The sequence below is a fragment of the Struthio camelus genome, chromosome 2, assembly GCF_040807025.1.
Source record: "Struthio camelus isolate bStrCam1 chromosome 2, bStrCam1.hap1, whole genome shotgun sequence".
In the NCBI taxonomy this organism is placed as follows: Eukaryota; Metazoa; Chordata; class Aves; order Struthioniformes; family Struthionidae; genus Struthio; species Struthio camelus.
In genome coordinates this window covers 45,637,826-45,782,004 of record NC_090943.1, presented here as the reverse complement: position 1 = coordinate 45,782,004, position 144,179 = coordinate 45,637,826, and the positions used below count along the sequence as shown (strand labels likewise).

The 144,179-nt window shown below is 43.6% G+C and overlaps 1 protein-coding gene and 1 long non-coding RNA gene across 3 annotated transcripts; both read left to right on the top strand.

Annotated features, from left to right (window-relative positions):
- The first annotated feature begins 72,193 nt into the window (after positions 1-72,193).
- On the top strand, positions 72,194-76,938 carry EOMES (eomesodermin). 2 transcript variants are annotated; one of them, XM_068935471.1, is made up of 6 exons: positions 72,194-72,942; positions 73,268-73,422; positions 73,623-73,744; positions 74,172-74,330; positions 74,413-74,474; positions 75,192-76,938. In XM_068935471.1, the coding sequence occupies exons 1-6, from the start codon at positions 72,194-72,196 to the stop codon at positions 75,868-75,870; spliced, it is 1,926 nt and encodes a 641-aa protein (XP_068791572.1). In that variant the 3' UTR covers positions 75,871-76,938. The 2 variants fall into 2 exon arrangements, with proteins under 2 accessions (XP_068791572.1, XP_068791571.1); XM_068935470.1 differs by having other exon boundaries at positions 75,135-76,938.
- An 11,333-nt stretch (positions 76,939-88,271) lies between these two features.
- LOC138066338 (uncharacterized) lies at positions 88,272-142,088 on the top strand. Its single transcript, XR_011139688.1, has 7 exons — positions 88,272-88,340; positions 131,453-131,713; positions 132,691-132,863; positions 134,548-135,064; positions 136,923-137,051; positions 138,660-138,689; positions 139,503-142,088. It is a non-coding gene; the product is annotated as an uncharacterized lncRNA (long non-coding RNA).
- The last annotated feature ends 2,091 nt before the right edge of the window (positions 142,089-144,179 follow it).

Genomic DNA, 144,179 nt, shown 5'->3' with positions numbered 1-144,179 from the left:
ATTTCACACCCACACTGAACAGGTATAAGTGACTATACAAGGAGCAGGGCAAGGGAAGACCAGGACAGCTGTTATTAGCCACAACCCTTGCTGCTCAATTCTGAGCTGGTCTACCACTGAAAAAATTCATTGGTAAGAGTACACAATAATTGCCCTCAGCGGAAACCTAGCTTATACTAGCAAAAGAGCTCCTTTATAGAACAGCCCTTTTGCAAGAGTTCGGTTTTCCATGTACAGCAGTAATCCTGAGTTTGGCCTGGGGACTTGAGTGATGACCCATCCTGATGGATTTAGATTCTGCTGTCAGGCTACCAATGAATGTGCTACTAGGTTTCTCCCATAAGCATGTTAGGGGTGTGGAGCACAGTGCGTGACTGGCAGTTTTCCAATATTTCTGAGTAGGTAATGTTTGCAAGAGAATTCCTTTGTGGGTGAAATTGCCTTTTTGCAATAATATAAGAAATAAGCTGTGATGGCGAAAGGTTAGGAGTTTTGGCTTTTCTTGTGGTCTGCATAAGAGCTTTTTACCAGCATGGGTTTTTAAACTCCTGGGCAGCACAGCTACAGTAGCAAAACCTGTCAGTGAAAGAAAACCAAAACACGGTTGCCTAGCCTGTTTAGGCCAGACATCAGAGAGAGGCAGCAGTGTTTTGATCAGCAGTACAGCAGTTTGAAAGTTCACACGGTGAGCAGCGCTTCTCACCAAGAATATGCACTGCAAACTGTATTTAGAAATAACATTTTTAATTAAAAACAGCATTTCTGATCCTGATGGCAGTAGCTATGGGGCACAAGTGAGGATATATTTTCTGACAGGAGATGCTTGGGACCTTCATGTAAGAGACTGCAAACCAGTCTCAAGCCTGCTTGAGATTAATCAGATTAAGAACTTCCATTCTGAGGCACACATTTCTGGAGTGGCACATGCAGGTGTGGCATAGAGCACTCACTATTGCCAACAACAGAGCTGATGGCAAGGGCTTCCCTGCATTAGGGAAATTTGTAAAGATGCAAATACAGACCCTTCATGTGTACCCAGGCTGTGGTTTCGCAAGACACTGCTTTTGATGGCACAAGCAGCTTAAAAAGTTCCAGCTCCTTCTGATTCCCAGAGCTTGTTCCTGTCCGTGTACTTCCCTCCGCTGTGCTGCCATGCTTGTTTGTGATCCAGGCGAAAAACAAATCAAATGCTTTTATTTTTAGCGAGGATGATTTTACTGATCTACTTTGCTGAGCAGCGCCATAAACAATGATAAGGCATGTGTGATAGGTGGTGAACCGCGGCATGAAGGTGGTAGTACGTCACTAGGACTGGTTCTGGAAGGAGGTGGGATCATCTTCCGCTGGTGTCATGCCGCCAGCAGTGTCTTGTGAAACTGCACGCTGTTGAGGAAAGTGTGTCATTGCAAACCCTGCCATGACCCTCGTTGGCTCCGGGGCTTGCATCCCCAGCCCAGAAACCACAGCACAGCAGTGCCTTACTCAGCTCTCCCCAACTGAAGGCCAATTTTATCCAAGCTGAGAGAATGAATCTTGGATTAATTACTCATTAGCGCTCATCCTGAATTAACATAAGGAGCCATCAGCTGCCAGACTGTTCCCAGTTTAGATTCAGCTCCTGTCAGGCTCACAGCTTTGAGTCCCGCACTGGCAATGGTGTTGCTGTCAGAGCCACGTCAGGGTCACAGCTGCCTCCTACGGTCACAGCCCTGGCTTTTGGAATTACCAGCACTATGCCTTGCAAAGCAGCGGCCTCACCTTGTGAAAAGCAGGAGACAGAGCCTACGTGGGGTCTGTAATCAAAACCTGGGCACGTAGGAGTGGATGGGCCCACTACTCAGAGTCCCATCGCTGCTGGTGACCTGCAACAAGTGAGCGACCAGATCGAGCGTTGCTTCACCAGCCTCCCACAACAGCCGAGTACTGTGATGGAGGCATTAGGGCTGGGCTGCTCTGCCAGAGCTCCCCTGGAAAGATATCTGTGCCACGGCCTCATGAGGCCTCAGCTCTTGCTGTCCCCCTGGGCCAGGAGGACAGGTGCAAGTGACAGACACCTTTGTAATTAAGCAGTTTGTGTCCTTCTCCCCAGCCCTGCAGCGCTCGGTTGTCAGTCCCCCACTAATTGCCCCTGTTTGATTAGCTGAGAGCTTTGTTTGCTCGCCTGCCCTGACACTCGGCCACTCCCCTGCCTGGCCAGTTGGACAGTTAAGTACCTGATAACAGGCCCTGCTGCTGGAGCCTGCTCCCCAAAGAAGGACCACCGAGAGAGACCACCCCACGCATCATGCAGGCAGCTCTGGAGGAAAAAAGCAATACGCGTTCTCACCGTTGAGAGTCCAGCTCACTTTAAGCTGCTGGTTTGTCTCAACTTTTGTGGTACCTCACAGCACGGTAATTAAAGGCAGTAAAGCATGGCCTGATCTCGCAAGTCCTCCTGCTGCGGAGTCTTAGTGCGTCTTGCCAAAACTGAATCAAAATGCAATGCCGAATAGCTCTTAACGAGCCGCCAGTTTTTTTGCTTGTGCAGAGATTTTGATCTCTGCAGCATTAGGAAGGGGTAATGGAAATGCCCCCCGTTTTAAAGAAAGGCATTTTCAGTTCTTTTTTCGTGTCTCACTCCAGCACAACCGCCAGTGGAACAACCTGGTCTGTTTCTCTCGTTTTATGTCACCATCTTTATTGGGAATTCATCTCACTACTGTCACTGTAAATTAGAGGCTGCCTTATTCCATTCAGCTACCTATGTCCAATTCAGAAAAGCTACAATAGTCACAGAAAAACCTGAAGCTCTCTTTGCTCCTTCGGAGTGTGTCACCATAAATCATCCCAGCTAAAAGGCCATATGCCACTTTAAGCTACATTCTCCCAGTTAGTAAAATGCTTTAGATCTTAATGCCTTAAGGCAGAGAGATGAGTCTTATGGATCATGCTTTATCTATTGCAAAGCACCAGGTAAACTGATAGCTCTACATAGATGATGATTGATTTAACTTAGGTCTTCCTAAGGAGCCACTGAAGAAGCAGATGAAAATAATTTTTGATGGATACTCAATGATTTCAGCCCCTGGTTCAAAAATAATCAACAAAGGAGGATATTGAATTAAAAAGCCTGACATTTTACACATGTATATGCACACATATTCCCCAACATAAACATACGCACATATTTACAAATCTGGAAGGACTGTTTACCTTGTTTTTCTTAAGCCTTTCACAGGCTTGTTTTCGAGCTATCATTACAAAAGGTAGAAAAGTTATTTGATTCAAAAGAGAACCCAAATCTCCATTTAATCCCAAGACTTGAAAAATTGGTAATTTAGAAATAACTTTTTAAAAATTAGCCAATAAAACTAAAGCTATGGTAAAATTGTAAGTGTTGACAATAATTTTAATGTTTTGATTTTGGAAGGCAGTCAGGGCAGGGGTCATTTGTGCTGGATGCTGTAGAAGCACAGAACTGTTGCTGCCTCAAAAGATTCTCCTAAAAGAGGTATAGAATGTTATCGTCGGCATCATTTAAGGAAAACTGGGAACTTGCTATTAGCTCAAGAAAGGAGGTCCAGAGCACAGGATGGTTCACAGAGAGGGTTGCTCTTACAGTTCTATACTAGCGCATAAGACAAAGTGAAAATTAATTTAGTTTCTCCTGACAGGTTAAAATAAATATCTTTCTTAAAGCGGTAGGCTTATTTTATTCCTGAACTATTAACCAAAATATGTGACAGAGGACAATTAAGCCATTCATCTCAGAGTAGGATTCTAACGTGCACCCATGGTCAGCAGCAGTCATAAGTTCTTCGTTTTCATCAGCATTCATTTTTAAATGGTTTAATGCTGCCTCTGATTGCCAAGTGCTAAAATATGAATCTTCACACTTCTGAGTCACCAATGTAACTAAACTGTGACTTCAGCATCAGAGAGTTTCCTGGGAGTAAAGCAAGCCGTGGCCACAAAAACATCTGAGTCACGATTTCCAGGGTAATTCAAGCCCACCTTTGTCAAAACTGAACAAACTCCCACATTTTCCCTCTGCACCCCACCAGCACCGCTCGGCAGCTCCCTTCCATGATAGCTGGGTGGTTTCAGACTTTATGTTAGCCTGAAAGTTACCATTCCTGCCTCTTCTGACAGCATCAGCGCTGGCTTCCATAAAGGCATTCTCCTCGGATAACCACGTGTCCTCTTGATTGAACGTCCTCAACCTATGGATCTATCAAAGATCAGGAATAGGTGCAGACATGGTAGGAAAACCATTTCAGGTCTCAGGCCTATTAGCTGACATCACTGAGTACCATAGACTTCCCCAGTGAGACATATGATGTAAAGGGCTGCAGATACATCCTTAGCTAGACCTATTTAGAAGCAAGGGGATGTAAATAAGAAAATGTGGAAGCTATAAATCTGTACACTAAACATAATGTCTCTGGTATCAGTGTAATGAGCTGATTACAACAATAACTGCAATAAGAGGGAGAACAAGGAGGAGATATTTTGTCATGTTGAAACAAACAAACAAAACATCCTCCATCTTTCTTCCATGCTCCTCAAATTTAACAACAGGGGGAGAAAAAAAAAAGGAAAGGCAGCTGTAAAGTTTGTTTAAAGACAGGAAATGAAAGAAACGGTGGAACGCTTTCTTTTCTTTGGTTTTGATTTTCTGAAGTCTCTGCTTACTTCTTGAGTCTTCTAGGATTGCCTGGGCTAATTAGATCATTTTCTAGTTGTTTTTGTGATAGATTTTTTCTTCCCCTTGCAGGTCTGGAAAACCACATAGAGGGAGGAGATAGGAAGTGAAGGCACAGGGTGATAGCTGTTGTCCTCCCAAGGGCCTAGCAAGACTCACAGTTGGGAAGCAATACACCCTGAGGCTATACTGTGCTCCTGGCACACTTTCTCCAGCAAACCCTTCTCCTGGAGCAACTTTTATTAGCAGAAACTTGTGAGAGTCTGATTCCAGCCCCGGTCCCACCTGGCAGCAGGGCAGGCTGCGGGTACAGAACTGGCTCAGAGGCACAACAAAGGTAGACAACAAAACCCCATTTCCCCTCTCCCTGCACTCAATCACAACCAAGTTCTTCGAGGAGGCACTCACCCAAATGCCTTCAGTAGCTCTCGCTGGAAGTGTTCCTATGGGAAAGCAGGCTTGAAGCATTCTCTTTCTGACTAGCATCCATGCATGTCAACCTCTATTCTTTTGGCAGAGATGTGGCTGCACCACGGCAAATTGACATTACTATCAGGAAGGAAAATCTGGGAGGAAAACACTTTTGAAATGCCTTTTCTCCTCAACCAAAGATGTATCAGTTATCATTAGCAATTGTAAGACACTATTGACTATTTACATTACATCAGTTATTCTTCTTTCTTCCATTTTTTCCCACTTGTCATGTTAAATATATCTGCTTACGAAACGATAATGAGCCTAATCTCTCCCACTTTCAGTCCTGCAAGTCAGGCATAATGCAATTCTATTAGTACCAAACCTATGCAAGCAATTGTGCAACTCTGGTTATTAGCATTTTCACCACAGCCTGGAAATGACTTGTGCTATTTTCAGAAATTAACTAGTGCTCCAGCTCAGCTGGAGGCCTTTCTGAGGGATTAAACCCAGTACCGCTGTTGTCGTGTGAGTCTTGCAAAAAGGCTGACTGCCGAAAAAACCCTAAAATTATGGTCTAGTGAAAGAGAAAGAGACTCTTTGTGATGAGAATAGATGACAGGGTCATCTGTATCTGACAAAGGGTTATGTACAGCCCTGATGGCTTCAGTCAGGCCTTGTATGGGCACAGAGATCTGTTTTTGTAACATCAGCCACAAGATAAGCCAAAGAGCTCAAGATAGCTTCCTTCAGGAGCAATTTGTAGAGGATACAGGTAAGCCTGTGAATCAACTATTCTCTTGCATACGCAAAACAAGCAAAGATCTTTTACTGGGACCTTCAGTGGTCTGAATAAATCCGTTTGTGCTCCTTTTTTTTCTTCCTTTCTGAGGCTTTTTTTGGTACTCAGCTGCTGTCTTTAACTCAGTCAATTCATTCTAAAAAATAGATAACCAGCAGCAGACACACAGGGCACAACTATTCTGGAAGATACCTTTAATACTTTGTACATTCTGATACCTACACGCTGCCTGGGTAAAGGACACCACTAAGTATTTCTGACTAATACTGAGCAAAATTTATGTCCAACAACAGAGCAGTTCTTTCTCTTTGAGGGCTAACTGTATGCCAAAATTGTACTTTATGTTTTGATTGACAGAAAATTACACAATAAATAGATTAAGTTGATTGCACAACAAAAGAAGGCCAAATATAGGTTCTACTTAGATTGCAAATGAAGTTATTCAGAATCTTCTGCAGGCTTCAGACGGGGCCCCGAATTTGCTAGACATTTAAAAGCCTTTGGGTGGAGATGCTGGCCTCTGGCCACAAGAAGAGTGGTGCAGGAGAGCACCTGGAGAAGAATGGCAGAAGCTTTACCTTAAACAAGGTTGGGTATTTGCCCTTCAGAGGTGATCTCATGGTAAAATGAGTGAGTCTCTATTCCTCTGAAACTTTCCTCGTGTTTACCACTGTGGGACTGCACAAGAAGGTAAGTCTATTTTCAGTGTTGCTAGTGGAAAAGCAACTTACGCACAGTGTATTGACTGATGCTTACATGCAGCAGTTCCTTAGCGTGTGACTATACCCTCGCTTCCTGCTCACCCTCCTGTTCCTTTTAGAGTTGCTTGCATTTAAATGGTCCTAACTTGGCTTTGAAGTTAATATTTCTCTGAGGGGAATGAAGTGATGTACTTATGTCTTCAATTGTTTGTCTGGTGACAGTTGTTTGCAGGGCTGGCTTAGTGAGGAAATGGAATTCTTGGAGTTTTACATTCACAGTAATAACCTGTAGCATTTCTACAGCTTCTTCTCTCTTCAAAGTCCTGTGCAAAAACGAGCTGATTAATCACACTGATGAGGGCCTGATAGGCCATCATTTTGAAAAGAAAGCGTTTTGTTCTGTAGAAAACAAACAGTAATGAGGAGCTATTAAAACCACACTATCCATTTACTCCCTCAGTATCTAAATAGACTGAAACTCCAAATAACTTATAAGAAAAAACAAAGGTTCATGAACTTGTGTTTTCAGTAGTATTTCTCCCTCTCCCACTACCTCCAATGTCAGACTGTTTTTTCAATTATCTTTACATTTCCTAGCATTTGAAAATTAAGAGGGTGTAAACTAAAAAGCAACCCAGGAATTCAACTTCTTATCCACCTGGCTTTTAAGGTAATCACTGCTAAAATGCACTGTTGTTTTGCGAGGAGAGCCAGACAGGCCAGAACAATAGCACTGTGTATAAACTTTCCCCATTCACCTCAAAGGTGGTAGGTTCTAACACCTCATTAAGATGGTTTAAATGCTAAAGCTGCCATTTTGTTGTTGATTATCATATCAGAAACCTTCACTGAACATACTTAATTAGTACAGCTGCAAGCCCTGACATGTCCCGTAGTCTTCGTGAAGGAGTAGGTTTCAGATTTAAGCTTTCTACACATTGAAATCACCAGCCAAGTGGTCCTTAAGGCTGGTCCACAGCTGGCTTAACCAATACACAAGGTCTTTCTTTCTTTTCTGCTTTTTCGCTCTTGTTCCATAGACCTCATTTAGTTTTATCCTGTGTTGATTTTCTACCCGCATAATGCTTTAATGACAAGCATCACAGCCATACCCTTGCAAGAAGGAGTAGTAAATACTTCATGCTGATTAAGTGTGATGTACCGTTTTGTACAGTGTACATTTCTTCCCCTCTCCCTTTCCTTCTGAAGGCTCGCTGCTAGACTTAATGTTAACTTCTTCCCTGCGTCTTCTTAGTGTGGCTTCATCTCAGCTAAAATTAGGCTTTATTGGCATGACAAGCTATGCAAGTGTCTCCGAAGCATTAGGGAGAAAAGAATCGTGCTCCTCTGAGCATGAAGCAGTAGTGGCATGAGGTTGGGGAGCAGAGCCCCACTCAGCCCCCAGGTCCGTGGACTTGCATGGGACCAACCTGAGTCAGCCTCCACCGAGCCCTGAACTGACCCCGGTGGCACTGGTATCTAAGGTGGGGAGGGGAAAACGTGTTGAGCCAAGAAAATGCCAAGCCCACAACACCTGCACTGTAGCTTGCAAACGCCCTGAATTGCACTCAGATAGCATCGATGTCAGTGTGTTACAAATGCCTAGATAGACAGTTTAGGAGACTGGAAGCCATTAGTTGCCTTTAAATAGGCAGATGGACAGATAAGATCTCTCTTTCTACCTGCTTACTTTGCCTATCCCGTAAATGCTCTCTTTCTGGTCAGCCCGTCCATCTGCATTTCTGCAAAACAGCACATATAGGTGTTGTCCAAGAGAGGCAACATATGACAATACTAGATGAGTTTTGCCACAATAGCTTGCCCTTGTCTCCACTTGCGTCCCAAAATTGTTTCGCTTGCATTCAAATACATGGAGTGCATTACCTCTACCTGCAAATGACATCATACTGCTAGTCAAAAACAACCCTTCTGGTTCAGAGAGTCCCTGAGCTGCAGATTGCTGGAGAATGGTCAGCTATTTTGTGATGCCCATACACTACCCTAGGTATCCACTGCTGGCCGCTGTTGGAGAGGGGACACTGGGCTCAGTGCACCTTAGACCTGGCCTGATATGACCATTCTTCTGTTTTGTTAACATGAACCTGAAATGGGAGGGTGACTAACATTAGGGTGAACAGGCAGACAGTATTGCAATGCTGCTCCTAAGGTGAGGGGTATGGTCAGCTAACATTGCTTTGACTACGCCAGTTCCCGTCTACGCTGCGCGCTCAACACAATGGGGTTTTGCGTTCCTCCTTGTGGCTGTGTTCGAGCACGAGCTTTTCCCCCGTATGCAGGTACTGCGGACACCTGTTGTTAGCACTGGCTAGTTTATCTAGCGTAAACAGAAAGTAATTCTATTCAATCTAATCGTCAGCTTGTCTATTGACTCTGTTAACAAAGGAACCAAATAGTGTCAGTTACTAAGAATATTTTCGGGGGCGGGGAGGGGGGGAGAAGTGGAATTGGGAGGAATGAAGTGGATACATGAGGTATACCACTAACACCTTTGACATGGCACACAAAGCCAGCCTTCAAATACAAATAATCTTGTATGCAGCAGGTTTTTTAGAGTGGAAGGCTGCTTCTTCACTGAGTTATCCCATCTTCTTCTTCCCACAGGAGATACGTCAGCTGAAAACAAAATGAAAACCTGCTAATGGTCTTGCTGTTATGGTCTCACAGTCATATTTTCCAGTTTTCCAGCTCACGCTGATCGACCACAGGCTTGAATTCAAGTACTCAAGTGCACATGCAACTTTAAGCGTGCTTATGAAAGCTTGTGGCATATGAACCTATCTTATGCCACTGACATGACTGTTCTTTGAACTGAGTAATGTGGTAGCTGCACTGCTGAAATGGGCTTTTTTTTTTAGGCTCGAAAATGTTCCTTCAAGCTCACCCCTGTCTACTAGCTATCTACCTCTAATCTCAGTTTTCCCTGCACTGTAATATACATTTTCGCCTATGGCACTTAAGAAATAGAGCAATTCAGTGAGTGCAGCTTACTGTAAACATGAAAGAAATGAAGAAAGTCCCAAACAAGCCAAGAAATTTGGCGTCTTTAGCCAGCTGCTGCCATATAGTTCGGAGTTCACCTGTGATAAGAGTTATGAGCAATGACCTGAGAGGAATTTTCTTATTACTATACATGAGTTCATTGCATCTCTTCACCTCTGTGAACTCTGAAAGAAAGTTAAGTTACAAAGAGCAAGCACTCTGAAATAAGTTTCACGTGTGAGGTTTTTCAGGACTGATCCAAAGTATGGTAAGACCATGGTTAGACTAGTTGCTAGTCATTAATGTTCAAGGTACAACTTTCCAGTCCTTACTCATGCTGGAGAGCATCTGTGGGAGTAATACCCTCTTTGACTATAAGGGGGTCCTTGGGTGACTCAGTATTTATCAGTATGACTAAGAGTTACAGTCAGGTCCCTACCCACTGGGGAAAAAATCTGGTTTTCTTTGTATTTCAGTTGTGTGCACACCCCTCATTGCATTAAAAATGATCATGCTAGTTCTGCAATTGGAATAACATGAAACCAGGAAGAGAGGAAGTGTCTGTTTTCCATTGTGTATGTGACATCTAAGAAATTGCTTTTCTCTGCCACTCCCCATGCACTTACATTATGGGTTTCTTAGGCTAATCTGAGAAGAAAAGCCATTCCAGGAATATTCAGACTATCACATTGGCTTATAACCTGATAACAAAGCATATGGAGCAGGGAAGCGTAGAAAAGAGACTAGGGATTTAAGATAGAATATGTATCTTCTATGATGTAGAAGGTACCACTAAGAAGTAGATAATCATGTAGATAAGGTTTGTTAAGAAGAGGAGTACAATCAGCAGAGGCGAAATGTCTTTACGCACCAGCTACTACTTTTTTTTAATAATGACTTCTTGTAAAAGAGTTGGAAGAGCTAAATCTGCAAAGAAACAAAAGAGAAACTAGACTGAGCAGCAAGATGGGGAGGAAGGAGAGCTTTGCGGTTATAATGCTGTACAAGGACCAACTCAGAAGATCCGGGTTCATTTTCTTAGTGTCCCAGAGGTTTCCTGTGTGTATTTGGGCAGGTCACTTGGCATCTTTGCACTTCAGTTCCCTTTTTGTGCAAAAGGGTAGAATATTTTGTTTGGACTGAAAGCCCTTGTGGACTGGGCTTGCCTCTTCATCTGTGCATACCTATTACACATAGCATGGTTATTTTACACATAATGCATCATAATCTCCTATAGAGAGATTTGATAAACTTACATGTGCTTACATGTCTTTTTTGCTGGCTAGACATCATCTGGGAATGCCTTGAGGGCACCATTTCTCTCAAGCTCTCTCTACAAAGTCTCTCACATCAGATGAAAAGGAGAACTTTCACAGAAAGGGATCCATCCTGAGGCAGATTTGGGAAAACAGGAGGCAGAGAAATTACAAACCGATCAGCTAGTATGTCCAGTTTTTACAAGGGATAGCACATCTTTGCTTCTCCTGCACTCCCTGGAGCCATTCTTTCTAGGCACCAGTACAAGCCTTATCATTGTAATATCTGCAGCTCAGCTTTGCAACACCTGTCAAGATATAGAAAGGAAAAGAAACATCCTCATTTAATAAACAGGTGGAATTGAAGCACAGGCTACATTCAAACTCAGATCGCATGGGAATCTCCCATAAAACCAGGAGCAGAGCCTCTCTTTAACCTGTGCATCACTCTATTCACTAAAGGTAAACTTCACCCCATTGAAGCTTAGAAAAATGAGTAAGGAGTCTCTAGGGACTCTCTGTAAGCAATGAAAGGAGTCAGTTGCCATAAGATCCACATCACCAGCCTGGAGGAGCTTGTATCTCTCCACTCAATATACAAAGAACTTTACTCAGATGCTTGATATTAAGTGATGTAGGTATGTTGCTGTCTTATTTTTCATTGCAAAATTCCTTTTTCCTCAGAAACAACTTCTGCCACAGAGCAGTGCTGTTAAATGCCACAATCTTGCCTTAGAAATTAATGGTATTATTTCCTTTGTAATAGTTTAAATCACTGTTACTTACATGAAGAAGAAGATCACTTGCTGAGTGCCAGACAACAGGTATTCTGAATTCAGGATTCTGGGTAAGTGAAGGAAAAGATCTTGAGATAATTGAGTTTTTTCCTATGAATCCTAAAATATTCTGTTACAGGTTGGGAATTATAAACATGTTGATTGTGTGAAGCTGCTTTAAAATTCATTAATCCTTAACAAAAACAGGGTAGCAGGAAAAACATAAAAGCCAAAGAGAGAGGATCTGACCTGACATTAGCAAGATAAGGAGGAAAAAAACCAGAAATGAATCTGTATGGTATACACTGTCTTACACCTCCACTGTGTTCTGTAGGGAGCTCTCGGTTTCAGGGTAATCTAGTGTAGGTAACTCCTATTCCTTTTTTGGGGGGGGGGGGGTGAGAAGGGCTTACAATAGTTTTAGCTAAAATATAATCCATCTGCTGCCAAAGGCATTTAATTGCATTTTCATTTTGCATCATTTTGAACTAGATATTAAGGAAGTGGCTGTGAATCACCGAGGGCCCATGCAGATTGCTTTCAGCAGTGTGTACCACTCCATTTAAGGTGGGGGGGGGGGAAGAAGAAGAGAAAAGAAAATTGACTATATTTTGGTATTGTACCTTGGTGTAGCTCTTGTCATCATTTTCATCTTCCACCAGACTGGTCTCATTGCTGTGTGAGACCCCCATGCAAAATAAAAAGAGAAACTAGCCCACTATGGAACTAATAACATTAACTAGAAAAATTCTTTGGAAAAATTCCTCTCAAATAGAGAAAAATGGTCATGAGGGAGATCTAAAATATTTTCAGATTGTTTCTTGGCTAGGTGTACTGATTATACAAAAAACATAGGCAAAAGCAGAAAGCAAATAGGGGAAGAAAGAGGAAAATCTTTACTATATTTAGTATACTTACATGCTTAATACACTTCCAATGACAGTAACTTTAGATGTTAGCTGAGACAAGAATTAGTAAAATAACACTAGCATTTTGTATTTAATAAACAGAATTTTCTCTTTCGTTAAACAGAGATTTTCTAACAAATGCTGATGATCAGAAGAGCTGCCGATAAGACAGCAAGCTGTTCTCTTCATTAATACTGATACACCACAAGATGCCAGCTAGAACGCTTCACCTGCAATGACTTTTCGCTGTTCTTAATTCCTTCAGGCAGCAGCACTTCATGTGGCCTATATTTTTCTTTCAGCACGGGCCGAAAAGAATTAGCCCAGTTTATTTTTTGGCTTAATAAACTCAAATCACAAAGTGATTTAACAGCAGTAATTTACTGACAATATGAATTGAAAACTCTTTTCCAGATTCTAGATGATGTTTATAAACATAATTGTTTTCATTTCTTATATGAACAATCTCCCTGTTGTCCCAGGTCACCTTGGGTGTAGCTTCATAGAGGAGTTAAGGTAGTTGTGACCTTAATCTGAGCACTGGGCTCAGCCTTGCTCACGTGTGAGCAATTGCAATGGAAAAGCAAACCAAACAAGTCATTCCCCCCTGGTATTGCAGTAGCCCTAGTCAGAGTTATGGGGCTCGTCCCATGCTTCTTAGCTCTGCAGGAAGCTCATCTGCTCTCGGAGCAGATGCTATTGAATTGTGGTAAAATGTGCCTAGGCTTGAGACACCAGGAAAATTGTGGGAAAGCACTGGAGGACTGTTAGCCTTCCAGTGCCAAGTTACCAGGTTACTAAGTTGAGTGAAAAATACCTGTGAGCTTTAATTTCTCAAGTGGCATTGCCTGCTGGAAATACCCAAAGCACAGCTAAACTCAGGTCAGAGGTTTCTGCATGTAAATGCGACTGCATTAGGGACGACAGTGAAGCAACTGAATCCATTAATTCTGCAACCAAGTGATGCAAATAATACACATAGTGAAAATGCTGAATTGTGTCTTTACCTGAAGCATTTTCTGCCCCCACAGGATAGTACAAATAAAGGACAAATGCAAATAGTTGCGCTAAAGATGATGCTCTTGTTTCATTAGAAACTTGAAAGGGAAACCAAAATGACACGACAAACACCGCCTCATGATTCACCTAGTGAAAACAGAATGTCATGTCAGTCATCTGCCCAATTTAAGAGACAAAAGACCCAAAGGAAAACCTTTGGAATCCCTAAGGATTCTAAATAGTTTAATCCAATTGCTTGTGGTCCTCCGTTAGTAGGGTTGATTTCTGTTAGTTCATATTATATCTAAGTAGACTTCTGATACGGTTTCTCTAACAAGTATGAACTGGCTTTTTTTTTTTTTTTTGAGAACTACATTAATCAAAGCATATTAACGAGTCTGTCTTTTTTAGGCTTTGAGTCCAAAGGACAGTAAATTCAGTTACAGGACTCCTAGTATGAGATATAAAAAAACTCACAGCCCACAGGTTTCACTCACTCTGCAAGGTTAAATTTGTCCCAAAAAATGGTGTAGGCAACTTCATGCTGGCAGCCTTTATGCCAGATTGGGTAATGCCTGTCATGCCACAGCCAGCATGGAACCACAGCCGTAAGGAACTTGCATTAGTGTATTGCATACCCCAGTGTCCTCACACAACCTCCTTTGAATTTGCCGTTAGATAAGGGTATGGACATGCACAAGTGATGTAGACTAGCTGATAAGCTTTCAGCCCACACCTAATATGGGCTCACTATGTCATGCGTCCATGTCCTATAATATATCACAATATGTTATTTATGTGTCCATATGTCAAAGGCTTGCATTCAGTATGAATTATTCTATTTTAAATGAAGGTATACATTTTAACTCATGTAGTTAAACACATATGAAAGGCAGTACAGATTCTGCCTTAAGAGAAGGCTATTTTAAGTTAGTGGAGATTGATGAGAAGTGGGTGACTTTACCTCCAAATACAGTGTGAGAATCTCGTATATCATTAATGTTGCCTACATGGGAAGAATGCAAAGAAGGTGGCAGAAAATGCTTTTCAGTGAAACACTTCTAGTTCAGTGTTTTATAGAAAGGAAAATCAAGAGTTACTTTATTATAGTGTGTGTATATATATAAGTCCTTGACTGAAGAAGTAAACACATAAAAAGATTCAGTGACTGAAAAGGAAAGTCAAGTACATTCACACAGGAAATAAGCTATTATTTTCTTTAATTGTGAAGAGGATTAACCACTAGGAGAAACTACCAACAGCAGTTGTGGATTCTTAGTCTCACGGAATGTCTTTCTGGAAGATTTGTTTAGTCAAACACATGTTCCTGGTGTCAATGTAGTGGTAATATCGTGCGACTTTGTGAGCAGTGCTATACAGAATGCCAGTTTGTGTGATCTGTAAATCTGTAAATAACCTATTGAAAGTACTCTTCAGCTAGAAGGATATTATCTTTTACAGAGTGAAAGACTGTGTGCACAGGCCTAATTCATTTGGGTTATATCTGTGTGAAAAGGCGTCGTAAGGTCACTTCCTTCAGAGCTGGATTTGGCCTGTGCCCCTCTGCACTGCTGTCACAACTGAATCTAAATTCATATCTACTTCATGAAAATGGTTATATTGCTGGATTGACTATCTGGCAAAAAGCAGAAAAATACCATGATCCTGTTTGTAGCTGTGACCTTTTGAAGACCCTGTGAACACTGGGATAGATTTGGGGATCACCCTTTGGTCGATGATTTGATTGACAGGTGCATTACAATTTGCCACAATAGTGTAAAGTCATACTCTGCCATTTTGCTGACAGAGACACCTGGGAAGTACCTTCTGTTCCAGTCAGAAACAGGTCATTGTAACCTGGAGAATTACACTGTATGCAACTGCATGCAAACCCGCATCCCTGTAGGCAGCGACTGCGTATAAACTGTTTGACGTCTTTAGGAAGATTAGGAACCATAATCTGTCTTTGAGACAGAAATTTTAGTGATCAGAATACTTCAACTTCATTTACACCATGGTCTTTTCCACTGATGCTGGTACAATGATGAATGTGAAAGGGGTGTAACGAGGAATAAAGACACAGTGCTTGAGCTGAGTAGTGAGAAATGGGCAAATTTTGTTTGGAGAGAGTAGCCCAAAAAAGCAGTAGGTGTACTTTGTGTATCTCAGCTCTAGCACTGCCCACTGCTGCCCCTTGAGGAACCGACAACGCAAGCCCTCAGTGCAAGCTGAGAATTTGCATTTGTAACTTCTTATTCATGTTACGATGCTACCTGTGCTGTACAACACAAGGTGTGAGCTGTTCTTATTTTGTGATCCTTCTTGTGCCTTCTAAAGGCAGAAAACTCCTGGCAAAGGCCATGGAGATGGAAAATTACAATAATCAAGCCTGGAGAAGACAAAAGTGTGAATAAGACTTTCAGCAGAAGTGTGACTGAGACAGTGTTGAATACAGGGCAATATAGTGAAAGTGTTAATAAGCAGATTTACAAAGACAGGAAATGTGAGAAACAAAGGTAAGCTCAGGATCAAGAACAGCACACAGATTTCTCTTCAAGACACAAAATGGCATCAAAGCCTTAAAATCGCTGACACAAAAATTAATAACTTTTCCACAGTGGCCACCACTAGGATGAAATGAAGAAGATAAGTAAGAATAATAATCAGACTGATCCCTGCAACAAGGCAAGCAGAATCTGCTTAACTTAAATCAATTTACAGCTAACAGATACATGCTTGTAACAGAAACTGCCAAAGCTCTTCCAATGGTGAGACAGTGGAAAGTTTCACCAACCTAGTGGATCTCCATGAAAAGTTTGATGTCAACACATTGGCATCCTATGATAAGAGCTATTTTCTAAAAAAACTTCCTGGCCAGCTCTTTTATCTGGATTTTAAACTGATGTTTCATTTTTTGAGCCATTAACACTGCTTCAGCTCACAGTGAAGCTGCAGCAGCGTCTAACAGTGCTTGCCAAGGACAGTTTACATGTTCAGCGATGGGGCCATGGAAGTGGTCCCCAAACCCAACCCCTCTTTCCTAATCCTGTGCCATCCTTGGGATTGTGTGGACATGGCTGCGCGTGCAGCAATAAGGTCCTGTGGATAAGGCCCCAGTACTGCTGATGGAGCCTTTTTTTTTTCCTGAATCAGTTCCCCAGTCCATTTTACCACGTGACCTTACAAACACTATGTCAGTTCAGGTCATTAAGATGAGGCAAGAAGTATGGAGTATTTCTGAGTTTCTAGTGCTAGTCTAAAGCAATTACCGTTCCCAGCCATCTACTTTATGTTTACAGTGGATGTGTCTGCCTCTCCTGTGGAACATCTGTTTTTTTCTCATCTAGCAGCGGTGTCACCCAGTATATTCAGGCCAACCAAAACTGATCTGCAGCTACTTTAGTAGGCCAAAGTGATGCTTCAGGAGCTGGCTTATAACGGATCAGATGGCTGAATTTGGAGGAAATCAAAGTACATTGGTGCAGAGTGAACAGTTGAGAACAAAACCAGCTGTGGCCATCCAAGTTAAATTCACTGCTCCATGTCTGTCAAAGTCCTGAGGAATAATTAAGAGAGCCTTTTAACTGTGGTTATGCTTTGGCTATTAAGTCACATGAATCCGTTTGAACATGGAACATTCCTGGGATATCCCATGTTCCCATTCTAACAGAGGGATTATATGGGCACACAAATGTTTGGAAGACAGTCATTGCAAAAATTGAGTTAAACGTGATCTTGGAGATTGCCTCTACCCTCAGTGTTTCACCTGTCAAAGCTGGGATTTTGACAGTCACATTTTCCTATTTTTAATATATTTTTCTCTCCCCTGTTGTTGCGTGAAGCCACACAAACAGTGGGGAAAGCTGACTGAGCGGCTGGAGGGGGGAGACTGAACTTGACAGTACGTGAAGCGTTGCCAGATGCACAACACGCATAAATGGAAATCTCACTTCTAAAAGTCCCTCCCAGTGCAGCTAACATTCAGTATTACCTTTTATTGCCATAAATAAAAAATTACCAGATAGAACGGGAGGCTCTAGTTTCACAGTGCTTTTTACAAGCAGCTTTGGTACAGATCACAGAGAAAGTATGTGGCCCTGGCAGGTCCTTTGACCTTGTCAACACAAGGCGTCAACCCAGAAAAAATCTGAAAAGGGCTGTGCAGAGCCTCCCTAGTCCTTGTAGAGAGGAAAGTTTCTGAAGTTGGAAGAGAGAGTTTCAGTTGAGGAAGGGGCACATTAGGAGCGTGGATGGCAACCTGTGTTCTACAGGCAGGTCAGCACTGCCTCGGCCTTGCAGCTGCTTCCATTCAGCACCATCAGGGAGCTTCACCTCCACCACGGCCCCTCAAACCCTCTGCTACCCAGGGGCACAGTCACCTGGGAGGTTCCAGCTGTAGCGTATGAGTGGAAGAACAAGTGAAATATTGTTGAACAAGGTAAGGGGCAGATGATCCTCCAAAGGTGTTGTATTAGATCATATTTCTCTTTGAGTTCAATCATGATGACAGAGATCAAGAAGAACAGAAACTCATCAAAATGTCCTCTGTCTTTTAAAAGAGGCAAGATGAGGCCAGTACCTCACCGGGGTCAGAGCTCAGTGTGAGGCGGGCAGCGCATTTCCCACAGATTCCCCTCAACATGTTATGGCTCTCAGACCCAGCTCTACACCCGGCCAGCCTGTAGCTATTTTTTAGCTACCTTGCCATAGCCTCCTGATCTGAGGAACAGAAGGGGCCAACAGTGCTATCTAAAATCTTCTGTCCTTTCCAACTTCTGAGCTGCAGCAATCCAAGAGGTTTCTTGTCCCAAAGCCTGTAAAGTGCAGACATGTGAGTTTTCCCTGAAAATAAATTAACATATTAACAAATATTTTCTGACTACCTAGGCCAGATTCTGCTCCCCATAGTTTTCTAGCAACTCCATGTTCATCTTGGAATGGCTAAAACAAAAAAAAGGCTAAGCTGTGCCAGTTACTTGAGAAGAAAAGATGACAGAGAGGGCAAGCTCTGAATTTTGTCATGGAGGTCTCCCTTCTGATGCCTACTTCCCTCCTTGTACATAAAAATAGTCCCAGTTTGGTAATTAAGACAGGGTAGCTGATCCTGATTTCATACAAATTCCTAAATGCAAAGGAGTAATGTATTTTGTTCATATAGTCTATACCTAGATTGCTAACATAACACCTGCCAATTCCTTTTGTCTGTCTAAACTGGCCTTTGTTGGTTTCCCATCAGTTTATCAGTTGTTTCTCTAGTGTAGCTGTGGGATACGCATGCTGAACCAATAGGCAAACATAAATGCCATTTCCTGTTGAGTTTAGCTCAGCTATGATAAGTACAACCACAAAAATGTCTACATTCTATATTAAAATAGTAACATTGAGTTTCCTATCTAAACCCGCAGAAGCCAGGAAATTCACAATTAGGCTGTTCTAGGCTACAGAATTAAAAAAGAAAGGCCACCATAAATACTAGCATCTGAAGGTCAAGACAGAATTTTAGTCAAACTAAATTAACAATAATTAAAAGGAGAGTTTAAAAAAAAAAACAAGAAAGGATTCCCAATAGCAAGGCTAAAATACAATGCAGGATCTGATGCTTTAGCCAGGAAAACTCTGAAATAGTGGTAATTTTGCTGGAGGGTGGATTGCAGGGCCAAGCTCACTAAGAGCTGCAGGACAGTCTCAGGGCTGTACTGGGACAGCGGGTGTGAAGGCTTGGGCTGCTTTGTTTGCTGAACTCTTAAAGAGACACAGCCAACACTTAACTCCCACTTTTGTCTATTATTTGTTTGTTTTTGACATTTTATTGTTACAAGAGCTTAAAGAATTTTTATCTATCTTTCCAATTCTTTCTGTGGGGCTGTTGACAGTTTTTGGTGCACACACGTTTCCATTGTTTTCTCTGCATAACCAGTTAGTCAGATTTGCCCATTTCTTTGTGGGTTCTTCAAGTGGCAACAAAAGCATCTTCTTTTTAACGTAGGAAAATGTGATGTAAAACCACAAACAATGTAAGGGGGGATTCAGGGACAGGTGTAGTACCCAGGACTGCCATTTAATTTGGTTTTGAAATGGCCTAGATTTCACGTGTTTCTCTATTCTTTAAGCGTTGCTTTAGAGTATGAACAACTGGAAAGGCAGTAAATGCTCTCCATGTTCTTATAAATGAGGAATGAACAAAATTTTCCAGAGCTGAGCAGGAAAAACATAAGGAAGTGGGGAGAGGAAAAGATTCATCGCCCCTTCTTTCCAGAGGAGGTGGAGATTTATGTGGGGGCAGCCCTTTGAGCACAGAGCCTTGCACAGATTTCTCTGGGAGTGCTGACCTGGTTTGGTATTGCTGTTTGTGAGCTTTGGGGTGGGATAGTGCCTTGAGACGCCTGCCAGTGTTAGTCAGAGATAGTGCTGTGTGAATATGTCAGATAACCTTGGAATGAAATTGGCCATCCAGCTTACAATGCTGCTATGAGAGAGCCTTGACCTGTGTCTCCTTTTCCCTACCTTGCTGCAACACCTCCCACCCAGCCATGCTAATTTATCCAGCAGAGAACAACAGCTCTCTCTTGGAGCCACTTTGTACAACTGCTCTGAAGAAAGGACCAAAATCAGATCATAGCATCCCTGGTGACAGGCTGGAATATCTTCAGTGGGTGACACTGAGGTTGCAGGAGGGAAATGAGTATCTTGTCTAGAGATTTTCCACAAAAGTGAGACCAGAGCTTTGGGGCACTGGCTAAGGCACACAGCAGATTGAAAACTGTGACCATTTTATTGTAGGGAGATGACAGAACCGGCACGATGACTTTGAGCATGCTCTGAATTGCCTCTCCTTGTTTCTTGATTCTCAGACTGCGCAGAGCTCAGATAGACCGGAGCATTGGTCTAAGTCTCTAGACTAAGGCTCTGTTGGTCATAAGTCTCTGGCGTCTGTGTTACTTCTCGTGCATGCAGAACTCCCTATGCTGGTAAAGTTGAGGGGAGACCAAGTTACTCCACAGGGAGGATCTGTCTCTTTAATATATGTCTGTGCATGTGTTTTTGTGTGTATATGCATGTATATTAGGCATAAATAAATTCAGGAGAATAAATTTAGGAGAACCTCTAGTAACACGAATCTCCCACTGTATAGCTAAGCACATGTTAGCCAGATATCACAGGAAAATGCAAGCATACGTTACATTTAAGTTTATCTTGTATTGAACTCACGCACGCTGAAACAACCACATACACAACCACTGTCATTATCTAAAATACGCAGAATAAATTGCTACCTAAACAAATGATCTTTGTGCTGGCTACGCATGCCCACTAGCATGAGACATAAAGTAAAGAGGGAATAAGCAGCAGAGGTAACAGAGGTGTACACAGTCATATGTTCCTCTTTTTAACCTCAGCAACCTCCTTTCTCCCACTCAGAGCCCACATACCTCCACCCTCACCATGAGCAACCAATGACTACCCGAAAAGCCAACTGTGTTTGTTGGTTTCGTGGTTCATGATGACTAATGGAGAGCCGATTTAATGAACTACAGCATACTTTTGTTATTGGTGGTAAAAGTAAAAGAAGAACTACTCACGAGCTGCAGACAAGTTACTGTTTGAACTTAATACTGTAGAAATGAAATGGATGTGAATGAGTGAGCCGAAATGAAAATGATCCCTTGGAATCAGTATTAATAAGCAGAATTTGAATCTGAATGTGTGTAAGCCTGGATATGTTAAACGAACCATCAGCTATAACTGACTAGTTACGTCTAGTAACTAGTTACTAGTCACCAGTGACTAGTTCTTGGAATGAGACTAGACAGGGAGAAGTGGACAAACTGAAAGAAAAAAGATTTCAACACATAAAAAAGATCGGTAAAGAAATTGTGCAGAAAAATAAATTGTTCTTTGAGGCATTGTTCCCTCATTTTCATGTAAAAGGCGCCATGCCCTTTTCATTGTACATAATAAGAGTTTTTTTCTAGGAAATATTATTTTTTTCAACTATCATTGCAGTAATATTCAATATTCTCAGCAATTGAAAACTAAAATATATACATTGTGTAGGGAGATGGGAAAGGCTATTGAAAAAATCTTTGAAACAAAACAACTTCAAAAATGTTTTTTCCCCTCAAATCTCAATTATTTTTCCAGCCAGTTTTGTTTTTTTGATATTGATAAGATTTTGCAGATAAAACTCATAGAAGCCAAGGTTCAAGCACTACATTGATTGTGTTATAAACATTCTGGCCTATTTAATTAGCATGAGTGAATGTAGATCTGCCTGACTGCTTTTTTCCTCCAAAAAGCCAAGAAGCTGAGACTGTCATTAAATAATATGATTTTTTCAGGATCCAGGACTGTAGGAGAGGTGCCCACATTCATGAGAGTCACAATAAACTGTGAAGACTGGCAAAGTCAGCAGGAGTTAATTCAGACATATAGGCCCTGATTTACCAAAATGCTCATACACATATTTAAGTTAGTTCTTGATCAGCATACTAATATATACACTTATCTCTAAGTCAGTGCTTAGATGCCCTAGAAATCATACTAGTGCGCATATTTGGTTATAACAGTTCATAAGCAAATACAAAACACAACATCCCTACTCCGAACTATGTAGCACAGAGGACATTAGCTGTGTTTCTTAAAGTCCTAAACATGACTGAGTCTTTCGTTTAGAGCTTTGCCGTGGAGGACTTCCTCCTGGTCTGGAAGTGGAAACATCGATGGGTGTTGAGAAAGCCTGCTCTCACAGTATTTCCTGCCTCTCTGGCAGCAAAAACTAACAGCAATCATATTCTCTTTTTTCAGGGTTTGTAGGTTGTTTAGAAACTGTGAAAGCTCTTCAGAGCAGTACCAAGTGCTTGAGCACTCATCCGGACCAGCCTTAGCCTCCTAATCCTATTAGCTCTGGCCATCAGAGCTCCGTAGTTAGGTGAGAGGTGTGTAAATATTTTTGCTAGAAAGCCAGAAGCTGAATGTCCTTTTGTTTCTTTTTTTTTAAAAAAAAGAGGTGTAGGCAGGGAAGGGAGGTAGGATGGAGTCAGAAAGAAGTGAAGTTTGCATTGCACTTTTCAGCATACTTACGGCGGCAATTTACAAGGCAACCAGCGTCATTATTTGCGCGGATATAACTGTGTCCAACCAAAGACATTTAACCCCCCCACCCCCAACGCTGCATCCAGGCCCGAGCCGGCCCTGGCACCTTCCCGGGGCTGAGAGCGGCGCTGGGCGGCTGCTGAAGCGTCTCCTCAGCCCCGAGGAGGCGGCCGCCCGGCTTCGGCCTGAGAGCCGGGTCTGACGCTGGGTCCTGGCAGGCCCAGCGCCGGGTGCCGGGACCCGCACCAGGGGGTTCGTGCAGGAAACACGCCGACGCTGGCAGAGAGAGCCCACATCCGTCACGTCCCGAGAAGCGCGAGAGGCTTTCCAGGCTGCGCGCAGCGGGCTCTCCTCAGTGGTTTGCGCCGCTTCGATTCGTTTCTAAAAACGTTTTGATACGCTGCCAGTTTAGAGAGAGATGTGGTTTTGGTCAACCGGCTGCCCTGTTTAGCACAGCGATTCTTAACATATTGATATCTATTTGGGGTTTTGGTTTAATGATTGTGCTTCCCTCCTTCCCCCCCCCCCCGCCCCCAACCCCATTTGACTCCCCTGTTTCACGCAGCGGGCTGCGGCCCTCGCCCTCATTCGCCCAGGCCAGGCGCACCAGGGGCACCACGAGCGCCGTTTGCCCGCCGAGAGAAGGGGCTCCCGCCTTCTACCACGGCTTGACTGTCTCCTTAATGCGCCTTTAGCGCCCAAGTCTGTCCACGGAGCAGCCTCCCCGCGAGCCTGGTCCGTGAGAGACCGGACGGGGCTGGCCTGGCCGCCGGGATGACATCGAGTCCGGAGGCATCAGGAAGCAGCAGGTTTGACACCCGTCACCTGCAGTGCTTGGGAAATCCCTTTCGAACTGACACTTCCTACCATTTCCCTCACTTTTCTTTTTTTTTTTTTTTTTTTGGGTGGTGGTGGGGGAACAATACGAATCTCAAGCCCTTAAACATTAACTGAGCTGTGTGGGCTTCCCAGCTGTCCTGTGATACACGAAAACCACTTGCAATTTTCCCCTTGCCTCTTCCCCCCTTAGAAACACTGAGGGCATGCAGCCGTTACTTAAGAGCGTGTTTTAATGCGATCGCTCTTGCCTTATTTAAAGCGTTCAGACTGTTGCATTTCTAACAGAGATAGCCCTTCCCCAAAGCGCCAAGCTATCATTAAAGCTGTAGAGGTATTAAAAATAAAAACATCCCAGGCTGTACACATGCTGCTTGAGATCCCATCCATGTGAATCACGTGCACATATCCCCCTGCAAAGGATGTTGGTAATTTTCTAGCCTTACAAACTAGAAAAGTGTACTTTGAATGCAGAAGACAGTCAGAAGCCTTACTTCCTTCCTTCATGTATATTTTTTAAACTAAAAAAAACCTTCAAGGCTCTGTATACGGATAAAAAGAAGCTATATCTTTATAGATCTTTCATGAACTATCTGATCACAATTAATGCTAGGTTTGTAATCTAACTCTTTTATTTTAACAGACTCCAAAGAAAGAAAATAAATCAGGTAAAACAGTAACATCAACCACTGCTGTTGAATGTGTGGAACGATTTGTTTTTAAAACAGAATTAGCATGTAAGCGACTTACTAACTATCAAACCAAACCTTATTCAGAGATTTTTTTTTCACAGTATTTTGCACTCAGACGTAAATTATTTTAAAGCTTTGAGCCTCCACTACAATATCAAGTGCTATTTCATCATAACTCAGCAATGAGAATATTGCGTGCACACAGTAAGTATGTGTTTATATTACTGATAGAGTTTACTGTGTGTGTATCTGGAGGTGACATTTCTTGTTTACATGAATATGAAAGGGGTTTAGGCAAATGCATGGAATTTAAATCCAGTTCGGGCTATTAAATAGAAACCCCGAGCTTCTGGCTTAGGAACTCCCTGAACCTCGTATTTTTGGAGCCCGGGAGAACAGGCCCAGGAAATATCACTGAAGGCTCCTCCTGTTCTTATGCGCTTTCCTAACTGTCTGCAGGCTAAATGGACCTTTTGTCTGACCTAGGAGAGGCTTTCTAATGTTCTTATGATATTTGTTATCTTTATTAAAAAAGAAGTCATTAAGCACTTTGCTTCATATATATAACTGCTCCCACTCATTTGTCAGTGATTCTGTAGTCTGAAAGTATCAGAGGTGTGGAGCCCAGAATAGTCTTCTATTATGTTTACTTTCTCTCTTAAAAAAAAGCCAAAAGATATATAAGTAGTGGTAAAACAAATTGGATTTTGAAAAAAATATATGTGATATCATTACTGATAATCTTATATTATACCTGATAAAAGAGAATCTCTTTACTTTAATGTTACTTAAAAGCTCTGTGGTATTTTTTTATGTTTCTAATTTTGTTGTGCAAAAAGTCAAATTTTGGCATGGTCTGTATTTTAACTGGACAAAAAGACAAAATGAGAAGTACTCTGAAAGTACTCTGAACTTTGAATTTCTAAGCATTATCTCAATGAGAAAGTGGCAAACTGGTTTGGAAACCTTCAAATAGTTTATGAATATTAAGAATCTACTTCCCTTTACAATTCTTTAGGCAAGGGATCAACTTAAATAAAAAAGACTGACAATGTTGTTTTTTTACTGATTTAGTTCTATTTCCACATCTGTTTGGTTCACGTTTTTTGAAGCTTCTGTTAGCTGAAAACGCTTTCGAACTAAGTTTTTCACTGTGGTTTTGATTCTGGTTTAAATGCAGATCAAAAAAAACACCCAGAATTTTCCTTGAGATATAGGCTTCATCTTGACTGCCAGTATTTTGATGTTGTACTTCTGTTTACCAAGGACACTATTTCACTGATTTTGCTGCCTTTTGAGCCTGAAAGCTTGTGGGAACAGCTAATTCCTAAACCTGGTTTTTGAATCCGGGTTCTAGTTTAATGCTATGCCTGCAATCCGTTTAGTCTATTGTCATGTTTCATTTTGCATGGGTGTGCTTTCTGAGCATCTACATATCTTCCAGGAGGGACTGGTGATTGAAGATGTCCATTGCCCTGTAGAACTTTTGTATTGCCATCAAAACTTTGTTTGCTTTTACTGAAACTTCACTTTAGTACAAAAGAAATCTTTTCAGATGTAATTGAGGAAACTTCTACTAAGCAGCTCAATGAGAATAAGTCCTGGGACCTGGAAAGATAGCTTTCAATTTGATGAATTCTTGCTATTATAGAAACCCCTCACTCTGCTTGACGCTGTCAGAAAATGCATTATTTTGCAAGGGAGGTGGTAAGGGGAAGGTGGGGCAGGAGCAAAAGAGAATGACTGGGATGTAATCCAGAGAGGACGGAGCCGGAGCAGACCCCAGTGCAAGTCATCTCAAAGAAGAAGGAGCTCTGAAATCTATCCTCCTGTTTAGCCTTCAGTTCATTTCTGGTCCTCCAGTTGATTTCTGGTCTTTCTCCATTATTATCTTTTTAGATATAATGTTCTTACGGGTTTCAGAATCTTTTATAAAGCAATATATTCCTGTTGGTTATTGCTAGCACGCATAATGAAAGAAGAGAGAAAAAAAGAAAAGTTTTCTTTAATCCAAGTACTACACCCACTCATAACCTTTTGACTGGAGCCAGTAAAATAACATGAAAAATCCTGCTATATGAAAATCCCTCCACCCCACCCCACACATTGCCAGGGTAGTTCAGTTTCTGAACTCTATTTGGGCAATTTTGTCTGGTCTTCAAACACTGTTTAGCTTTGTGACAAGTTCTGAGCTGGAAGTCAAGTTCAGAAATTAGTCCAGAAAAGCTTAGGGGAAAGCTGCATTTCAGTTCAGCTTCTTCTGAAGGGGCAGGTTGTAGCAGTGTTAGACCTACTGTGCTGCATATCCAGTGATGTAGGATGGACCTCCGTGGTCATTAGCTCTGAATTTGCAGATGCTTTTCTCAAGGCTTTTTCAACAAACATATTCTCAATGTTGCAGTAGCTGATCTAACATCAGAGCAGTAAGGTTTCCCCATACCTGCCTACTCCCATTAGATTAACAGATGTTATTTGAGAAGGGTATTAATCAGAGGAATCTGACTATTTTCATGGTAGATGTTTTCATGGATTTCCCAATGCACTCCTAAGTTCTGTTTGACTACAGAGTCAAACAGACTGTTTGACTACTCTGTAGTTCTGTTGAACTACAACACATCTTTCAGATATGTTCTTAATTTGAAGCTTTGAGGACAAAAACCACGCACATTGCAAGGCGCACATGTCTAGTCGGAATGAAGGCTAATAATTTTGCCTGTTACCTGTAAAGGAAGGAAAAAGAAACAAAATTTGACTTAGCAATGTTCTGTCTTCTCCCAGTCCTTCACTAGAGGTTTCTATCTCATCACTTAGCACGGAGCCGCACAGAGAGCTGAAGCAGGTTTTGGCACAACTGAGGGAGCGGAAACTTCTGCTGCAGCAGTGGGATCTACCCCTGCCAGACCAGCTGGGAGCAGAGTAGAAATGTCCTCCCTGGGCAGCAGGTCTGAGTTAGGCCCCACGCTCCACCCCAGCTCCAGCCAGGGGACAGAGGGAAGCATGTGGCCCGAGAGCTCTTACAGCCATGATAGATTAGCAGACTATGCATTTGTGAAAGTGATCATCGGTAATCCAGTTTTGTCTAAGGGCATAATCCAACAGCACCTTCCCTCAACTAGCCGTAGCATGGTGTCATGCCTTTGCAAACTAAATTAAAGAGCCCTCTGCAGCTAAAAATCTAGTTGACGAGGTGCTTAAACAGCTGAAGTGTACTGAGTATAACAAGATCAATTTGTTTAGTTAAATTAGTACAGCCCCCCAAATGAGACTCAGGTCAGACTAAAGGTTATATAAATTTGTGTTGTGACTCTGGCTGGGAAAGGAAATACGTTCACAGTACAAGGTCCTTTTATACCAGCGTAACTGCATTTGCATTTGAGTTCTTCCTGGCTATCTGTCTGTGAAAAAACATGCTGTTCTCCAGTACGGCTACTACTTTCAGGTTTAGAGCAGGCTTCAGAGGAACTGAAAGAAGTCCTGGCCATTTGGATAACTGTGCTGGAATTAACTACTGCTCTAGTTATTGCAATTGGTCTCTAGATCCTTGTCATTTTTCTATTAGGTTTTGCTTTGTTTCCCCACAGGTTACATCCTTGTAACAAAATGGCTTCAAATAACAGTGAAATAACTTCTATGAGAAATCTGTGAGAGCATAGCACAGGGTCAATTTCAGCTTGGATTTTCTTTGGGTAAGTAAAAACCACCTAAAATAGCACCATCAGTCTACAGAGTAGCTCTGCTGTGTTTTTATTCTACCTTGCCAGCACTGACGAGTAATGAACTTGCCTTTCGCAGTCATGTCATTTACTTTGGGCCATGCGCCCTGGCTGCTGTCCCCCTTCTACCTTAGCTGTGCCACCAGAGTTTGAAAGCACAGCCGTGGCAAAATAGCCTAACTTGTTGCCACTACAGTGACTCACGTGCAGGAGCTGCTCTGCTGACTCTGAAACCTGCTGGTTAGTATATTCACTCGAGGCAAAAAAGGGAAACCTGCATTCTGCCACGACAGCTGCTTTAGGTAAAGCATTTACCTTGGAGCAGGGAGCTTATTAAAAGGGGTAAGAGTAAAACTGCTCCCAGTGACATTTCCTGTGAGAACTTGTGTCTGTGCTCACCAAAGCCTCTGTCAGAGGCTGCTTTAGTCAGGCAGAGACCAAGGAAAGCAGCTGAGACAGATTGCCCGGGCTGCCCAATGTCTGCTAGGGGCTGTCAAACTGCTTTATCTGTGTTAATAACACATTATAGTTTAAAGCTTCTCACTTGTGCTTTTTAAATGTCATATCTGAAATCCTCTGCCAGAAGCATACTCACCAGAAGCAACCTCTGTGGTTTAGATAGACAATAGTTGAGCCAAATTATGAGATGACCGCTTTTTATCTTCATATCTGCACATCTGTCACTGCTGCCATTCTCCACTGCCTCTGGGCTTATACACAGAAGAGATGGGGTAGAGCAGCTGACAGCAGTATTTCACCAGGACTTGAAAAAACAGGTAAATGCATCTAAAGAAATACTTCTCCTTTTATCCAAAACAACATGAGAGATCCACACAAAGGTAAGTCCATGGAAACAGTGGATCATCGCTTACTCCTAAAAATATAACTAGCTTCATGAGAAAAGTGGTATAGATGGCAGTGCTGTTGCAGATTGTATGTAATGATGTGAACCAAGCAGTGCCAGGCAGCAAGTTACAGGGAAGGAATTCAAAGGAAGTTTTTTCATGTGGCTCACAAGCCCAGTACAGTGGGTATTCTGAATGGTGTCCGCCTTCACATCCCTCTTCCATCTCTTTTTCATCAGATGATAAGTTTTTTAAAGTGACAAAAACAAAAAAAACTACACACGTGGTTCTGTGGTGGATTTGAAGAGCCTAAACAGGGATGTTTTCAGGAGTGCCATCCCAGTGGTAAATTCTCTTCTCAAATGTGGTTGAGTCACTCGCTCGTCCACTCTAATATCAATAAACAGTAAAGAAAGGCTACAAATAGTAAAACAAATAAAGTATTAAAGCAGAAGGGGACCCAAGAATACCTTAACTGGATTGGACTCTTTTTCCCCCCCTCATTAGCTCTAATTGAATATTCTTGTCATAAAATTGTGGGTGTGTAATTTGAACTTAGTTAAATTTATGATTGTGACCACGGGTTTCAGCACTGAGTTACAGGCTGAGTGTATTGGAAGAAAGAATACACCCTCCTTCATTCTGCAGTAGAACCCAACAGTTTTAGTTTTCCACTCAGACACTCAAAACGCCTGAGACTGGTAGTATTAATTTGTTCTGTATTTCTAAGCAAGAACACAAAGAAACATCTTGTACAATGCAGTTAACTTTTCAAATGGCAAAAGAGAGCGGTACCCCTCAAAAAAGAGAAGCCTCAGGATCAGCATGGCCTAATTCCTCTAATTCCTGTAAGAAATCTGCAAAAAGAAATAGTAGTTAGGAAGCTGATTGGATCTGATCTGCCTTCAGGATAAACCCGAGGCTGCCAATGACTTGATTGAATGGCTCCGTCACTGTATATCAGTGGTGTTTGGAGAATTTGTTCTGCTTTTGCCTTTTAAATCATGCCTAAGTTGATTTTGCATTACCCTCTCACAAGTCATACACTCGGGAACCTGAGAAACTTTGGGAGACCTTCCCGGCCTGTGCTTCATTCTGATTTTCTGTTACACATGTTATGTTACACATAACAGCCACGTCCCTTGGTACGAGCAAGAGTCTGTGGATGCACCTTGAAGCCATGCCTTATTTAACAATAGTAAAATCTTAGCGGGATAAGGGGAGAGAAGAAACAGGAGAATGCAGCTATTACACATGCATATATGGCAATTATCACTTTCCAGCTGTGTAAGCATATAAAGCAGATTTCTTTGAGCAATCTTAATGTTCATATTTTCCCTAATGAGAAGAAAAAGGTCCATTTCCCTCTACTTTTCCTTGAACGGTCCCACACACAAATCAGACCAGGAGTGTGGCGTTGCCCCCTCACCTGCACGGAGGGAAGTGAGAGCCTGCAGGCCAGCTGCAAATCTGAGGTGTCTGGACTCAAATGGTTATTTAAGCAGAAAAAAATGAGAACAAGAGAAGGCTGAGGAATCCTGTCAGCTAAGAAGTAAGAACTCAGCATTTAGTCTGCGCAATGCTAAACACAGAAGTTAGCTATCACTCAGTGATGCATTCAGACTTTTAGGATATGCAAAAATCATGTCTAACAACCTTCAGAACAGAAGTGTAGCAGCTATTTCAGGTTGAGAACATTATGCTGCTGTTGGTTTTGTGTGGTATAAACAGGTAACGGTATCCTGAGAGAGGAATCATCATGTTCAGAACGTATTTATTTTTTACTGTGAGAATCTTTAAACATGCAGTGTTTATTTATCCTTTAAACTGCTAGTGCTTCTTTCCTTCCCAGCTAAAAATTGTCCATGTGACACTGTCATTTAGCACTTCCAGCAGTGCTGGTAATACAGTACATCTGTCATGAACAGGAACGCAATTTGGTTTCACACCTCAGTCACCTCTTAAATCTTTCACCATAACAAAATCGCAAATTGTGGGCAGAATACAAATGTATTTATGTTTTCTAACCATTCAAGATGTTTCAGGGCTTCCTAAAATCTCAGCATGAAAGCAAGACCCCTGTCAAGAGATAATAAGGCACCCATCTTGAATTAATTCTGATCTAATCAAATCTGATTTGATCGGATCTAATCTAATCTCATGTCTATCCAACCAGTAGGACTTCATTATGCTATCTGCAGAAATGATGCTCGCACAATGGCTTGGGAAGTTACTCCCTGCTTTAGCCATGCGTCCCTTGATAGCTGTGCTGGTTAGTCCTCAGTTTCTGGCCTCAAGGATTATGCCTTGGAAAGGGAGGCAGATTGCTCTGATACCAGTATGAAGTTGCTTCATGTTTAGAAGCAGCCAATTTGGTTCCTTTGGGTGATCAGTTCCTTTGCAGAAAGCTGATGCAATAGCGATTTTTACAGCTGGGCTAATCTGAGGAAATTAGCAATGGAGAGGTAATATCTGCTATTAGCTCAAATGATAGAAAAAAAGGGATAAGCTTTTGGACACCTTTTTTTTTTTTTTGAAGTCTCTCATCTGTCATTGCCAGCTGTCTTAGTTGTTCTGGTAAAAATCATGCCTTCCACCTGCTGAGCTTCCCCTGCTTATAGTAGCTGTGGCGGTGACATTCCTCTGCAGTTTCTCCATTTCCTCTGTTCTGCAGGGTTGTTGAGTTGCTAGAGAATTATCCACGCCTACAAGCCTTGACCTGAGAGTCACAGGGCAACGGCCTTCGTGGTCAAATGGGACAGGTTCGGGTTCTTGTGACATGTTTAACAGTCGTGGGCGCTACTGCAAGACTACTAGAGGCATCTGGAGTGCCTGCATCTCCTACTGGTTTTCCACTTTGCTATTTCAGCAAATGTGTGGCTCCATTCCTACTTGGCAAAGTAAGTACAGAAGCAGGATTTGCTTCTCACAGATTTCAGCTGATTTAAAGTTAAGCGTACATGTAAACGCTTTACTGAATTGTGCTTTGTGAAGCGTTTGCTGAGCTGAACCTATAGAGTCCTAATACTTATGTGCAATAACGCAAACAAACGTTTTCAGCGTTATAATCTGTGCAGACACCTTGTCAGTGTCCATCTAAGGAAATAAAACAGCAGTAGGGAAAATTCCTCGGATGGGAACTCAGTCATCTGTGCTAGTAACCAGTCCTGGCAGGCTGCAGGTCTCTCAGTCGTTTCCGGGCAGTGCTTGGGAACCAACATGGGCCACTCCCAGTAATCAGTCCAGTGGCAGTCATGCCATTTTGGGAAAAATGGGTGTTCAGCAGCATAGACGCAGGCCATCCCATGCCAGTCGGCCCCAGTGGCAGAGAACAGTTGCAGGCAAGTTTAATGTACCAGCAGAGAGATACGGCTTTAAGGCTGAATTGTTTTTGTGTGACAGTGGAATGACAAAGAGTTTCTCATAGCAAATGTTGATGAGAAGTTAATATACACTTTGAGCACATGCTGTGACCAGGGAAAATTGCCTACTGGTGTTGTATGAACGCTCCCAAGTCTAGCAGTGCTGTAGTACAGTAGCAGAGCAGAGGAGAATCACAAGTGTAAAGTGCTCTAAGATCACACTCCAGCAACTTTTACCAGAAAAATACTCTTGATTAAAAGTGTGATTTTTTTTAAACAGCATTTCTGTACTACCAAAAGCCCTTTGTGGCTACAGTTGCACTAAGGAAAAAGTAAAAGCTTTGGCCAGGATAGCTTACTTTGTTTGGGGAATTTGTATAAGCTGCACTGTCAAAAGCTTAGTGTTATAGGTAGAAGCAGTTCTACACATGGAGGGCATAGATAGATCGGCTAGCATTTTTTAACATTCATCTTCTAGCACAACTTTTTCCATTCTTTTCAGTACTACTGAGTCTTCCAGTATAAGCCATTATTTTGCATGAATTTTCATGGGTAATTGTGAGGAGCCGTCTGCTCTCCAACTGGTCTAAATCCTTGTGACCCTTCCTGTTAATACCAGCGCTCAGCACTCGATCTGAGCACAGGAAGGAATTGAGGACTATCTCATACCTTTCCACATCACAGCTCACTACCACCACATAGTTAGCCACATTGTGGTGTCCCTCTTCTCTGGCTGGATAGGATCAAATTGCCACTGAAGCTCACCCTAAGGGGCCAGTTGCTTTGAGTTTTCCTTGTAGTAAAACTACACTGCTTGTTTTTCACTTTGCTGGTAACGTCAGTAAACTAAGGCATATTACTTATTCTGAGGTCTAACTGAGGTGAAGACAAGAGTAAATGGAGAAGTTAGGAGGAGTTTATTGAATAAACATCTGGCATGATGGGGTGAATCATCACCTCTCTCCATTGACTATGAAGAGTGCTCGAGGTGGCCAGCTGAGAAATCTCAGTAAGATGCCTAACACACAGCAGATGAATCCTCCTCTTTTGCCAAGGAAATCTAGTGTGTAATGGAGGAACTCCTTCAGGAAGTAGTCTATACTTACTGAAAGGAAAGAATGAAGACAGCTCAAGAAAGGCAGGATGACTGATAGCATATTCTATTATGTATTACATAGGATTTGGTAAGTGTGAGGCCCCACAAGTCTGTGTACATGCATACTCACTTATGCTTGCAGTATTAGCAATAGAAACTACTGTATCAGGTGCAAAGCACGCAGGATATAAGAGGAGGACAGTTTGCTCTAAGGAAATTTGTCAGTGTTTGGATCCTGCATTAACAATGCTTGAGGACTATCAACAGACAGATGGCCTAGGAAGAATGACAACATAAGCTAGGTTTCCCATTTCTAAAAGGGCAAATTGATACTCCTGTGCCAACACGCCGCTGCCCGTAACCCAGCAAGCATCCCCTGTGCATGCAGGAGATATGGCACAGCTGGGAGCCACGATGCTGACACTTAGCTGATTGCACGTTAGCCTGCTGTAAGTGGGCTTTGCAAGACCCATCAAGTATAGAGATAGAAGAGAAGGGATTTTGCCTCCTAGTGAGAGGCTGTGAGAGCAAAATGTTTCTCTCCTCTGCAGCAGACACGCTGCATGAAAAAAGAGTCTCAAGAGCAAAGGGTAATGGAAACAGCTACCTGCTCTATATGAAATGTTCTCCCTCTTGAGGAGCTTAACAAAACACTTAAGAGAGGATTTATTGAAGGGGTTTGAGTAAAATTCTCTTTTTTATGTGTGCTGTCTATATAAGAGATAAAAAACATGTCAGAGTCCTGCTCAAAGATCAGGACTCCACTATACTACAAGATTGACAGACACAAAATGAAAAGACACTCCTTGTCTCCGAGAGCTTGCAGTCTAACAGCGAGACAGGAAACTCTGAGCGGAGACCCAGGTTTGCCAAGCAGTCAGAAACGATGGGACATTTCTGTTCATCTGGCTGCCTAGTGACCGAATAAAGAATCATAGGTGGGAAATGAAATCGTTGCTTGTTGACATAGTTTTGTAGAGAAATGCATCTCTTCAAAGTAAAATAAGGAAAAGAAATAGTGAGGGTGATTGCTGGGAAATTCATCTGGCCATGCTCATACAGGACATCAGGCACAAAACTTAGCAGTGAGAGGGTTATAGGCCTCAGGGGAGGTAGTGATATCTCCATCGTGTGATGTTCTCCATCCAAGCTGGACATGTCTGCGGCATTTAAGGTGGCTGTAATATGCCTTAATGCTTGGCATGGGCAAGGGTGGAGATGATTCTTGAAGAAGAGCCATCACCTGTGGTATAAAAACCTGCCCTCTAAACCCACAAATGAAACTGCAGTTTAGAGAAGAGATAGCTGCAGCTTTGCTCTGAAGAAGGCTGCACATCTGCATGGCTACAAGCGGCCCTTGTAGACCGTGGAAAGCTGCATGAGTGCTGGTGTGGCAGGGCTGCCATGGCAGCAGGGTCCAGCAAGCTCGTTGGCTCTCACCTGTCTCGGCCATAAATCCCTGAGGCTGGATGCCTCTGGCCTTGCAGTCTGCGTAATCATTAACACCAGTTCGAAGCGGATGGGTTAGTGGGTGTAAAATACTACCAATTAGTAAGACATCATTTTACCACCACTTCACACAGCTATAAAAAGAGAGCATGGGGTATGGAGCAGTAAAGAACCTGAGCCCTGAGTATTCACTTCATTAGAGAGTTAGTTGCCTTATGAATGGGGAATAACAATGAGGGCAAATTCATCCCTGCTGCAATCACACTGGCTTTCTTAGCTTGAGATAGAAGGGTTAATGGAAAAGGAGAGAATTAGAATAGAAAAAATATTTAATGAGTATGCAGTGACAGTGGATTAGGAGCACAGAGTGAATTTTACTTCTGATTTTCCTGCTCCTGTTCAAGACCTCAAGCAACACCCTCCACTAATGTGTTTTAAAATAGTATATATAAATATATAATAGACACATGTGTTTGTAAGTATGTATATATATATTGGAGATAACACTGTTCTCAATATTTTTTCCTCGGCAATTCTCTTTGAAAAGAAAAATTCTTTTGCCCTTTGTGTGCAGATTCTTATGCTCTTTGCTGTGGAAGGTAGGTACTTAATTTTTTTCCTAGTTTGGTTTGGGTGCTCTTTATTTTAGGCCTGCTTTGCCGTAGGCCCTGAAAATAATAATAACAAAATACTGTGGCAGTTGTTTCCATGTGGCTTGCCAAAGGGGCGTTAAGAAATTTTCCTGGTTGTTCTATATGTGTGAGCTGCAAAGAGGTGATAAATTGCTGAAGGAAATTAAAGTGCGAGGTTGAAGCTAAAGTTTTGTACTCTTCTGATTTGGGCAATCTTGGATTGCAAGCTGCTGGTTGTGTTGGAAATCAAAAGGTTAGTTGCTCTCTCTGACTTACCCAGGAGTGCTGCAAAAATAGATTAATAGATAAAAATATCACCTCTGGTGCTGTCTGTGCTTGGCCTGCTCAGGTGCTGGAAAAAGCAACCACAGTGCATTAGCAAGGAGAAGCGAAAGTGGCGGTGGTAATATTTTGGACAAGCAGTCATTTCTAATTGGGGAGATTCCCGCAGACTATGGCTTTTACACTGTCCTCCTATTGCTGCCATTAGTCAGGCACCAGTCTCATCACTGACTTTCAGAAGTTAGTTCCTCCTGTCACTCATGCTGATGAGCAGTAAAAGCATTTGTATATCAGCTTGAGAGTTATTTCTTAGATTCTTTTAAGGCCATGTAGCAACTGGCACCTTCTCAGTGACTGACACTTAGCTGCAAGTGGGGAATTTACAGCTGTCAGGCTGCCAATTACAGCTTGATTATCTTGCTTTACATTAGAAAGCCTACAAGGCATCCACCCTTCCTCAAATGAAGATCTTTTTCATTTATGTATTCATGTATGGTTCTAGTTCATAGGTCTTTCCTGCTCCCCTCAGCCTGAGTCCCCAGTTGCTGCCATTTTGCCTTCAGCCTCGTCAGCTGAACAACACTAACACAGACTCTTAGCTGAAGCTTTGGGTCCAGGCATTTGGAAATGCCTTGAAAGGAAGGGGAGTCTTGTGGGCTCCATGGTGTGAATGGGGACACTGAGGTATGGGACTGTGGCAGGAGCAACCCTGTGCTACCTACTAGCTCTGTAGCTGCATAAATCCAATGAGGCTGGGTGAGGGCTCAGGTCCTGACTGGCCAGGACCTTCTGGCCTTTGCTACACTATCTTACTTGAAACCTGCTCAAAGCATGTTTGAAAACCAGCTCTGATGCTTGGCTGACAGCTAGGTGCTCAGAAGGCTGACGGCAGTGATGTGCAAGGTTGCATACCCTGCTGGCTTCCTGTTCTGCCACTTGGGGTGGCACCTTGGCCATGGGGGTGCTAGGTCCAGATGAGCGACTTCAGCCGCAGGTCAAGGTCTGCCCCCACTGCTCAAGCTGACCTTGGCCACTGTTGGTGGCTGTAACTCTGGGAGCTGCAGAGGTGCAAGCCAGCATCCTGCCACCTGCTTGAGAGGCAGCCGACAGTGGCAGAAAGGTGAGGGCAGTGACACCTGAAACCCCTAGGGTGCCTCAAATCTCAGCAACTCCCAACAGGCTGCTGCTGGCCTTGCTGTGACTGGCAGGACTGAAGCAGAGAGGGGGATGAGCCTGCTGAGATTAGCTGGATGTAGCGACGCAAAGAAACAGGGATTTCCCAGACTGATATTCAGACTGGAGCACCAATCTTGATGTCCTGAGACTATCACTGTTCAAAGGGATCATATTTGCTATTCAATTACGAGACTGTGAAAATACACATACGCGCGCGCGCGCACACACACACACACACACACACACACACACACACACACACACACACACACACACACACACACACAGTGCACCTTCCTATAGATGTTTTTGGAGCTTAGGTATCATCTAACTAATGGGCAGCCCGATGTGAAATACAACAGCCTTTCCATCAAGCCATTCTGGGTAGGTAGGTAGGTAGGGTGGGTCAGGGTTGCTTTGCAGCAGGTCTAGTACACACCAGTGCCAGCAAAGGCTTATACTGCCTAGCTGCAGAGAGGATAGAAGAGGAAGAGGATCACATCTGACCTTTCTCTCTCATATGCCTCAGACCCACGAAAAGCCTGCACAGCGCAGTTACCCAGGAGTAGTAGGCTCAGTGCCAAGTGTGGCTGGTCATGACGTCCAGCAAGGCAGGAACGACCGCTGTCAAGCTTAGATACCAGCACAGAAGCAGGCATCTTCTCCATCCTTCCATGGAACAGGAATTTAAAGGGAGTGCATCTCCTTTTCACCTAGCTACTGCAAAACCCTTTGTTAAAATAAATATTGCTGTGTGACAAAGAAAAGCACCCTATTAAAGCAAGTTTACAAAGCTATACAAAGCAGCAGTAGCAAAATGTTAAAACTGAAAGTAACAGTGTGCTGCCCTCAAATCAGTATCATTTGCTATCTGCTTTTACACCATGGGTCCCTGTGAAATCCCAGCTGTGCAGGGTGAGCCAGGCAGGAACTGATGGGTGTTGCCATGAGCGTGGATGGGGGCATGCTGCCATATGATGCCACCTGAGCTCTGGGCATCTTCATGGGCCGTCCTGAAAGCTCTTTGAAGACATCTAATTATGGAACATGAAAAAGAGAGGAGCAAAAAGGAATTATGCCCACTTGGGTGATGCTCGGTCACCCAGCATGAATTGCAAATACGTGTGGTAACCAGTCCATTGACCACCCAGAGCTCAAATTTTGCTCACAACACGGTTCATTAATTGCAAGTAACAAACCATTATAGTCAAAATTAAGTTGTTTCTAGTAGGAAGAGGGAAGGGAAGCTTTGTTTTCTTAATAATTTATCCCAAATACTGGACTCTGTTCTTGCACACTGTTTTGTAAACTCACTTGTAAATCCTACTGGAGGGGGAAATTCAGCTCAGTATCTCTACTTCACCGTAACCCTGCTCTTCAAGTTGTTCCTCATATTGACCCTAGTTTTGATATACACTAGTAAACATTTGTGACGTCAACACTAATAGTGAGAGAACTTATAGTGATTTCTTATATTCAATATTTAAAAACAGTTAGGAGACCACAACTGGATAGTGTTATCTCAACACCTTGCGTGGAGATGCAAGGCTGATTTGGTGACATATCATCCTTGACATATGACACATAGAGACCATGCTTCAATCAACACGCAGTGCCTGCAGGCAGCGTGGTGTTACAGCCTCTGCAGGGGAATGCTGCTGCCTGTGAAACCATTTCCGTTGCAACTAGTGGTGATGGCAGGGCTAGGCAGACTACGGGAAGCAGGAAACCAAGCCTGACATTCAAAAATCAAATACACTGAAATACAGTCAGAGCCTGCTTTTGTTTTTTTTAATTATTTACTTTGCAAATGGTTTGAGGAATAATAATCCTGGTGGCTCTGTTTGCTCTAGGTCCAGGTATGAACCCATCATAATTTGTGTCATTTCTTCTTAATTCTGCCTTAAATCACCCTGTTTAATCGAATTCTAGTTGTCCTGTTTTACCATGCAAAGTACCTCAAAATATGTGATGGTAATGAGCAAAAACCCACAGGGTGATGTTGTGATCAGTAAAATTATGTTATATATGACAAAAGCAAGATCATTATTATTTGTTTAGAAAAGGGGTCAGAATGTGTCCTCATAAACAGTAGTTCAAGCTGTTTTTTCTGCAAGCAGGATCTGGGTTTAGCAGCTGTCAACTGGCAAAGAAACAGCAGACTTCACCACTGCCCATACTAGTCCCATACTGAGGTCTTATTTCCAAGGGGAAGGAGAGGTTGACAAGCCTTCCCCATTAAAAAGTGTGACTGGTTGTAACACGTCAGCTGAGCAGAAAGTACTGGTACAGGTGCTTCCTCATACAAATAAGACTTCAAACCCAAGCTCCTTTTCAATCTGTTGAGAAGATAATTCATTCTAGTGATGTGGATGTGCTTGCCTTGTGATTTGAGCACTGACTTTTGGCTATACCAATGGAAACGAAGGGTTACAGAAATGCTGAAGCTCAAAAATACAAACACAAATATCAGGCCTCAGGCCCAACCACCGGGCTTTTCTAATTGTCAAGTGAATGGATGAGAACTGCCATGATAAATGTCATGTATCTCGTAGATTGTTACAGAATGGTGGTGGGGAAGAAAGGGAAGGCAAAGAAAGGAGAGAGCAAAGCACTCCGAGAAAGCTGGGGCTGTCCTTCTCTAATTGGAGTGGGGGGAAAAAAGCGCCTTTCATTAGATATACCTGTAACAAATGTTATCTGCAATTTTTAGCATTTTCAGGACCAAACATGCCTTGCTGAGTTTTGATGCATCACTGATGAATATCAGGTTGCTACCAGGGCTCTGTGTGCACCAACACTTCAGCAGAATGACTTTCCCGTTAGGTTCAAACATAAACAGACAGGAGCACAGATGAAATCTGGACAGATGGAGAGGTGCCCTGTGTGCTTGTCCCACGCCGGCCAGTCTGGCAAAATGGCCAAAGTGGCTATCTGTCTTTGCAGATAGCTGAGGGCTTCGATTCACAGTCCCTGATATTTAATTGACAAAATGGAAACTGTATATGTATATGATCACTGGGTTGCTCAAATACCATAGCCTGTGGGCAGGAATATTAGCATAAGCTGGAATCGATAGCAATTTAATTTTCCAGGAAATGAGTTGTGGTGATGAAAGTCTGCACATAACACCTACCTTTCCTAATGCCTCCATACAAAGGCAGACAACAGCAACCTCCTAGATCATCCCAAAATGACTCGCAAAAGCTCATGAGTCCTAAAAGTTTTTAAGTTTTATGCAGCCAAAAGGCCTTGCCTACTGAGTTTGCAGAAGAAGTGCTGACCCTGTCAGAAGAGTTAAATTAGGACTTTAATCCTATGTTTAGTAAGAAAACTCACAAGTAGTATAATTTTTATACCTTTTGGGATATTTTTGCATCTGAATTTTGAGGGAGTGTCTTCTGTTAAATGATATAGTGATTTTGCTAACACTGTGCACTACTTCTGTGTAAATGATGCAGGTGTTACCGTGGGCTAGTGCCAAAGTTTGCTGTGTTATCAACTATACATACACACTCTTCAAACCCTCATATACACAGATGACTCTGAATGGTTTAGCTTAACATAAGTTTCATATTGAGGAAAATACTACATAAACACTTGGATTTGGTTTAAATGCAATTTATTTTAATGTAATCTGTTGCGGGGTGGAGGTTGTGGGGTTTTTTTACTAAGATAAGTGAAACCAAATGGAAGGTGTCTACCTATAAGCAATGCATTGGAGCGATTATGTGCCTGCAGGGAAACTCAGGCAAACGTTTCTGAAGTCGTTTGTGAATTTCGTGCACCAGCTGTGTGCTTTTACCCCATGCCAGGGGTTACTGTCTCCCCAGCAAATGAGGTGATGCTGCTCCTCAGGCAATGTAGGCCAGCGGTTGTGGAGTGGAGGGGCCCCACTGGCCCTCCACCACCTGGGCAGGGCAGCCTCCAACACAAGGGACCAGCACTGCTGCTCCCAACTGCTATGCTCAGTGGCTTCCTGGCCCACGAGTCAGGGCCCTTAGTTAGCCTGGACACACCATTTTTAGTTAAAGCAGAGCATGTCTGTAGGTGAGGTTTGAGGCAAATCTCAGAAATGCTGTTACAGTGCAAGGTATTTCTCCTCAGGGGTAATAGCTGCAGTTAAATTCATCAAGCATGATGGGCACAATATTTCCTCAGACGGTGAATCTCTCTGGGGAGGGAGGGCTTGCAGCTTACTGCCTCCAGGTGAGGCGTTATCATGCCATGTGATATTGGGTGATAACGACATCGTTGACACTTACTCCCACTCTGACCTGATCACTTCTCTTCAGGCTTTGCCGGACAAAAATCTTGGAAAGCCACCCTGTGGTCCAGCTGGCCCTCTGGAGAAGCCTTCTCACTCAACACTTAACCTCAGTATACTTTTTCTTCTGGTTTGTGAGCATCTTCCACTTTACTAGCCCCAGTACAGCCAAGCTTGTGGTCTCTGGGCAACACTGGTCCCTACATATGGTGGGAAACCCTGAAAGGAGCTGTCACACAGCAGTCTTATGGGGCACTTGGGGAAGAGACTTGTTTCTCCTGGCACTTCCTGGAGGGAAGAGGTGATCAGAATTGGAGGATTTGGTGCTAGAAGACAGGTGAAGTCGTGGGGCATCTTCTGGGAGGGTCGGGCTCACAAGAGTTTCCCAAGGCCAGGACAAAAGAGATGTCCCTCAGCAGGCCTGGGGGCATACCCGAAAAGCAGTGAGGCTGGTTGTGTGAGTTAGGGCTCCAGGAAAGAGCTGAAATTGGAGAGCCAAAAAAAAGATGCGCTGAAGAAGGTGCTTTGGCCCTCATCCTCTCTCCAGTGGGAGCAGAAGGTGTGAAAGTTAAGTCTGTGATTTCCCAGCTGTAGGAAGATTTTCTGGAGACCTTGGAGAACAACATCTGCCATGAAAAGGAGGGGATCATGCCCTCCAGCCCAGGCCTGAAAGCTTACAGCAGTCCAAATGTCCCATTGGCAAGTGCTCAGGGAGGAACTGGCTAGGCACTGCTGCTTGTCGTCCTGATCCTTCTGTCCATCTGGCGTGGCGAACCTGCGAAATACTTTGCAGCAGACAAAGTAAGTGACTGGAGCAAACTAGGACTCCCAGCAAAGCAAGGGAGGGTTCAGGGAGTCGGAAGAGGGGTTGTCACCTCCTGCCTTGGCCAGTGTGAGCTCTGGCAGCAGTCTGGTCCCTTCAGACAGAGCTCAGCCAAGGCAAATTTGGCCATGTCTGGCTGCCCACACAGCTGCCTCGCTCTTCTGCACCAGCTTCCTGTCCTTTGGGCCAGCTCCTGCCCATGGCAGCTCAATGCAGCTGGTCACTGCTGCCTTGGAGGGTCTCACTGGCTGTCACTGGCTTGGGGATCTTAAATTAAATCTTGCATTTTTGTATCAAATGTGTTTTCATTCCTTTTTGCGTAGCTCTCAGCCATAAAGATTTGGCTCTGTGATACGATATCGCTGAGTTGCTGCATGAAGAATGAGCCACACTTACAGGTTATGCAGATACACACTTGTGAGAAAATGCACAAATGCCTCACTCATAAGTGAGCACTTTTTTTTCGAAATCCACTATTGTCTTAGCTTTATTTTCATGATTTTATACGTAAAAGGATAAGTTAATGGATGCGCAACGAATCACACAGTGAAGCAAAATTAGCAGCTGAACGAAGGACTTCAATCCCAAGCAGAGTCTGGGTCCTTAAAACTTTGATCCTATATCAGAACCAGTGTTTTTTTATGTACATTTTTAAAATACATGCAACAGCATTTTTTAGCCTTGTTGGTATACTTAGACTCATCTTACAATATAAACGGTAATTGCTTTTCAGAGGGACCATAAATACATGAAAGATTCAACAGATATAACACTTTCCTTGATATAAAGTTTTAAAAAATACAAGCTTGATTATTACCTGAAGGAGACAAAAGGCCATGAAACAGATATTTTTACTCAGCAAAATAGATTTTAGCTTCTAAATATGCAGAGACACTGTATCAACCATCTCAAATGTGTGCTGGTGATGCAGCCAACAACACTTAATTATCAGTTCTACAGGAAAATTAGGTGAGAAAATTACTTGTCTTTTTATATTCATTTTATTTATAAAAGAACCCAAAGAGGATGACAATTCTCTCACTACAGCATGTTAGATGTAGATGGCTTGTCTGTCTTATTTTTCTCCATTGGTGATACAGATTGATAAATTCCTACAGTGCACACAATTTAATTTGCATTACTCTTTTACAAAGTTATATTGTACTGTTTTGAAGAAAGCTGTTTTGGGAGAGATGAAGCAGTCTCGTCTCTTCTGGTGCTTAGACTGGAAATATTTGAGAGAGCCAAGATAAAAAGCAACCTGGTCCAAAACACTGACTTTCTTTGCAACGTGTGGGTCGTTTTTGTTGTGTGTTGGTATTACTTGTGTGGGCTCCTTGCTTCTTTCCCTCTCCAGAAATTTTCTGAGGCATTAAGCAACATCAAGGTATGAACAAACGGATCATATTAGTGTGGGCTGATGTATCACCACTCCTCAGTAACTCAGTTTGTGCATATTTTTGGCCCCACTTCAAAAGTGAACCATTAATATGTATGCTTGTAGATTTTTTTCCTCCTCATTTCCATTAAGCAAATGGCACACCCCTGCTCTTGGGTGATGGTTTTACAACACAATCTTTGGTAGCTCCTCTACTTTAAGTTATTCTTGAGTAGTACGCATCTTGATTACTTCTTCTCAGTGCCAGGCAGAGACAAGGAACAGCATGGACAGGGGCCCAGCGATACTGCAAGCCTGTTTGGTTATCAAATACTTTGTATCCTGAAATCACAGTCCCGTGGGACTCGGAAACAATGGCAGATGCTCAGCATTTTCAGGGTTAGCTCTAAATGTGATTGATGGTCTGATTCTGACTATGCCAACCCTGGAGCATGCAAGAACAATTTCAGCCCCAAAATGTATTATTAGTTTAGCATCACAGATCAGGCTTTAACTCCTAAAAGGCCAAGTGTGCAGTGGAAGAGGGGACTGCCCAGACCCACAATCCAGTTGGTGTTTGGTCATGTATCCCCATACTACTATAGATTTTCTCTCTTTCCACAGAGATCAGTTAAAACAGATTAAAAGCCTTTGGGCTACCAAATGTAATTTGCTCCTGAAGAGACTCCATAGAAGACTTATTTTATTAATTTTGTGCTTAAAGTAGTAACTTAAATTACAATGGAAGAAGCGTCTCAGCCAGAAAAAAAAATACTGGAACAGTCAGGCATGATTCCACAGGTAGTTTTTTTTCCCCCTCTGGCTGCCTATTCCTGGCCTAAAATGACTCTTTTGTTAAGACCAAGTAGCTTTTTGTCCAGCCATGCAGTGAGAGGACCCGGGAGCTGATCATTGCTAAAAGTAACCTTTTCTTTGTTTTCTCTTTGCATGGTCATCTATAAGCTGAATCAGTTTCTCAGTGCAGGAGGCCATACACAAACAGGCAGATGGGGTGGCACAGGGGATGCTGAAGTAGACGTTGCTGATGAAAGAAATGTTTTTCAAATGAAAAACCTCTGTCCCAGGCTTGAAGCCAGTATTTGAGCAACAGCTGTCATGACGTTTGTTTTATTTTCCTCACACCTGGTACCTCACCCTGTGGGATCCATGGCAATTCTGCTGCATGGAACGACCGATACAAAATGGGGAGGTGGGAAAACAAGAAGAGAAATCTATCTTTGAATATAGGGTAAGAAATAAACCATGAAGGTCTAAACTATTTTTAATTTTATCTCAAGTAATGTAGGCTTCTGGTAACACTGCTTAAAATTGTCAGCATGGCTGATATGGATGCTACATAGGAATATGGCAAGAAAAATCTTGGCTGGAAAAATCTAATTGCACATGTGCAATGAAAGAGAAGAGAAAGTCAAAGTTTAGAGCGAACAGAAAACATTGGTCTGGACAACCTGCAAGTTCCCATTAGTATCTCATCCTACACAAAGAGCGATCACCTGCCAGCCGATGGAAAGGGGAGACTGCCCGTGGAAGCGCATGGCACTTCAGGCCATGCAGATCAAAGACATGTCCTCTTGGGAGCTGTTGGGTGTGTTTAGTTGGTCTTTTCTTGTAAAATAAGAACAGTAATGGCTGGGCAGGAGTCAAGTGTGCCCAGTGTGGAGAGTAAGTGAAGTAATTTAGACAAGGTTGCCAAGTAAATTAGAAGCAACTTATTAATTTGCCCTTGATTTCTGTCAGGTGCCAAACCACTCAGAAGGTATCTCGTGGATTAAAACTGCATGAGGAGAGACAAAGAGGGAAAGGGGCAGATCTGAGAAGGGACAAAAGGCAAGTATAAGCTGCTGCAGTGGGTTTCTTTCGCAGCAGCCTTCTCTTTGTGGGGATTCATTAATAACCCAAAGTTGTTATTCCTTCCATTAGTGCATGGTAGCCTACCCTGTAACAAAGTGTTTTGGAGCCTGCCTGGCCCATAAAACCTGCAGCACTTCCCTCTCATGTGCTCTGCTGCTCCTATGCTTGGATAACGATAAGCTGAGGCTCCCCCTTCCCTGGTTTGGGGCCACGCTTGGTCGCCCTCAGCACACTGAGAGTTTTATGAGTGGCTAGAACGTGCTGAAAGGCATGAGAAACGTTAGGGTACGTCTGTCGGAGCCCCGACACGGCTCTGCATGTGGGACTGAAGAGCCTTAAAGAAGATTAAGGCCAGAAAGGGAAGAGGCTGGCATGCAGCAAGTGCCTGGGAAGGGGCAGGGTTTGCAGCACAGCAAGTGAATGCCCAGCAGGTAATTCCATGTGCAGCTGTGCTTTTTTTGTTTTGTTTTGTTTTTTCCCCCCAGTCATTTGCTAATAAACATGCAAGCAAGGGACTAGCTAGCTGTTGGGATTGGTACCTGCCCTGGTTTCTGTAGCATGCCCAGCCAATTTCTGTATTCTCTAGGAGTACACATGCCATTACAGCCAATGTAATCGTGCTCTCAAGGGACTTGGATCTAGCAGGGTCTAATAAAAGGCCTGATGAAGAGAAATTTCTGCAAGATATGTTTTCCCCTGGGAAATTAAACATTGTATACCACAGCATGCATAGCATATGGCTAGTTATCCATGGGAACAGTGAATACAACCCCTGATTCAGCGATGTACAGAAAGTGGTATGTATTTGCCATTAATGGGACTTAAGCACTGGTCTAAAGTTGGGCATGTGCTTAACTGAATTGAAGCCATTTTGCATTTGTACATGCACAAATGCGAAGCATTGTGATTTGTATTGTTGACTGAAGTGAGTTTTTTCTTAGATAAGCACTGCATTAAAAAATGGAAGCGAACCTATTTTCCAGATTAATTCCATTTCTTTTAGATATGAGTTACTCTGTGTCTTCACCCTCTGGATTTTACCTATAAATAAAAAAGGTACACATAAGTTGATATACAGGACCAAGTGCATAATCCACATAGTACAATCAACCTTTTATCTATTAGTTTTATTATTACTATTACTATATCATCCTATTCTGGCCTCAGAAGAGAACATAACAGCCATGTACTTTGTATTGGACACTTAAAGAATTGTCAAACAGTTGACCAGATTTCTTTCCATGTCTGATCGTTAACAGGTTTGTTTATGCTGTAACGTCCAAGTGTGTTTATCCTGGTATTTCTTGCTATCTAGGACAGAAATCACTCACACTGGCTATCACCATGTAAGTGTCTAATTCTTTTTTTCTAATGTTAATAGTATATTAGTTGTAACAGTGAACCCCAGACTAGCTTATAAAACTTTAAGCTTCAAAAAAAAAAAAAAGATCTCCATGGTATTTTTAAATTATTTGCTTCTTAATTACATTGAAGACTTCCTTGCTCTTGTGTTAAGAAAAAGGAACTGGTCTTTCATTTTTTCATTTTTCGAAATAGTGATTCTTTTGTATAGTGGAGATATCAGTAGAAAAAATAGGTTATCTCTTATTTTTGGAAAATAGAGACCTCCTGCTGCGTCACCTATTTTTGTGGGTATCGTTCTACGCTCACAGAAATTGCCATGTTTTGGAGCTTTTGGGGATTCAGAAATTAGTACGCAAGTATGTAATTCCCTTTTGTGGCAGCCTCTTTAAGGTCTTTAAACGTTTCACTTTGAAAAGCAATGCTCCCAAAGGGGAAAGTTGAAAGTCTAGTCTGTTTATCTTTTTTTTAAGTAGGTGAATCCTTATCACCTTCTGAAAAACTGGAATATAAATCGAACTCTCATCTATAGCTGTTTAGCCTGTGATATGGTTTGTTTGGGGTTCATTCATGCTCTCTTCCTTAAATGATCACCAAATTCAAACGCACTCTTTTAAGCACATTAGACATATTCCCACACACTCATTCATTATTGCAGTGCAGTGACACACAGGTACAATAAGGGTGAATTAAGGATAGAACGGGCAATCGTGCGCTGAGGTCCTGCTCCCAGCAAAGTCAGCGGGCACCGGTCTCGTATTGGCCAGGCCAGTGCAGCACTGCTGCACTCGATGTGCTAACACCAGTTGACTAAAGAAAAATTTGGCAGGATGAGAATTTTGATGTTATTGAGAGCGTATGTGGAATGGTCGTTCTTGTCCTAGTCTTAATTGGACCCTTCACATTACATATTATTAAGCTGTTTTGCGTCATTCGTCATTGTGCTGTATTTTATTTTGTTGACGATAGTCTGGGAGTTGATGGAAACCCTTCAAAAGCTGCAGATCTGCATCTTGAATTCACTTGTAAGAGGTAGAATTGTACCTTTGTGTTTTGTTGTACGAAGAATCTAAACCAAAGCACCAAATTTGATGGGAATTATTCCATTGACTTTGGGGGGCTCCAGAACAGGAAGAAATTTCACATAGTTTCGCTATTTCACCAGTTCTCATGCAATTCTTTTGCTTTATTTCCTTGCATGACAGTTTCAGTTGGTTTCTGCAGTAAGGCAGCAGTGGTGGATGTCTTGACAGGCGCACTGCAAGCAAGAGCAAAAGAACGTAGTGCTAGAAGTGTACTAAAATAGAAAATGAAGTTTTTGTGCTAAATTTAAAAACTAACAACTTCTGTCTGCATCCAAAGAAGAGCCATGGCCTATTGAGTAAAGCAGAATCAGGAAAGATTTCTAGATTTTATTTTGGCTTTGTTATTGGCTTTGTATATGCCCCGGTTTCTTATCTTTAAAGAGAGGATTATAATATTTGCTAAAATGATTAAACAACAGATCTGCAATAGCTTTGCCTGACAGATGCAGAATCCACTTGGGATGTCTTCTGTAACTCAAAACAAATTGTAACTAAACTTTTAAAAAAGTCATGCAGTGAAGAAGTAAAAGCCTGAATTAAAGTTATTAACAAATTTCAAGCTAGTTTATAATATGCAGCCTTTAAAAATACTGGGACCTATCCCAACATTTGTTCTTCATCCAAATTCTTTTTCTTGCTAAAATGAAACATGCAAGAAGTATAAGTGGGATGAAAAAGGGGAGCCTGTGCTCCCGCTCTCCTCACGCTCATACGCAGCAGCTGAGTTTCGAATGTAAATGCTAGCACTCCCTAACTCTTCAGGAACTTTTGAGTCTTAGTGTCTTACACTTATGAGACAACTTTAGCCTAAATTAAAAATCAAAGAGATTTCTTCTGGAGTCAGATATTGTTTGTCATGAGTGCAGATGGCATAATCAGAGCTGCCAAGAGCTTTATAAATTCCATTTTCAGCATGAAGCCTTGGGACTCTGAAGCATAGGAATCCATGCTTTCTTTCTGAAGTAATCCTGGTTATCTCTCTCTCTGAGCCAGAGTGTAAAATCTACATATGTGCTTCAGATCCAGTTTAAAAGCCAATATGCTGTTCTCTTGCATAACTTTAAGGATTTGGGGGGCGAGGGGGGTGAGTTTCTGCCCCAGCTCTCACCCTACTGCTATCATAGCTCCTAGGTGGAGCGAGAGCGAGCCGAGGTCCTGGGCGTAGGTGCCTGCTTCGAGGGGTGCTATGTAATTTCGTTGTCACATCACGTCTGACTGGAGCTGTGTGATGTGACAGGTCAAGGTCTCAACTGTAGCTGCCAGTCTGTGCACTTTATAGCTTTGATTCCCCCCTGTTTTTCCCTCCCGCACCATCCCCAAAGCACGCACACCCTTGGTAGCCAATGTGGTAATTGAAAAAAATGCTCTTTGGTAGTCCTAATATTATTTTAGCAAATCTAGGATGGGACATTTGAAGTCACTAGCAATATTTCTAGAAACATAGGGTGTTTTAATTGCAGAGGAAAAATTATATATTAGGTTTCTTTATATCTGCTCTCCATCTTTGCCTTTCCTTCAACTCAGTAACTCAAGAGATGGACAGATTATTCTTGAAGAATCAGTGATATGTGGGGATCATATTCAGTCTCATCACCATATATGAACTTCAGAACCACTTTTTAAATCTAAATCATGACATAGAGGATATGCTGCACCTTTCCTGCCTTGCTTTAGTCACAAGTATAATGTATGTGTGTGTGTAAGAAAGGGAAAGAAAAAGACGAAAATGGTACTGTTTGGGGAAGAATATAGCCATAAAACCTTGAGGGAAAACTCTAACAAGTTTACTAACTTCTGTAAAGTAGAAATATTCAGTTTTACCTGGCCTACAACAACTTGCTGTTTCTTCATTAAACTACCATTACAAAGAAAGGTAGTAGAAGAGAAAAAAATGCTCTGGATAGACAGATTGTTTTTTCCATATTTGACAAAATTTGAAAATTAATTATTTGATTGGAGAATGTTATAATTCTCAGTATAGATAGGTTTTGGGTTTTTTTTTTTTTTAATTTATTAAGAGGAATCTACAGAAGAAAGAAATCCCCAAATAACGGAGATGTGTTGTCTTTGTATGTATTTGTTTTCCAAAAAGGGAAATATGATTTTCCACATGATATTTCAAGAGTGGAGACTGATAAGTTGTATGGTGCTTCCTCCACTTTGTAGTCACTGGGAAAACTTTCTTTGAGATCAATTTACTATTGATTAGCACCATGCAATGGCCATTTTGATAGCAAATAGGCGAGTGTTAGGTGCTGGCGTTTGGCTCTGACGTTCACTTTCCACTGGTGGAAATGATGCTACACAAGATGGTACCCAGAATCCAACCCAGCGATGGTGAAAATCAGTACATGTAACCATAATGCCTTGGTGGTGTTGTCTGGCTCTAGCCCAAGGTAAAGGCTAACACAGACAAGTGATTTGATGGATTCAAACCATGGGCAAAAACTTTCTGCATAGGTATTTACACACATATATATATATATATACACATACGTGTGTGCACGCATGCATATATATGCATGCATGTCTGTATACACACAGAGGCATATCATATCGAAACCCCGAAATTTGTAGGCTCTGCAGTGGTATTTTGTAATACAGTATGTTATTGCTGTTTTTGCAATTATCACCATTTTCATTGTCTTTCTGCAAGTGAACACTGAGGCAGCTGAGGATTTTTTAGTCAATGTGAAATATATTGCCATACATATTTTTTCTTGCACTTTCAAATATTGTGCCTGATTCTTCTCCATTTTATATCAAGCTCTCACTAACTCCAGTACCTCCAGTGTTGTTACTCATGATTTTCAGGAGTGCCCGTGAGGAAAGGTTCCATGTACAAGCACACATACCCCTTTTATTTCCACATGGTAACAGGAAACAATTGTTTATTTCTGCCATTATCGACTGATTACAGATTTTTTTTCTATTAATTACCGCTAAAATAATTTCTGAAAGTAGAGGAGCTGTACTTCTGTTTTTAACAGAGAAAGAAAGCTTTAGAAACATTTTCTTTATGCAAAGGAGTCTATTTTCAGTCCGCGCTGCAAGATTTATTTTTCAGAGCTCACAGGAAAAGGATATCAGTGCTAGGATTGTTCAATTCCATCAGAACACCTTCATTTTAACAGAAATCACGGTGCCTGTTAATCCACAGGCTAAAACTTAAGTAAGCGGAGACTAATGTCTCTTTACTGGTTTAATTAACAACGATTACTTGTCTAAAGATAAGGTATTTCCAGTTAAAAGCCATCTCCTTAAACTGCAGATCAGCTGAGAATAGTTCAAATTAGTTTTAGGGTAAGGTCAAAGACCAGAATTTTAGGGGTTTGAAGTTTTTTTTACTGAGCAGATCAACACATATCTGCCAGGGGAGAATCCACATCTAAGTGAAAAGAGGGAGGCTGGGACTTCCACCTGCATGAAAGTGGATTGTTTGGGGGCTTTAAACAAACGACTTAATGAGGTGCCACTGACGCACACATCTGTCCTTTCTGGGATATCTAAAGTCTGATCAACCAATGCGTAGTCCATTTTAATATCACTAACAGAGGCATGAAACTGGAATAAACCAAAATGAAGCCTTGTATAGTGCTTTACAGGCTCTGCAGTGATTTTAGTGTATTACAGATCACTAAAACCAGGAAAAGCAGTAACATTTAGAAAACAAGCGGAAATGTGTAGGAAAAGGAAAAAAGGACTGGGAAAAACTGAAAGTGCTTTTGTGGTACTCTGAGCAGAGTTTTGGTGCAAATTTTCTCATAGGCAGCCACCTTGTCCAACGACAGAGCCTGATGCTAGTAGTACTGATCAGAAGGGACTGTCTTGGTCAGTGTTTTGAAAATCTCCATTGAGCAGCACTGTTGGGATAAGGGCTCATTTTGAAAATGTGCAAAACTACTTTGATTTGAATTTTCTTTGTTGCAAACACAGGCCAGCTCCTGGGACATCCCTCCATCTCCAGGTGATGGCAAGCATGAGAAGACCGCAGGCACTGTTCATCAGCATGAGCTGTCAGAAGGCTTCCAGGAGGGTAACACGCTCTCGCTCATCCACTGGGCGGCTCAGTTACATGTGGCCAGAGAGGATTTGTCAGGATGGTGAATCCATAGCTCTTGACTTCAGGTGTGACAAGAAACTCCCACCCTTCCTAAAGGTTTGCAGGTACTAAATTCTGTGGATGCATTTGCAACCCTTGTTGCATGTAGGGCAGGGAGATGGGAGGCTAGTTATGCCTGAAACGCTACCTGGCCTTCTCACCTGGCTTTGGTGTTGGTCTCTAGGCCGAGGGTTCACTAAGATTTGCACCTCCTACAACAGATGTCTACAGAGAAGTTTCCTCCAGAGATGATCTGGAAACCCAGAGCAAAGCTCCTGTTGACGTGAATACCTATGAACGAAGCAAAGCACAGATGAGGGCCGTGGCACTTCCACCCTGAGCTTGTGCTGGATCTGGTTCATTGGCTCACTGAGATCCCAAAGCAATGGCTGATGGCTCACCTGACCTTTTCATGGGGACTTGGGTGCTGAGCTTTGGATTTGGGTAAAATTGCTTTTAAGGTTTGGTGCTGGACCATTTTGTGGATTTATGTGCTCTGCTCTTCTGCTGACCCCAAGGGTGGCTGTACTTCATGGACCAGGTGCATGTGGCACCTTTTGAGAGTTGAGGACCTAAGGGTTGTAGGCCCGTGCATTTGTACCCTCTTTCCTGATCATATTATTTGCACCCTGAAATCTACCAAAAATGGCACTGCAGAAGTTTCTTAGCCTTTTGTCTACCTCTGGTTAGAAAACTACAAGTTTTTACGTCCTCTCCCTTCTCTTTGTATTAGGCAAAGCCATAGGCAAATAGTTATGAGTAAAAGGGGCAGGATATAATTCTATGGCCACTTCTTCCCCTCTGCCCCCACTGTTGGCCTGCTCTCTGAAGTGATTTGAAATTGAATTTACTCCCCAAATGCAAACTGTACGGTTCATAACCAGGGATGCTGCAGATTCGATGATCACTTTTTTGTGCACAGCTCTGAGCTCGCAGTAAATGTGGGTATGGGGGAACTCAACGTGTGTGTATGGCGAAAGGAAAGAAACCTCATTCTGCACCTAAAACATTAGCCAACAACCTCTCGAGGGTCAGCTGAACTCAGATATTCTTTTTCCCTTCTTGTTTAAAGCTTGACATTACCATCCTCTGATACCGTTAAGTGAAAGCTCAGCACTAGGCAGTAAAGCGGCCGCTGAATATTCTAACAAGTGGCTTGTTAGTGAGGAATGTCCTGGCGGTGAGTATGGATCAGCCTTGTCACTTCTCAGCCAATCCTCTGAGGAAAATAAGTAAGGAGGACAAAATGAGTGCAGCCCTCCTGGGCCTCCCCTTAAGAGTTTAAAAGCAAAATATTGATTTTGAGTTACCCTGCTTCAACTCAGCTTCACTCTCCTGATATTTTTATTCCCTTGTAGATTTCTGACTCCATTTGTTTTTTAAAGAAATCACTGGTGAAATTGTGGTGTGTCCATGTAACATTCCTGCGCCTAAAAATATGGTCAATTGACACCTTGAAGGTTTCCAGGCAACTCTAACCATTTGTGACATCTTTAGCTGCATCCCCAGTATGTTCAAAACAGATGAAGTGAATGAATTGATTTTTAGCTGTATAAAAACCCTTGACAAAAATCTCTTTGTGGCCATCCAGTTAGTCTCTTGATGATTTGTGGAGTATTTGCTCATGCCATGAATTTGATCCTTCCCACCTCTCCGTTTGTTTTTCAGCTAGCTCTACCGTGGGTTCCCCACTCCTGAATGCATAGCAGTCACTTTTCCCAGGCCTAGAGCAAGAGTTAGAGTAAAAGCTATACCTACAGCCATGGCATCATTAGACCAGACTCGAAACATTATGTAAGTTGTAATGTACCCTCTAAACTTCGTATGAACAGCAATTAATGGTAACAAAACTAAAAGAAGTATCTTTGTTAGGTGTCTGAAATCATTGTAACACACATTTTGCCCCATAAAACCAGCGGTCTCTCAGAATCCAGTCCAAAACCCTAGTGAAGTCAATGTGACTCTTCTACCGGCTTAAAGTGATAGTGGATAGGCTAAAACAGCAAACCTTTCCCTTTGTCTCCAGAAAACATTTGAACATTTGCATGTAATGAAACATGCAGTAAGCCAGGAATAAATTAGATACAGAATCTCAACTCCTTCAATCAAATGATCTGCTAAACTGACATTCGTGTGTGCGGTCCAAAGGAAATTCTTTTAAAGACATCTGGTCTTTTCACTGTACCCTGTTCTGGCTCAAGTTCCATTATATTAACAAACATGTAGATAAAGTGTTGATGGGCTTGATTGTTTTGTTTGTTTAAGGCTTGTCCAAGCACAGAGCACAGTGACACCAAATGATAAGTAATAATTTCAGTGCTCAACATTTGGTATCTCGGTATCCCTTGACATAAATGGAAGACTTCAGAGACAGGATCCGATTGGATATGCTGTTCACAGGGCTGGAGTGCTGACCACAATAATAATACATACATACTTCAAGAAGTCTAAGATACTGTTGATTAATTAAAGACTTATCTGAATTCAAGAAAATCAGCAAACGTCTCTGCTAGTTGTAAGAGTCTGCAGAGGAGCATGAGCAGACAAGGAGGGTCAGGCTATTGCACTGTAACTTGAATTATGCACGTGCCTGGTGCCCTTGGTTGGCTAGGCTGGCAATAACCACATAACGCCTTTTATCTGGCTCCTCTGCAACAGAAATCTTAGGATTTCTTTAGTAACTCCAGCATCGAGCTCAGCATTTCTGGCTGAGAAAGAGTGTTTTTTAAAAGCAAACATGCAAATCTAAATCAAAATCATCTGAACGTAAAGCGACAAAGAGTCAAATAAACTGATCTCCTAATGTTAAAAAAAGAGCAACAACAACAACAAAAAAGCCTCTTCTTTACAATATCTTTTTATTAGAAGAAGTTGGATGATACAACTGAGGTGACATCTGCCATCAACAGGAAGATGTCCTGTTCCCTTCCCTTCATCTTTTTCCTTCCCCACGTTCCCAGCCTGCTCCTCAGACCCTTCTGTGATTCAGCTCAGCAGAAAATTAACCCAGAGAAAATCATGAATGATTCTCTGTCAGCTCAGTGAATTAAAATGGTTTGGTGAAGGGCCATGTGAACACTAATACCAGTTGACAGTTCAAGGCACAAAGGAGGACCATAAGCCAAAGCCAGAGCGTGGGAGAAGCAGGAGATGGGAAGAACGGGGTTCGCCGCTGGTGGCAAAAACTGATCAGCCATCAGGTCCTTTGGGGACTTCATTTTTTTCAGAAAAAAAGCAAACACAAAAGCTAGGTAACCCCAAACCATTCATATTTTCTTTGTAAAAAGAAGCATGAAGACAGTTTTGATTTGGCATAGTAACTGTAAGGGCAGTTTACGTCAGTGATATTAAAATCATTTCTTTCCCATGCACAAACAAATCAGTCATATATCTGTATCTAGAACAAAATCTGAAGCAAGAAAATAGTTTGCAGGACTGATTCTTCAGGAGTTAACTATTGTAAAACCATGCTGCCCAATTGCAAATTACTCTAGCAGTAGAGGAGGGTAAAGAATCAGCCCTATCAAGTCCCATGTTATGTAAAAACAGTGTACAGAAAAGCAAGGTATATACAAATATGACTTCTCTCTAAAGCTCCTTCTTCTCTTATATCTTTTGACTATTGTGATCAGAACAAGGCTGCTAGCATAATGTATAGTAACACACTGGAACGTATATATCTATATGTAACAATGCCAGCGTGAAGAAGCTACCTCCTCACCCACTGCATGTGGTGACCATATTACCGTTTCCTAATTGCACGCAAGTGTGTGAGACACGGCTGTGTGCGTACTGCAGGTGCAAAGCTGCTTCTGAAACCTCACACGGGGTGAGAGCTGCCAGTGGGCTCGCGCTGCTCACAGCAATGCCGTGGCATCCTCGCTCGCGCGCGCACACTAGGTCACTGCGTATGGAGGTAGGCCACTTGCACGATGCTGGCGGTTGAGCACCCGGCCAGTGAGGGCCAGCTGAAGGAGGCTTTCCAGGTGTGTCAGGAGTGAGAGGGACGATGGCAGACCATGGATTCAGCATCTAATTTATTCTGCATTGCAGACGCGAGAGCGGATCCCCACTGCTGTGATGGCACTGGTTCGTATCAGAGAGGATCTGGCATCAGCTCTGGTCAGGAAGGCACTTTAGTTGAGAGCACAATGTTGCACTGCAGTGCCAAAGCAAAGTGTGCAGAGCTGCTCAGGTCAGGGACAGAGGAACGGGGAGTCCTCCAAGGCTGGAGGGCCCGTCCACATCAACGGGAGCTTCGCCTCCGGGGCAAGGGGTGCTGCATCTGCCCTGGCTTTCTGGCTGCTCTCTTGCTCTTTCGTGTGTGTGGCTTCCTGTGGAGCTGCTCTTGACCGTGCTCGCTGGGAGCCTTCACACCAGCCAGCACACAGAAAATAGTCATCTGATTGGGCTTGGCTTTTGCAATACAAGCTTGTTTTCAAAAACTGTGATCATGTCAGCAAACACAAGCCGTCACGTCCCCCCCACCCTCCTGCCGAAATGACAGCGTGCCCCATGCTGACCGCCATGCCCAAGAGTGACGTTTGCTCCTCCTCACTACACGCGTGTGCTCAGAGCCAGGCCGAGGAGCCCCAGCTCTCCGCGTAGCCTTGTGTGCAGAGGCCTGAGGAGCCATCGCAAAGCTGTGGCCAGCTGAAGTCGAGGAGAAACAATGCCAGCTTAATGCTGCAGGGCTTGTTCAGTTTTGGGAATGGGCATTCAAGGCTGGAGGGCTGCTGCGGGGGCGGGGGGGATTTGCTTTCAAGCTGATCCAACTTACTTCTGAGGCGTTTCTCTCTCCGAGCAAACCAAAGGGAGCCGAGGCAGGCTGGCTGCTTCCTGCCCCTTGCGCTGGCACCAGAGTGAGTGGGGGAGAAGGACGGGAAAGGGGGAGCAGGAGCCCCTAAGACGCTTCCTCCCCGCTCGCCTGCACAGAGGAGCCGCTCCAAGGCATCGAGGCGAGGGTGAGGAGGAGGCCGAAGACCAGCTGTTTCGGTTTGTTGGTGGATTTCTGGCAGGAAATCTGTTTGGGAATTGCGGAGCAGAGTTTTCTCTCTAACGCCTACCCTGCTGCGGGGGAAGGATGAGTGGGGAAGCTGCGAAAAATGCAGGGGAAGAAGAAAAGGGCTGGTTCTACCTACCGATGCTTTTGGTTTTGAGAGCTTGACAGCCAGAGCGTTTCTATAACTGACGCGAGTATGTGCATGCCACAACCAGATAACACATTTTTACACAGGTTGAACTCTCTCTACCCGGTGTGAAGTGGGGGGAAGTTGGAGGTGCTGGCTTTCACAAAAAAAGTATTTCTCCACAGTGGTGCGGGCCAGTCCCCGGGTGATGCTTTCCTCTGACTCAGTTACAGACACAGTGGGTGTCCTCGGAGATTTCTTCCTCTTCTTCTTCTTCTTTTTTTTTCTCCTCTCTCAGCCATGAGTCAACCATGCCTTCGTACCCTCCCCTGCCCTCCTGCCTAACGGGGGGAGATCTGGGTGATGAGCCACTGTGAGCAGCCACAGCGCTTCCTCCGCACGGGACGGGACAGGGCGCCCAAGGGGCAGGAGATAAAGCAGGCGACTTACCGAGGTGCACGGTTGCACAGGGAGCTTGTGGGGAAAAAAAAAAGGTGCAAAAGTAGATTTAGGATGCCATGCCTATGCTAAAAATAAGGATTTAATGAAATTATAGCGATTTATCAGCTAACCTGCCCTGCCTACGAAGATACCAATCTCTCCTCAGGCTATGAAATCTGTATGTGAAAAAGAGTTGACTAAGTAATTTCAGAGCTGGCTGTGGTTTCCCTAGCCAGGCACTAACGTGGTCAGCAGCTCAACCCACCGCTCTTCAAGTATAGTAGTTTCTCAAAAGCATTGCTTCTAAAAAGAAAAATGTTATTCCGAACCTCCAATTTAAATACACAGATATCCAGATGGGAGAAGTGTTAATTTGAATTTACACATACAATATCACAGCCTGTAGGGGTTAAGGAGAAGGTAGGAAAATAAAACCTGCATTTTTTTTCTTAGTAAATTATATGATCAAGTTAAAAAAATGCTGTGTTCCAACTGCAATCACTTTTACAACTCCTGAAACACACATTTAACTGTAACTGGAGCTTGTAGTAACATCTGTCCATATTCCAATGATAAGAAAGACACATCATTTTGGTAGCTAGGCCATGTAAAACCATATGCTCAACCTAAGGCCATTTCTGCCCTTGTCCACTAGGATGTGACATAGTAATTTTTGAATTTTACACATATCCAACTCCAGAATGTCAGCACTGGTGGCAGAACCATACTGACAGGGTGCAAATAAGAGCAAGAAATGAAAGATGGGTAGGTTCTCAGAATATGTAGCATGGCTAGTGGCTTTTGCCAGTCTGTACTTTCTGAAGACTTAAAAGGTGAGTTGCTCCCAGCCTTTAAAACATTCTGGCCTGACACCCCACCAGGCACCATCTCAACTCTGCTTTTTCCTCCAGCAGAAGTTTGAAGTGTTGAGAACATAAAAAGCTGGTTTTGCACATCAGAGTGCAGCAGGGCTGGCTGCAGGAAACAGGGTTAAACAGAGACCACCTTTAGGTAACCCAGCGGGTCGTTCCTGGACGCAGGGTGCTGAGGGGCTGATGGGGTGACCGATGGGTGCCAGCGCTTGTGGCATTAGGGCCCATGTCCACGCACACCTCCCTGCTCAGCGGGGACAAATGTGAGGTGCAGGTCACAGTGCACCACTGGCTCCGGTGCTGTGCTCGCTGTGGGGTGCTCAGCCAGAGTGCTCGCGGGGAGGTGCAAAGCGGATTTGTGTACCGGCACTGGGAAGGACCGGGGCTGGTGCAAGAGCACACGTGCTAGCAGCCAGGGCACCCACACTGCGGGCTTACCCATGCTGAAAAACAAAAAACAGGAAAGGTGTATCTGGGGCGCGGGGGGAAGCAGTCCCCGGAGCTGCAGAGCCCACGAGGGACCATGAGCTCTGGGCGGGGGGAAGAGGATCTGCTGGGGGAGCCCCTTGGGAGCAGGATGCGGAGGGTGAGAGCAGGGAGGTGTACGGGTATGGGAGGAGGAGAAATGGGGGAATAAGCAGCCTTTCTGGCAAGGGGGAAGGGCCGGGTTGCAGGAAGTCCCTGGAAGCAGGGCTGGCAGGAGCTTCCAAAAGGTGGGAGGCAGGTTGCTGGCCACCCCCGGCCCATGCCATGGCTTGAGCGATGGGAGCAACAAAGGGTGCACGGCCCTCTAGATTTAGACCTATGGGACTGGATTCAGCCCTGGTGAATCTCTGCTGACTTCATGTGAGTCACAATAGGGGAGAGTTGGTCTCATTGCTTTCGAAAAATATAATGGGGGAACCCTGTCATAATTTTTTTTTAATGTTTAGTCACTCACTGGTTTATTTTCCTGTGAATGATAGTAACAGCTCAGCCTGAAAAGCTGATGTAATTGTGAAACTCTTTTTTTCAGCTGTCACAGTTCAAATGCCCCTGCATATGTGTTTTGAACCAGATTAGCTTAACGGCAGTCTGGTTATACCCTATACAGCTGCTTAATCTTTCTCTAACTTGATTTTTATGATGATTTTACACTAAAGATTTTGTTAAAGTTTGTTGGTATAAATATCGTTTCCTCTTTTCATTTCTTATAAATGTTTGCAATTTATAAAGCTATGATTTCTAGAACCAATAAGCTATTTGAAGGTAAGTGTTCTATCAGGATCTAGATTTAATAGAAGTAGCTATGCCCCCTCTCTCCTTGTGAGGTTCTTCACCTGTGCCTTTCAGGGATTCTCTGTATCAGACATCTCCACATTTTCTAATTCACAGACCTTTGAGTATTTTGCATGGAAACTGCAACCTCCTTTTAAAAAGCAAGTATTGCAAGAGCTCCTGTGCTTTGAAAGGAGATCCTGCATGGCTGAATGTACTTTTCATAGTCAATGTTGGGGGATGCTTTAGAAGCAGTAGCTGAAAACTACTGGTGTTTTTTAAGATAAGCTTTACATTAAGTTAAGATCTGTCATGTAGAGACCTGTCACTAAATGAATGAATAGACTGAGCCAAGCTCCAGCTAAGCAGCACTATACAGAATCCACAACTTTTCTGAGAAATAAGATGTTTCCAGCAGGCTCCCATTTATCTGGAAGGAGAGGATGGATAATGAAGAACAAATTTGAAGGTGACTCTGATGTCTAACAAAGTCTTTTCTCAAGGTAGGGACACACAGTCCAACTACTGAAGGTTGCAAAGCTGTGGTTTCACATTAGAAATGCTTTAGCAGCCGTACTGGTTCACAAGGTCACACTGAGCTGCTGCATGTCAGTCTAGCCATAGTAAATCATCATCCTCTTAGCCTTATCAAGTATCACTAGATTACAGTTTGGTGAAAAAGACAGAACATGCGACTAGCCTTCATCTGTCGCTGCCTGTTATGATTCTGAACTGGCAATTTTTAACTTTTGGGGGTTTTTGCAAGTAAGTACATAGGAATGAAGGCAGTGAAAAGCTGGTATTACTGCTTCTGTAGTGGGTATTTGAGATTAGATCTGGAGAGAGAAACCAGCACTGGCAGCCTTAAGTCTCTCATTGCTGCCCTGCTCAGCTGAGCTCTCCAGCTACTCGGTCCATGAGTTTTCTTTGCTGACAAGTGGACCTCTGGGCCAGCACAATACATGCTGAGCCTGGAATGATCCTGGCATTCTGCATCCCTCCTCCCAGTCCAAAGATAAAGCCCAAAAGCATCAGATTTTGTACAACTAATCCCTGAATCCCTATTTTGTATTTACTCATCTGCTGTTGCAGAGATATTAGTACGTCTCTTACGCATCTTAAAAACATACTCATTGGAATTTGGCATCTACCCTATTACTTGAGGGGCAGGGATGGCTTCTCCAGGGAGGGCTGACAATGTTACTGCCCCAGCCCCTGCCATATAGACAGCAGAGCTGCAGCCAAATCATCTGCTGAATTGCCAGAATTTAGGGAGCAGCATTTTAAGGCTAATCATCATTTAGCCACATCATTGCTAATCATCATTGCCGTAGTTGGTCAGGAACTGACCCGCAAGCAGCTCAGCTCAGATCGTGATTCAGCACTAGATGCATTGACATCTAGTTTTAAGTTTCTTAGTACTAGATCAGAACTGCTGTGGCCCTGGCTCTCAGAGTGCTGATCTATAGAGACTCACTCACCAGTTCAAATTTGTTTGAAACATGTCAACAGGTTAACTCTGCACCAGCAGGCTTAATGCTGAGCCGCGTACTGCCTGCTCGCCTGCAGCTGGTGCAAAGCTCCGTCATGCACGGGGGCCAATTTGACAGAAGTGTGAGCACACGCCTGAGCCTGAACTGGGTCAGACCAGCGCTGCTGGGTGCCCCAGCAGCACACAGGTTTGCCTCCACTAAGCGCAGAGCCCCAGTCCTCAAGGGCCATGCCGCCAGCGCGTTGCAGGCAGTGGGGCAGCAACCTGCCCAGCCGACCTGCCCCTGCTCATCTGCCAGGGCAGCTCAGCAAGGTGCTGATGAAACCAATTTCAGGTGGTTCTGCCCACAGCTCTTTGTTTCTGTTCCCGTAATGCTGCTTGTCAGCTTTGTTGTGCTGATACAGTTGTTGGTAAGACTGAATGCTAAACCCCATCGCTCAGATAAACAGGGATTAAAACCACAGTCTCTTTTGGTAGGGAGGTAATTATTAACCTGAATGGCTTCCAGAACTTGATCTGCAGCACAGTCTTCCAAACGTTCATAGAGACCTAGCTGAGAGGCAAAGACCTGAGCCATGGGGGGCAGGAGTGGGCAAAATCCAGGGGAACTGGAGACTTCATGATCTGGTTTTGTCAATAAAGCCAATGTCTAGTGGAACTGCAGCCAGAGTCCTACTTCTTCTTGAAACAGCTCTTCTGCATGGGGCACAGTTTACTTGGATCATGGGCTTTTCATGTAACTCAGGACCTCAATTTCTGTGTGCTTCGTATTCTTCATCTGAACTACATGTACCACTTTGACTCCTTCTTCCCATGGGACTAGATTTTATTGGCTTGCAGATTTCATTATCTCCTACACAGATTTCTTGCATGCAAATCAAGAAGTTGAGAGGAAGACAATGTAAAGAATATGCTAAGCATGGAAAAGTGGTATATTGTTATCGTTACATTACAGTGCATTTAAAGCAGAAAACAATCAAATACAAGTATTCCAGACTCAAAAAACAGTGGTTCTGCGCTAAAACATAAGAGAAAAAAAAAGTGAGATAGTAGGGCTTTATAGTTCTACTGCAAATAAGTGATTGTAGCTTACAATCTTTATCGAAACCCGGTGACTGTAATTTGTAAATGGGTTTTTTAAAAAGTGAAGAAGACAAGAAAAAGTGTTTTTCTGTATTTTGAACATTTCTGCAGATTCATTCTTTAGGATGTTGAGAAAGGCATTGCTATACGGCCAGGTGAGAAGACATGAGGAGGGAGGATTTCAAAATAAAATTGTAGGAAAGGTTAGCAAAAAGCTGTGTTTACTGATTCAGTCAAGGCAACGAACAATAGCATAGTCACAGGAGGGTATCTGCTTAGTCAGTTAGAATTTCCATATTTCTCACTACCCGGCCTTGAACACCAAATATGTGAGTCTATCCCGTTTCTTATTCATGGCTACACCACTGGATTAGTTCAACTGGAATATTCTCCTGAGGGGACAGGCAGTGATTTATCTCAGTATGTGCCCCTTAAGTAACAAGATAGCCATAATCAGGGAGTCCCTAACGACCCTGTCCTGGGTCTGCCTGAAGGTTTATCTGCTTTGACTGAGACATTGAGGCAAGAGAGACTGGAGCTAATCTACAAAGCAGCTGTGCTGGTGTAATGCTCAGAGCATCCTTCCTGGATGACCCTCCTGGGGCAGGCAAACGAAGATCCTGGCTCATGACGGGGCCTCTGTGGGAGACAGGCAGCAACCTGCTGAGCCCAGGCTGTTCAGGGCATGAATGCAGAAATCCAGGGAATTTGACTAAGGAAAACTTCTGGTGTGTGAGACATTAGGTAAAGGCTGAGGATTACACATGTTAATCTTGGACTTGTTGATCTTAAACTCTTCCAAAGAGCCATTTTGGGAACAACGTCTTTGGCCTTTGCTGCAGCCCTAGATGTCATCGTATTTTCTCATACCCTTTTCTTAATGCTTTCTTTTCTCTTCTTGTAGCCTTCCAGAATTGCCAGAGGAGAGTGAAAGGAGGACTTTTAAAAAAATCACCTCCCCAAATGCAGCTTCCATTTTAAGCTTTCTCTGGCATCAGTGATAGAGCAGTTCTTCTTTATGATATGACATATTTTATAAAGAAACCCAATTCTGTGCTGTCACAGGATTCATATGTATTTTGCATCTTTTTTATGAATAAGGTATAATTCATTAAAGTTAATTCATACAATCATTAAATTCATTTCAAAGGCAATGAAATCAAATGGAACTTAAGCAAAGTAGCAGCCTGGCTGTCTCTTCACTGCAACCTTTCAAACAGAGGTGAGCAAGACACAATCATTACTTTCTTTTTTTTTTTTTTTTCCTAATTCTTCCCCCAACACACTCTAAATATTTTTGTTTCTGTGAGGCTTAATATGTTCTTGTATTTGGCAACCAATGTCTTTGTTTCTTTCCTAGGTGATTCCTGTCACATCAAAACCAATAGCAAACTCTAATGACTGTAATATGATTAGGACCACACCTTTAATCCCTAGAAAGGACTTCAGCAGGAGTTATGCCTGAGTAGGGACTTAAAAGATTTTGGCCACCCTATATTGAAACAGAAAATCTGTGGATCTGGGTGTGTGTGTGTGTGTGTATGGTTTTATATATATATTTATATGTATATACACACAAAAATCTGTGAAAACACGTAATTTCTTGGCTCTTATCCTAAGCTTTGTGCAACTGGGTGCTGGGATCTGGAGAGCCAGTGTGCTTAGCAGCACTTTTTAATGAAGAGGTGTTTTCTCCCTTGGAGCTGTCATTCTCTGCCACATCACAGATTCTTTCAGACAGAAAAATAATTGGCCACTTTCTTTGAGCATAGAATCGGAGCGCCCGAGGGACCTGCAGAGTGCTCAGCAAACTGGGACACTGACTAATAGTGGCGCCCACTAGTGTCCCCTAAACCGGTGCTGGTACCACTTCCCTCTAAGGTCCTGCCCTTTGGAGGCTCATCACCAGGTCCTAAGCACCTGAATGAGACCTGGTGTTATGCAAAGTGACAGGTAAGACCCAGATCCCCGAAAGGACAAAAATGAAACAAAATTGACAACTATTTTCAGAGTTCTCAGCTACCAGATGGAAATGCAGGACTCTTTTGCTTGCCTTTTTTTTTTTTTTTTTGTTAACCCTGTGTAATTGCTACCTGGTAGGAGGGTTTTGCATGTTTGTAGTAGGCTTTTTTATTATTTGGCCTCAGGGTGGATTTTTAGCAGAATTTATTCTCGATAGGAGCTCCTTAATCTATCATCCACCTTTCATCAAATGTTCCCTGCATGCAGAAGTACATGATGCAGTAAAAATTCATCCCTTGGGGCCCCCATCTACCACACCACGCGTAGGAAAGTGATGCAATGGTCAAGGGGTCTACGTAATCCTTGAGCCCCAGGTGGACATCAAGAGCAATTGGCTGGCAGGACCATGCCGGTGCCCCAAGCCAACCAGACACTCCTATCGATGCAAATTATGAGGCTCAAATACAATACAACTTACCCTGTCCAGAGTAACAAGTTGCTTGTTATTTGTGCTGAGCGAGACTGGCCGTGCTGATACCAAGCATACTGCAGAATCCTAGGTTTGGGAAGATCTTGGTCACCACCCCACAGCAGGGGTGACATAATCCTGTGACCTGTATGGTCCTGGCCTACACGCCGAGTTTTTCCTGCCTACTGTTCCACAGCTCTCAAATTCTACATTTTAGGCTACGTAATTGGTAATTGGAAGGTGGGGTTTTAGCTTGTAATAGGGCTGAATAAGGTGTAAACTAGCCAGCAATGCCGCAGTGATAGTATGATGACTCTGTGGATACCAGGTTCTGAAGTGCCTGCCCTCGCCAAGCCCTGTGCTGCTTTCTAATAGGTCTTACTTTAACCTAGATCAACACCTAAAACAAAGGCATGGAAGACTTGTTTTCCTCACCCTTTTCATATTCAGCATATCCATTCCTTTTCTCTGCTTTAATCCACTGCTGTGGACAAGAGAACCAGCAATAAACTGAGATGTAAATAGTGGAGAAAGGAAAAAATATAGTGGAAAAAGGAAAGAATATCTATTTGCCAGATTGATTAAAGCTCTTCTGTGACGTTGCTCATTTGCCTATTTTCACCTGTGTAACTCAAACTCTTCAAGCCAAAATGTTCCCCTTACTAACGTCCTAGGAATCAGCACACTCATCTGCACTAGAAAAATAGGGCTAGTACCTCACTCACTGAAGTTAGTTGGAGGGAAATGGTGCAGGGATCCCTTCGCATTGTTCTTGAGCCACACAGGAGAAAATTATGGTGGTAAAGCAATGATAGGTTTTATCGTGGTTTTGTTGTGTCAGAGGTTTTTCCACTTAAGTCACATTTTGAATTTCTCCATAATCTAACATCATTCTGCTGTATGGTATGTCTTAAATCCGTGCTGCTAAAAATGAGATAGACAATTCTCCAGTGGCATGGGGTTGTGGTGGGCTGTTTTTTTTTTTTTTTTTTTTGCCAGTTTAAGCCAAACAGCGGTGGAGAGAATCCAGCTCCCGATTTCCTGTTTCCGCAGCCCCCAGGGTTCCCCCAAGCTCCGGGTCAGCTCCGCGCCCAGGAGGGCGCAGGCTCCGCAGGTGCGGGCGCCTTTGAACCCCCCCCGCCTCCTTCCTGCAAACGAGTTTCCGAGCTGAAATTCACTTGGAAAAAAAAGAAAGTGGCCATTTGCTTCGATTATTTTCTAACGACTCCGCTCGCCTCTGCCTTTGGTCTTGCTGGTAACCCGATGGGTAATTTTGGAGCTATCTGCGTGCATAAGCTTGTTTTGAACGCGCATAGGTCTGCGAGCTCAGGTACTTAAAAACCTCTTAGCCGCGATTAACAAGTGAATGGGGACCCCTGAGCACCCCGACGTGTGATCACAGGCGACACAGTGACTTCAAAGCCCGCCCTTCAATCGCGGCAGATCGCCCGGCATTGCGGGCTGCCGCTGCTGCCCCGGGTGCCCAGGTGCGGGGCGCATCCCGCTGGGCCCGGCCGGGGCTGCCGTTTGCTCCCCGCCCCGCGGCCGTGCCTACGCACACGCGGAAAGGGCTGCGCGGGGCGCTCGGCAGCGCGCTGGCCGCGCCCGCGCCGCTGCTCATCCCCGCAAAGGGCTTATTTCGGGGTGCCGGGGCCAGGGGAGGCAGCAGCGGCTGCTGCCAGCCCGGTAAGGGCTGCCTGCTCGCTGGGGGACACTGGGCGGAGGGGGATCGCACACCGGGGTGCACCCCTTGGGGAGACCCTGCAGTTGTCTTTGCACCTTCCTCAAAGGTGCCCGTGACTTCTGGCTCTGCTTTCGGCTTGTTTCTGCGGTGGACTTGCCCGTCACGGCGGTTATTTAATATGTGGTTCCCTGCTAGGCCTTGCTGTTTGATTACTGTCACAAATGATATCAGGTGAAATTCCTCATTGCTTCTGCAGTTGCACGGTAGCCCACTGTTACTCGCTTTTCCAACCCCCCAAGTTAATTGTTTTCCCACTGTAAGCCTCATACTGAACGCCTGCAGAGCAAACCAAAACCAAACCCCCCAAAACTCATATTTCTCAGCTATTATGTTATCAGCAGGAAATATTTCATGGCTCTGACATTATAAGCCCTGAGCAGCATGCAACTTATCAGGGCCTTCACATGATGAAATTGTACTTTTGAAAGCGTTAGAACAAAAACCAGAACATCTTTTTATGGGATTTGAGCCGCTAATTTTAATTGCCATGATTTAAGCAGTTCAGTTGAATGTAGGCTCTTTCCATAGTCATTTATGATATAAAACAGGACAAGCAAGCCGAAATCAGCTATCTAAAACTCTCTTTAATAGATGTGTAAATACCAGTAGGATCAAATCTAACCAGATCTATGCCTGTCACACCCACATCATGGATTCTGCTATGTTCTCATATTTCTAGTGCACGACTGACAGGCTGACAATTGACACAAAACTGTAAGTGAGTAAGTAATCTTGCTTTAAAGACGGGGAAAAGGTGCCAAGCATCCCTCATTAAACTTATTGGAGGGTGAAAAGGCAAGCATTTAAGAAGAGCTGTTTGGAGATCCCTATGCATGAATAATACAAAATATGAAACGTTGCTTGTGGAAATGCGTGTTTCTGTGATCCTAATTCCAGTCTTTCTGCTTCCTTTCTTTAAACTTCTACAATTCCCTTCGCAGAAAAGAGAGGCACCTGAAAGTTAAATCTAATTTAGTATCTTTCCCATCTCCTGTCTCACAAGTTGCTCAAATATTTGTCAAAATGACAAAGGCTCCACTATATAAAGTCTTACACTTTCTTCCAGTGCACTTTTTCTGTCTTTCTATAGCCAATAGGGTAATAGAGGCCTCACTCATGCCCCCCCCCCCGAAAAAAAAAGAGGCTACGCGATCATATCTAGCAAAATTATCCATTGCCAAGAAATCACTTGAAGCCCCCTGGATGTGTTTATCCTTGTCTGTGCTTCTACTGCCATAGTTTACCAGTTAGGATCACACCTTGACTAGTTTTTACTAATTATGGCACTTCCCTCTAATTTAACATCAAAGCTAAAGATAATGATTTTTAGATGTTCTTTTTCTTTTAAGGAGGAGAAAGGAAGTAACCAATAAGGCTGCTTTGAAAACCACTTTATTTTCAAATACTGAGTTGTTTCTCCCATGTATGTTCCAGATCCGGATTCATTAACTCATGTCTATTCTGTTTCATACATCTCAGCTAGGAAAGGGTATTCTTCATCTTCTCATTTTTGCTCATTAGCCTCACACTTATAATAGGGCTCATGTAAACTTACGCATGTCTGCTTAAAGCTTATGTCTGCATTATGCCCTTTAAATTGGCTTAGATAGCTAAGAAAGTGACAGGTGAATAGAATTAATTATCAAAGGGTAAAATTGCTATTAACGTGACACCATCTCCAGTTAATATTAAAGACAATAGCATTTCGGTTTTGTAGGGTTGTTGACTGCTTCTATTTCAAGTTTATATATATTTATTTTAACAAAACTTGACTCTACTTTTAAATCCTTTTGGTCTGAGTTTTTCCAGCTCAAATTAGATTTTAGGCTGCACTTCTTTAAGACTGTGTACTTCACCTGCACACTGAAAACCCTGCTCGTCATAAATTAGAATGGAGTAACGGTCTTTGCAGCTGTAGTGGAACTTCTTTTCATCAAAAAATAAAGAGCATTCTCAATTAATTTAGTCTCCTACCACCCCCACGGATGTGGCTGTTGTGTGCATTTGATAGAAGGAAAAAACTGAAAGGGTGCAGCTAGCTCCTTCATAAAAACAGCAGCTGAAGTTCAGTGCCAAGCTGAAATGCCCTGAGCCTTGCTCAGACATATTCATGCCTTCTTGATTTTTCTGGATGCTATAAGCACCCAACAGCCTTGAAAACAAAGCTATCACGATCAAAACGAGGAAGCACCCACATGTGACTGGCCACGCCTGAAAGATCACTGATTTAGTGAATTGAAAAGCAACACTGAAGGTTGGTGGAAGAATGGCAAGTCATATGAATGTAGTTGGAAGTATCCTTCTTCCTTTGCCTAGCCAGATCCTCTATGTGTAGTTTAGGAAGAAAGAAAAAAGAAGGCAGATTGGATGAATGGATAAATAGAAAATCTGAAAAAACCCTATACAAACTTTTTGTAAAGATGAAAGTATCCAAGCCCTTCATGAATCAGATGCCAGCAAATTGAAGAAGAGATCCAGAAACCGGGAGCTAGATTGCAATCAAAATTAGAGCAAGGAGAATAAGGCAAGGAAACATATTACCTTACAGAAACTATTCAGATGTATGTAGCTTTCAGAAAAAATAACACAATGACCTGTAAACACCGCAGTAGAGATAGTAGGACTTCGGCAAAAGAAGGCAATGACTAAACAGCATGGCAAGTGATTCTGGTAACAAAGATTTTTAAGCTGTCCATATTGACCCAGTAGTGTGCGAGTATCTCCAAATCCATATATACATATATGTAAGGATACTGGATATATATAGGTTACCTTACATATATGGATAATGGCCTAACAGAACAGATTTCATGGATCCCAACTTCTTTCCTCGTCTTAGGCCCCACTGAGCAGAGTACTTCAATTTAAGGGTTTCAGCCCCATGAGTTTAAGCTATCTGTTAAAGTGGGGGCTCTTCTCTGATAGACCGACCTCCGACGAAAGAGGAAAGGGCTCGGTCCTGTCCCGAAGGCAGCAGAGGAAATACAGTGTCACTCCACTGCAGAAGAGGAGGTATTCCACACCAAACAGCTTCTTTAGAGTCAGAGACGCTCCTTATTTGAATAAACTCAAAGAGTATATTTGAATAAAACCCAACGATACAAGATAATCTGTAACCCTTCAAAGACCTCCGTTTTCTTTCAACATTCTCTTTGTGGTTTGTAGGTTATTTGAGTAGTTTTACGAACCTGACATGCTCCTTTCAGTGTCACCAGCCTGCCGTTCCTGGAGGCTTATCTATAAGATAACATCTCTAGGGTTGAGGGACCCATTCAGAAATCTCCGGTCCCACACACACGGCTGCAACATCGCGCACTGCCGCGTCCCGGCCGGCCCCCGGCGAGGCAGCGAGGTCGGGGCAGGGAGCAGAGCTGCGGCCGGCGTGCAGGAGACCGAGGGCGTCCATCCCCGGGCTGTCACCCTGTGCCCCGGGAGGGCAGGTCTGCACGCTGTGTGGATGGCAAATACCGGGTCCCCGGCGTTTGTCACCGAACTGGCGACTTTAATTTGGCGGGATGGTAGGAAATTGCTGCTCTTCTGATCCCGCGTGCAGAGTGGACGAACAGTTTCCCCCCACCCCGTCCCCAATTGCAAGATGTGTCTTCAAATCCTGGCACGGCCGAGGCGCACGGCGGAGCTTTGCCCCGACGGGGCTCCCCGGAGCAGCCCGGGCCCGGTCCCCGGCACCACCGTCCCTGCCTCCCGGGGCTGCGGGAGCGCGGTGCGGGGACCGAGGCTAGGCTGCCACTTTTTCGAGCTCATCTGAAAATAACCCCGACTCTGCAAAGAGCTGGATGGAAATCTTAATTCGTTGGAGGAAGTTTAATCTTAGATATATTTCGAAGTAAACTGAAAAGCTCTCCAGGACGGCCACGGTTCTCCTGAGCGGTCCCCCCTCCCCCGCACCCGAAAAGATAGTGCAATCCGCAGAAAACGTAGAGCAACACTAGAACCTTTTCTACTTTTTTCCCTTCCTATTAAATGAGATGTTAACCGAATTTTGAAGGAAAAAAAAAGCAGCAATCTTGAACTAAACGGCACCTGTCCTGCAAGGATTTGTTTTTAAGCCGTGGGACCTTTTCGTGCGCTCTATAATCTTGTGAAATTCACTCCCTTAAATCCTACTTGTTAGTTTTTTTTTTTTTAAATGTCCTCTATCTCTGCCCCGGCCGGGGAAATGCAAAGCCCGACGGACCGGGGCTAGCGGAGCCGCAGCCGCGGGCGGGGGCTGCCCCGCACCGGGGCTCGCCGGCCACGGGAAGGCAAATAGAGGCTAAACCTTAGCGGCGCTTTGCAGGTTGCTCCCCGTTTTGTTTTCCTTTGAATCATCTCAACGCAGGGCTGCCGGGTCCGCCTCTGCTCTCCTCTTCTTCCCGCGATGCAGGCAACCACCTTGCCGGCGAGAAGCCGGGGAAAGGGCGGCAGCGCGCAGCGGCTGGTCGGCTTCGTGCCGCGGCGTTTGGCTTCCCACCTACTTTATTTCTTGCCTTCCTCAGGCGGACGAGATCGACACAAAAGTTGGGCAAAACCTTATCCCGGAGAGACGGAGCGATTAAGTCTCGGGAGGAAGGGGATGGCTCAGGGCTGGCTGTGCTGAGCCCTTCCCAGCCCGCCCGTGCCTGCCGCCGCCCGCTGCGGGAGGGGGGGGGCAGAGCAGGACCCGCTGTTCCCCCGTCCCTCGGTTTCCATCAGTGAATACGAATTAAGGCCCGGCTGGCTGCTAACCTGCCCGTGCCCCCGCTCCGAGGAAAGCAGCCCTTGTAGACAGGCACCCGGAAGGCGCAGACCGCCAGCAGCGCCAAGCTGAGCGCCAAACTTGCGCCGGGGCGGAATTTAAGCAGAGTCCCCGCGCGCGCCTCTTGCCCGGGGGCTGGCGGCCGCGGTTAATTGCTGGCGATTAACCCGCGTGGCCTGGCTGCGCGGCCGCGGCTGCTGCGCGGCTCTGCGGCAGCGCACGGCGCGGAGCGGCTGCGCGGCGGCGGGCGCAGCTCCTCGGCCAACGAGCCCGGCTGTTTCCTCGAGTCGCGGCAGATCCTTCCACCCAGCAACGAAATCCTCGCTGCTCCGGGGGTCCGCTTTAAAATTCAGCCGTGAGGAGGAGGCTGGTTTTTGCAGCGCTCCGTGCGAGCTGGCTCGCTGCGAGCAGAGGGCGAGGGGCTACGGGTTTCTAGCGGCAAGTCGTTAACGCAGGCTCTGGCCGCTCCTGAGAATCACACGGGCATCTACATCTCCCCGAATCCTAGTCCCTTACCCTTCCGGGCAAAAAGCTCCGATGTGAGAAAAAGCGTGAAGCAGATTAAGTCGCATAATGGGGAACCTGGCACCCGACTCAATTATAACGCTGCCTTCCCGGAGGGAGATGCTGAAGGGGAAAGGGGATTGCAAGAAACCTAGCACGGAGTTCCTAAAAAAATGAAACGGCGAATCAGCCCGTCCGGTTTCCAAAGCGACGTCCCTGATAAGGTGTAATGACTCACTCCGTGTCACCCCCATGGTAATGATGCTGCCCAGGGAGCCGGGGGGAGGAAGACGGCTGCTTGGCTCAGCGGAGGCACAAGCGGAATTGTTTGAACGGCGAGACGGCCGGGGGGAGGGAGGGGTGAGCCAGTCTCGCCCGCCCCGTCGCAGCGGGCCGGCGGCTCGCCTCCCGCCCGTTTTCCCTTTCCTTCCCCATGCCCCGCTCCCCGCCGCGGACCCTCCGCTCCGTGACGGAGCGGCTAGGTACCCGGGAGGCCTTGTCACCTCGGCAAGAGGTTTTTGGGGGGCGGGGAGGAGGGGGATGAAGGCAGTGCTGTCCGTCGCGGCCACCGAGAGGAGATGCTGGCGCTCCCCTGCCGCGGAGCTGCTGCCCGTGGGGAGCCGGCCGGCGGGGGCGCGGGGGGCGGGCGGGAGGGGGGGGGGCCACCCCAGAGTCGCAGGTGACTTGTTCCAATTAGTAGCTGTCTAATTAAATTAGTGTCACGCTGCCCAGCCAATGGGCCGGCGGGGGCGGAGGGGCGGTGAGGAAGCGGCCCCGCGCAAGCCCCTCCCCGGCGGGCCGAGGAGCCCGGCGCGCCGGTATAAAGCGCCTGGGCCGAGCCGCGCCGCAGCGCTGGGCGGCCGGGGGTCGGGTGCTCGGCGGTGGCGGCAGCTCCGCCGATGCAGCTGGGCGAGCCGCTGCTGGCCGCGGCGGGGGCCCTGCCGGGCGCCCCCTTTTACCCGCTGGAGGGCGGCGGGCGCGGCGGCGGGGCCCGCGGGCCGCCCCGCTCGGGCTCGTCGCCGCACCTCGACCTCGACAAGGCGCCCAAGAAGTTCCCCGCTGCTGCTGCTGCTGCCGCCGCCGCCGGCCCGGCCATGCTGGGTGAGGCCGAGGCGGGCGAGCCGCCCTTCGCCGCCCCCAAGGCGGACGGCCGCAAGGCCACCCCGTGCGGCGAGGAGGAGCTGCCGCCCGCCGCCGCCCGCTACTCCATGGACAGCCTCAGCCCCGAGCGCTACTACCTGCAGTCGCCCGGGCCGCCGGGCGCCGACCTGGGGGGGCCCTGCTCCCTCTTCCCCTACCCGCCGGCGGCGGCAGCGCAGCACGGCGCCGTCTACCAGCCGCCCGCCGGGGCGCGCTACCCCTACGGCTCGGTGCTGTCGCCGGGGGGCTTCGCCGGCGCCGTCTGCCCGCCCGGTGCCCGGGCGCAATTTGGCGGTGGCGGCGGCTACCAGTACGGGCAGGCGGCGGGCGGCGGCCCCCTCTACGGCCCCTACCCGGCGGCGGCAGCCGGCTCCTGCGGCGGGCTAGGGGCGCTGGGGGTGCCGGCGGCGGGGCCGGGGCTGCGGGCGCAGGTTTTCCTCTGCAACCGGCCCCTCTGGCTCAAGTTTCACCGCCATCAGACAGAGATGATCATCACCAAGCAGGGCCGGTAAGCGAGGCGGCGGGCGGCCCTTCGGGGGGGAGGGAGCCCCGCGGTGTGGGAGTCCGCCCGGCCGCCCCCTCGGGGACGAGGTGCCACCGGGGCCCGGCGAGCAGCGGCCGGGCCGCTTCTCCCGGAGAGTGGCTCTGGGCGTCCCTGCGACAGGCGGAGGGGGGAGGCGAGGCCGGGGATGGATGTGGGGGTCTGTCGCCTGCCGGGGCCGGGACGGACGGGGCCCCCCGGGCAGGCGCTTTATGCCGAGGCGCGGGGCTGGCTGCGGCTCCCGGCCCGCCTCGCATGCGGTGTGCTTTTTTAACACCCCCTCCCTCCGCAGGCGCATGTTTCCCTTCCTGAGTTTTAATATCACCGGCCTCAACCCCACGGCCCACTACAACGTGTTCGTGGAGGTGGTGTTGGCGGACCCCAACCACTGGCGCTTCCAGGGGGGCAAGTGGGTGACCTGCGGCAAAGCCGACAACAACATGCAAGGTACGTGCGGGCCCGGGCGGCCCGCGAAGAAGCGCTCCGGCAGCCTCGGCAACCTGCCGCGGGGGGAAGCAGGCCCTTCAGTGCGTTTTGCAGCTTGCTTTCCTCGCCGGCGCTGCTCCCCGCTTTGCCTTGCTGCGTTGTGCAGCTGCGAAGCCTCTGCGCAGGGCTTCTCATTTATTCACTCACTTATTTTTCCCCAGGCAACAAGGTTTACGTTCACCCCGAATCGCCCAACACCGGGGCTCACTGGATGAGGCAGGAGATCTCTTTTGGGAAGCTGAAGCTGACGAACAACAAAGGTGCTAACAACAACAACGCGCAGGTAAATCGGGAGTGGCCTCTGAATGGCGTCCGGGCAGTGCCGAGCGCTCGCGACGTTACTAATTGGGCTGCTAGGTCCTTGTGTTTGCGGTTTGTCCCCTTCTTAAAATAGATTGTAAGCCTTTTCTTTTCTAACCGACTTCCAAAGAAGAGGCAGTATCGGAAGTAGATGTGTGGATTTCCCTGTCTTTAGCTAATGTTTCTTTCTCTAGAGTAAAGCAAAAAACGGCGGTCTAGCTTACACCTTTTGATTTCCTAACGCACTGCAGTCAAGCTGAGATCTGCAGCTTGTGAATTGTTGCCTCTTCAGAGCCAAAATCGTTTCATTCCCAAGTCAAAAGATTAAAAGATCTATTGTATAGCCTGACTCTTTTTAGTGTTGAATGCAATTTATCTGAACAACTTGTCTCTTGCCTGTTTTCTTCTAGATGATAGTACTGCAGTCTCTACACAAATATCAACCTCGGCTTCATATTGTAGAAGTGAGTGAAGATGGTGTTGAAGATTTGAATGATTCTTCGAAGACTCAAACGTTTATTTTTCCTGAAACGCAGTTCATAGCAGTTACGGCATATCAAAACACTGATGTAAGTATGTATATAAAATGAAAATTAATAAACTTAGGTGGCATGGGTTCAACATCTTACTATGTTTTGCTCTTTTTTTAAGATTACCCAGCTCAAAATTGATCATAATCCTTTTGCAAAAGGCTTCAGAGACAACTATGACTCGTAAGTACATTTCTCTTCTCTTGCGGCTGACTTTGCTGGGGAGACATGATTCTGGTCTGAATATTTGTGTGTAGAGAAACTCTACTGCTTCAGAATAAGTGTACCATGGAAATGTTTCTACTGGCAGCTTTGACAGCTGATGCAGTGCCTTCAGAGATATCAAACTTATGTCTGGAAAGATGATTTGAGTAGTTAATGCATTGTCTTGATCACCTGTTTTCCAGCAGGCTTCTGAATTTTGGTTAAATAAACTGGCAAAATCCTGTTGGCCTGAAGACTAGCAATGGTGTATCAAATATCTCCACAGAGCAGGCAACTTCTCCAAATTGTCACCGGAAGATCTGTCTAGTATTTCCATCCTGCTTACAAATGGCCTTTGAAAAGCTGTATATAGCTGTATATACACAAGTACAGCTTCTCAGAGGAAAATGCTGTGTGTCATTTAAAATGGGTGCCTGGCTGAGAACAGTGTATTTGTCACAGCAATGCGTTTGGGAACAACAACCCAAACTCCTAAATCAGATAAATAAAAATGGACTTCCAGTTAAACCAAGTTGTGTTTCTGATTCAGCAATAACTCAGTTTCTTCCCATTCACTTTTTTAGTACTAACTCTGGAACTGTAAAGAACAACACTCAGTATTTCTCTTTTATGTTGTAGCATGTACACAGCTTCAGAAAATGACAGATTAACTCCATCTCCCACGGATTCTCCTAGATCTCACCAGATTGTCCCTGGCGCCCGATACAGTGTGCAGCCCTTCTTCCAAGAACAGTTTGTCAACAACCTGCCCCCTGCCAGGTTTTACAATGGTGAGAGAACGGTACCTCAGACAAACGGCTTGCTCTCCCCACAGCAGAATGAAGAAATGGCCAGCCCTCCTCAGCGGTGGTTTGTTACTCCTGTGCAGCAGCCCAGTGCCAACAAATTGGACATGAACTCCTATGAGACGGAGTATTCTCCTAGCACCTTGCTCCCTTACGGCATTAAATCCCTTCCCCTTCAGACATCCCATGCTCTGGGATATTACCCTGATCCAACATTCCCATCCATGGCAGGCTGGGGGAGCAGAGGCTCTTACCAGAGGAAAATGACACCAGGATTACCTTGGACCTCCCGAACAAGTCCTCCAGGTTTCTCTGAAGACCAGCTTTCAAAGGAGAAGGTCAAAGAAGAAATAGGCTCATCCTGGATAGAGACTCCACCCTCCATAAAATCTCTAGATTCAAATGATTCTGGGGTCTACACGGGTGCTTGTAAGAGAAGACGACTCTCCCCTAGCACTTCAAGCAATGAAAATTCCCCGACTATGAAATGTGAGGACATTAATGCTGAGGACTATAGCAAAGACACTTCAAAAGGCATGGGCTACTATGCGTTCTATACTAGTTCTTAAAGCATTGTTTTATTTCGATTGGCTGGTTTTTTTCAGGGTGGCCTTGGGTTTTTTGCATTACAATTGCCAAAAAGACTCCTGCCTTCCACCTTGAATTGTTGTGTGCAATTCTAAAGAAGGTGCCAAAGCTTTTGACTGTTGCAGGTAACCAAGTAGGGAGAGAACAAATTATAACAAGTCTTAACTTCAGAAGGAACCACACATGGAAGCTGTAAGCATGAGCCTAGACTTTTACAATGCGGCTTATTTATTGGAGACACTAAAGTGTACAGTTAGACTTGGCTCAGAGGCCTGATGAAATCTCTGCACTCTGGAGCAGGAAATGGGGAGTTTGGATCCCAAATTTCACTTTCTTCCCTGCCTGCCCCTTTTGATGAAAGGGGGCTGGGTTGAGGGGAGGCTGCACAAGTGCTACATTCTGCTTTAGACTGAGCTGCAGCACAGTTGGCTGAGTTGGATATTGCTCAGCTAGGGCTTTCTTCGGCAGAAGACAGCTAAAATAAGGCGTATATGCCCAGCAGGATTTGACTTGAAGCTCTTGTTGTTAATGTTGGGGTTGCAATGACAGAATTTGACTTTTGTTAGTCTAGGACTTGCATAAGGAAAAACAAGCCTCCATCCTGAAAGCCTGACCTTTTTTGAGGTGGCCAAAAAAAATTGAAGTGTACAGTTGTGTTTTGTCTAGGTACACTGTAGAATATTGTGGAATAATGTATAAATAGTCTACCTGTAGGAGTTCAGTTGGAAGGACCTCCAGTGGTGCTTTGAAGTTCTAAAGGCATTTTTTCTGATTAATCAAACTTAGCATACAGAGCGTTGCAAGTGCGTTGCTAAAAACGTTAACAGGTTTCTATTTGCGTGTAGGTAAAGTGACTTTTTCAGCTGCCCTGTATAAAATTGAAAGTGATGTAACTTACCCACTTTTATTGCCTATAGTTTCAGCCATTTTAAACTGATCAACCCTAGAGCACTGGCACACGTTTCTCCCAGTGAAACTTGGTTCTGTTTTTTTTCCTATGTATATAGTAGTAATTTTTAATAAATGTGGTGGTGCCAGGGATAAGAGTGGGGGTGGTTCTCTGCTTCTTCTTTCCTGCTGTAGAGTGGCCCTGCGGGGGGGGGGGGGGTTGGGAGGAGGGAGCACAAGTCCGGGAGTTTTGCAGTGCTGCAGCTCCTCGGCCAGGTAGGGAGTAGCGGTGGGGAGGCGCATCCCCGCGGAGAAGGGGGGTTGGGATGTTTTTTGACTCTAGCTGCCTCCTGGGCATGTTCTTCCTTGCATGAGCCTGAAGGTGCCTCTTCCTTCCCGGGCTGCGAGGCGGGAGCTGGGGCTCGGGGCGGGAGGGCGGTGGCGCCCGGGAGCCGCCGCCCGGTCTCGCCGCCGCCTCGGGCCGGGCCGGCCCCGCCGCCCTCCCACCCCTCCTTTTCCCGGACGCGGCCGGCGATTCCCCTGCGCGCTTATCGGGGCCGGGGAGAGGGGCAAAGAGAAGCCCCTCCTCGCCGAGCAATTGAGTCCAGGCTCCCGGTGCGGCGAGACCTTTCCTGAGGAAATGCAGGCAGTAATGGGATTAAACTGTTAGCGATGCCCGCCTGCAAGGAAAATAAACCAAAGGCTGCGGCAGGGCTCCCCCCCCACCTCCGCCCCCGTGGAGCTAACGCAATCAGGGGGTATTTGCATGGGCCCCTGGGGGGGCGCGGGGCGGCCAGGCTCCCCGCCGCCGCGCATGGGGCAGGCAGCGCAGCCCATTTCCCCGCGGATTTCGATGAGCTGCGGAATCCTCGCTACAAGGCTCAAGCCTTGAGGCTCTCTCCTTGTGTATTTGTAAGTGAAAAATCGTCGGCGGTATCCCCGCAGCTGTCCCTGAGCCGCCAGCCTCCTGGACGAGGAGCAGCTAGTCCCGTCCGATTTGGGGCAGGAGGAGACTTAAAGGATTTTTAAGCTATTTGGGACGGATCTCTCTCTTTCTCCCCCCCCCCTTTTTTTTTTTTTTGGTGAAGGATATCCTCTCTGGTCTCCTGGAAAAGCTCCCCAGCAAGATGCCCCCATTTTCCCCCTGGGGTGTAATGGCATGCCGGCGGCACCTCGGCCGCCTTTCCGCGGCTGCAAAATACTCAGTACTCCTGCGCTCGGGAGCGCGATTCCGCAGCAGTGTGTTATTAAAAGCTGTATATTTTTTCACTGCACAGTTTAAAAAAAGAGGGGGGGAGACTTAATACTTGTGAAAAGTCCTCACACTGTTTAATAGAAACATAAGTGCCTGGCTGGCCCCAATTAACACCTTGTGATTATAATGCATTCCTAAAATGGGGTGTCAGACACCAAATTGTGAATAAAGGTATCTAATTAATCTTCATAGGATGACACTGATAAACAACTCTATATTTAAATAAAGATCAAGGAACTGGATGCCTCTTATTTGTTTACATTAGCAGAAGATAAAGTTAACTACCCTTGCACTTTGCATCGTAATGTGATTTACCGAGACAAACAGCACTCACTGGGTAAAAAAGACCCGACCGTCCTCTGCAGATCCTTTATCGCGGGTTTGGACGGAGGGGGCGACCCCAAAGATTTTCCCCTTTCCTCCAAAGCGGCTGCACAGAGACCGACAGGGAACGAGTGCGTGTGCTAAAAAACGTGCAAAGCCTCCCCAAACAGAAAGCTAGACGTACCCAACCCAGGTCTCACAACTCCGTCTTGCAGCTTTCGGGCAGAAAAGGCTGTAAGATAACTAGCACGGCAGCCTCCTTGCTATTATTTCGGTAGCTCTTGCATGAAAACGGCGTGCAACTGTGAAACTAGAGCTGCGCTGGAGAAGGATAAGTTAGGGTAAAAACACAGTCTAGAGAAAAAAATAGTTGTTTGCACGACGGCAGGCGATACTGTGCAATAGTAGGCAAACTGTTTAACTGCTCAGTGAAGCTGCACAATCTAGTTCTTCGTTAAAGACAACTTGGACTTTCTCGGATGTTAACCGGAATTCACTTGCTACCGTTTCGCTTCTCAGGCAAATGCATAATCTGCTTTCTCACCAGTTACTCTGGCCAAGTGAGAGATTCTGCTCCCCAACGTAATTTCTCCCCCTACAATTAGGCAGACCTAAATCCCCTGTGAAAGGGACGAACCGGGTTTTTAACCATTCGAATCCATTTTTTCTGAATTAACAATTAAGTCGGATATTTTCACAGTATTCAAACGGAGAGATTCTTAGAGCTGCATACATCACATGTATTTATTTTTAATACATCGACTATAGGCGGGTGAATAGCTGTAGCAGGGACAGGCTTTTCCCCGAAAGGGGATCGACTTCAAACGGCTGCTCAGAACAGACTTTGGGTGTTTTTTTCGTTAACAGATCCGCTCTGAAAGCTCATCGCCTCTCCTGTAGGTGCTCTTTGCGCTGACACTTCGGGACTCACTTCTGATTTTTCAACGAAACTTAATTCCTCGGCGCTAATCCCAAACTTCAGTGCGGATATTAAAGACCCAGGTGGAAAAACGGAAAGACCCGCTGCCCCTTCCCCGTCGGCGTTTCCCGCTGCAGGGGTTGGGTGCGGAAGGTGCACGTTTCAGCGACGGCAGCCCCACTTCTCTGGGAGAACAGCAGGTATTTCATGTGCTTCCCATGAAGCCGGCGAGCAAAGCAAATCATAGCCCTCAATGAATTAATGGAAAACCAAAGCACCCAGAGCAGCACCGCTCCGCAATTTCCCAGCGCGCAGTCAGAGGTTTTTTGTTTTAATTCTCAAGTACACGACGAGCTTTTACTTTCAGTCTGAATTTGTTTTCCCCCTTCCCCAAGGCAAGTGATAATGCAGAGAACCGCTCGCCTTTTCATCCCCGACTTGCTATTTTCCATCCTCCTCCCCTTTATGAGGAAAAACACTGTCTTTATTTGAGGCGGGGCGGGGCGGGGGGGCGGATGTCCCAGACACGGTTATTTTCTGGCCGCGGGCCCAAGACGAGCCCCACTGCCGCCCCCCGCCCTAAAGCGGTGCAAACGGGCTGTGCTCGTCGCAAGGCGAAGACACCCGGCGCTGCCGCTTCCTCGCTCCCACTAAAAACGGGGCCAAGTTTCCCACCGGCTCCGGGCCCGATCCGCGGCCCTCGCTGGCGAAACGAGGGAACCGCAGCCCCTTCCCCTCCCGCCGCCGCTGGGGATGGCCCGGGCAGGGCGCACCGCACCGCACCGCACGGCCGGTGCCGGGCGAGGAGGCGGCCGGCGCCCCCACGGCAGCCGCGGCCCCCGCGCGCCTCAGGGGGAGCCGAGCGGCACGGCACGGCACGGCACGGCATGGCACGGCACGGTAAGGCTTGGGAAACGCCGCCGGGCTCCCCGGGGCAGCCGGCCGCAGGGAGGCGCCCGTGGCCCGGCGGGGGCGGCCGGCGGCGGGGTCTGGTCCGGGCGCTGGGAGCCGCAGGTTAGCGCCCGGGCACGGCTCTTGCGTGGAGGCTGCTGCCATCCACGCGTAGTCGCCGTCGGATTTTTGCTCCCCACTTTTATTTCCCCCTTTACATTCCCCCCCCGCCTTTTTTTTTTTTGTACGTGCATCCCCTTCCTTCTCTCCTCAGAAGTATCCATCGCCCTAAGAATGGCTAATATAAATATTAATCTAATCCTTATTGGAAGGATTTTAGCGCTTGCTGGGTATCACAAAAACATCATCCAGGAGAGAATGACATTAGACTGATAGTGTGGAGTGCAAAATATGATTTGAATAAAATGATAGGGTGGTATCTAATATTTCCTTTAGGGAGTACTATACTCTGAGCTGTCACAACAGATTGTGTAAATAGGCTAGACTGAGGGATGTGATCCTAATCATATTGATGAAACATTCATCTGAAAGACCGAGCGCAACCAGAAGGGACTCGCTAGGAATACAATTAAATCTTAATCTGGAGAGGAGAAATCCTCTACAGACTTTACTTTAACATCCCTTGCTCTCTTCTCCTTCTCACTTTAGAACCAAATAAAATGTGGTGAGAGAGAAAGAGAAGAAAGGAGAGATGGAGTACCGAGTAGTTTACCTACCTGAACTACCGAATTAACACAGTGAGTGCTGGACAGGAAGAAGATAAATCTGTAGTCCTGCAGATAAATCAACGTCTAACTTTACTCACATGGGTAACTAGCTGCCTGCTGAGGGATTCCACATATGAGTGGTGGTTATCAGGTGCAGAAGGCTTATGTGGCTAGAGTCCCTTTCTCATTCAGGTTTTGACCATCAGTTAAATCCTAGGCTTGTGAGCAAAATTCAGACTTCTGTTGTATGCTGTTTAGTTTCCCTCTGCAGCAGGAAAATGATTCTTGCTGATAACGTTTTTTCAGTGCAGGGGTTCCCTCTTTCTTTCCTCTGTTCCCCCGGCTGGTCCAGCACTCATTGCCACAATATCAGGCTGTCTTCCAGTACTGAGTACGCTACCAAGTAGTGCATGAGGTGAAATGGCTAACATCAGTCAATCTCTGTCTTCCCCTCACATGGTGATATCCCCTCAGATCACGATAGAAATAGGTTAGCTACTGCGATAGGTTGACCAAGCCATTTTGACCATCCATGGTCTCCAAAAAGATGATCTGAGAAGACTGATAGAACAAGGCTCCTCTACCTGTGCTATCTGTAATGGTACCAAAGCCAGGCTGACTGCTTTTCATCACATTTTGCTCTTGGGAGAAGCAGTAAACAGGTACATTTTCCTAACGCATGCTACCTTTTGGCTTATACTGCTAAAATATTTTCAAACTATGAATGCCTGAATTGACATGATGATGTTCGAAGCTTAGCTGTTATTGGAAAAGCCGTCTGTCATCTTCCTCCTGTCAGCATTTAAAGTTAGGCTTCCTTCAAATGTCCCGAACCAAAATTTAGTCTGACGTTTTTAGAGCTTTTCCAAAGTCAGCCACTCTTTTATTAACAAGATCAGGCAAAGAACAAGGTATGTTCCCTCTCCCTGGAGTGTTCTCAGTGCTAAGAAAGGCCCCAAAGACAATGTTCAGTTCTTCTCCGGTGGGGCATGAATGCTGTAAATAAGGGAAGAACGTATCTGTGGAGTAGGAAGTCAGTGTACAAATCTGTAGCAAGAGGTCCAATACGAGCCCATATTCTCTTCCACTGAAGTATAAGCTCTGGAGATCTACAGTTTGTAATACAACAACAACAAAACCCTTTTACTGTTGAAGTAGGCGCTTAGAAGATGGTTGTAATGCGCATCATTTTGACAGTTTTTGTAACGCACCTTCACATAAGGGTTCGTCTGTTCTTTGATTATTTGTATATACTGAGGTCAAAGGAGCTGGTTCTGTCATGATTGTTTCCTGTTTCTCTCAGGGCTGGTAAGATTTTTGCAGTGGAGATAGGGCATAATTGTTAAACTTCACCTAACAGTTGTAGTCGCCTTTGTCTGTAGAGCAACACAGTCTTTGTAAGTCGCTTGACATGGCTGCAAGTTTCCTTTGAGGAAGAAAACAATGCATCTTTATTTTTAACCTGGACTATTTGAATATCCAGGACTACATAGTGTACTTAATTGTGTATTTTTAGGGTCTTCTGTCCTCCTGTTCAGTAAATTGGTAGCAATGCTCCGGCTATTCTCATGGGGAGACTTCTCAAGATCCTAACTGGCTTGTTAACGCTTGCTTGTTCTTAGTGTTAAGTTCTCAATAGCAAAAGTTTTATTTTTTTAAACGCTCTCCTTTCTTTCCCCTTTTAAGTCCTTTCCTTACATCCTATCCTGAGTAAGATATAAGAATATGATATTCCTGCCCCGATGAATGCACAGTTTAGGCAAGGAGAGCTCTTAAACTGATGCTTCAGAGGACATGTCAACACAAAGTTAAGAATGTTCAGAAGCTGTTTACAGCAGCAGGTGCGCTTTATCTGATATCTTACTTCAAATAGGGCAAACAAAGCCTCACGTGTGTAACCTGGTGTCCAGTTTATGAACAAAGTAGCTTATTTTCCAGTAGCGTTGTGTTTTCTGCCTGAAGATTATTGTACAGCAAGAGATTTCTTGCTGTTAACTCAGCTCTTTTGTCACTTCATTCAGTGAAAGCAGGATTCTGCTCTGCTGCCTTCACATTTTAGCTTATTCGTAGGATCTGTTGAGAGGAACGATCAGGTGAAATCTTCCTTTTTTTTTTTTTTGGTTGATGGAAAAGTCTGCTTCAGAAGAAATATTATGGCAAAACCTATAGCTTTTGAAGGGTTTTGTTTTTACTCACAGAAAGAGCTAAAATTTAAGCCAGCAATGATCTGAATTTAGTGGATAAATCTTCATCGTAAAGCTCAGTTTCAAGTCTGCAGTGTATTTCTATACTTGACCTGCTTAAATTATATGTGTATAATACAACATTTTCCCTGGAAATGCCTGCTGTCAGGATGAGCCAGTGTTAGGGCAGTGGTTTGGAAGTGAAGACCACAGTTATTTTTTCAGACAGATCTGTTAATTAATTTCATTATGCAGCTGCAGAAATGCTTGTGCTGGCACTAAGAAGAAAGAGCAGAAAGTAAGAATGAACAGCTGCCAGGGATGATGGTGACTGCTTGACAGTTTAAGTAGCGCTGCCGTTGTGGTGGTTGTTTTTGCAGTAACAGCACATGACTGCTAATGCCTGGTTGGTGAAGTCAATACCTAAAGTGGTAGCCAGTTTAAATGCCAAAGTCTTCAAAAGCGTTTAAGGAGCTCGGTCTTAACTCCCCGTCTATAAACTGGCATGAGAGGACTTTCTGATAGAGATGGCACAGTGCTACAGTCACAATGTTTAAATTGCCATGGGAGTAGGGTGAAGCATAGATTTACAGCAGCTTTTATACTGCACAACAGCTGTCCACGAGGCACACAGTTGCTGCATAGTATACCCCATGGTTGGTGCGAAACAGCTTACTCCTCTTCTGTGAGCAGGCCAGTCTGTCTCCCGTTACTGAGCGAAGAGAGCACACGCTGGCAGTTCCCATCAAGCAGAGGATGTGCTGTAAATTCATACTCCCTCTTGCTTTGCTTACGTAGCTATACCTTCAAAAGCTGTGGTGAGGACAACTGCGCAAGTGCTTCAGATGGACCTGGAAATCTCTGGCTTCTGCCAAGGGACAGTTAGCTCAAGTGCTTTCCTGATTGCAGCCACAGGAAGGGAAAGCCGTTCCCCTAGGTATTAAAAAAAAAAAAAACAACACACACACTCCCTGCTTTTGCTGTGCTACAAAAGGCATTAATCGATGGGTAGTAAAATGGAATCTGTGTAATAGCCTGAATGCGGTTTCAGCTTGGCAAAAGTCTGATTGTGATGTGGGTTCAGTTTTTGTTTCTGACATTCCCATTGAGTGAGAATCCTTAGGGAAATATAGCCCCCGGGAAACGGCCTGAAATATTGGGAGCTCCAGGGCAGTGTCTTTGATCAGCGGCTGCAGGAGGGATGCTCAGTGACAGGCTACTTTCCATTTCATATTTGCAATGATTCCAGAGGAACAAGGGGTGTATTTGGCTGTAGCACACAAGAAATACCTGGTGCGGGGGGGGGGGAGTTCTTGGAGTATTTTGCGAGAGAGTTAAACTGCAAACAAACCCTGCAACCACTGATGGGATTGTGCTGAACTGTGGAATGACAATTGATTTCTGCTCAACTGGATCATGGGTTTATTTGATAAGTAGCTAATGTAGTTGCACTGCCAGCGCCTCCCTTTGCCCTGAGTGGAACTCAGTCCCCATAGGGGAGCATGGAGAGTACAAGAAGAAAGAGGCAATGTCCTTCTAGTGTTCTAGCAACCCAGGCTGGCATTGGGGTCTTAAAACTAAAAAGAGTTGGATCCCTTTTCTTGTTAGTGAAGTATTCTCCATGTGAGGCGTCTCTGAGAGAGCCAAAGCAGCAGCAAACATGGAAACTTGTGTTCCTCCACCCTGTTCACTTCAATCAGGTTTGATCTGCCTCCTTTTCCACTCTGATATTAATATTGTTATGCTGAGAAGTGCTAATGGCTGCCCATAATACTTAAAGGTCATTGAAGTACAGAGTGCAAGCACTCTATAGAAGGACTTAAAGATTGGTCATAGCCACACCTAAAAATTTCTTAATGGAGACTAAGTGGATTAACTTTTTCTTTTGTCTAACAGCAAAAGCTTTCAGTCTCCTCTGTTAGGACAGCTACACGGGTTAACTGCCAGGCCAGTCTTACAGTATATCTTCACTGAAGTGGAAGGCGAAGTTATGGGAGAGGGCTTGAGCTGATCTAAGGTTTCCCTTTCTGCTGAGAAAAGAGAGAGGTTCTTCCCCCTCCTTAGCTTGTCCTCCTTATGCTTGGTTTGTGGGTACACTACTTACCTTGACCAGCTGTGGGACGCATCAAACCTCTCTGTGAGTTCATTTAATTTACTGACTCGGCAGAAGACAAACCCAGGAGAAAAGGACAATTGTGTTCTGCTGCATTAGTGAGTTGAATCAACTTAGCAAAGGCCCAGCAAGATGTAGCAACTCCCCCCCACACTTGTGGCATCAGTGAGCTGTTAGATTGGGTCAATCTTTTTTAACTTCATGCAGAATTTGATGAGAATTGGTGAGGAAGGTGGCGGGAACTATAGGAAAAGAGAATAGGTTTTGGCTTTAGTTTGGCGTTACATTGATTTAAATGGATTGTAAAACTGCACCTTTTTCATTCACGTTTTACTAAACGTCTAACTATGTCTATTAGTCATGAAGAGTTGCCTCTGAAACAGATATTTTTACTATCTTAGGGAGACCTTTCCTATTTCTGCCTCTTTTTATTTATCATTTTTGTTTTCTAAGATCTATATATCCTTAGCTATGACAAATGTAATAGGAAGTGAATTGACTTGTACAGTATGCCTTGCCTGTCATAAAATGTCTCTTTTTTGACGGGATGGAGATTTTTTTTAGTGGTAAAAGCTAAAATCCAGTATGTGAATAGCAGATTGTGCTGCTATTTGTGAGAAACTGAAATGTTGTTGTTCAGGACTGGCTGATTAAGACACCGCATATAACATGTGGCATAAGCAACATCATGTTTGGTCTCTGTAATCTCACAGGACATTTGGAAATTCCAGCCAACAGTAATTCAGGAGAGAGATGAGTGCAGTACTGTGCGGTGGTCATGTAGCCATTTTGTCAAGTAGCCTGCAAACAAATTTTGTCTCTTGTTTCAAGATGATCGGTACGTTCAGGATCAGGGTTCTGCCATTGTTCAGTCTTTTTAAAAAAAAAAAAAAAAAAGGCAGCAATAATCCTTTGTTCTTGACCAGTCTTGTAAAATGCTTAGTTCAGGAAGTGACACATACCTGTGGCCAGGTCTGGACAGATTTCCACTCTTCACAGAGCAGTCTGGAATTGTCAATAGCTTGTGATGTTTCCCATACATATGGGTGAAAGTAAACTTCTATGTTATGTTTCTGATGCGTGCTCTGAAGAGGATCTGGAGAGATTAGGGCAGATCCCAGGTAGGACAGATGTTCTTCCTAAGGTGAGGAGAAAGGTTTAGAACCTGTTATATCAAACTCAGTGCTGGAATCATGGCCAGAAACTGTCCTAAACTCTAAGGTGTATGCACACAAGTTTCAAATGAGAACATTAGTAAGCCAAATAATTACCAGCAGCTGCTGGTTAAAAGCAACCTTATTTAAAGTTCTGCAGAGCCCACAGAACAGTTTCCTCCTGGAGAAAGGGAAGGAAAGTCACTGTCCACATAATACAGCTTGGAGAAATTTGCAAGGCTTCAAAGCATCTGATCTAATGAGACAGGGGACTGCGACTAAGGGACTAAGCCCTCCCCCTGCTTCCACCGTCTATATACTTCCTCTTTGTGTTTGAACTCAGGAGTTCTCCATTTATCCATGCTGGCCTTCTTCTGAGCCTGCTTGCCTTCCTGCATGGAGGAATGGGCTGCTCTTGTGCTTTGAGGTGGCTGTCCTTGAAGATCAGCCAGCTCTCCAGCTTTCGCTTTGCCTTCCAGGGCAGTCTTCTATGAGATTCTACACAGAAGATCCCTTAACAAGCTGAAATCTGCTCTCCTGCAGTCTCAGCTTGTAATTGAACTATTTATCCTTCTCATTTCTTTCAGGATTTTAAAACTCTACAATCTCATGGTCACTGCAGCTGATCTTTACGGTTCTTTACATCCCAAACTTGTTTGTTCTTGTTTATAAGAAGTCCAGAAGACTCATCAATATCACCTGCATCAGAAAGCTGTCAACACACTGCAGAAATCTGGATTACTCGTGTCTGGCTATATTACCCTACCAGCAGATATCAGGGTAGTCATAGTCCCCAATGAGTACCAGCATCTGCCATCATGAAGGTTCTTCCAGCTGTCTAACGAAAGCCTCGTCTACTTCCTCTTCTTGATCAGGAGGTCTGCAGCAGGTACCTAGCCCAATGTCACCCATGTTGGTGTGGCCTCCGATCCTTACCTGTAAGGTCTTGACTGGCTCTTCACTTGTTCCAAGCAAAGCTCCAATGCATTGCAGCTAGCCCTTTACATAGTTCAAAGCCCATGTTTCTCACCCTCCTAGCCTGGCTTTTCGCAAGAGCCTTTATCCATCCACTGCAGCACTCCAGCCATGTGATCTATCCCACTGCAATTCTGTAATCCCAATGAGATCCCACAGAGCAATCTCCTTTCTGTGGCTGGTTGCAGATTCCAGGCATCTTCCTTTGGTTCCCCTGGGATTCACAGGGTGCTGCTTGTTGGAGCCTTCCTCTTCTCATTCTTTCTCTCCCTCCTCCAGTGCTCACCCCTTCTTCAGTGGTCTGGTCATTGTCCTGTCTCCTGCATCAAAGAAATGGTAATCCTAAATGCACTGTTAGTCAATCCCTGTTGTATTCAGAGCTTTTATGGTCTCTGGTTGAAGGATGCACTAGTTATCCAGCTCTTACACTACAGGTTACTCTAGCAGCCCTTGAATATTTATTTCCGTCCTGAGCCTTTTGGGAGGCCTGCCTCAGGTGCTAAGCCTTGGCACTGCACCATTTCAAGTGCCCATGCTGAGGTATTTGCCCTCTGGATGCAGTAGGAGGTGAAACTGGTCCTCGCGTTCTCAGCAATAGGGTCTCGCATGGGCGTCCTCTTGCCCTGGGGGCTGATATTCCCAAGGAGGCTTTTGCAGTCACGGCTGACTCTGGTGGGGAGACCTAGCTCTCTGTGCTCAGCAGCGCCCTGCCCAGTGACATGGGGTGAAGTGATATATCTGAAGTTGAGGAGACTCTTCAGTAGCAGAAATATAAAAGTCTGGATGCGGTACGTGTACACATGAAAGAGAAAGTATGGAGACCAGCATCAGCACTCATTGGATGTCCAGAAGACACTAGGCACTGTGAACACTGAGCAACGGAAGCAGGAGGGGGGCAGAAAGGAGCTGACGAAAGATCTGAGCTGACAGAGGAAGTTCAGGCGCAGAACAGCGTGGACACGTGACACCCATCAAACAAAGCCTGCTGGAAGAAAGTTACATTTCAAGACTTACAGATGAGGTTTGATCAAGCAAAATGATTTTATGTAAACTTACTGTTTCGTGTTACATGCTTCTATCACCTTTTTAATCTGGTGCCAGATGCCCTAAACCCTGGTTTATTTCATAGAACTATGGCTATAAGCACTGGACTTCCATTTTAAAGGAGAAGTGTTGGTAATTGTCATGAAGTCATGCTTGAGCCTCAGCCACAGGCTTATCAGTGTCACTATGTGTCTGTGATGTGGTATGAATTTTGAATGCTATTATTATTTCTAATAGGCAAGGTGCACCTTCAATTTGTATTTTTCCACTGCATGGAAAACTCACAGTATGGTCTAGGGTTTTTAGATTGTTATAGCCTCACAGACAGTGTATTCTGTCCTAATACCAGAAAACTAAGAACTATTACCAAGAAACCCTTTCCTAGGACCAGTACTTTAAATTGCTGAAAAAAAGCCAAAGCAAAAAAAAAAATCTGTCCGATAAATGAGTGCTTTTTTCTGTATTTTATTATCCCCAATGAAAATCTCATTGACGTTTCTGTAGCAATGTAGTAGCCTCTTGCAGCAATTGCTCTAAAATTGTGTGTAATGTAATGAATAAGGCAATAATTCCGATTTCTGTAGAACTGAAACATTCTAGTGTCATATATAAGTAGAATAACCATGTTTATGGGATCAAGTGGGCTGGAGTCTGAATGAAACGTTCTCATTTTGTATTGTTTCCAAAAGGACCTGAAACATTTCAGATCAAATGACTTTGATCGTTTCGTACCACATAGATTTTCATGGCACTCTCAGACACTTTATGACCACAGCCTACAACTTTAAAGAGCATATTTAACTTGCTGCCTCATGGCAGTGTTTCTGAGCAAACAGTATCTTTGGTTTGCTACTAACAGCAGCATTATATGTGATCACCAAAGTCCCACTGATCTGAATCAGTAAGAGCTGGCTTTGTGGCTTTGGTGTCTGCTTTCCACTCTGTTTTCTGTGTAGCACTTTGGCGCTTTTGAATGTTTCCATTCCAACTGAGCAATGCCGTGACCATTTCTAATACTATCCTACAAGTCTATTGCCTTAGCTGTGGATCAGAGAAAATCACTGAGGTGCTGAACTCTGAAGGTGGTTCCTGCTTTTCTCAGAGATGGTTCTGAGGAGGTCAGGTACCTTCCCTGCCTGAGCTGCTGCTGCTAACGTTTACCATAAATCCCAAAGGCAGAGTCTGGGTCTGCAGGGCATTGGGTGCAGGGTGTTGAAAGAAAGAACTGACTGCAGCAAAAATCAACTGGTCAGGACTTGCCAGGGTCGGGCCCTTGAGCTGTAACATTTAAATGCCAAAGCAGAGCTTTTCTCTTGTAGTTTCCACAAAAAGGTGTCTGATCCTGCAGCATGAGCCACAGCAGAGTCCCGTCAGGAAGCAGCGTGAGGGGGCCGCTTGCATATTCTCTTTGCTATTGCAGGGCCTTAGCCCCTGAAGTACCATTTGTCGATGTCTGCTCTGAACTTGCCTTGCTCTCACTGCTTGAGCTGAAAGCTTCCAGACCCACCAGGAGCCACTTCATCTGCACAGTGCTTCTCACTGCTGGAGATGGTCTAACTTGCTTCAAGTGAAATTCTGTGCTGTGACCTATTAAAAATACTCTCTGAATTGTGTAGCCAGTCTTATTGGCGGTGAATGGGAATTACTGTCACTTAGCACAGGACATCCCTGTGAGGAAGCTCTCCCCGATGTGGAGGAAGGTTTCAAGTCACAGCCCTTGAGTGATATGCTAGACTTGTGTAAGCTTGTAACCTCAGTTTTCAGCTTCAGTGCAGCAGCTCCAGCGTGGTTTGCAGATCTGCTTTCTGGGGTTGCGACTCTAGCACTTCTGAATGCGAATGTAGCACTTAGAGCATACCGTATTTGGGGTGGTAGTGCTTATGGACCATCTAGCACAGTCCTAAATATGCAAAGAGTGTTTATGCATAAAGCAAGTGGCACAGCAAGCAGTCTTTTAGATGCAATCCGGAAAAGGCAAATTGAGGGGTGTGGGTAAGAGAAACATGTAGCTACTTTGGAGATGCAACTTTTTCAGTGGAAGTTGGATCCTGGTTGGAATCAGAGACTTTCCAAAGCCAGGATACCTACTGGCTAGGCACGAGGGAGTACTGCAAAGGGCCAGATGTTGCAGTTTTCACACTGAGTTGTGCTTGCCAATGTAAGGAGTCTCACTGAATGCTATTTCTTCATGCACCCGTACTGAAATTAATGTGAGTAGAATATGTAGAATTTGGCCCTAGGTTAGGAACATAAAACTGTAGCTCTTTAAAATGAATCTGAACGGAGAGGCATGGTCTAATGCTGCACTGGCTCTGAGAGCTTGTTCGTTTGAAGAGATTTGGGGCTTTTCTTTTGGCTGTTTTTTTTTTTTTTTTTAAGGGGAGAGATCATGCTCATTTTTCTTACAAATCTAATAAGAATTAGCCTAGAAGAGGGGAAAAATATTTTACTTCCTTAGACATTATCTAAGGTACTGCCTAGTTCCTCTAAGAAATAGAGCTTTCATGTGTTATATTACACAGCAGCCCCCCAAAAAGATGCATATCTTTTGCCTGGGGTGAACAACTCCTGAGATTTCGGAAGTCGGGCTGGTACATTAACACCTTAGAATTTAGGTAGTGCAAGGCTACAAGCAAATGTCTTTGGATGATAGAAGCAAATCAGACACTGCTTTTGTATGTCACAAGGGATTATTCTATTTTAGAGCTATGCCCTTTGGCTTTACAAATGCACCTGTAGTGCTCCTGCCTTTAGTGCAAAGAGTCTTGGTAGAATTAATTTACTATAGTTGTTTTGTCTTGTAAATAACAAATGTTAGAACTGCTTTTCAGCGTTTTCAGAACAGCTTTTCAAACCTTACACATATTGTTTGCAGCAGTTCATAGTTAGGGAAAGCTTCTGTTGTGTAATGCTAGCACTGAGTTCAGCAATATACGTTTGGATTCATGAAAGAATTTTTGTGGAAGGAGGAATTTATGGGTGTAGCTGGTCGCAAGGAAGATGGGAAATAAATTCCAGGAAATAGAGATGTATCAGCAGATACATCAGATTTCAGCTGTGTCTTCATGAATCTCAGAAATTTTCATCTGGTTTCATCTAGTCTGCTATGTTAATTTTTATTGCAGTAAATGGCTCCAAGAGCTCATGGTGTTAATGTGGCATTGCTGTTGTACAGTAGCAAACTATTAACCATCGTCTCAAATATTAGGAATAAAGATGCTGGTCTGTCAAATCCTATGGCAAATAATTTTCATTTTGAACCTTTTTTAAGAAATGAGGGATGAAGATAAATGTTTGTAACATTAAGAAGGTATTCATTTCACCAGAAGGAAAACAGGAGATACTATTTGCTCTGGAAAGGGTTTATTTTTTAAAGAAAAATTTATCCTGATTTTGACAAATTCTCTCTCTCTCTCTTTTTTTTTTTTTTTTTTAAACATGGCATTAAAGATGGTATCAAGTATCCTGATATTAGCTCAGATGTGCTGGAACACTCTTTGTGCCTGTTAAAGCCCAAATCTATTTCACAAAGACAACAGAAGACAAATACCCGTACAAGGGAAGAAGAGACCGAGGCTGTGACTTTTAATTAGGATAAGTGTTTTTTTTTTTTTTTTAATAATCTTACTATTATAGGGAAAAAAAGTTCAGCATATGAATTTATTAGAAGTTTTGAGACCTGGCAAATTTTAATCAATGTCAGCTGCTTAAGATGTAGCTTTATAGCTGCCTTTGTGATCTGAGGCTTCTAGGAGCACTGCAGAAAACATAGCCTTAGCCAAGCCAGAGTACCTTTTTTTTTCTTCTTTTAATAGTGCAGAGGGGTAGGAGAAAAGAGTCAGAGAAAGGAAAAGAGGCACAAGAAAGGGGTTAAGAGCAAGAAAATACTAGGAATTTTTTCACCTCAGCTGGTGCTAGGATTTAGATGAAGATGGTTGGGGGGGTTTTATAGGCTCAAGGCCTAACCTGGTTTGTCAGGTCAGCTCCCACGACCAGTAACTATAGGGGTTCCTGTATCATGGTAGATCATAGGAACGTAATGGTTGTCTGCCGTTTTGTCAAAAAGTCCATTTAATTCAGTGTGTAGTCTCTGTAACAGCAGTTGCTTAAAGCAAGGGTATAAGAAGAGGACGTGTTACAGATTGGTACCTCTGAGAGCTTCTAGCAATCCAGTTTCAGGGTTTCCTGAGCAATTTCTGGACTGTGGTGCTTAACACTTCCTTGGTGTAGTCTAATCCTTTAAGCAAACCTCATTCCCTGTAGGAACCCCTGAAGTTTTGTAATCTGATGTTGCAAATAGTTGCCTGCAGATTTCCCCGAGGGGTGGGGAGGAACCATGTTGTTGAGATTTGTTCCAACTTTTTTTTTCTTTCATCAGTGCCAAATTAAAAGCACTCCAGAAGTGCAAGGGGGATTTACTTGCTCTCTTATTAGTAGGTGTAGCAGTTATGGCTCACTGATAAATATAAGTTTGTTCTAGTGCTTTTCCCATACTACTTTTGTTTAATAACCTCCACCCAGCACTTGAGTCATATCAGAACATGAATCTAGTTTTAAGTAAGAGGCTGAGACGGACTTTTCTTACTTTGTTTCTGGGGCTGCAAACCTCATGTACTTTGGGGTGCTGAGCTAGGACATAAATATTTCATCTTTTTTGCTATTTATTGTTCGTTATTTTAAATGAAACTGAAACTTTTAAGTGAGGAGCGTAAAGTTAGGTAAATCAGAGGTGCATCTCCTGAGAGCGGTGGATACTTTGGGGCGTGTTGTGCTTTTTCACTCCTATCTGAATCAGTGGCAGCTGTGACGGTTCTTGTCCTGAGGACATGCCATGTATTGGGAAGCCTAAACACGTGTGAAGATTCACAGGCAGACAGGCACGACAGTAAGTTTTTAATACTCTTCATCTCTTAAGTGTCATGAGCTCTCTCCCAGTTGTCCTGTGAATACCTGGGAGGTTTTAGTTTGCCAGTGTAATCAAATTATTCATATTATTGCAAGCACAGAGGATTTTTCTTTAACCAGCACGTACTCTAAGGGATTTAAAACTTACTTCCCCCTCTCCCCCCCCCCCCCCCCCCCGATGAATGATACAGTTTCACTGGCTTCAACTCCCTAGGCAAGGAGGTAAACAGTGACTGGCAAATTTTATCCCAGTTTGAAACTGGGATAAGCTCTGCAAAGCATATATGTGTGTGTGTTTGTGTGTATATATATACACAAACAGACACATATAGAGATATATTATTTTTTTACTCCAGAGCAGTCTGGCTGTGCAGGTGTGCCAGTGCAACACATCAGTACAGACTGCTGCGTTTGCAACCAGCCTGGCTGAAAAGCCAAGGACTGCAGCTGAAGGGATTGCTCGCTGAAAGGCCGGCTGCGCAGCCGGGCAGCTTGCTGGGCCGCGGCAGCGCGCCCCGATGCACGTGGCTGCAGTGCCCTCTTGCGTGGGAGCGTGCTGGGAAAGGCGCTGATGCAGGAGGTCCCTCCAAAACTCCTGGCTGACGGGGAAGGAAGGAAAACCAAAGACAAGATCCTTTTTCTGCTGGTGCTATTTGTAGCTGCGCTTTAGTCATCAGCGATTTGTTTGGTTCTGTGCTAAGATGCAAATACGGGGACAGCTTTTAGGCTTTTTCAGCCAAAAATGTGCTCCCTGTTCTGCTACTCCTTTTGGCATCAGCTCGGAAATGAATGCTTACTATTTCTGTTGCGGTCCTGCCCACAGGATCTGTTATGACCAGGAGCATCTGCTTGTGTTAGTTAGGTGCCCTCCTCACCCGTAGGCAGGGCCCTTGCTGTGCTGTGGGGCTTTGAGCTGTGTAGGGAAAAAAAGTGTCCAAATTTAGTTATACTTTTGCAGGGATGAAGAGAGAAGTTTCCTCATTCCCCCACCCCCAAACTCGTCTGCTGCACTCTGTCTCTGAAATTAAAGAGGTTGAATTAATATGCCTTGATTTGGGGGGGGGGGGGAGGGAAGGAAAAGTCCAAAGGAAAAAGGGCACAGTGATAGGAACTAACTGAGCAGGACAGACCCAGGAGGGTTTTGACACATTATCGTTTGAAAATGGCAAAGCAAAAATCTGCTGCGACCGGAGAGTTTCGAGATTACTGCAAGCCAAGAAAAATACCTACTTCTGCAAATAAGTGTAACCACGACATAGAAAAATCAGGGGAATCCATCCCACTTGTTTAATCAAATGACTTTCAATCCTTCTTCTAAAATTATTGCCACCCTTTTGAAAATATGATTTATCACAAAATTGGTAGAGATTGTAAGTGACAATTAAGCAATAAAAACTTGTCATTTTATTACCAAGACAGAACTAAAGTGTGTAAGCAAAAATGTCATAACATTAAAAAAAAATACGCAAACCTAGTTCCTCGATACAGGCCATTGAACTGTAAAACCTATAAGCATAAACTAAAATTATATTAGGAGCTGCAAAAACACGGGATAGTAGAAGGACTTGGCACAGGTTTTTCAGTGTTGAGCACTTCAGCTGAAGTCCGAGGCTAGAGGAAACATGCAGCATCTCTGCAGCCAATGATAAAGCAGACTACTGAATGTATTTCATCTTTTTTTTTCCTACCATCTCTCTAATTAGCATGTAGATTGAGAAACCCATTTTGTCTCATTTTAAGCCTGTTCTGATGTAATGAACTGCGACAGTTCCACTGTAACTTTTTGTTTGCCAGTCTGCCAAGGGGAGGCTGGGGAGAGAGGTACAAAAACGGGGCGAGAGCTGGCAAGGCAAAAGGTGAACTAAACCAAGATGGGCAGAGAAGAGCAGAGAAACAGTGGGAAGGAGGGAGAGGAGGGTATCCTGAGCAGAGAATAGATGTGGCGTGACAGAGGACCTGTGTGAAGGTAACTGGGAGCGGAAGCTGCCCAGTGCTGCGCTGCCCTCCTCCAGTCTTCCCATACTGTTGGCGCGTCCCATCCATTCTCCCATCCGTCCTTACTGGTTCTGGCTTATCAGTCCTTACTGGACTCTAGGCTTGTATCTGCAAATACCATCACCAGCCCTTAAGCTAAGGTAATACGAGATTGAGCCAGTTTTGTGGAAACACCATGTCCTCTCACTTACGGAAATAGGCCTGGACTCTGGCTGAAGAGACATGTGTGTACCGTAAAGGTAGCTTGTTCACTACTTATATTGAGCAGAGATAGGCTTCATTTATGAGTCAAATGCAAGATATTAACCTAAGTAACAGTCATTTTAAAAACGAGTTTGCCTTACATTAGTCTTTTTCATTCAAGGATCCTATTAATTAAATGCCAATTCTGCTCCACAACACAAAAATGTAAAAACTCAATTACTCTGTTCCAGACTTACTGGCCTGCATTTCTTCCACCTTAAGTACACTAATTATATAATTAAAATATATTGTCAAAGGCTCTGCCTGCTAAGGGCTGTCCTAAAGACCAGGCTTGCCTGTATTGCACCTATATTGCAAAAGTGCAAGGACTGATTTTTAGCTCTGTTGATTCTCCTGGGGTCGGGCTTAGGCTGCAACACCTGCCTACAGAGTATATCACCAGCAAGTTCAACCCAGTGGTAAATATATTATTTCTGCAGAGGAAGGAGGTGCTTCCAAGTATTTCCAGCTGCAGAACTTTCTTATCCAAGCACATGGTCAAAAACTTATAAATAAGGGTTTTTCAAAGGTTTCTTTATTCCTGAGGCATCTGCCACTCTGCAGGTGAACTTTCATATATGTCTGAGAAGTTTTCAGGTTTCAAATATAGGATCAGCAGTGCTTGCAGTGAGGGGGGAGAAAAGGAGGACTGTGGGTCCGAACTGTGTAGAGACATTGATTCCTGGCTCCTGTTGAAATCAGAGCGCAGCTGAGTGCAGGAGCTGGAAGCCTTTGCTGTCCACAGTGGTAAAATCGCTCTGATCAGCCACTTGGTCCATTTTGCTCTTGATGATAAACACTGGTTCCAGTTTGAATAGGAAGGAGATCAGCAGGATCCAGGAGTTTCTGTCCCACAGGGGAGTAAAATAATAATCTGTTGCTGCCAGCGAGGCAGCTGCTCTGCACCTTTCCTGTGTTGCCAGGGATGCTGGGGACTAAGCTGCCCGGCACTGCTGTAAGCCCCTTTGCGTCTCAGGGAGCTTGCGGCTCTTGGAGCAGTCAGCTCCGGAGGATCCCAGCCCCTTCGGCTACAAAGAGGGCTGCTGCCTTCGATGGAAAAGCCCGGCCGAACGGCACAGCCCCAAGTACTGCTCAGAGGGGAGCGCTAGCAGTGCCTGGAAAATTGCAGAGCCCGAATGTGTGCGTTCTCTGACACTACGCGGTTAACTAAAAGCATGTTTGATCTTCTCAGCTCCGTTGATGTTTCAGGCCCCACCTACCCCATAGGAGCACCACGCTGGGAGATCATGATTACAGGAAAATCATCTCCAAGCATTGCTGAAAACTGCTAGGCAGGTTCTGGGTCATGTTCAGTGACACCATTACACTTCATAGCTGTGATCCTTCAGCTAACCCTCTGTTTGTGCCAGGGCATGTGGGTACAAACATTTGCTGGCATAAAGTCCATGGAAGAGCAGGGGCCATCATGTAAGCAGGCCTGAAATTCATCTCTTGGCACAAATGATTTTCCAGCTCATGCCATAAATAGCTGCTATTAGCAATATGTCCTGAGAACGATTACAACCTGGGGAAGTTGCAAGGCCCAGGGGCAATAAACCAGAGGATTTGTTTTAAGAATGAGCCATAAGTTAGCTGTAAGGTGAGAGCAGGTGCCCATAGGGAAAACTGGCGCTTTTCTTATGCAAAAGGGGAATGGTACCTGCAAACACTGTGTTTACAAAATGCCAGGCATCTGTGGTTTTGCTTGATTTCCATAGTCTGTGACTTAGATGCTCATTTATTTGGACTAGGTGGTCCATTATTTGCAAGGAAATTAGGAGTTTTAAAAAGGTTATTCCATTTAGACGAAAAATGATGGTTTTGTAGCAGGCCTAAGTGTCTTTATTTAACATGTGTTGATTTCTGTGAAGGTGAATACAGTACAGAGCTGGAGCTGTTCAAACAGTTTTTTTTTTAAAAGACAAAAATAAGTTAGATTAGGCAGGAGTGGGACAAGGCAGCATATTCTTATAAGAAGGGCAGGTGCGTCTTTGACAATCTGTGGTGGGCACGGTGGGTGAAAATATTAGAGGAAGACAAGCGCTCCCAGAGGGTGCTGTGCACGTGTGCAGCCGGTGGGAATTCCATGGGGAAAGAAGACACGGTTGTTCGTGTCAGGTCAGCAGACTCTTGGCTGTACCAGTGTTTGCCTTCCTTCTCTTTAGACATAGGTCTGTGCAGGATCAGCAGTGTTATATTGGTACATGAGGTATTTGGATGTTGTTCTGTAGCCCCGGATGAAATGGATCATTCCGAGATTGAAAAACGAGTTGTCACTCAAGGAAAGAGGACCTGTAATGTGAAGAGCTACTGTTCACGTACAGCAAAGCCAAAAACATCGAAGGTATCCCTTTCAGGTTATATTGAGATTCTCTTTTGTATTTCCTATTTTCTCGTATTTCCGGCAGAGGGCAGATTTGTGTCACAAAACCTATTTGCTCATTTTGTCAGAACGCAATGTGCAGTTCACCAGTCATGTGCAAGCCTAGTTAGAAAAAAGTCTTACTCCGTGGCAATTTTCCTGGAAAATTGCATTACGTTAGTTCAGGTTCTTAGAACTAAATAAAACAATAAATGAGACGGAATGCTGTAGGTGATCTTGAAGCTTGTTAAAAGTTTAACCCCAAACATATTCCTCTGTTTTCTAGAAATGTCATGAAATTGCCAGTGGTTCATTTGTCCCTGTGCACTTTTTCCTCTCTTTCTCTCATGTGAGGACAGTGAAGTGATGCACGTACTGTTGCAAAGACATGAAAAAGCGGTGTTCTATTAAAATTAGGTAGCATAAAATAAGGTTTTACCAGTAAACCCAAACTATAATTAAGGCCCGGAGGCTCAAAATGGTAAAAACTTTATAATCCTGGCATGCAAAGCACTGAGGAAAAAAAACGGGTTGTTACATCATGGTAACAAGCCCCAGCAGGGTTAACCACATGCCCATGTTTGTGTAATTCCTCTAAATGCCATTCTAGTTTTAAAGTGACATGTTGTGGCAGTGCCTGAACGAGCGTTCTGAAGCAACGGGAGACAAACGCTCTTCTGCTTTGCGTGTCATCCCCAGGAGTCCCGTGCTGTCTGCTGCAGCTCTTTCACATTGCAGCGCTTAAGTGAGAATCAATGGGACGGTTTGAACTCATCTGTGGATGCATCAGTTTTTGCTTCTGCTCCCTTAGTGTGTCATTGCTGCTTTTTTTTTGCATGTTCCATGTGGTTTTCAGCCTTAGGGATTTTTTTTTTTTTTTGAGTTGTCAGTTTTGCATCCTGTGCCCCAAAATGACAGTGTAATGCAAACACACACGTTATGCAACCATATATACCTGTTGGCAGGTGTTGCTGTTCACTTTACTCTCTGCTATACAAATGCACATTACACTCTTGCTGGTTTAGATTTGCATTGCTTTTTATGCAATAGGTTTTAGATTTGTGTAATTTTGAAAACTATGGACTAATACAGAACTCAAGTAATTATAATCTAGTGCTCTAACCATCACTGAAATATAGTAGGTATACTCTGCTGCTGCTGAGCTGTACATTGCTGCATAAGAGGCTTTTTTTCAAAGGTATTATTCAGGTTAGTGCCTCTTCTCTACCTCGGAGCTGGCTTTGTAGCTTTACGCTGACTGTTCTCAAGGGGATGGGAGCACTCTCCTTTGCATTTGAAAGCAGCTCTCTTCCCCCCATCTAACCATTATTATTAAATTTACTGTCTGGGTGATTCAGTACTATCTAAAGAGAGAGTGAACTTCAAGTCAGGAAGCATAGCCTCCAGTTAGCTGCTGAAATGTTAACAAGGACTCTTAACAGCCTCCAGCGTATGACTGGCGTGGCCAATATTGAAGGCAGGTCTCCAGAGGTGGAAGACTAGAAAAACTGGCCCTGGGGACAAATACCTTTTCCAACTCCCATCACATTTCTAATAGTTACTAGGGCAGAATAATGTTTCATGACCTTTGAATTGTCCCATTACCACAACATAATCTAGCTGTGCAAGCTTCGCAAAGGTCACTGTAAAAATAAAAATATTTCCTGCTGTGCTCCGTACCCTCAAACACAATGAAAAAGAAATATCTTAATAAATGTAGTGACATTTGCACTATAGGGCGCAGTGCAAAGATCATGAACCATTATTCTGCACTAGTAACAATGTCACCATTTTATTCTTGCCCGATGGTCACTGTATGACATTTGTGCTCACAGGGAAGTTCCTGTGAATATCAGTAACTTAAAATACATCACCTCAAGGTCCTTTCGTTCTCCCACTGAAGTCAATGGAAGCTTTGCCATTTGCTTACCAGGAAGTGAGAATAGGGCTGACCTAGCATTTCTCATGATCAAAATTAAGGTAGTTTTACACAGTTTTATTTCCTCATTGAAAAGTATTTCTTCATTGGCTCCATGATGAAACATGTTCCTTAAAAGAATACAGCAGATCTATCTTACTATATCCATGAGAATCACAGCAGCTGTACACAGAGAGGACCGATTACATGACTCTCTTTTGAAGAAAATGTGAATCATAATATTGCTTGGTACTTGTGCAATGCTTTATGACTTATGAGACAGATGTTACCTAATATTTCTTCACTACATTCTTATGTGATAGGTAAATAACTATTCTCTGTATTTCTCAAACAGAGAAATAGATTAATTCAGAATTTTCTGACTGAAGTGACTTAAGAAGTATCTGAATCTAAATAATTCTAAAAAAAAAAAAAAGAAAAAATTTAAAGGCCTGAATTTCAGTGGTGTGGAAGTTCCTGGTTTTTTTCAGGCTCTTATGCTAGTTATTTGCAAATGCCCAGGAGCATATTTTTTTAAGCTAAAGTATGTCAGCCTTGATCAAGCTTTCTGAGATTATGGCTGAGCTCTTGGTAGGAGGAGGAGGAGGGTTTGTATGCAACTGCAATCCATGTTGGCATTGGCCCTGTCTAGGAACACACCTTAGCAATCACTATGTTTAATGTACTTCTGGTAATATTTATGAGTCTGAAAAGAACACCACACCTCCTTTGGTGTTAAGGACAAGCCTAGCTGAAAAAAATGAAGTATTTGAAAGTTCAGCTTATGGTAGCATCACTTAATTCGCTGCTTTCAATTAGATGGTGCCTGTCTCTGCTGTGGCTCCCTGTAGAGGAGATAAATGTTTCCTCTCCCCAGCCTCAGTACGTCTCTAGGTCAGAGCAAAAGACAGCACCAGTTCTGAGAGCAGTGTACAGGCTGGTATTTCGTAAGTTTCTGGTGGCCAAAATCATCCCCAGCCACAGGGGCTGCTTCATGTTGACTCTCTGAGGAAGAAGGCAGGAACTGAGTTGTACCATCTGGTGTGCTTCTGCCTAATTTCTTCTCTATGATGTGCCACAGCCAGGCTTTGGGTGATGGGGGAAGGTTTCTGGTGCGGTGGGTTGCGTGGGTGGAAAAGGGCCTGTGTGGTTCAGCTGTGTCCGGCGGTGGGGCTTCATTGGACGTGGGCACTCAGTAGGGGGGGCCTGGTGGGGAAGAGCTCTGACATCCCTCCGGCTCCACAACCCCCCGAGCCCACCTTGGCGCGCAGCTGGGCTACAGCTCACGTCTTTAATGTGAAGCTGAGGCGAGCAGGAAGCGGGAAGCACTCATGTGAGCCAAAGTTTCCAGTGCGCGAGACTGGACAGATTTAACAGCACAGGGCTAATGTTACCGTGTGCTTCAGAGAGCTGGGGAAAAGACAGGGTCTGCTGAGACCCCATCTCTTCTAGATCTGCTTCTCAAAAGGGCTATTAACTAAACACAGTACAGTTTGGTCGTGTGTTCGTTTTGCTGCTCCTTGGCTGGGCCAGGCGTGCAGACAGGCGTGCGTAGTCTGTAAGTGGCTGAGCACAGTTTTTCCTGTGGGTGGTAGTATTTAGAAAGTGTCCCGCCTTGCTTGCTGCTTTCAGATTGCAATCACCGTGCGGGGATGGGATGCGGAGCCTGGCGTCTCAGGCGTTGCCCGTTCCAGCTGGCTCGCACCCGGGGATCAGGCGGGCAACGGCAAGAAACCAGGAGGGAGGATGGCTTTGTGGCTGGGCTAATAACCACTTTGCTTGGGGGAGGGGAGCGAGGGGAAGAGATGGGGACAGAGTGAAAAAGTTGTAAGGCTCGCCCCTAGCAGGAATTCCTTTAAATAGGAAGGAAGTGATCAGGGAGCAGACCTCGGTCATGCTTTTCTGATTCATTTTCATGTTTTTAGCCTCGATACCCTTCCAGTCTTTTGCTGCCTGTAGCATTACTGTCCCAATTTATTTCTGTAGATAGCTGTCATGAGAACTTTCCTCTCTAAAAACAATGAAAAAATTAATGTAACACATTAAGTTTTGAAATGCATTAAAAACACTGAGAAAGTTAACTTCTTTATATATATTTCTATATATATATATATACATATATATGTACTCACTCTCTCTTCAGATAGTACTGAATCACCCAGACAGTAAATTTAATAATAATGGTTAGATGGGGGGAAGAGAACTGCTTTCAAATGCAAAGGAGAGTGCTCCCATCCCCTTAAGAACAGACAGTGTAAAGGAATATTATATTCCTATAATATATATATTATTTTTTAAATATATTTTTAATATATATAAAATATACACACATATATACATACACACACACACACACGCACAGATATATGTATATATAAAAGCAACAACACTCAAGTCATTTAGGACCTGGATGACTGAGGTTTGGGCTTGCTTCCCTCCCTTGCTTTGGAAGAAGGAAGACCTGCAGAGGAGAAATGCTCTGAAAGCCTGCAGGAGCCACAGGAGAGCAAGAGAAAACGTCGAGTGGTCCACGAGGTACTGAGCTGTCCTTAGCTGCATGTGTTTGCTTCTGGGTGCGTTTGCTGACTTTGCTATTAGGACGCTGCTTGGGAGTTTGGGGCACCTGCGCCTTTCGAAGTCTCTCGAAGCCAGTAGAGCCGGGAGGAGGAAGGCCTGGTGTAACTTTGCAGCACCCCTCTGACAGGTGCTGTGAGAGTTGGTTTTGCCACAGGTGCTTTTGAGAGCTTGACCTAGCATGTCTTCAACAGCAGCAGCCCTGGCTACCTTCAGTTCTGGGTCCAGAGTTTTAAGGATCAGCTTAGTCAGCAAGTGAACTCAGTGAACTAAGTCTTCTCTTAGACGTGCATGCATGTATAAATACATAGATTATCTGCTGCCCTCCCACTGCAGATGTCTCACTGAAATTAATAGGGTTTTTCAAAGAGTAAACTGTGAGTAATAGTGAATAATACTAATACTCAGCATGACTAATGGTGGCAGAAGGGAGAGTCTTAATGCCTTGAGATGAAGGAGGGTCTGCCGGGAGCCAGCATCTGATTTGCACAAACGGTTCCTTTTCAGTTTGGTGAAGCTGTTGCTCACTTGTCACTGATCATTAAATTACAGCCCCCATTTTATCAGAGACTTTCTGATCTCTGTCTTTATGCCTCTCTCAAGCGTAGCTTACATGCGTGGCAGAAAATGAGTCATTCACAGGCAGTTGGTCTTCTGATCCCTCTTCTGTTTAGTTTTCATGTAGCCTACATCTTTGCGGCAACTTTTAACTTACACATCATGTTTCCAAAAGCCTCTGACAAAGCTCCTCACAAGAGGCTTTTTTTCGTTTAAGGCGAGGGGCGGGGGGAGAGCGTGAGATGAGGAACTAGTTAAGCAACAGAAAGCAAAAAGGAGAATTAGATCGCATTTTGAAACAGTTAACGGTTCCTGGTGCCTTGCCTCAGAGTCTCTGAGGCTAAGCCATATCGTTACATATTGGTGTGTGTGAATGATCTGGAAGAGTGGAAAAACTAATGTAAAAATAGCAAAGAACAACAACATTCATGAAGGTTTTTAGAAGAACAAAGCATGACGCTGTTTTCTCTGGTAGGAGGTGTTAGATGGCTAACTCCCTATAGAGGTTACTGAATTTTTAAAGTCACTAAAACAAGCTGGGGTGTGTGGGGGGGTGATTACTGTAGAGTAATATGGAGCAAAATAAATCTGCTGGCATTCTCTTCCTCCTTTACTGTAACTGAAAATTTGGGGGAAAGATTTGTACTCTAAATTCTGTCAGGATGGGGAATGAGGAAATGAGCATTTGTTCCCAAATGCAAAGCAGTCAGAACTCCTCCAAAATGAACACTGTAAGAGATGAATTTTTTTGGCTTCCCTAAATTCAAACTAGCTCCTTTCTAGTTCTTATTTCTACTTTCTAGCTCTTGCCACTACCTGCCCAGCTGTGATAGCCTCTAGTTTTGTGCTGACAGATTCTTCAGTGGAGTTGCATGTTGCTAACAGAAAAATCTGTGAAACGTTTACAATTAAACACCCTAGAGAGATCCTTGGCTAGGCTGCGTTTAGAAATGGTCAAGAGGTTTGGGAAAGGGGCAAGGCCATATAACTCCAGGTTTTTTTCCTGATGCATAATTTAGATTATAATATACCACCTAATTTTAACAAGCTCTATGACTGGAATAATAAGCTAAACCAAATAGGTGTTAACAGATTGTGGACGTTGAAAAGCAGGTCATTTCAGGCTATCTTAATTGAAATGTTGTCTGAGGGATTTATGATGCAGGTCTGGACCAGAAGCAATATGTAATAGTCTAATCTATTGAATATCTTCTGTTGTTTAAGAAAAAATATATGGGTCAAGATGTGAAAGGATTAATTCCATCAGAGTATCTCTGTCAGATGCTATTAACGTATAATTAAAGCTCAGATCAGAGCAGTCTCTCTCTATAATGGCCACATCAGAAGCTAGAGTCAACCTTCTTTCAATAGTAGTTTTGCAAGGTGAATAAGTGCTCACCAGAGACTTACCTGAAGTCACTAAATCCATTTTAATTCTGCTTTTAAATCTTAACTCGAATCCAAGTTTTCAGATGCCGTAGGCTAATGTAAAAATTTCTATGCTGCTTTTCCTAAAAGAGAATATTACTGTAAATGTTCTCTCTCCTCTATGGTGATCAAGAAGCTAGATCATAAGCAGCATTTAAAGGTTATAACTTAAAAAGAATTCATGCTTGTACTCTTCTAGTTACAACATTGGCCTAAAGAAGATCAGGCCCAGTCTGTTTAAATGCAGCTGTGAGCCAGTGACTTGTCTGGCAACGGCAATATTGTCTGTTGTATACTAGAAGATGTGAGTTTTAAGGTGACGTGGATTGTAGGGTTCAGTCAGTTACCACAGTGTGCCTCTGCGTGAATTTGACCAACACAACTACTTCTCCTCTTCTGTTTGGCAGACAGGAGGAACAGATTGCTGAGGTGTGGCCTTTACAGAAGAAAACTGAGCAGATTTTTTGTTACATAAGGCAATGTAGGTCAAGCAGAGGGGCATTACAAAACTAATGAATGGTTCTGATTGATGGAACTTTATTCCTAGGCATGCAAGAATGGAAACTTCTTTTCTAAGAGCTAACAGAAGGCATGCTGGAATAACAAGAATGTTCTTGTTGACTTATCTGGAAGTAGTGTTGGGGTTTTGGTGTTGATTATGTGTTATATAAATAAGTAACATCTCATGAGGCAGCCAGTTCTATCAGGCATTTGCAAATGTGAGCAACATCAACAGCTTTCAACAATATCTCAAAACTGAATCATATCTCTGGAATATAAACTTTATATAGGCTGTGTGTTTCAATGTGGCACAGAGGTTTACTATGAATACTCTCCGATCTTATCACTAATATATGGTGGATGAATACTAAATGCACCATGACTTTCAACAAGAGTGTAGTTTACTAGTAGCAAATTGTAATTTGATTTTCTTCTGGAGCCTTTACTGAATTTTGAGTCAAAACCTTAAAGTGAGCAAAGACTGTATGTACGGTTATTTATATACATCTGCATGTCACTCACCAGCAGACCAAGTTATCTTTTCAAGAGTGTTTGAAGTTTGAATAAATGATGGGCAGGGGTGGGTTTGTTTATTTATTTATTTTATCTTGTCTCTGATAGAGAACTTAAATAGATTAAGGAATGTCCAGTGCAACAGAAGAAGGTGCAATTAACTTTTATATGTAACAGTTGTTAATTGCATCCCTTGTGAAGGAAACATTTCTGGGTGGTACAGCTCTGTTGGTATCACTTAAGTTAGTTCTTTGTGGTATCCTCCAAAGAAGAAAGCAGAAGAGAGCAATAATGCAGACAGGAAAGATCCTGTGATGCCTTTGGAATTACTCGCCCACTGTGCTGGAAAACATGAAAAAATATTTCTTGCTATGTAACCTTCTTTGTCTGTTATTTTGAAAAGAATAAGCTGCCATCAGCCAGCCTGAAAGACCACTGAAGTCTTCAATTAGCAGTTTTTGAGGAGTTTGACTTTCTAAGCCTTTGAAGACTGAGAGAAGAAGAGGGAAGAAACCACTCAAAGGGGATAAAAAAGTGAAGAGAGCTTTTAGGAGGCAGAATTTAGATATTATAAAGAAAAATTTACTTCATTTTTCTTGAGGAAAATCCTGCTAGTGAAGTGGATACAAATGAATGGTTCTACTCACAGTATCTTATTAGGGCCTGGAAGTATGTTTTAGGTCTGTGCTGTTTTTACTTTGGTGCTGGTTCTTATGCCAATGAAGTTTTGCTATTGACTTAATTGGGAACAGGCGATGGCTAAGGGTTTATGAGGCTGCGTGTGATAGCTAAGGTCTTCGTAAGAGACTGCGCATCTGATCTGAGATATTCAGCCACATTTTGTATATAGATTTAAATAATATGCAAAATGTTCATTTAGATCTATTTAGTATTTTATAATTCTGATATTTCACAAAAGTGTGTAGAGCCAAACAACTGGATAAACACACTTTGTAGAAGTGACTGTGTTTACTCAGAACAGTTTTCTAATCAGTCCAATGCTTGCATGTTAACTATCCCACAGTGTTCTTGCACTGACTGTCACCACATTCCTCATACTAGAGAGAAACACAAATCATTGCAAATAGGTTTGAACGATTTGCTGTGAAGAAACTGGAATGTGCAAAGTGATTTGAGTGAAGGCCGTGTTTGCTGACTGCCAGCTGTTCGCTGATGGTGGATGGATTGGCTCAGGCAAATACATCTTCCAGGACTTCTACCAACGCTAGACAAGAACTGGAAATGAAACCTTTTTAATTTGAGGTTCAGATGTGTGTGTTGTTTGTCCTTTTTGCTGTTGTTCTTGTCCCCTTGCTTGCTGATTTGTTGTCCGTTTCTCTGTGTATTCTTGTCAGCTTTGGAGTTCTTGCTTGAGCCAGAAGTGGAAGGACCAAAATAACCTGGCGAGACGTAATATTTCAAACTCGAGTTAGTCCCCCCTATCAATTTAACAACATCTCCACCCAGCATGGTTATACTGTGTGCGTGCTTAGGAGGGACAGCGGGAGGGTGGGATCTGGTTAACCTTCACTGCAACGGAGTGAGAAGTCTTCAACCTGTGGCTTAAGGAAGCACTCAGGCTTAGGGATTTGCTGGAAGCAGGAGTTGAGGGAGCAAACTCAGCGGGAAGTCAGACCTGGCAGTCCTTGAGCAGGGATGTTGTTTAACAAGTGCCTTCCTTTGGCAAGCAGGCTGGTTTAAGCAGCTCCGGTGTTCAGTCTCTCTTGCCGTGTCCGTCCGTCCCTTCTTCCGCTCCCGCCACCTGCCCTTGCTGGTTGTGCCTCTGCAAATGCGTGTGGGGCAGTGGCGTGGGCAGGATCAGAAAACTGATCTGTCTGGAAAAATAACCTGGCTGAAAATAGTTATGTGTGATTTGGCCAAAGTCCCGTCACGGTTCACCGGGCTGCCCCTAAACAGCTAGCTGTCCCAGCACCGGGGAGCGGGCCATAGGAGGAGGTAGCCGCCACGTGGGAGCAATTTAAAGGGCTGTGTGTGCTATAATGCCCTGGAGGGCATGGCCCCGAGGTGGGTGGCTGGCAGAAGTATTGCCTGGGGACTCAGCCGCAGGCTGCCTGCCTGCACAGGGGCGCTGAGAGGGAAACGGGGCTTGCGGCTGCTGCTGAACAGCTACCTGCGTGACGGCAATCTGCCTCCCCAGCTCCGAGCTCACGTCCCAGCAGGCGGGAGACCTAGAAGCACCTCTGTCGTGTAGCCCCTTGGCAAGGGCAAGGGTATCCCATGAGAGGTTGCTTTTCTGCTGTTTTTATCTTTGACCGTTCCAAGCAGGGATGCCTACGTTTGCCTTTAAATGAGCGTGCACTGAGGTGAATATGCGCAATACTGAGCAGCAGTTCTCAGCGGCAGGGATAATCCATTCTTGCTGTGGTCCTTGCTGTGGTCTTTTTAAGGTTGACTTTTAAGGTTAAATCTTTCTGGACACTGTGGCTAAGGTAAATGCAAACAATCATTAACTACTATGGCTTGAAGGAATTACCTGTGTGGACCCCTCAGAATCCCTTGATCCTTTACGTTTTGATCTTGGGTAGAATTTGAAATTTTCTGAACTCTTTCTTCATGAAGGGTTATATTGTTTTACCATCTCTTGCTGTTTTTTGCTTTCCACAACACCAAAAAGGGAAAACAGTATTTTTGTTTTTCTCCTTCCCTTCTCCCCTAGCTTTTTCCTCTTCCCTTTTTGTCTTGATCAATTTATTTTGTCTTTCAAGGATGGGGATAGTTTGAAGGGGGAATTTCAAGGACCCGGATTTTCCTCTAGATACAGAGAATTTTCTTTGTGATGTTAGGGAACTATCCAAAGAGATTGCCTGCAATAGCATGGGACTGGACTGATGAATATACTGTGTATGTAAATTAATTATGAACATATACATACATGTCTGAATTTGTTTAGCTTTTTTTATTACTCTAGATGTCCTATGCATTGAGTATGTATCTACACAACGAACAACTGTTTCCATAGCAGCAAACAATTGACTGGAATTGGACCTGCAGGATTGATCTTTTTGTGAAAGATGATGTCTTATTTAGTGAACCTTTATAGCCTTCTCATTTACTGTAAAACAGATATAATTAACAAAATATAAAATAAACCCTGAATAAACACAACTTCAATTTATAATATGAAGAAAGACAAAATACCAAGTGATGCCTGAGATGTGTATCCAGAGCTTTCTAGGCAACAGTGTTGATTTTACTAGAGGGATCACTGTTTTGGAAAACTGGTGTTCAGGTGACAGTTGTCTGTCTGCTTGCTCATTTTGGCTTTTGCTTATGGAAACAAGCTGTCCAGGACCATTATCCGCCTTGCAAATATACTTGTATTACACTTCTGCAGGCCAGATAAGCCGCTACCTTTTTATTGTGCCATACTTTTTGATAGAGAGATTGGGGGGAAAAAAAAGTAATTAGCAAAAGTAAAACAGGAGATCACAGTGGGTGAAATTCTTGATTCTATTAAGCTGACAGTTGGATTTGTTATAGAAACTCAGATGAGGTCAGTATTTCATTCTGGCTTCATTTATGATGTATCATGAAAAACCATGAACACTGTGCAACTGACTAATGAGTTTATTAGGGTGATTAATGCCTATTATCTACTTTACTTGAGAGTTTGATATTTACTAAACTTATTTTAATACCGTGAAATATGCTGAAACCATTTCAATTTCTTGCAGAATTACCTCATGTGAGTAGGGCGGTGCTGAGTGCAGGCTGGAGCATGCAGTAGGTGATGGTCTGCATCAGGGAATGGATGCGCGGAGAAGACAAAACCTGCTTTGACTACTATTGTACCTGAAAGGCATAGCCAGATTTTGGAGTTAACAGGTCCCAGTGACAATGTGATGCTGTATCTTATTTCTCTATACTGGTGTCCTTTGTTGGACAGAAATCAGTAGCCTCATTTGTAGTCAGTATACCTCACAGGACATGCACAGAGGTAGATAGTTACCAAATTATATTTAGATGCATAACACCTATTAAAGATAATGGGACTGGGGGGGCCTAACTGTATCTGACATACAGCGTGTCTACATGGCATGATGCTGTTCTGCATCAAGGCTTGTGAGACTGTAGCTGTGTTGTAGTTCCAAACGTGTGCTGTATTAAAGGTTATTATCTGCCAGTACCATTAGCAAATTTGGCAGTTATATTATGCTCCTTCTGTGATATTGCACTCCTCCTTTCCCTGTTTCTCCTCCCAGCTGTGAGTAGTGCCACTGGTGCAGCCTCCGTTCTCCGAGTGGGCCATGCTCCTCCTGTCGCTCCCCGTCCCCCACTTCCACGCGGCAATGTTTTCCTCCCTCTCCAGCAACATCCCAGAGCAGCGCTGCTGTGTTCCCCGTGAGAGGAGGGAGGTTGCACTGTGGTGGAGGGATTCGTTCCCGGGGGAGCTGAGGAGCATTGGGGCTACCTTCGCCGCGTGGAGCCTGTGCCAGCTTGCCAGCTTCCTGCTGCTCCCAGGGGTCTTAAGGTTAGGGAGAAAAAGAGAGAGATTCCCAGCTGGCATCCTCTGGGACAGATCCTGCTTCTCATTGGAGCTAGCTAGCCCAGGGCAGTGTTAACGTGACTAGCCGTTTTCCACTATCTAAGCCAGTTTGTCTCAAAGGCAGCTCAGATATTTCTATGTCCTTCTAAATTACGCTGTATGTATGTATGTCACCTTAGAGCCTAACTCTACAGACCAGTGAGAGGTGCCTTTGGGAGAAAGGTAGCGCTGTTTCCATGTTATGGATTGTTTGTTTAGGCACAGAGAGGAAGAGCCTTGTTCTGTCTCATTAGGGACATGAATTGCTGGGCTGCAAGTTGAACCGAATCTGAGTCCTGGTCTGTACTAGAGCATCTTTCCTGATTGTTGCTATCCGCGGGGTGATTTTCATAGAAGCAACGTGGGACTTTGCTGCAGGTTTCTGTTAGGCTCTTCTTCCAAGTCCCCGGAGTTGGTCTGGATGGCTTCGAGCACTCTCATTTAGCAGAAAAGTGAGTGTAAGCAGCAGAGGCTGCAGCACTGCTGGGAAAAGTGGAGCTTTGCGTGCAGGATCTCCAGGCAGTCCATGCAATCTCTTCTTGTCCTCGGGGCAACAAGCTTGGGTTTCATTCTTCATCTTTAGCCCCAGTACACTTCCAATATGTGCTTGGTAAAGTTGGAGAATTACTATGCACTTCCTTTCTACCAACAAAGGAAGGCAAAGACCCAGGCCAGGCTGCCCCGCTGTGGAGCGTTGTAGCGAGAGAAGTGAGTGATCTGAATGAAATGGCTGCTGCTTGTGAAGAGAGAAGCCCTGTACCTGGGGGAACGTATGTGGCAAAGTGCCCTTGACAGCAAGGCCTCTGATGTTGACTGAATCAGCTGTGTGTGCTCAGATGCTTGACTGTCCGTACGAACGTGGTGACCTTGAGTCCTGTGGTGTTTGTTAGAAGTCTGAGAGCCAAGCGCGGTTCAGTCGACTTGAAGAATATGTCTCTGCAAATTCTGGCATGTCTTGGCCTCTCTTCTTGTGCCAAGCTGAGGCTACAATCATCTACACGGTGCTCCCAGCACAAATTTCACCCTTTTAACCTCTTAACACACCTCACATATGTGTGTGCACATCCTCACGCTCTGAGGGGGAGAGAGCCAAGGATGGGAAGAACTTTTTGGAGAGGATAAGTAGCTGCAGGTTAGATGAATCTCCAGGGCTGGTAGGGTCTGTAGTTCAAACAGGCAAACTGTGTTTGGGGAATGAAGTAACTGGAAAAGGAAGAATACTTTACTCTATGAGCAAGCTATGCAGGTGTAAGAAAACTTCCTATAACTTGCAGGATAAAAGGTAAAATCAGCCCACGAAACTTTATCTCTTTAGCTGGTTCCTAAGTCTGTAACCAAATAACTACATTTATAAGCCTCAGCCTTATTTCTGAGAGAAGGGGAACTGGAACAAAAAACTTGGAATAGCCCAGAAACTCTTAATTTTGACTCTGATGTTAAACTGCTAAGGTTGTCAGCAAGTTTTTAAACTCCTTTTCTTTTTTTCCTTTTTACTTTGCTGTTTCTTCTGTTAAAAAAACACAAGCCTTCCCCAGTCTTGGTAGGATTATGGTTAGACTAACCCATGCTACCTCTTGTGTTGTTACCAGAGGTCCCTTGTTGAGAGTCTGATCCATTTGGATGCCCTGATAATGTCAGATCTGCTACTGGGTGTTTTACGCTTGTGAAACATGAAGTCAGGCATGTTTTGTGAGAGCTCCACAGATACCTTAGGCCACCAGGTGACTGAGGAGTCTCTTCATATCCTCCATATAAAGATATATATATATATTACATATCCGTTGTAGTCCTGGCTCAGGAAACCATCCTAGGTTTTCTTCTTCTCTTACTTATCCAGCCTCCCGCTCTTCCCTGACCCAGTGTCTGTACTGATGTCACTATTCAGCCATTCAGAGCAAGGTCAACACATAAAAGAAGTTAGAACACGAGTATTGCTTTTTTCTTTTAACTGCATTAGTCTGCTGGCAAAAATGCTATTGCAAGTGCAGTTATACCACAGAAATACTCTAGCTGTCATTTTCTATTCTCCTTCAGTCATATACTGTAAGTGTGCATGTCTGCAGTAAATAGCATAGTAAAACAAGACTTATTCTGGGTATAAGTGCATCTGTGTTGGGAGGGCTGTTGCAGCAGTGTTTACATCCCAGCAGCATCTTCCCAGTGTGCCCTCACTTCAAGTTGTTTTACAGCCCAAAGCCTTCCCTAGGTAGGAGGCAAGTCGGAAGAGTTTCTAGCAGAGAGAACAAGAGGAGGAGTATTGCACTGGCAATTCTAATCTCATGCTAAATGATAGCGTATATAGCTATAGCTTACAGAAGCGGCCTGGATATTTGGCACTATCAAAGTGCTGTTCTTGAGTGTACTCATGCAGGACTGAAATAAATGAATCTGTTGCAGAGGAAGTCTGTCTAGTACTGGCTGTGGTAATTGCCGTCCCTTGAGTAGCAAAGGAAATGTAACTGGGCTGGGCACAAATAATTGAAAAAAACCACCCTATAGATTTTCCTTAGAAAATGTCACTCTTATCTTTTGGCTTTAGGAGTTCTATAGAATGGGCCCTACAATGCAAGTCTTGCGAAAGACTTCCACAAAGGGGAATTAACCAAGTCTCATTCAGAGAACCATGTGCCTGTGCTAAAAAGGTAGCAAGAGTCCATTCTGCAGTGAGCTCTCCCACAGCAGCCAGGAGTTACTAAGCCTTACAAAGGCAATAATGTTTTCAGGCTTTGTGCACCTCTCATCCCCATAAATGACCCTATAGTTTGCTTGAATACTTAGGAGAAAATGTTTCAAATAGTTTGTTTTTGTGAGCTATCAGAGTGTTAACAGTTCCCCTGACAACTTCACTAGAGTAATTTCTCTTCCTTTTTCTCTATACCAGTTTCCCAAGGACTGGTAATTTCAGTTAATTCTCTCCTGGGAATACAGAAGTGAGATACAATGTTTGTTTTCCTGTAATGAATTCTGCATGAATGGTTTCTCCCTGCACACAGGATGCAGAGAAGAGAAATTAAAAAAAAAAAAAAAAGCTTATCAAACAGGAAGAAGGAAACTAAAAGGGAAGGAACAGGGAATTTAAAAAGGTTTTAAAATGATGGAGAAGAATGAAAAGGATATAATTATCTTACTATTAATTACTTAATTTTTCAGTTATTCACTTTATTTACAATTGTGTGAATTATGATTAAAAAATAGTATTTGAATTGTTTGTTGAATCTGTGACAATCTTGTGTCAGGAAAAATATTAGTATCTGTAGGCTGTAGGTCAAGAACCTCTGAATCTATAGTGTAGGCCATGTTTCAGAAAGGTTCGTGTGAAATGGACCCATTCTCCATTTTTAATGGAATGAATTCTTTTTTCTGCTTTTTCTGTCAATGGGAGATCCACATGGCCAGCTCCAATAGTGGCTTATGAGAACAGGTTAACATTAAAATGTCTTTTTCTCAGCTTAATGCCGTTCAGTGTTGGGGTATATGGAAATTATATCCTCCCTGATGTGGCCTTTGGCTCCATAAAAACCATAAATTCTCCAGGGCATGAGAATAGAGGACGGAAGGGGTGAAAAGTGGAGAGAGAGAGAGAGCATGTGATGCAGTGCTGGAAACTGAAGACGCTGGTAGATGCTGCCTTGTGAAATTGCCCTGATAGAGTATTCCAGCTTTGCCTTGACAGCTGGAGTGTATCCATAGGTTAGTGTTTCTCATTCCCAAAAAGTATCAAGATAACTTTTCATCAATTCCATCAGCTCTTGGGCATTTAAAAATAATACAGATAGGATTAGATACAAAAGCGTTGTTATTGCAGGGTACATGATAACACTGAGCTTATGGCTTTAGTAATCCTCAAAGAGTAGAGAACTGAGATTTGATAGAACCTCCATATTTAATCACTGGACACTGGTTTTACTGAAGTGGCTTAAGGTTCACCATTAGGATCCTAGTTTTCAAAATTACTTAATGAGCAGTATTGCTAAACCAGGTGTTGCTCCGGAGTCCAAAATAAAAGGTTCTGCAAAACAACCATCCCCCTTAATCCTAGATTCCTAAGAATTGCCCCATTGCACTCACCCAATGTCCATTTCATCTTTGAAGCCTCTCACTAAGGACTTTAGCATCAGGGAAGGGTTTCAGGTGAATTGTACCTTACTCTTCATGACCTGCTCCATCACACGAACCTTGTCTGCTTTAGGGTCACAGAGAGAGATTACAAGCATGTGGAAGGACAAAAGACTAGGAGCTGACTTGAACTCAGTGCTCTCACTCCAGAGAAAACTTTCCAGTTTGATGGTTAAAGTAATCCCACGGTTTTAGCCAGTAGAGGGAGATGTTACACATGTGTAAAGCATTTATACTCTGCGTGAGGTAGCTGAGCTCTTCCTAAAGGGGGGCACCAAGCCCAGCACAGCAAACACAGCATACATGGACGAGTTCCAATTTCCCTCCTGCATGCCATGTTCTTGGTTGTTTTAGTATGTTTTCCAAGGCTTCTTTGTGCTAGACGAAACTGAAAAATTAGTGTGGAAAATTCAGTACAGATGAAGTTGTTCTAAACATACACTGAAAGAAGCAAGAGTTTATTCGTTTATTCAAGCAAATAAATGTTCAGACAAAGCAGGTATTAGTGTTTACCATTTGCAAGGTATACACATGAATGTTTTCAGGTGCATATTATACGACCTTTAAGAGCTGTTCTGAGAACACTGAAATAAGTATTTTAAAGTAACAATAAAGGTAGTACTGAGCTGCAGGAATGTATGGAACAAATATTAAAGTGCTGTAATATTACTGTAATAGGATAATATCAGAGCTAGGTTTGTAATACTCCAGCAGTCTGCTCTCCTGCACAGGTGTACTATCTGGGCACATACAAATGCTTTTTATTGTAGGTAAGCATGATTATCCATGGCAAAAGAGAAAAAGGCTAGTAAGAGAACAGTGAAAAAACACTACAGGCCTTAATGGTTCTTATCTTTCTGTATCTTGGGATGGAGCTGGGGACATGTGGAAGGGGAGCTGCCACAGATGACAGCTACTCTGCTCTTAGACATACGTATCTGTGGGGACACAAGGATGATATTTAACATGTGCTGTTTGGCGAAGAGGGAGCTGTTCCTCATCATGACACTTTTTGATAAGTCTCCTTGTATCTCTCCTTTTGTTGAGCAACAGGATTCCAGGTCAGAGGGATGAGTTGGGCATTTGAGCTGAGCTGGTCGCAGATACGACCTCTTTTCTGTCTGTATGCTGGAGAAGATTTCTTGGGGGGTGGGTGAGCAGAGTTTGCTTCACCGCATGTCATTTGTTTTAATTTACTTTTAGCCACAAAATGAATTTGGCAGGTTGGGAAGTCATCAGACCTCCATGGGGATTGCTTATGTTCACTTCAGACACGACTGGTGTAATGGTTGATTAATTTAACTCTATTTATAGCTAGATAGATTAATTTTATATCAACAGACTGTAGACCCAAGTAACTTTTGTCACTGTTACTGCTATTTATAGTGTTTATTTTGCACCATGTTTTGAAACATAGATGCTATTCGTTTGCAAATAGGATGCAATTCATTTGAGTTTGGTATGTCTATAGTTCTGTTCTTGGGCTGCGTCTTATAACCATCTTATCCAAAGGAAAAAAATAAAGGTCAGATACTGCCTGAGGCTTTACTTTAACAACCCTCCCCTATTATGTGCCTGAATAAAGGCTGCAGGATATGATGCTTCTTTGATACCTTCTACTTTCAATGTCTGTATTGAATATATGAAGTGTTCTTTGTTTATAAGCTCTTTTTCCCTCCTTGCTATTTTAGAGACTTTCCTTTTGTTCTTTGGATTACATTGGATGCTGGTTAGTACTGTAACATTCTCGTGGCAGGAAATGTCTGTATATGGAGATCTTGCAGCTAGACTTTAGTAATTCCCACACAGACTGTCAGGCCTATGCAGTGACTATGTATACTTTGTCCTCATGTTGGCAAGAGAATTCAATTGTGTTCCTACAATGGGGTAGGATTTAAAGCTTTTAGTTGCTTTTGTTTCTTGTGGAAACGATGGCTTCTGGCCATTCGAGTGGAGAGTGACACGGCCTCTTGTACAGGACTCCTACCCATGCTAGGGAGCTGTGACCAAGCTTGATTTAAACAAAAATGCCAGCCTAACATGAGAGAGGCTCGAAGGCCTCTCTTCTCCTTCTTTCCTCTCAGCAGCTCAGACTCGAATGTACACTTCAGAAATTAAAGGATGTACTAGACACTGAGTAAAATGTCAGCACGGCCAGATTTAACTGTTTTCAGACTCTCTTTCCGCCTCCCTGGCAGGCAACGACCAAATATCCACACAAGCCAGTCTCTTAACATCATGATAGCACACTTCCATCAGGGTTATTGCTTCTAGTATTTATTATAGAATTCTGAGTCAATAAGAGGTGAAGCTACTTGGGACAACTGGAATTTAGACCTTTTCAGGAAGGTAAAACTCACCGCCATCTCACATTACCAATGACTTGATTTGAAGGTGACTTTGTGGCTATTTTCAGGCCAGTCTGCTCTCATTCCTTATATCCTTCATCCGCTATTTACTTTTTCCAGGACTTTTTTTTGTTTGCTTTTGTTAACTGCTATCTTTGATCAGATTTGCCTTGTGGAGTTTATGGAAAGACTCTTATTAACATCAGTGAAACTGAATTAGGCCCTTTCCATTTTCCTTCTCATATCTTTTATTTTTTTCATGCTATATCTTTGTGAGGGACACTCTGCTAATTCTCATGCCCAAATGGTGCTCTCTCTCTTCAAATTTCACTTGAAAGTGGTTTTTATTCAGGAAACTTGGCTGTAATGATCTCATCAGCTACAGATGCCAGCAACATTTCAAGCAATTTTTTCTGCTTTCCATTGTGTTTGACGGTTAAATGTGTTTGATTATCAGATTCTTGGAACAGTGACCAATTTGTTCTTTGACCCATGTAAAACTTATGACAATCTATAAATAATGTGTTTTAAAAAAACCTCTGCAATCGGCAGAGCAGAGAATTCCTTTTGTTTGCTATTTAAGTCCTAAGATAACAACACTCAGTATGTAGGAGGATATCATTGCGCTAAATTGCAGTGTTACCTGATTAAAAAAACAAAACAAAACAATCTATCATGTACTTTGACCACCTTGCCAGCGTTTTCCCCTTTAATCTTTCTCTGAAAGGGGTAGTACTTGCACGTATCCAGTCTTAGATACCCTTGTCATACTGGCCTTAACTATGATATTTAGACAGAGATAAGCTATTGTATGTAATCTTTAAAAGATTGTAAATGCATTAAGGAGATGGTCCTTTCTTTCCCAGAAACAATATAGTTTGGGCTCTTGGCAACCAACGGAGCCTGGAAGTGAGGCAGGTAGAAAAAACAGTGCCAACACACAGCATATACATATAGCCGTGGCTCTGCCGGGCCACGGCCCCCCCCCCAACCCATGGGCATCTGCCCCTCCCAGCCTCAGTCTGTCCCTGCGACGGTGCCCAATGCTAGGGCTGGGGCTGCTCCCGCTGCCCCCAGTGCCCTGCTCCCTCGGGGAGGAGGGATGGGCTCTGCCCTGCTGGGAGCCCCCCAACATCAGATCCAGGGAGCCCCCGCGGTGCCCTGACACAAATTGTAGGAGTTGATGCATTTTCAGATCTTCAGCATGGCAGTTCCCCTTTGTGGACACTGGTCAGCCTAGGATGCTGCAGGGGAAGGTACAATGGGCTTTTAATTATTACTTGTGTGATAATCTGCTCCTCAAAGGAGTCTCCTCCTTGCTCTATTGCAATCTCTAAATATTAAGCCCTCGAGCAGGTAGTTAGCTTGTCCTTTGTCATTTTTTAAAAAGTGGTTACAGTAACTCTGCCTTATAAATGTCTAAACCCTCTTTGAGTCTTGCCTAATTCATAGCTTCAGTGACAATGTGAGAGTGTTAGGCTTGCATGCAAATCTTTCATTCTGTAAAACTAAATTTTTAACAGTTCTGAACTGATCATCTTGCAGTTTGCTTTAATACTTCCTTGTTCCTTATTTACAGTGGAAGTTCCCAATTTGCCTGTTTTTTCAGACCACTCAGCATTTTATGCACTCGTATCACTTTGCCCCATTCATCTTGTTTCTAAAATCAACTCTAAGGAGGGAGCCAAGATCCCTTCTAAAATGCACTGCTTTCTCAGATCTGGAAATCCTGGCAGTAAGATAGGAAAGCCTAGCTCCAACAAGGCAGGTGCCCAGTCCCACCGTGGCAGTGGAATTAGGTGCCAAAATATCTCATAATCAGCCGGGCATTGAGCAAGTTCTTTAAATGTCTTTAGGCCTTAGTAAGAATCAGGCGTAACTCTCTGCTTTCCTGATTTCTGTTCCTGTGCTGAGGCTGGAAGCCTGGACTCTGTCTGTCTGGGTTGCGCTGTCATCTGGCTGCTATGACCACTTGATAGAAAGTGGCTGCTTTTCTGCAATTTAACAATTACCAGTTGTTGGCTGAGCTGCAGTAACTGACCATGTAATGCACCAGTCCCAACTTCAAGTAAAACGTAGTGGCTTAAACCCATGACAAATGGAGTTACATTTCTCAGTGTTTGTTTTAGGTCATTTGAAAACAATGAGCCGGCCTTTTCTTTCCACACACCTTACGCAGCCACGTACGTGCTGTCGAAGTAGGTGGGAGATGCCAAAGTGCCGCTCTGTTGGGTGCTAGCAAAGGGAGCTCAAGGGAACGGGTGAAGATCGTTCTGCAGGGCAGAGCTGGGCCTGGTGAAGGTAAAATTCCCCCCGGGAGTTTTAGGAGTGTCTTTATGCACAAGCAGTAATAATACCTTCCCCTGAACTGGTCTGGCTCCCTTCTGTTACAAGAGTCAACAAGAATTACAGACCACGCTTTCCTATTCTTGCAGCTGGAGCTATTCCGTTGATAACTTTTAATATTAGCTCCCCTTTCTGTTCTTTAGATCTCCTTGTTTCCCAAGTTTCCTTTTTTCAGTCCTTCCTGCTTATTTTCCATTCTTTGTCCTTTCTTATTTCTGTTACTTTGGGCCAGACGCTTCGAGAGCTCAAAATAAACATTTGAGGGAACTGCTATCTGGGCAAGGCAAATCTTTTGTGGCCAGGAAAAATATTTCTGCTGTATGTAACTATTGTGGCTGAAAAGACAGAGCTAGCAGGTGGCATCGCAGTGAAGAAACCACCCAGCTATCTTACACAAATGCTCAATACCAGGAAATGGACATGAGTTAATCTTTGTTGCAAGGTTAACTCAGATTCTGCATATGTGGCACCTCTGGTTTGCACTGATGGACCGGGGAGTTTCTCAACAGCTCCGGGACTTTGGCCTGCCTTGTGCTCTGGAGCACCTGAATGTGATCCCAGGCTTCCCTGGCAACAGAGTCCCTGCCATTTCGGGCTTGGTGTCTGGTTCAAAGCTGGGAGCTCAGGAGTGTTTCACTCCTACTAAAACCCTGGAGCGGCCTCTGCTCAGCAAAGCACCCGCTCCTTTTCCCAGGGGGCCTCCACCGTGCCAGGCTGCCTCTGTCTCCTCCTTCCTGTCCTGGGCTGCACTAATTTCAGCAGCTGAAGCAAGTTCCCTTTCTGAGCTGGAGCTGTGCCGTGACACTGGCTAGAAGGAAGGCCACAGCCAGAAATAAAATATGTGACATGCTGGAAATGGTTTGTTTTAGTGAGTTTGAGGGCTAAGACCACTTCCGCTTGTGCCCAGAAAGTTCTCCCACGCTTGTTTGCAGACAAATTCAGCTCAGTTGCAACTGTCCTAAGAATTGCAGGAAGTTACCAACTCTCCCGCTGTTGGGAAGGGCATGGATGTGGCTGCTTTCGCTTGCCTGAGGCCAGCTGGAGTGATATGCAGAGTGAAAACAACGGCACTGCTTTTATATCCTCACCTTTCTTCTTATGAAAAGACCAACTTCTGTTAGCTGTGTACCTCAGGATTGTTCAATGGCTTCTGGCTGTCCGCTTGCTTAAATAGGCCCGCCAGTATCTTTTCTCTGAAAAGCTCCCACCGGTCAAATTGTTAGAAGTCCAAATTGCTGAAACATGTTCTCTGCTCAAAAGAGGCCTGTGATACAAATAGGCCTGTTGTCATATGACAGTATAATCTTACCAAGCAGTGCACTGATACGATATAATAAGGGCATGTAAGTGTTTGTCCACACAAAGACTCTTCTTACTGTTTGTTTATTAAGAAGAGTGCTTGAAATTAAACCCATTTTTAGTTCAGAATAGTTCTGAAGAAAGAGTATGTACTCTGGTCCTGTGATTGGAGCTCATCACCAAAGGGACTTTCCTATCCCTTCACAAAACATATTTTTCTTTGTCAGGCAACTTTGAAATAAAATATCTACAATGATGACTTTCTAGCTGTTTTATTTTTTTATTTATTTTTTTTTGTCAAAGTGAAAATGGAGCACAATTTTGAAAGCCGTAGCGTCTACTATTGGCAAAATCATTGGTGAAAAATATTTGACTAGGACTACAACAAATTCATAACTCTGAATTTCTTCAGGTGGAGAGAGAAGAAGGAAGTGAGAACCAGGTAGTCTAACAGCTCATCTGCACACAGGTTGCCTCTCTCTGGAGGAGGTATTACCATACTACCATGCCATTAGGGTACTTATAGTAAACTTGCCCATCTGTGGCCGCTGCGTGTCTCGCCTTGTTCAGCAAATCAAGCTGTAGATGCAAAACCAATTTCTGCCGCTCTGACATCACTACGGAGTCTGGCTACACCAGGCGGGATTAATTACAGTTACACCAAGCATCATCTTTGTCCTTTCCTCCGCTGCCGCGCAGCCGGTTCTGCATCTGTGCCCTGCCGTTCCCAACGGAGGGGGTGGCAGCAGCAGCAGCAGCAGCGTTCCCACAGTGCTGCTGCTGTCACCACGGCCAGGCCTGTCACATCCTGCTGCCTCGCTGCACGGAGAGCAAACCTGGATAACAGCTCCTTTGCCCATGCTTCGTGCTGTGCTGCTGTGTCTCTGCTTTGGAGGAACTGGTGTGGTGGATTGTACGGTGAGAACAGTTCAAACCGCTTCATGTTCCATGATGCAAAAGTATTAGTATAAAGGTGATTGTTGGTGTTATTTTTCCCATGCCAAAGGCAACTGTAATCAAGCACTCTTTCCTAGTGGGACCATTTTAGTTCTAATAGTTACATAAATACAAAACCTTTAGGGGTAAATCAGGCTGATATGTGAACACGGTTTATAAAGCAAACCAACTCCAGAGAGAAAGATTTAAGGAATAACACATTGTGTCCAGGACACCTTCCTGTGAGATATATTCATAAGAGAATTAAGCATTAGGGTTTGAATTTCAGCCATGGTTTACAACTTGAAGCCTATGATTTCTACAGTGATGATTTATTCCACCCTCCACTTTGAAAATATACTTTACTGAGTAGCCAAGTTATGATGCATTTAAAAGGAAATCTTCCAGATTTCCAAAATGCAAAGTGTCACGTCTCTAAGTATCAGGCTCGAAGCTTCTCTAGTTGGACATTGGTATCATGAATCACTGATGGAAATTTCGCCAAAGAATCTGAATAATGTGCTCAGAATCACAGAGCTTATTTGTAACGGTCAGTGATAGAGCCCCTGTTTCTTAAGTATCAATCATGTGCTTTTTTACCATGGGATCATCCTTTCTCCATTCCAGTGGTTAATTCGTAAAATAGCCCTGGATTCTGTATGCTGTAATGTTTTAAATCCTCCATAGATGATTCATTTTTCATGCTGTGGTTTAGGTACCTGTTAGAATCCAGTGAAGAGCTTTATTCTCTTAAAAAAAATCATTTAATACCGTTTAGCAAATCAAAAGCTGGCCTGAATGACTTTTAACAGGGACAGTCAAGGTGAGAGGCATCACAGTACAGAGACCGGCCCTTCAAAGTCTGTGGACATATATATTCATCTGGCTGGGAGTTTGGAAAATACCAGTGTGGTGAGGGTGAGGCCACTCTGTAAAAGTCTGTGTGATTTTATTCTTGGCTTGTATGTTTTCGCAGTCCGTGAGAATACAGCATATGATTCAGTTTCTCTGAACTGAGTGAAAAGGTCACGCGTGCCAGATTTGAGCCACCTTAGGTCCAGAAGCACCATGGAGGTTTTGTAGGTCCTAGGGTAGGAATAGCAGTGAGTCTAACGCAGGGGAACTCCACCCCATCTGCTTGCCAGGACACTCGACAGTGGGTGCTACAGAAAGGGAAGCTGCAGGCGTAGGCAAGTAGGTCTGAGCAGGTCTGCTGGACTTAGACGTCTCTGTAGCACAGGAAATGTCTGGTTTCATCCTCTTTTTTTCCTTTGCCCTGTACTAAACCCCAAATCCGTGAGTGCTCATGCACGTACTTCACTACTGTAAATAATTCCATTCAACTCAATAGGGCTATTCATAGTCAAGCTGAACATGTGTGTTCAATGTCTGCAGCTTCTGATCCTGCACAAGCCGGCTGCTGTGCCATTTAGCGCTGGTAATTCCATCCCTTAGGCCCTGGTGTCCTTGTATGGAATGATTTCATTTTACACAGGCTTTGCTTCATTTTCCACGTGTCAGCCCTCAGTATGTGTGCTATTAGTACAGACCACTGCTGAATATTCTTGCTTTAGGTGTTGCATGAAAAGAAGGCAACTTACAAGTGAATGCAAATTTAAATTAAATTCCTGTTCAGCGTACCGTCCTGTTCTGAAATACTCAGAATACTTTCAGTGCTGAATACAGCAGTCGTCTGTTTTGACAAAGAAGAGGTCTGCCCGCTTCAGGTTGGGTTATTTGTTTATTTTTAATTAATTTGTAACACACAAGCTGCTACATAGCAAAGGGTCGGGTGCTATTGTAAAAAGTGATGTACAAATGCAGTTAAAGGCAGCCCCTCTCCCAAGGCACTTGCAGTCAGGCAACAAGTTGTGACAGCCCGAGAGGAGGCAAACTACTGTCTGGGTTTGGCTGAAAGGCAATGAATAAAAGCACAGCATGATTAAGGGGAAGTTTTAAGAAGGGTCAAATTAGGGCATAAAGCTTATGCTTTTCATAACGGTTAGATAAGAGGAAAAATATTGTCAGGGCTGGAAGCGAGAGAGTGAGCAGTCACTTGCTGCTGTCTTGAAGGAGGATTAGCTATTCTCAGAGCATTTCTGGAAGACAGTAGCCTTAACTTGCTCTTAACATCCAGACTTATTTTCCTGTGGAACCCTCTATGGCAATGCTCAGTTATTCAGACTAGTAGAAAATTATTTGTGGTTTGTTTTCACCCCCCCCCCCCCCCCATATATCTTGAGTCTCCTTTCCTGAAGCTGAGGTCTGCTATTTATTCTGTCATCAGAATAAATACTACTACTTACTACTACTACTTAATCCCTAGTCTGCAGATAGGTAAGAGGTACCTGCAAAGAGCTTTTTCTTCTCATCTTTTCTAGAAAAAAGTATAGGTCGTCTTTGCTCACAATTTGCATCTTCTAGACGTTCGATCACTGTAGATCTCTGCTCCTTTTTCCCTCTGAATGATCACTAATCTTTTTTTTTTTTAAAGTTCAAGACCCAGAAGTGGAGATGGAAGAGGATATTCTCACCAAAATCTTAGAATATTGTTCAGGCATGAAGACTTTTGCTCCTCTCATGCTCGCTGTGAAACAAGACCTGCTCCCACCCCACATGCCCAGATTATAGCTCTATTGACTTGCGCTCCATCTGTAACACGCAGCCAGAGAGCTTCTCTCACGTTCAAACCTCTTTCAGCGGAACCGCTGCATACCCAGTCATTCCCTACCTTGTATTTGGGCACCTGGCAGTCACTTCTGAATTGCACTCCATTCCTAGCAAGCTATCTCTCTAACTTGTCTAAATTGCTTTTTGTAATCTTCTGGAGCGCTCACAGCTCCCCCTAGTTCGACCCTGCTTGCAAATGTAGTAAGTCTGCGGTCTCGTCTAGCTTCCAAATCATGAAAGTACGTATTGACTAGCAGTGGACCTAGAACAGTCTTTTGCATAATATGTTTTGATATCGTTTCCAGTTTCCAGTTTGACAATTTCTCATTGATAACTCATGCTTCTGAATATGATTTTTTCTATGTTGTTTTGCAGCTATCTTACATTGTCGCCCCAGCTTATCTGTGAGAATGTTATGTAATACGGCGTCAAAGCCTTAATGAAGCAAAGATCAATCATATTCCTGCTGGGTTTGAGGCTTGCTGCTTGCCTTAGAGGAAGTTAGCTTGGACTGAAGTGACTTTTTGTTGGCAAATCCATGCTGATGTGTCCTTATCTTTGAGGTGCTTTCATATGAGTCGACTGATTTGTTCTGGTGTCTTTCCAAGAACTGAAGTGTCAGACTAAGTGCTCTGTCATTTCTAGGATCCTCCTTTCTCTCTATTTTTAAAGATAAACACCATGTTTGCACTTTACTGTTTATCAAAAGCCTCATCCTTCCCCCACAAGTTCTCGGAGATAATTGCTAATGGCTCTGAAATTGCCAGTTCCTAAAAATATTCTAGGGCAAACTTATCAGACCTAAGTCAGACCTCTAGTCTGTTCTCTTTCTTTTCTTGCCTGAATTATGTCTACCTAATCACAAATGATTTAAGACTGTCCGCTAAATAGATTAGTGGCCTATAGCATCACCATATGGGGCTTATGTTGTCAGCTGAGAATAGGTAGTAGTCACTAATATTCTGAATTAATAGAAAAGCAGAGAAATTGTGGGAGATCTTAGAAGCCAGAGCAGGAGGCAATGGATAGAGCATTGAGTAGAAAAGAAGTGGGGGACAGTGGAAGAGTTCGAAGTTGGGGGAATGTCACGAACAGCCTTTTGCTAAGGTTATTTTTGACGGTGAAGCAAATTGGCAGTATTGAAGAGAGGATGGCAGTGTCTATAGTAGTGCATAGCAAAACGTCAATGTCTCTGGAGACAGCGGTATCTAGAGAGATTAATTGCTTTGAAAACAAAGGTGGAGACTTCAGTATCGCCTGGGTGCAAGGGTCCATACAGAAGGCTGTATTGTTAATGCCTGTGTTATGGGCTTGAGAGGCTGGGGCCAGTTCACAAGTAACAGAATGGCTCCCACCTGTGGTTCGTATGATGTAGGGGTTAGCTCTAACCAGCTCAGGTATTTCAAGAGCAGTCAAGCTCTGGCTAGGCTGATATATTAGTATATTTTTGTTAAAATGTGCTGGTTGTCACTCAGTCTGAGGATGGCATTAAACAGTGATGTCTGGAAATGGGAAAGAGACAATATAAAAAGGAATGATATATGACTGTGTATACAACTGTGTATGCAATAGTTCTTGCTCCATCATCTATCCCCTGCTTTCCATGGAGGGAAGCGTAAGGCTCAGCACTATACCTCTTCTTCACTGTGAACAGTTCTTAGCTGAGTAGGAACCACTGGGAGACAAAGTTTTGAAGGCTCAACTCTACAACTGTCAGCACCACTTATTTTTGAACTTTTTGATTAGTTATAGAATCTGCTTTGTTATTTGAAGCCTCATTTATTCAGGCTTTCTCTTTGTCAAGATGAAGTACAAAAAGTCATGTCTTTTTCTTCCAGTTGCTCTTTGCTTGTCTAAAGAGATTTAGTTACAGCTTGATTAAAATGTCTGTGTCTAGCCCACTGACAAGAATATTTAATCTGTTTTCTGTGATCAGGTCTTATGAAGAGGACTTGGAAAGCTACCACCTTTCAACTGAAACATACCCAGACATAGCATGCTGGTTTCAGCTAACTTGGATTATTTACAGAAGTAGCTTCTTAGCAGTTAATTACAGTGTATGATCTTGTTACTGAGGATGATGAAACTGATTCTCCTGTCTGCTACACAAAGAGCTTTGTGGGTTTTTTTTTTCCTTGCTTTGTTCTAGCATTGCTTTGTACTGTCAGTGTGTAATCAGCTCTGATTTACTCCATTATTCACTGCCCGTGCAGGCTGTATTGCAGTGAATGTTCTCAACCATGGGCACCTTATATACTCCATACTGCACCTTTTGAATACACCACAAGTACCAACTCATTTGCAAAGCAGATACACCTTTATTCTTACTATGAAAAATCAGAAATGACTGATGCTAAGTAATTAACGACTGGAGTAATTTTCTTGTCTGTGCACATTTCTTACATAGAGGTAGGTTTTCAGTTCTAGCTGTGGTGGTTTATCAGTTGTTGGTATGGAGAGAGCGTATGGGTGAATTATCTAATCAAAACACTGATAAATACCGGATATTGGAAAAATTGAAGAATGTGTTTATGAAAAGGGAGGGTAAAATTAGCTATATAGATTTGCATTGTAATCATTTCCTATTTCTTCATTTTGCTGCTAGGCCAACTATCTTGAATATGGTCAGTGTCAATAGGTGAAAGAGTAGCTGATTAAAGGAATGGCGTAGCCTTCTAATTTATTATTAAAAAAAAAGGATTTACAGTAGTAGGTGGTTGCTACAGTCACTTAAGCTGCAGAATTTGACCAAGTTTAATAAAAGTTCTATATATTTATAATTTTTTTTTCATATCACAGTGCTTTTGAATGTCTTTACCACTGAAGAGACAAAACACTTACCTGTATATGAAGTAATCATCGTGAGTTTTGCTAACCATGCTAATAACATACATTTTGGAAAGACTGATCCAGTTCTTCAAACACAGTAGGCAGTTGTCAATGTGGCAATCAGTCAGATGCTATGCCATCCTCCTGCTCATAATTTAGGATAATGGTAAGATCTACAAGGAAAGACTGAAAAGACATCAGTCCTAATTCTAGGAGAAAGATTGCTGAAGAGAGATGAGAAAAGCTTTCAAATACAGAATAGGTAGGCTGCAAAATGGGAAGGAATGAATCGTTCTGCGTGTCATCTGTGCGTAGTACTTCAATTGCGGCAAATGATGTTTAGCGTGGATGCTCGCAAGAGCTCTTTAATCGCTGAGGTAGTCAGTGCTCATGGAGCAATTCTGCAGCCACCTGGGGCAATCTCTAGAGGACAAAGAAAAAAACACACAATCACTGGGTCAAGAAATCATATAGGTACTGCTCACTGTCTCAGAGCAGGAGAGAGAGACTTCTAGAGGAGGCTCCTTCTAGGCCTATATTCTGTGGCTAGTCTGCTAAACCGCACCCAAACACCTGAAGCCCCTTCGGGCTATGATGGCAGCAAAGGCTCACTGAAACACAGCAGCGTGCTGTGTCTTTGCGCAAGGCCTACATGTGTAGGGATCCCCAATGAGGTGGTTAAACCAGCTGTCTACAGCTCATCTGACCCTCAGGAGTACAGATCATGAGACAGGATCACATCTTGGTGAGTGAGGAGGTATGCATCCTATGACAATCTCTAAAATCTGAGAAGAAAAAACAAAAAAACTAAAAAAATCTTAATTGCCGTTTCCCAGGTGAGTATTTTTTAGGACTCATGCTGAAATTTGTTGGGGTGCTTTGAAGCTCCCTTAGGCAAGGAATTAATAGGATGAACCAGAATAAGTCAACCTGACACATGTGGGTGTTGTGAAAGGTCCTGCCCGTACTCTTAGGCACTAAATGTCTGGGTACCCAGCTTATGCTCATGTAGAGGCTTCCTCCTCCACTGATGAGTCTCTTTTGCGCAGGAAGATTGTCAGTTGCACTGAGCTGTGTGATGTTTGAACTTGTCTTCTGAGGCCAGGGCTCCCAACCTGACTGCTTGTGTCTGGGAAGTCCGTAAGATGATCCTGTGTCCCTCTCTGTCTGTGTTGGGCACCAGCTGGCAGAGGTGGGGAACCTGAAGGCAACTGCAGAAAAGGAAATGTATGTGCTGATCACTGGTCAGGGACCAGTGCAAAATATGTAACCTATATCTTAAACATTTCCTGCTTTTTAAAATTTGAGATCCAAATGTTATGAAGAACATTGACATTTACAGCATAAAACTGATTAAAAAAAAACCTCTAGTGACCGTATCTGTTTGAATTACAGTATTTTCTGAAATTAGTGTTTATGACTTCGTAGAAAAAGATTCTCTGTCTTTTTTTCCTGTGATATATCTGGTATGGTAGATTAATCCATACAGCTTTCTAAATTATTTTAATTCCCCCAAAATGAATAAAAGGTTAAAATTAAATGAAGAGCAGCTGAAAAATGTTTGTCAACTAATTGTTAGGAAAATTTATCTAAGAAACTATTACCTTCGCCTGTCTGTTAAAAATATAGTTAATAGTCTGGTGCGATATATAAAGCTTAATCTATAATAACAGGGATTATTAGTATTTATAAACACCTTAAATCTTCTAACACTCAGTTTGCAAGATGTTGCCTTGATGAGCTCTGATGGAAAGTTTAATAATTCCTCATGTGTCTCCTACTTTGTGGATTCATTAGAAGCAGACACAAGATGAAATATGGTAACAGGCAAGATACTTACCCCTCAGAAGTTATGGACGCCCATGTCAACAATGGTGCAGTTCAGTGCAAGAAGGCCATTACTCAGCCATTCTGTGTAATGTCATCTCCTGGGATGCTTGAAGAGAAACCTACCTAGGAACTGGCAGTGGCTCTCTCAAGCTAAATAAACGTGGCTTCCTGCTATATGCTATAACAAGGAGCAGGGAACCGCTACCAGTGTTTCAGCTCCAGGTACAGCAAGTTGCATCCACCTAGCAAAGCCACAAACCTTTTCGACCCGCTCACCTGCTCTTCGGTAAGGAGCCACTTGCATTATAAATTGCAACCTGCAAGCTGTTTGCAAGTGCAACTAAATCAGTTATTGGTTACAGTAGATTTTAGGATGTGGATTGCAGGGGGCAGAGTGAACGACACAGATATGGTGTTGGGACTTGGTAAGGATGTTTTCCTGATGGAGTACAGTTTTCAAATCCTCAAGTTATATGTGGAATTTAGGTGTTTAATCACTCAGGCTGAATCACTTGATATTTAATGAAGCTTAGGCTTGGATCCTCAAAGATATACAGCTGCCCTAATTCCTAGGATTAGGAATTAGGCGCTTTAAAGATGTAGGTCTAAACTACTACTGACAATGGGAATTAAGTTCCTGAGCTGCTCTGTGTGGCTGATAGGCATGCAAGTAAAAGTTCCCTGGGAGGCTGGGATATGAGGGAATGTGTTTGGCGTGGGTATTTGAATGAGCTGGTTTTGGTGCTGCTCTAAGCTGAACATGTTTTTACCTGCTCTTACTTATTTTAAAGTTATTGCTGGACTCAGCTCTTTTTTTTTTTTTTCCCTTCCCCTCCTCCTGTGGGTTCATAAATACGTGACATGTTGAAAACTTAGTAACTCCACAGCGCCAGCTCTGAATGCAGCTGGCTGCACTGGGTGATTCTGTTATGCCAACCCAAGGCAGCTCTGTTTATGCCAACAATGACACTCTGAACCACATTTTTAATACCGAATTAGATCTTTTTCTTTTTCCTAAAGGCAAGAAGGCTCTTTAAGGGGAACATAAAAACATTGCGGTAGTGCGTGTGTGTTGGAGGGAGGGTTTTTCAAAGCTTATCAAACATGTTTAAAGCCAAATAGTTCTTTTTGCAGGTAGGACTAATTGTAAGAACTTTGCCAAGCACAGTTCCCAGTTCTGATTTTGCTTATTTATGCTTATGTAAATCTGAAATATGTGCACTGAAGTCATTGGAGCTGCATTGAATTAAGCAACTGCAGAATTTACATCAAATGGTCTCCAGAGCTGTTTGTGCTGCTGTAAGCAGTTACAGTTCATAATGATAAATGAGCTAATATGTGTATGGAACATTCTTTTGTGGATAGTGTGAAATACAGAGGATGTCAATCTCATGAACTCATGAACTGAATTTTTTACAGCAACAGTGGAAAGAAAATTCTAATTTCCTATCGGTACTTAGGAAACTTACAGATGTAGGAAATTCACTTGTAGCTAAAAGAAATTTTTTTCCTTGGTTGGTATGTGGGCATTATTCTTGTGATCTTTTTGTAGTCCTTAATTAAGGCATAAAGCTAACAGTCTTTCAGGCCTTTTCTGTCAGCTAAAGTAGGCCTGATGTTAAGAAGCCCTGTTACTGCCTTTTCTCTTTCTGGTCCAAGGAGCAGAAACAATGTTTTATTTGGATTGCTCTATCTCTACAGGAAATATTAACTTGCACCTACACCCTTGGAACTAGTTCAGGATTTGATGTGACTTTGTGGTGAACTAACAGGGTTCCACAGAAAGCATTAGATTTACAGTGTCTAACATTAGGCGTGATGTGTTCGATCAGAGAGTTTTCCTTAGGCAATAGCTAAGTACAAAGCTAAACCAAATCAAAGCAAGAATCAAAACATTTTATGGAAGGGCGTCAATCTCTCTTCTGCCTTGCATTCTCTCTCCTTTTCTATGATTATTAGATTTTTATCCATGAATTGTTGTAGTGAGTCTTCACCCATCTCAACCTTCAGCGTTACTGTATTGCCAAATATACATTTCTAGAAAAAAGCTATAGTTTTAAGCCCAAGCCTGCTATTCATTTCTCCTTCTGCCTCACTGAATTAATGTGTATCCAATACTGATTGTTCAAGAGTGTTAAGCTTGTAAGGTGTGTTGTGTTTGCTGCACTTATGAGATCCAACATGTCTAATACTTAGCATATCAAACGTATAATACTTAGTAGGTGAAGGTGCCATATAAAACATCTATTGTACAAAAACAATGATACTTACATTTAGTAATGAGGTAGGAAGAGATATATTTTTTCTGTGTATGAACACATTTACTGGCTAAGTTGGAAAACAGTTAACCTTGACTGACTACTTACAGGAAAAGAAATTCAGTGGAAATACTGAAGATGAAGGGGGGTAGAAACAAAGAAATCCATAGTTGGTCACACTCCTATTTCACAAATTATATCCTTTGCAAGAACAGCAGAAAGATAAAACCTGGCTTGAAGTTTTGATAAGGGATTATTCAATGACTTCTATTTCTACGAAGCTGTTCCAATAAGATAACAAAAGAAGAAACATTATACACACAGTACTCAATAAACAGAAAGTTGGATCCAGCCTAGCAGCAGTAGTTTGTGTGACACAGGCTCAGGCTGTCAGCATCAAACTAGCTGCCATGTACTTTGGTACAACAGAGAACCTAATTAAACAGGAAATGCAAATCAATCTATCTCTGCTAGCAGAAGCAAAGAGAGAGGCTATAGTGTGTTGGTGAATCCCAAAAACAGGATCTCAGGCCAACTGTTCGATTTCTTTATGCCTGTCGTTGGTCTTGGCCAATGTGACTAAAGCCAGGTCTGACACTAAAAGCTAGATGGGTTAATGGCATTTGGCTGTTTGGCTGTTATGTTCATGCGAGGGGTCTTTGTGACAAGTGATTATTACAAGAGACTACAGCCACAAAATACACAAGGCACCGGGAAGAGCTAGCTACCAGTGTTCCAAGTACTGTTTTGTGGGATCCTTCTGCTGTGCCCAATGTCCTACAGATGTTGGGTTCAAGGTCAAGTTTCCATATTTTTCATTGCAATAATATTTTTCTTTTCCACAATTTTCTTGGCATTTAAAAACAACCCCTCATTACTTCTCAATTTTTGTAACTTTGCTGTCTTTCCACTAGGTGCAGTTGTATGTCTCTTTAAGGACTGTCTTTATCAGAGGGACAGTTAAGGAGATGAAATGGTGCTTCTGGGCCTGTGAGGTGAATACCTGTTGCTGGGGAGTAGTCCAGGTGCCATGAGGGATGATCAGGAGTTGCAACAGAACTTCAGGGCTCAGAGGTGATGTTCCTTTGAGAGAATAAAAATGAGAGCGGCTCCGCCAATTTTGGAAGTGGATTTACAGTCACGCTCTGGAAGCTTGGAATCCTGGACAGCTCTTGGTTAGTGTGCCATCATTTTTGTAAGAATATTTAAGGGAGAGAGGTCGTTATCCAGGCGGAAAGTATTCTCTTCCGTTGAAGGTAGTGATTCTAGATTTTGTGCCAGAAATAAAGGAGGTTTCTGAAATTATTGGTGTCCTCGTGGGCCAGCAGAACCCAGTCCTGCCTTCCTTGGTGCATCTGACCTTGCCTCAGAGCACAAAGAGGGAGTACCTCACTGATGTGGGATGGCTTTCTAGGGTTTTTTTTCTGAGCACTGAAGGAGAAAATGCGAGTTATTAACATCTTTGGAAGAGCACATCTTTTCAGAAAGCTGCAAGCAGGGACCTCTTTATCAGATTGATATACTTCTATTGATACCATCACAGGTACCAGTAATAAGGCCTCCCAGCCTTCTTTAGCTCATGGACAGGAGTTGCATTTCAATGCTGCCTTGGACAGGAGCAAGGACTGATTTCATTACAGTCACAGAATTTTGAACTTGGTAGCTTGGCAGGCCTGTGTTTTATTTACCAATTGTACATAATCTTACTTTATTTTGCACATATATGGGGAAATGTAATAGGTGGAAGGGACACACAGGTGAGAATATTAAGTAGAAATATTTAAACAGCCTCGTTAGCTGCAAGAAGGCATTCAGTACTATAAAACTGGGGGAGGCTTGAAAAAATATTTTAAACTATGTGAAGTAGAATTGTAACATGCTGGGTTTTGTGCACTAGCTCAAATGTTTGTCAAAGTCTGTGTGAATATGGTAGGAGGATGCTACCTGAACCTATGATGTTTTGTTTTATTTGATCATCTAGATAGATGTCAATTTAAAAAGAAGTTTAGTAGTAACAAGCCAGGAGAGAATGCATTAATAATAATACATTTCAAAACCTATCAATGCTTAAATATTCATTTATATTAAAATACTTATGTTTAAAAAAGGAAGAAGGTTTCCAGATACTGACTACCTGACTACTCTGCATTAGTCTGTCTGATTTAGGTACAGTTGCTGTTCTACCAGCATGGCATGACAGATAAGGAGGCAAGCTGTGAGGCAAGCCATGAGCACCAAGCTATCTGTGGACTGTACTGTCATTGGGATTGCAACTGTCTGAAAATCTTTTATCGTGTGTTCTGCAAGATGTGTAAATGCTGTCCAGTGAGTACCTTGTTAAAATTCATTGACTGAGAAACATGTTTGGGTGTGGGCACGTGCAAAGCTGTGTTAGCAAGCCTCTGTCAGCTGGACTGTGGGAACCTGAGATGTGTGTGGTCTCTGCTTGCCCCAGCTGTGAAGAGACATGTGTTAGTTTAAACAGCCTGCTCAGGTGGATTGGAGGTGCATGTGGCTGGGTCTTGCAAATGAGCTGGTGGGCTCTCACATGCTATGTTCCAGTCTCAGGATTGCTTTCGATGCTGTACTAGGCTCTTAGTTTGCTTCTCAGTGAAACTCTTGGTCTTTTCCTTCAGTCTGCTTTGTTGGGGCATGCCTTTAGAATAAAGTGGTCTTAAAAAGTCAACTTATTTGTTCTCTAGCTGCCTCCACACATGACATCCCTTGAAAATGAGGGGGAATGTAGGTTTCTGTCCTACTAATGGAGTGAAAAAAGAAGAATGTGCCAGAGAGTCACCTGAACGCTCTTCCATTGCTTTTGTTGCGTCTCTTGGTTTTTCAAAGTCTACGTTTAACCTGACTGAGTACAGAATTCTTCCGGTTGTACCTGGAGTCTGTGTCCCCTCCTATGGGTGTGTTTGCCATCAGGGACAGGCCCTCCTGTCTGTCATCAGTGGCCACTGCCAACATTTTCTTCTCCTGGGTCTTGTGAGGCACAAGTGACAAGACTGGAAAAGTGTCACTGCCAAGTTTGTCAGGGACCTTCCTATTCTGGAGGAGAGCAGCCCCATGTTTTGTGTTTTCCTCGCTTCCCAGAAGGGCTCTTGCTGTGCCTTTGTAGCATATTGTTTAGCACAGCCCAGTTTTCTTTTCCACGCTGCAGCAACCATGTCACTGTCTCCTGCAGCAACCATGTCACTGTCTCCTGCAGTGAGCTGTAAGAGGCAGTGCAAGCCCATGGGCCTAAGAGATCCAAGAATCCTTTCCCAGGCAGCAGCACAGGTTTGAGCTGGAGCTTTTGCTTGGCAAGATGGGCTAGTAAATGGGCTTGGCAGGAAAGAGTGAAGACTTTGATTCCTAGGATCCTGGCATTCCTGGGTGGTGGAGTTCAAACTGGTGACTGAAGTAGACACTTCCTCAAGAACAAAGGCACTGTGGGATGGTTGCTGGAAGATTGTTCTTATCGGGACTAGTCATGTAGCACCTGTGCTGGCAACCTGCTGACGAAGTATATCCAAAGAGTGCTTAGTTTCTGCTATCTTATTTTAGTAACATGGTCTAGATTTTCCTACCAGGAATCATGTTTAGGCCTGTTAACAGAGGTAATTTTGGCTGGCACAGCTCCGTAAGTATGCATCTTGCTTGAGGACTTTAGCAAGGATGGAAGGAATGGCCTTTGACCATATTGCCTGGAAAAAACATGCTAGTAGTGCTGAGTCACCTCCCTTTCATGCTGAGAGCTTGGCGTTGGTGAGGAATGTCTTCTTTTAGCTCTGCCTTTGAAATAGCATGGGATGCAGTGGGGGTTCTTGTGTCAGTAGCATGCAGGTGACATGCAGGGCTCTTTCACCAAAGCCAAAAAGCGTGGACTTGCTTGGCTACAGCCTGGGTGAAAGTGAGGTCAAGATTGACATGTGCGTCTGGGAGAGATAAAATGGAAGAGCTGCTGTCTGTGGCATTTAGATAGCACTATAGGAAGACTATAATATAACCCTCCTCTCTTTTATAGGAAGGCCTGCTGGCTTGGGGTTACTCTGCTGCTTCTGAAGACACATGCAGCTGTAGTGGGCAGAGTGCCTTTTCATCAAACGAAGATGATCCTAGTTCTGTCTGCTGAGCATCACATTAGTCCATATCTTTGCCCAGTTCAGACTAGAGTATGGAAGTGCAGTTGTAGTGAACATATATTTACGGAAACATAACGGCCTGTTTATTTAGTGGTGCCCAGGCCAGCAGAGACACAAGTGCTCCTTACCTCTTTTCTTCTGCTATATGTCACTCCTAGTGATGGCAGTAGTACCACTGCTGGAAGTATTGCTACTGATGCACACATCATGTAGTCTGGCAATGGCTGCTATTGTCCTTTGTTGGATCTAGGATATGTCACCTCTGTTGCTTGTTTCACCAGAGTGTGGAGGTATCTGAAGCCAAAATTCCTTTGTTCTGTATTTGTACAGTATCTAGCACAGACACAGCCTGTGCCTCAAAGAGTGCAGTCGAGTACACAAATCTTTCAAATGGGCAAGGTAAGTAAACAAGAAAAGTATTTTTTGATCTATGTTTGTAGGAAGTTGTCACTGGAGTTCGCCCATGTTAAGTGAAGGGGGATTGGAAGGCAAAGAATAAGATAGCACAGGGGATAACTGATAACTACAAGAGGCTGCAAGAGAAAGTACAAAGATTTGGGTATAAAAAGCTAATGGTGGGATAGAAGAGTCTGATGTGGTGGCCAAACTAGAGATGAGACTAAAGGTGTAGTTTTGTAGCAGCTGTAGCTGATCTACTGGGGGCTGCCATGGTCCTTGGAGGGCTAAGCCAGCTGCAAATCCCCTTTTTTGGGTTGGTTTCCAGCTGGCTCATCTCCCTGCGTCAGCTCACTATGCAATTGCAGAAGCAGCAGCGCTAGTACAAGAGGGGGAAATGGTACAGTGCAGTGAGGAGCAGGAATGAAACAGCCCACATTTAGGTGAGATGATACACCTATGAGACCCTACGGGAGCCATTTGAAACTGAAAGAGAAGTAATAGGTGAAAGGGGAGGAGGCTCACTAGTAATGTTGACTTTTTGCTTATTGTCACAAGCTATGAGAAGTATTAGGTTTGAACAGAGCTTTTCAGTGGCAGAACTAAATGGTGGTACTCGCTGCCCCGTGTCGACAGAGGAGCAGTGTGCAGAACTTCAAGCCTGGTAGGAGCAATAAGCCCCAGGATTGTAACTTGCCTCTGGCCTAGACATCTTGATAGGGCAGTGATATAACAGAACACTTGAGGTACTTTGAGTGTAGCTCCTCACTGGGAAAAATCCTTTCCATCTGGCTGTATAGTAGCCAGAAGTGTTTGATTACTGTGGCTCCTGCTCTGAGACAGAAACAGTGACGTCACAGTCCCAAAGCTGTCATCTTTTGACAGAACCCCTGATAGACAGGACCCCTGTCTGTTTTGACAGAACTCTCTGTGGCTTCTCAAAAAATACTGTCAGCAAAGGAATTTTACTGTGACTAAAAACTGAGAAGAGGGAAAGCTAATCATTCTAGCTCTGGAAGGAATTGTTTTCTAAATAACATAAGTCCTTGCAGTCTGTTCCTACTCATGCCAGAGTTCTTTGGGGAGTTTTTCTAAACTCTAGTCCTTAGCAAAGCAAGCTTTCCTACAGCCAAGTATTAGAGTTAACCTCCAAGCTTTATTTTTATCTACAGTTTTCTTGGCAAATTATGAAGCTTATGTTTGGCATTTTATTTCCATCTACAATCTTCTATCTTTGGTTTGTATTACACTTTGCAGAGCTCAGAGTTTATACAGGGTTTTAGGAGGGTGATATAAATCCTAATAAGTTTCTATATAACCTAATTTAGAAGCTTAAACAAAGAAAGCCATACCCTGTACTGGAAGGTTTGTGCAGAGCAACTGATGTTAGTGTTGAATGAATGACTATCTTTAGAAGTGTTTTGTTTTTCTTTCAAATGAAACTGCAACGGAGAAGAAGGAGGAGAGCAAATTTCTTACTGAAATGCAATACAACAGTAACACTTAAGTACCTTGCAGGATCTGAGACTAGAGAACAAAGTAGGAGCCTTAATACTGTAATTATTATGTGTATTTTATTTGACAAAATAAATCCTGGAAACTTTGTTTTTATAGACCGTTTTGGTATGCTAGAGTTCTGGAAGGTTTCTCTGTAACTATCATAGTAGTTTTATATTACAAAGAACAAAAAGTAAATGTTTATAATGATTGCAGGACTTTATGTTCTTATTGTACCTTGCAACTAGGGAACGAAAAGTATGTTACAACCATTGGTTGTACTGAGTTAGGTCAGGACTGAATGTGTTAGCTTGATTTCTGCATCTGCTGATGTAAATGGATGTTTTACTTGCAATTTAAACAGGACTGACTGAGATTTCCAAAAGCAGTCCAAACCACACCACACAGCTGAAGATAAAAAGTGTTGTCGCTGTATACTTTTACTTTGCCAGAAGAATATAAATAAAAGCTTCAGACAAATGCTGATGGGGAGGTAAGGTGGAATGCCAAACCTTTGACAGTGCCTGTTGCCTTCAAAGTTAAGCAGGGTGGTAGTAGTGTTAAACTGGGAAGACTCATATATAATAAATTTGTTAATAGACTTCTAGTACTAATTTAGATCCAGAAACTGGGTAGGAATAAAATAAGAACTATTTCTTGGCTGTAGATGGCTGCTGTCCTTAAAGGCAAGGCAGAAATATAAAACGTCAGCAATTGTGTGAGGATATGTCTGTATGGACAATTTTTCACTGGGTGATTAGTCCCAGCAGAGCACCGTGCTAACATGGCTACTCAGTTCTCAGTCCAGAACTGCCCCGGGTCCAGTCAGCTCAGAGTGAAGGCAGAATTTGCTCTAATCTGCCTTCCTTTGTCCACGTAAAGATATCTGATGGACTTCTTCCTCTCTCCTTCAATGCTTTTGAGATGACATACTGTTATTGCATAGGCTGCACACGGACTACCTGACACAGATACCGTCAACTCTGGATAGCTGAAATGATTTACACAAGGTGCAAATCTTTCGTAAGGAAAACTTTTGTTCAAGGAGTATATCTTGTCCAGGGATGGGTGAAAGCAGGGTAGAGGCTGTATTCAGTTTTTTCTACCTCTTCTACATCCAGGCCAAGATGTGCTTCACTTAGATAGTATTAAATCATCTTCAAATTGTGTTTAAGTACTAGGACTATAAATATGAAAAAAAAAAACCTCTTTTCAAGCTGAAAACCAGATAAACAGGCTGCAGGAGAATGAGGTGCTGTAAACAAGCTCTTGCAAGTGGATGTATGTTGGCTGTAAGTGCAAACATGCACTGGTAGACATCATCAAAGCAGACATCCTAAAAATCACCTCAGCCGAGGATGTATGAATGGAGACTCTCTGCAGCTCTTCAGAAATACTAGTGACCATGTTGATAGTGGCTCTGATTAATATTACTATTTAGAAAATAATACTGATATCGCTGTGGATAATCCTCTGAAAAAAATGAGCTCAGTGTTCAGTGGTGGGCAAACTAACTAGCAGAATGTTACAAATTATTAGGAAAGGAATAGCAAGTACTAAGAAGATGTTATGTCAGTATTAGAAACCTGTGGTTTCAATGATGTACACAGCTGTGCCTCGGAGTACAGGAGAAGTGGAGATGAGGACAAGGGTTCAGTGGTACAAACTGACTTTTATGCAAAAGAGGATCCATAGCAACCAGGTCTGATCAATCTCCCTGCCCCAGGGAAAGATGTTGCCTTCCACAGAAGAGTAAAATGACAGCACTTTACATAATTATATGTAATATGGGGAAAATGAACAAGAAATAGATATTGGCTATTTCTTATAACTTAATTGGGTGCGCTTAATTCTTCAGGTACAAGGAAGTGAGTTTAAAAATGAAAGGCGTTTCTCTTTTACTCAGCAAAAGTATAAATCAATTCAAGTGTATGTTGGAGAAAATCATGGCAGTTTGGTCTACTGGCAGCCCCTGAACATGGTGGTCTGGAGACAGCCTTCAGACCAAGGGATCCCTGCGCTGGTTGCTGAGAAGTGGGAGGATATGCCAGGGAAGAATCATACTAAAGTTGTTCTATTTCTTTTTTCTTTTTTTCCTAAGCGTCTACTACAGGACAGTGTCAGAAGCAAGGTATGGAACATAAAGAGCTGTGGCCTGATTCAGTACGGTAGTTTTTACCATTTTTCATTTCTTCTTGCGGTGCCCTGAGCAGTCAACCCAAACGAGGTGTGCGTCCTACACGATGCCACGAGTGCCTGAGGAAGTAGCACAGGGATCCTTGCTCAGTTTCAAGTCAGTGGGAACATTTTAGTGGACACGACACTCACCAAAGAAAGCAAGAGTTTTGTAGCTGGGTGCTGACTTGAAATGAGGGTCACATGTTAATTTCAAGATTTGTGTCCATTTTCTTAATGTTTTTGAGGTTTGACTATTTCAAGTTTAAATACTTACATGTGCACTAAGTTAACAGCCTAGTTTTTCTTAACCGTTGAATGCTCACAGTAACCCATTCAGCACATCTGGTAATCTAGTCACCACCATAGACAAACTAGCTACAAACTTAAAGCATTTCCTGTTATGTAGCCCCGTTTAAAAGATGTAAATAATTGTGTCTTTTAAAATATCTTCCCAAATGATCAATTTCTGTATACTGTTTCCAAATATTTTCTCTTTCCTTATTATTTCTTTAAATGTAATTTCTCTGGGTATTGATTCTACTTAAAGTTTTTAAAAGAGGAAGCCTAATATATTAAACCACATTTGCAGACAGAAAATTGCTAGAAGAACGTTCAGTTAATAGCAATTCTAATATTAGACAGTAGATAATTCATAAATTAAAATGTATTAGTTTTTAAATTCATAAATTAAAATTTATTTTTGATTAAAATTACTTTAGATGAATTCCTGAGCTAATGTCTTGTATGAAACTTTCTGCTATTATAGATGTGCAACATGATCACACAGAGAAAGATTTTGTCTTTCAAAAGCTGGACATTTCTATCATCAGACAAGAATTTGAGCTGGTGTCCAACCGTGGTGCACCTTCAAAATAGATGATAGTAACAAAACAGCAACGTGAAGAGTGTAAAGAGCATTTCGGCAGCACAAAGATATGGATGGTCTGTCCGGTGCACTTGTAGAGCTTTGCAGAACAGCTTTGGGCAACAAGAAGTAAACAAGAAATGAAACTTATAATACAAAAAGAGGAATTTTGGAGGCGCTTACCTTGAGGCTGAATGCGTCAGTACAACCGGATGTTTCTGGAAGAAGGTGAGACTGGGTAAAATTTTAATTTTCTCTACCAAAAGGAAGAAAATCGAAGAAAATTTTTATATCTTTTCTGTCTAAATTTTGATAGGATAAACTCTGACTTGCCTTCTCCCCTTCCCCTTCCCCTCCCGCCAGTAATCAATCAATTAGAAAAAAACCACATATCTGAGATAAAGTAGGCATGTTTGCTAAAACTGAAAATCCATGTGATCTGGCCATAACCTCTTTAATCCTTTGCTAGACAAGTGGAAGTCTAATAGCTACCTTTTGCTGGACTTCTGTCAGCATTTTTTATTTTCAGATTGGTCTGTAACTGGACAGGCAAATTATTTTGCAATAGCTGCTGAATTAAGGTGAAGTCCGTAATTCAAATTTTGAAACTTAAATGTAACTTCTCCATAATTGGAAATTCACTGCCTGGATGTCTGTCAGGGACACAGCTATATGTATCTTGCCAAAAACAACTTGGTAGTTTGTAATCACAAGGGAAAACTTAGCTTCCCAGCTGGCTGATGGGATGTAATCTGATTCCTGCCCAGTTACCAGTGTGCTGCAGAAACATGTGTCCCAATTGTTGACAGAACAATTGTCCTGGATAGCATTTACTTACAGTTCGGTACTTTCATAAATATTATAAGAACTTACGCTGCAAAGCACAGAAAGAGCAGGTAACAGTTTCCATTTTCACTGTGATGGCCTGGGGCCATCGCTTCTAAGCACACTGCTAGCTCACTCAGTAAATCCCCTAGACTGGAGAACAGGCAATTTAGGAGTTGAGACAGAGCATGCTGTACCTTGCTTTCTTTAGCTGGTCATTCTCATTTCTGCCTGCTTTCTTCTCACTCTGACCCTCTGGGCTTCTTTGCCTAAAATTGCTTAATAGGCAGGATTTGTGCCCTGGCTGTTTCCAGAGGGAAAACAGAATAAGCCATTAGAACAGAAATGGAAGCCTGAGCAAGAGCGCGTTTTGATGATGGCTCAGGAAAATATTTAACTGTGATCTGATTTTTCTATGGACATCCCACCTCTTAGAATCCGATGACTCCTTTGTTAAGAAAAGTCACAAGGATAGAGCAGATTGTAAGGACCTGTAAAGTATTAATTTGACTTATCTTTTGATGATTTGTGAGGAATTGTTTTCAGTAAGACAAATAGACAGTAATCTCTCTGGATTTCTGCTGTAATCACTTTATCTCCTGCATAACATAGCTAAATTTGCCATAGATTATTTTTCCTTTCACCTGATAATCTTATTGTAGTACCTTTTTACCGTAGTATTTGCTCTGTTCTGTAGAAATCTCATATAGGAGCCCTGAGCTTTCCAGAAGTCACATTCACACAAGGGATTTCTACGACAGTCCCCTCGTGAGGAGGTTATAGCGTCAGTAATCCCTAATCCGATTTGCATTAGGGAATACACACAGCTCATTAGTAGTGCTGTCTCCTTAAAGTTAATTACAACAGAACAAAATGTAGGACATGAATTTGACTTGTAAATAAGCGTTCCTCATATCCGTGCTCCTCTCTCAGTGCCAGAAAAACAGAGACAGTGTGGCTGGTAACACATGCAGCAGGTATTTCTCTTTAAGTAAGAGAGGAAGCAAAGCAGGCCACCTACTTCCTCCCCCAAAATATCACGAAGCTGTGCCTAGTGGGACGTGTAACCTCATTTGCATCAGTCACGTCCTTCATTAACAAACAGATTTTTTTCACTATCCTTTCTATGCTCTGCAAGAAACAATATTCATGTCTTTTCTCTCAGGAGGCCAGAAGTGAAGATTTGCCTTCCTGGCTTATTGCCATACTCTTGCCAACTTTCTTTCTAATCTTCTTGCTAAATTCCCTTTTCAAAAAGGAGGGTTTCCTAACTCTTGTGGAGAAAATGGAAGTACATAGGGTTATCTCGAACATAAGAGTTGGAACAGGCAATGTATAATGGATTTGGTAATATTCGTTAAAACACTAAGTTTCAATCTGTAATTAAATAATGTCTTATGATACTTTCATTTGTTATTACGATTTATTTAAATATGACATGGCTATGACATTATTATCTATTATCTGAATATTATCGTTCCCTATGTACCTTACTTCTCAGAGCTGAAATGTCTCAAATACAGAAGAAAAGTAACCAAAGTGGAAACATGTTTTTTGACTTTGTTGTTGATCAGAAAGCAACCACCACAATAGCAAATTGAAGTGGAAAGGCAGTGACTGCACAAATATAGTATCTGCTTTTTCCTTTTTTTTTTTTTTTTACCCTAGTATATAGTTCTTTGTGAACACAAATTAAGCTCTTGATAGCGTACTGAGTTTGAAAGAATGGTTCTACTGATATAAAGTTCAAAAAATATCTTCTATGTTGGCATTGGTTCTCAAAAGAAAGGAAAGTGATGTTAATACAGATGATGTTAGAACTGTTTTTAAAGGTAATAATCTGATGGATCCTTGGCTGAAGACCTTGTAGTATGGCACTGTAAGACAGAAATGCCAACGAAGGCATTTTATATTTAGATAATTGGCACATACTTAATTGGGCGTTCTGGAACAGAGTCCAGAGGGTGTCCAAACTCATTTAGAAGTTGGTTTTCATCACAACAGGTATGATTAAACTCCCTGGGGTGATGGAAGAGAAATTGTGTGGGAAGAATATGATCATCTAAAAGAGCCTTACGGGAGAAGAGATTTGGAGTCCCATATTGCACAATTTATCTCAGATACCTGGAACCCAGAATATATGAATATATTTTGTATTTATTTGATATCTTCCTTCTGTGCATGTGAAAAAATTTTACAGAAGTTGACTAACCTTTAATAGTCTTCCTTGGCTGAGAGAAGGTTTAAAGGTTTAACTCAGGGCTTTAGGCTAACTAGTGCTATAATCAAGGTTGCTGATAGCTTTGATCTGAAGGCCTGGACAGATAAGGTTAAAATATTAAATTGAGATCATATATGGATAACAAGGAATAAGTGCAGATGTGACATGCGTGCGACCACAGGATGGGAAAGAGCTTCTTGGAAGCTCTTCTTGGAAGAGCTTAAGTTTAGTCCTCTGCTACTGCAAGCATTTACATGGTAAAAGCTTTAATGACTACTTCAAGGTCTGTCTTAAGATAAGTAGGTCTCTTGCTTTCCCAAGGTTGCCTTAGATGTGTCTTGAAAGGGTTCCCTAGACCTTCATTCTCCTGGTGGCTAGAAACCTCTTGCAACCTAAATTGTGCCAACATTGTCTTTTAAGTTAAACTACAGTTCCTTTTTTGTGTCATGGAGAAAGAATGAAGACAGTGGCTGCTACGGAGATAAACAACGTGATGGTATAACGTCAGGAAGGCCTCTTTTGGTGGTAAGCTGGACACAGCAATGCTGAACTGGGGCCCCAATCCAATAAACACTTAAACATATGATTAAGTTGGAGGATGGATTTCACTACTTTTCTAGATAGGGGGCTGAGGTTTCTTAAATTTTAGATATTGCACACAAGTGGGAAGGGGGAAGAAATCTAAATTTATGATAAAAATCAGTTGCATATATGTTCAAATGTATAAGAAACTTAACTTTTCTTTGAAGTCTTCTGTTGCTACTACTGATGAAAGAGCAAAATGTATTATTTGTATTACAGTACTCAGACAAGCCAGGCATTGCGTATGAGAAAAGCTGACCCTAAAGAAGGGTAAATAGAAATAGATAGAAGACACACAACCAAGACCTTAGGTAGTTTGTCAGTGACCTTTTATAGTATCTGACCATGCCTTCTGAAACGGCCAGGTTCCACAAACTGGAGCTAGTAAATCCTCTCCTTCTATCAGAGCTCTATACTGATTTCAGAATTGCAACATATCTGACAATGATTAAGCAGGAGATTTTTCTTTTCTTTTCTATTCTTTTTTTAAAGACATACTAAAGCTGAAACAAATTTCCTTAGACTGAAAACTCTTATTCAGCTTTGTAAAACCTCCAACACCTAACAGTTTTTAAATGTCTATTTGTCTTTCTTTTTATGTGGAAGAAAGAAGAAACATAAAATCAATTGACCTTCTAAAAGACAGGAGAAATAAGGAGAGAAAATGAAGCGGAAGTGATTTTATTTCCTTAGTAACCTGTCTTGACTTGCTATATACCTTTCAAATCTACTTTACTCATCTAAACCTGTACCCGTTCAAACCCCTGACTACATTAATAGTGACATCACAGTTTTGTTTATACCGAAATCTCCTTTGAGGGCGTCACAACAGAGGAGATTTTAGGAGAGGTATTGACTATGCCTCATATTTGGAATTTGCTAATTTAGGTATACCTCAGATATGCTGCACTTGTCCTCTAGTCTGCATGTTTCTTGACCCATAGATTATG

Excerpts from the sequence above, each read along its gene's own strand:
- EOMES (XM_068935470.1), top strand. The coding sequence starts at position 72,194 with ATGCAGCTGGGCGAGCCGCTGCTGGCCGCGGCGGGGGCCCTGCCGGGC. Across the intron at positions 72,943-73,267 it reads ATCATCACCAAGCAGGGCCG|GCGCATGTTTCCCTTCCTGA; the intron begins GTAAGCGAGGCG and ends CTCCCTCCGCAG. Across the intron at positions 74,475-75,134 it reads TTCAGAGACAACTATGACTC|CATGTACACAGCTTCAGAAA; the intron begins GTAAGTACATTT and ends TTTATGTTGTAG.